Source organism: Taudactylus pleione, unplaced genomic scaffold, assembly GCF_031769625.1.
Source record: "Taudactylus pleione unplaced genomic scaffold, aTauple2 ptg000790l, whole genome shotgun sequence".
NCBI classification, from domain to species: domain Eukaryota; kingdom Metazoa; phylum Chordata; class Amphibia; order Anura; family Myobatrachidae; genus Taudactylus; species Taudactylus pleione.
The window spans coordinates 384,011-528,189 of NW_028285192.1; positions in this window are offsets into that span (position 1 = coordinate 384,011).

Consider the following 144,179-nt stretch of genomic DNA (forward strand, 5'->3'; position numbering starts at 1 on the left):
TTTTTCCATATAAATACCAGGGTTGCTTAGCTGCTCTTTTGCACTGTTCTAGGCACAACAATCTGACATTGCAACTTATGCATTGTGGTTGGCCATTGTTTTAAAATAATTAATGTCACTGTAAAGGTGCATACACACACGATTTTTTGAACGATTATCGATAACTATATCGTTTATCGTTCAATCGTTGTAAAAATTGTTCACTTTCTGAGTTAAAACGATGAACGATTATCGTTCATGCGCGTTCACGTTTGTAGTTTGAATTCATTATATTTAGTAAATGAACGATTTTTGTTAAGTTTTCACTTGAAAAAATGAACGAAAACCGTTTACTAAAATCGTTCATTTACTAAATTGTTGTGTGTGTATGCAGATTTAGTATTTAATGCAATGTTTCTGTGTATGGTGATAACTGTTCTGTTGTGTGAAAACTTGCCCGTTACCAGGGCCGGATAATAGGCAGGCAACAATGGCGGTTGTCCCAGGGCCCCCACACATAGGGGTCCCCCACACACTGGACCTCATTCAGAGGCTGTCGAATGAAGCGATCGCTCTCTCTGAATGCTTAACAACCGACCAGGTCAATGGTCGCGATGGTGATCACAGCTTAACAACCGACCAGGTCGATAGTCGCGATGGTGATCACCATCGCAACCATCGGGGCTTATGACCAGACCCTAAGGTTGGGTCTGGGCACTCGTAAGCCCCAGGGAGCTTTCTGCTCTGATGGAGCAGGAAGCTCCCCACTGACATCACTGATGATGTCAGTGCGGCCACCCACAAAACGGTAGGCGTTCGTTAAGGAACGCCTCCATTTTGGAAACCACCCCCCCAGGAACGCCTACCAAACGGGGCAAGCTGTCGATCAACATCGACAGCCGCCCCTTTCGTAACGAGCTCCAGAACGACAGAGTTCCTCTGTAGCTCCGGGGCTTGCGCATGTGCAGTGCAGCCACTGCGTGTGCGCAGGACTAACCATCGAGTCGGTTACGAGCGCATCGGCGCTTGCGACTGACTCTGAATGAGGTCCACTGTCCCCGACCCCTGGCCACATTCCCCAGATGAAACTTTTTTTTCTCTTTTAACGGAGCCGCCTGCCGCGGCCCGCGGTTAAGCTCCGCCCCTCCTGCCATTTGGCTCTGCCCTCTCTTCAAAGACTTGCGAATCGCGCTAGGCCAACATTTGCTGCTGCCTCTGACACCAGGAGGGGTAAGCAGTAATGTATATGTGAGTGTGTGTATGTGTATATATATACTGTATGTGTAGAGAAGTTATATCTGATTTGACTTTGTAATACCCAGTTTAGATCTGTACACTGATGCCTGCAAAATTAGAAATAGGTAGAGAAGTTAAATTTGGCTTAGCCTTGTGAAATCTAATAGTGATACATGTACTCAGGTTTTAAAACTGGGAATGTTAATACTATAATGTCTCACATCAACTGTTTATACACCCATTTTCTTTTTCTGTTATAAGTTACCCCTGATGCAGTCCTTATAAGGGCGAAACGTTTTGGGTTAAATTACCACTTAGATCTGTTCGTTTGGTTTAGTTCCATTGGTGTGAGCTCAAACCATAGGGTGCGACAGTGTTTTTTTTTATTGTTTGCCTACCAGCGGTGTAAAATTCAACTCATTGTTATAAATCACTTGTGATGTAAATTTTAAAATATGAATGTATTTTATGGTATGATTTTTTTTATGTTTAATAAAAACATTCTTACTAACAGTGGCCTTTTGGCCTGTTATGTCTGGGTGTCTCTTGGTGCGAGGGTTTTATTGCAGTTAAGACCAAGGAGGGAACTAAAGGTGCCTACACACATGGCGATATTTTACCCGATCTGGCCGATTCCGACGCATCTACAAGGCATGGACCCAGAAGGTCATCTCAAGGTCAAACACAAAGGGAAAAATTGTTTTGATGTAATCCATCCTTGTCACTGAACTGGATTATTGGAGTGTTTCAACCTTCCCCAAAAAACTGATTTTTATAACATATAATAAATACACTTGTATATGAATGATTTATTTTTAAGCTATCGTCAGCGCCCTCCCTTTCTTGTTGTTTTAAAAAAATCTCAGGAACCCTTCTAACAAAGACGTGCAGCCTACATATAATTGTAGCAGTTTGGTTCATTAAATAGAATCTATATAATCCAAGCTCAAGTTAAAGGCATTTGTTTGTGATATATATACAGCATATATATATATATATATATATAGAGAGAGAGAGAGAGAGATATATATATATAACCTACTGTTCGTTTGGGGTCACTTACAAAAGCACTGTTTTTTCCAATGAAAATAATATTAAATTAATCAAAAATAGACTCAATATATTGTTAATGTGGTAAATGATTATACTACAGTAGCTGCAAATGTCTGGTTTTTAAAGGATTATCTACATAGGTGTATAGAGGCCCATTTCCAGCAACCATCACTCCAGTGTTCTAATGGTACACTGTGTTTGCTAAGCGCATTAGAAGACTAATGGATGATTAGAAAACCCTTGAAAACCCTTGTGCAATTATGTTAGCACAGCTGAAAATGGGTTTGCTCTTTAGAGAAGCTATAAAACTGGCCATCCTTTGAGTTAGTTGAGTATCAGGAGCATCACATTTGTGTGTTCGATTATACTCTCCAAATGGCCAGAAAAAGAGAACTTTCATGTGAAACTCGGCAGTCTTTTCTTGTTCTTAGAAAAGAAGGCTATTCCATGTGAGTAATTGCCAAGAAACTGATCATTTCCTACAACGGTGTGTACTATTCCCTTCAGAGAACAGCACAAACAGACTCTAACCAGAGTATAAAGGGAAGTGGGAGGCTCTGGTGCACAACGGTGCAAGAAGACAAGTACATTAGAGTCTCTAGTTTGAGAAATAAATGCCTCACAAGTCCTCAACTGGCAGCTTCATTAAATGGTACCCGCAAAACGCCAGTGTCAACGTCTACAGTGAAGAGGCGACTCCGGGATGCTGGCCTTCTAAGCAGATTGAAAAATAAAAAGCCATATCTGAGACTGGCCAATAAAAGGAAAAGATTAATATGGGCAAAGGAACACGGACATTGGACAGAGGAAGATTGGAAAAAAGTATTATGGACAGGCGAATCGAAGAATTGAGGTGTTTGGATCACACAGAAAAACATTTGTGAGACACAGAACAAGTGAAAAGATGCTGGAAGAGTGCCTGACGCCATCTGTAGGAATCGGTATCAGCGCTGGAGAAGACACCTGATGGTAAGTGACATCTCCTATTAGTAATACCTGGGACACTTAGCGCTGCCATAGGTGTCTGTGGCAACCCTAAGTGCCCCAGGTGCAGTGCGATGTTGTAGCCTACACTTAGCACTGGCAGGCTGCAGGCAGAGAAAATCCCTTTAGTACATACTGGGAAGCGGTTTGCACAGGGATTTTCTCTTCCTTTAGCATTTGTAACCCCTTATCTCCCCTTAGTAAATAGAGCCCTAAGAGCCTGATTCAGCATTGCACTCAAGTACGAATGAGAGCTGCATCCACTGGTGTCACAAGGGGGGTGCGGACCGCACCAGGTGACACCATCCAAGGGGGTGACACCAAAATAGCAGAGATGTTCTGCTATTTTAGTGTCACCCCCTTGGATGGTGTCACCGAGCAGCCGCACTGCAGAGAGAGGCAGGGTAGAACCTGGGGGCTGCCAGCAGCTGCTGCTATGCTGAGCAAACCTGGCTTACTCAGTGGAGCAGCAGCTGCTGGGCAGCCCGGTCCCCAGCCTCTTCCCTGCCTCTAAGCCCATTGAGTCAATGCTGAGAAAGGGGGGTCGTGACATGCGATCATGCCACCAAGTGTGGCACACATAAGTGGGCGTGGCTTCACATCATGAGGCCACACCCCCTTGCACACGCAAAGGCTGAATGGGCATTACTGAGGAGCAACAGAGCATTCACATGTACGAGAAGAGTCCTGTGGGTGTGGTGTGGGAGTGTAGCGAGAGTTGTGTCCTATTGTGAGCTGTGCATTTGTCTGTCGCATCTTCTGCACCATGCATGGGGTAGGTTTCTACTGCAGTACTACCCCCTGTGGCCGGAGGACTGGGACAGGGGTGGACTGGGATGGAAAACCAGCCCGGGAAATTTTTGGAAGCAGCCCTGATGGGGGCGGGCTCTGTTGAGAGGGCGGGGTCTGAGGGAATGGGATTCTCCCTCTTTATAGGCCCTGATTCTAAATTGAACACAGTTGCGGCTACTACTAACCCCTTGAATGGTGCACAGCCGTGCATCTGCATCTGCAAGGACTGAGACACCTACTCTTATGGCCGGTAAACACTAAATGATATATTGTCCTATCCGGACGGATTGAACGACATATTGGGAACATTGTCTAGTGTGTATCCTCAATTTAACTAACGATGCAGCATGGCACCCGCTATGGCGATGTTGCTCCCAACACCACCGCTGGTCCCATCACTGAGACTGTGCTCGTTAAATGTGTACCCAGCATTAACGCTACAAATGCTGCAATACTGCTTGGTGTACCTTTAGACGCCACCATCGCTTACGCCATCAAAAGTTGCTCCAACCATATGCAGGTTGCATTTCATCACAGTATGGCCTCCAACATGATCGATTCAGCATCACTATATATATATTTATATATATATATATATATATTCATACGTACACAGTATATATATATATATATATATATATAAATATATATATATATATTGGAGACAGTATATATATATATTGTATACAGTATAAATATATATATATATATATATATATATATTGTATACAGTATATATCCACACACAAAATATATATGTGTGTATATATATATATATATATATTGTGACACAGTTAGGTTAGGGGGTCCCTCTCCTGGGTAGAGGACTCCTTCCTTACACACACACACAGCAGCAGGGAAGCAGCACACCAGTCTGGATGCAAGTACAAGCTGGTCGGCGCCAGTCTTTATTGTACAATGACAGAAATAATAAGAAAACATAAATATAAATCCTAGCCACATCGGGGCACTAACTTCACAGGTAGTTCCCTCTCTACCAGAACCTGGCAGGGCCTAATGCCCTCACCAGCAACAAAGCACAGCACAGTACTCACAAATAGGTTTTTCAAGTGTCTCTGAGCAAACTCCCTGCCTGCTCTCCCAGGAGAGACCATCAGCCCTCAACACACTAGGCTTATATTGGCCACTCTCAGGTGGAAAACTAACAAGCCTGTTACCAGGCTGCGAGAACCAAAACCTGGAGTGGCCATGGGTGGAGCCCTCCCTCTCCTCTCACCCACAACCCCCAGGTCCCAAACCGGCTTTTCAAAAAGCCGAAACTCAAGCCTGCTACACTGCAGACTTTCACCTGGGGGTTTAAAACACAAAAGACAGGAATCTGGGACAAATGTACCTGCCACATACCACTTTACCAGTGATCCTATCACATATCCCCCCCCTTTGTTTTGACCTGTGGGGCGGAACAACTGAAGCCCCCAAACAATGAACGCGTGACAACGCATCAGCATTGGCCAGCTGGCTTCCTGGCCTGTGTTCCACTGAAAATGTAAAAGTTTGTATCGCCAAGAACCATCTTGTAATTCTCACATTACTGTCCTTATTTTCAGACATCCACTTCAGAGGGGCATGGTCAGTGATCAATTTGAACTTTCTTCCGACCAAGTAGTACCTGAGAGCCTCTAACGCCCACTTTATGGCCAACGCCTCCTTCTCCACTGTGGCATAGTTTCTCTCATGTACATTCAACTTTCTGCTAAGATAGAAAATAGGGTGTTCCTCACCCTCCTTGTTCTGGGACAGGACCGCTCCTATACCTACTTCTGATGCATCGGTTTGTACTATGAATTCCCTTTCAAAATTAGGAGTCATCAGGACTGGTTGGGAACACAACGCTACTTTCAACTCCTGAAAAACTTTCTCTGCCTCAGGACTCCATTCTACCATGACTTTTTGTTTGCCTTTGGTCAGGTCAGTCAGTGGGACTGCCATGGTGGCAAAGTTGGGTATAAACCTCCTGTAGTACCCCGTAATTCCCAAGAAGGCTCTCACCTGCTTCTTATTCAGAGGCCGTGGCCAGTTTTGTATGGCATCAACTTTATTGAGCTGAGGCTTTATCAGGCCTCTGCCAATGGTGTATCCCAGATATTTTACTTCCTCCATGCCTAGACAACACTTTTTTGGGTTGGCTGTCAAACCTGCCTTATAGATGGAGTCCAACACTGCTTGTACCCTGGGTAAGTGAGACTGCCAATCAGGACTATGAATGACCACATCATCCAGATAAGCAGCCGCATACCGTCTATGGGGCCTTAGAATCCTGTCCATCATTCTTTGGAAGGTAGCAGGTGCCCCATGTAGCCCGAAGGGCAACATCTTGTACTGAAACAAGCCCTCTGGCGCTGAAAAAGCTGTCTTTCTACTTCAGGGTCCATAGGGGGTCCACAGGGTTGACCTTGGGGTTATAGCTGGAACAGGATCCATGGGCACCACACAGTTAAGCTTTTAGCTCCCAGGATGCACTTAGGTCCTCCTCTATACCCCGCCCCCGAGCCACAGGCACCTCTGTGTAAGCTGGTGCCCGGCCGGAGTCGGTCACCGCGCAGGGGGGCTGCAGGAGCAGCCCCCAGAAGCTTTTTATTTTAAGTTAGATTTTATTTATTTTAATCTTTTTACTACAGATGGCAGTGAAGGGCTGTCTGTACAGACGCCCACGCTGCCGCTCTGATCCCCGACTGGAGCCGCGATGCCAGTACTGATCTGGGGATCGCGGCGGGAGGGCAGAGTCCGTACTAGCCGGACTCTGTCTACCTCCCAGGACTGCTGCCGGAGTCGCCGGGGATTCAGGTAAGCCGCGCGTCGCTGGCTAGCGGCGGCGCGCGGAATGCCTTAAATGCAGTCCTTTAGCCTCCGGTCCTGGGGACAGACCGGAGGCTGCTGGCAGTGGCGGCGGGCCCCCCCCCATAACCCGTGGGACCACTAGACCACCAGGGATAAAGGGGCAAGCGGGAAGCCAGCATCCCTGGGGTTATGGCCAGCCAGGGGAGGAAGCCTTCCCTGTCAGCGGCTCCTCCCCTCAGCTCAGCGCGCCTTTCAGCATGCAGTCTGGCGTCGCTGAGCTGCAGTTACACGGCCACTCCTCCTCTGAGGTCCCCAGCGGCCATTTTCCCAGTGGCAGCGCAGATCTCAGGGAGCACGCGGACCGGTCCCCCTGTGTACCTCTCCCCTGATTAAGGACAGCGTACACAGCACTATAGCCCTCCCAGACACTGAATCTGGGCAGGTTGATTGTAGTGTAAAGGTGCAGTGAGTATATCTTCCTGCATGGTATGTGACTGTTGCTAGTGCTGCCGTCTGTGCTTATTTTCTACTTACTGTCAGCTTATACCTATCCCTTTACTTCTCCTACAAGCCCTACAGGTGTGTGGGGGAGGGGCATTTCTACTGACCTCACTTATATAGATCACGTATTTGTGAGGTCCGTCACATACAGTTGTGTGCTACTCAGTGCCATATTATGGGCTGTTGTTCTGCACCCCGGTGAGTGCGTTTTACTTCTACCCTGGTGCCAGATATATAATATATTCTGTCATGTCAGACGAGGAGGTTGAGCGCTCAGTGGCTCCGGTGTTGGCCTCCTGCGGACGCTGTTCTGCAGAAGTAGATAGGGAGGATTTGTCACAGGATGGCCTGTGTAGTCGATGCCAGGTGGCTCCTGGCCCATCCAGACCTTCTCTGGTGCAGGAACCACCGTGGGCGATGTTTTCTCAAGTGCTGGTGTCTATTGCGGACCGTCTGTCGGTCCCGACTGCTCTCCCTACTAGGGCGGTGCCCCAGCCGACCATCCCCCATTCCCCGGGTGTCCCGCAGTTATTGCGGAGTCCTCCTGGGTCTCAATCAGTAGGTCCCTATGCGGGGTTGCCTATGTATATACAGGCTTCCCCTGTGCCGCAGCAGCCTGTGGTACCTTTTCAGGCCCCTATGGCGACTCCTCCACCATGGGTGGATGTGCTCTCCAACTCCGTGCAAAATTTGGCGGCCGCTTCCTCGGCTTTTCAGTCAATGTTGCAGACTGACATGCCTTCTAGGATTTCAAAACGCCCACTCATGACACGGGCTGCTCAGGTATCGGACTCAGAGGGTTCCTCAGATGATGGGGAGGTCCCTGATGACACTGACTTGGACGCCTCGGTCCAGGAAATGGATACCAAGTCGTCCATTAATGTGCGAGCACTAGTTAGGGCGGTGCGAGCTATTCTTCTTATAGAGGATGAGGCACCGGTTCCTAAGTCGAAGTTTCCTAGTTTCAAAAAAACTAAGGTGGCTTCTGCGGTGTTCCCCCTGTCGGATCAGTTGACGGATCATATGGCGGTAGCTTGGCAGGCGCCCAGTAAGAGATTCCTTCCTCAGAAGCGGTTGGCTTCTAATTACCCCTTCCCTGAGGCACATTGTAAAAAATGGGAAACTCCACCGGCGGTGGATTCCCATGTCACCCGTTTAACTCGGGGCGCCACCTTACCATTACCGTCGATATCCTCGCTGAAGGATCCCACGGACAGGAAAGTTGAGACTTGCTTAAAGTCTATTTACTCCCTCTCCGGGGCGGTGGCCTGACCGTCCATGGCCATCTCCTGGGTGGCCAAGGCCATTGAGGGGTGGGCCAATGCATTGGAAGATACCTTCCCAGACGACGCTCCGGATGTCCAGCGGGCGTTGTTGGGACTAATGAGGGACGCTGCTTCTTACATTGGTGAAGCTTCTTTAGATGCTAGTCTGCTGACCTCGCGGGTATCGGCTGCAGCGGTGTCTGGCCGCCGATCCTTGTGGTTGCGGTCCTGGAGAGCGGACTCTGATTCAAAGAAGGGTCTGGAGGCCTTACCTTTCAATGGGGAATTACTATTTGGTCCGGACTTGGACAAAATAGTGGACACCCTGGCTAAATCCAAGTCGGCCTTCCTCCCTTCGGCGGCACTGCCTGCTAAGGTTCGGAGTTCGGCTTTTCGTTCCTTTCGGGTTCAGGGTAAGGCGAAAGGTCAGTCCTTCCCGAGACAGTCTGCGAGTAAGACTGCCTCTAAACCCAAGAAGCAAGCCTGGAGTGCTCGGCGCCCTTCTTCCAAGCAGGAAGATAAACCTGCGGCCTGATGGGACGGGCCTCCCTCTGGGGGACCTCAGAGTGGGAGACCGACTTCTTCTATTTGCCCAGTGCTGGCACAATACCACCACGGATGCCTGGGTTCGAGAAGTGGTCTCCCAGGGGTACGCCCTGTCTTTTCGGCACAGACCACCCCACCAGTTTTTCTGCACAAGTCCTTCTCAGGACAAGACCAAGGCGTTACAGGTTCAGGAGGCTATAGAGTCCTTGCTGAAAGCAGGGGTCATTGTTCCCGTTCCTCTATCACAGCGAGGGACGGGGTATTATTCGTCTCTGTTTCTGGTGCAGAAACCCAATGGTTCTCATCGCCCTATCCTCAACTTGAAGTCTCTGAACAAATTCCTCAGAGTTCCCAAGTTCAGGATGGAAACGTTACATTCCATCATTCTGGCGATGGAACCGGGGGATTACATGGTGTCCCTGGACATCCAGGACGCCTACCTCCATGTTCCGATAGCATTTTCACACCAGCGGTATCTGAGGTTCGCTATCCTTCAACACCACTATCAGTTCCGGGCGCTACCCTTTGGTCTCTCCACGGCACCAAGGGTGTTCACGAAGATTATGGCGGTCATGGCCGCACATCTTCGGAACCAGAATGTACGGCTGCTGCCGTATCTGGACCTCTCCACGATCGCTTGCCTGCAAGCACACGGGTGGTTGATAAATTGGAAAAAGTCCTCCCTGATTCCATCACAGCGGATGGTTCATTTGGGAGCCCTGCTGGATTCGCGTCAGCAAAGGATCTTCCTGACTCCGGAGAAGGTCGCCTCCCTACAGCTGCGGATACACAGTTGCCTGAGCCGTTGCCGTCTGTCGGTCCATTCGGCTATGAGAGTTCTGGGGTCCATGGTGTCGACATTCGACATGGTGGAATTTGCCCAGTTCCATTCCCGGCCCCTGCAGGGGCTGATTCTATCAGAATGGAACGGGTTACCTCACCGGATCCGCTCTCAGGTGCTGGTGTTGTCTCCGGACGTTCGGCAATCTTTGGCTTGGTGGCTTCAGACAGCTCATCTGGTCGAGGGGCGCCCATTTTGGATCCCGGACTGGGTCCTGCTCACGACGTATGCCAGTCTCCGGGGTTGGGGGGCAGTGACCGGCTCTTTGTCGCTTCAGGGTCGTTGGTCAGCGGAAGAAGCACTTCTCCCCATCAACATCCTGGAACTGCGGGCAGTATACAGGGCCCTGCAGTCGTCCGGCCCCGCTCTTCACGGAAGGGCGGTACAGGTGCAGTCCGACAACGCCACCACGGTGGCGTATATCAACCACCAAGGCGGAACTTGCAGTCAGGCAGCGATGTCGGAGGTGTCTCGTATCCTGACTTGGGCGGAGGGTCACATTCCGGCGATCTCGGCGGTCTTCATCCCCGGAGTCCTCAATTGGGAGGCGGACTTCCTCAGCCATCACGACGTGCATCCCGGGGAATGGTCGCTTCACCTAGAGGTGTTTCAGCTACTCGTGGACAGGTGGGGACTGCCGGAGCTGGACTTGATGGCCTCCCGTCACAGTCACAAGTTGCCCGTTTACGGGTCAAGGACAAGAGACGCAGGCGCAAGTCTGGTGGACGCGCTGTCGGTGAAATGGACGTTTCACCTGGCGTATCTGTTTCCTCCGTTATCCCTGCTTCCTCGGGTTCTGCGGAAATTCAAGCAGGACGGCGGCATGCTCGTGCTGGTAGCTCCGGCGTGGCCCAGACGTCCTTGGTACTCCGATCTCAGGAGCCTCTCCATCGACGCTCCGTACCTTCTTCCTCAGCATCGGGACCTGTTGTCTCAGGGGCCCTGCCTTTACCCGGATCTGGGTCGGCTGTCTTTGACGGCGTGGCTCTTGAGACAGCCGTCTTGAGGTCTCGGGGCTTCTCCAGTTCGGTTATTGGTACCATGCTCAGGGCACGCAAGCCTGCTTCAGCACGGATTTATCACAGAGTGTGGCACACTTACTTTCAGTGGTGTGAGTCCAGACATTATGATCCTCAGGTGTTCAGAGTTTCCAGGATCTTGGAATTTCTTCAGTCAGGATTGGATCTCGGCTTACGCCTTGCATCTCTGAAGGTTCATGTGTCCGCCTTGTCCGTGTGGTTTCAACGGCGGATTGCAATACTACCAGACGTTCACACCTTTTTCCAGGGTGTTCTCAGGATCCAGCCTCCCTTTGTGCCTCCTGTGGCTCCTTGGGACTTGGCGGTGGTGCTACGGGTCCTGCAGGGTCCTCCGTTTGAGCCTCTTGAGGCGGTGGAGCTCAAGTGGCTGACATTTAAGATGGTTTTTCTCCTGGCAATTGCTTCGGCCAGGAGGGTGTCTGAATTGGGGGCGCTTTCCTGTCGCCCTCCTTTCCTGATTTTTCACCAGGACAGAGCGGTGCTCCGCACTCGTCCTGAGTTTTTGCCCAAAGTGGTCTCGAAGTTCCACATTAATCAGGAACTTGTTGTGCCAGCTTTTCAGTCCCCTGATCTTTCAGCTGGTGAGACTTCCTTAGATGTGGTCCGGGCGCTTAGAATTTATGTAGACCGGACGGCTTCGGTTAGGAAGTCTGATTCCTTGTTTATCCTCTTTGGTTTTCACAAGAGGGGTTGGCCTGCCAACAAACAAATGTTAGCCCGTTGGCTTCGTTCTGTTATTTGTGAGGCTTATGCACAAGAGGGTTTACCTGTGCCAGCCTCTGTTAAGGCTCATTCCACTCGTTCTGTGGGTCCCTCTTGGGCTGCTAGAAGTGGCGCTTCTGCTGTTCAGCTGTGTAAGGTGGCCACTTGGTCTTCTATTCAAACGTTTTTGAGGTTCTATGCGTTTGACACCTTCGCCTCTCAGGATGCTTCCTTTGGGCGCCGGGTGCTCCTTTCAGCACAGGAGCGTCCCCGCCCTTAGTTGAACTGCTTTGGGACATCCCCAAGGTCAACCCTGTGGACCCCCTATGGACCCTGAAGTAGAAAACAGGAGATATGGTAAGAACTTACCTTTGTTATCTCTGTTTCTACGAAGTCCATAGGGTCCACAGGGCGCCTGCCCTGACGCACCTGGCTTCAAATGGGCTGTGTGGCTGGTCACCGGTTTTCCATCTCCTATTGCTGTGAGTATGGTTTCTTGTGTGTTCCAGTCTTCCTTCTCTCTGTTCCATATTCTCCTCCGGCCTAGGCTGCTTACCAACTGAGGTGCCTGTGGCTCGGGGGCGGGGTATAGAGGAGGACCCAAGTGCATCCTGGGAGCTAAAAGCTTAACTGTGTGGTGCCCATGGATCCTGTTCCAGCTATAACCCCAAGGTCAACCCTGTGGACCCTATGGACTTCGTAGAAACAGAGATAACAAAGGTAAGTTCTTACCATATCTCCTGTTTTTGTTTGGCGCTCTCGGTTAACGGTACTTGCCAATACCCTTTGGTTAGGTCAAGAGTGGTTAAATACCTTGCCGTCCCTAGTCTCTCAATCAGTTCATCCACTCTTGGCATCGGGTAGGCATCGAATTTTGAAACACTGTTCAACTTTCGGAAGTCATTGCAGAAACGCACACTCCCGTCGGGCTTTGGAATCAACACAATGGGACTTGACCATTCACTATGTGATTCTTCAATAACCCCTAACTCTAGCATATTTTTAATTTCTTTCGACACAGATTCTCTTTGTGCTTCTGGTAACCTATAGGGCTTTAGATTAACTTTAACCAGTGGGTCAGTGATGATGTCATGTTTAATGACCGAGGTTTTCCCAGGTACGTCAGAGAACAGCACCCTATTTCTAATCAGAAACTCCTTGACCTCTCGTTGTTGAATTGCCGACAGGGTTTTTGCCACTGTCACTTCGGGAACTAAGGGCCCTGGACTTACTGGAGGGTCTCGGACGGCCGACAGTACCGTTCTATCTTTCCAGGGCTTTAACAGATTTATATGGTATATCTGTTCCGGCTTTCTTTTCCCCGGCTGGTAAACTTTGTAATTGACCTGCCCCACTCTTTCTAAGATTTCAAAGGGCCCTTGCCATTTAGCTAAAAGTTTATTTTCCACAGTGGGAACCAATACTAACACTCTGTCCCCAGGAGCAAAGCTGCGTAACCGAGCATTGCGGTTGTATACCCTCTGCTGTGCCTGTTGAGCCTGTTCCAGGTGCTCTCTCACTATTGGCACTACCGCAGCAATTCTCTCCTGCATTTGAGAAACATACTCAATCACCGTTTTGTAAGGACTAGACTGCCCCTCCCATGTCTCTTTGGCAATGTCTAGTAACCCTCTTGGGTGTCTCCCATACAACAAGTCGAAGGGTGAAAACCCGGTGGAGGACTGGGGAACTTCTCTTAAGGCCAACAATAAATACGGCAATAAGTAGTCCCAATCCCTACCATCCTTGTCGACCACTTTCCTAAGCATGTGTTTTAACGTCTTGTTAAACCTCTCGACCAGCCCATCGGTTTGGGGGTGATAAACCGAAGTTCTTAACTGTTTGATTTTGAACAGGCGGCATAACTCTTTCATGACTTTGGACATAAACGGTGTACCCTGGTCAGTTAGTATCTCCTTAGGTATACCCAGCCTGCTAAAGGCATGAACTAGCTCTCTGGCAATGGTCTTGGTTGACGTATTGCGCAATGGGATCGCTTCCGGGTACCTGGTAGCGTAATCCATTATGACCAGAATATACTGGTGTCCCCTGGCAGACTTCATTAAGGGTCCAACCAAATCCATCGCTATTCTTTCAAACGGCACCTCTATGATAGGCAATGGAACTAGTGGACCCTTAAAATGTGGCCTGGGAGCATGATACTGACACTCAGGGCAGGATGCACAAAAGTCAGATACCTCTTTATGAAGCCCGGGCCAGAAAAACCTCTGCATTATTCGCTCAGTGGTTTTCTCTACCCCTAGATGGCCTGCCGTTATATGACCATGGGCCAGATCCAACACTGTTCTTCTGTAGGCTTTGGGAACTATTAGGTGTTCCACAACATCTTCCCCCTTCTTAGTCACCTGATATAACAAATCCTGACACATTGCCATGTGGGGATAGGACAAAGGACTATCAGGGTCTACGGGTTTACCATCAACTACTTTTACATTCTCCCTGGCTTTTACCAAAGTAGGGTCATTCAACTGCTCCACGGCAAAGACCTCTCTTCTGACCTCTAAATCAGGCAGACGATCACCTGGCCCAACAACACTTCCCACCTCAATGGGAGGCACATCAGTTGGCGGGCCACCGTCACGTTCCGCATTCTCTAGTTCGCCAACCATAGTAGAAAAAGGGAATAACTCTGACTCAGAAGAAACTCCCTCCTCCACTACATCGACAGCCTTCTCAAATGGATCGGGGTTGTTCACCTCTGGAACAAAACGGCTTTCCCACAACTTCCAGAAGTGAGCAAAGTCTCTCCCCAATATTGCATCGTACACCAGACCATGCACCAAACCCACAGAAACTATAGCAGAGCCACATGGTGTCTCGATGTTCACCTCGGCCGTAACATAATATTGAGTATCCCCATGTATGCAGGTCACACCAACAGTTTTCCCTGTATGCCTCAAGGGGTTCTCCAGCTCAGCTTTTATAAGTGTCACCAAGCTTCCAGAGTCTAACAGTGCCTCTACTCGGTTGCCATCTACAGTGAGTACAGACATGTGCTTATCAGTCTCAGCCTGCCGGTCAGCCGTACAGGCTATCTGTGCAAAGAAAGACCCCCTGCGGTAGACATGAGCAGTATCACATTGCATAGGTTCAGTTGTAAGTGTACAATTAGCGGCAATATGGCCGAAGCCACCACATCGGAAACACTGAGTCATAATAATGTCTAGTCGTTTACGGGGCAAGAACCTTCCCGGCCTGGCAGGCCTGTCTCCAGGTTCTACACCCTCAGTCTTAGGTACATTCCACCGCCCAGCACCCTTCTCCCCTGGAACAGTCTTACCAGTGTCTCTGGGAGTTCGCCGATGCGCCATCGGGGCTCGGTGGGGCATACTCATCAGCTCCTCAGCCGCCACGTACCTCTCCACCAGCTCGACCAACTGGTCCGCGGACTTAGGGTCTGCATGGCTCACCCACTTGCGCAGAGTCGCGGGTAACGATCGCAGGTACCGGTCCATCATGACCCTTTCCACGATCTGTGGCCCCGTCAGCGTCTCGGGCTGTAGCCATTTTGAGGACAGATGGACGAGGTCATGCATCTGTGAACGTGGAGGCTTGTCCATATGGAACTCCCAGCGGTGGACCCGTTGGGCACGAACAAAGGTGGTGACTCCCAAGCGAGTTAGGATCTCCTGTTTTAGTTTTTTATAGTCCTTGGCATCAGCCAGGCATAAGTCGAAATATGCCTTTTGTGGCTCCCCAGACAAAAAAGGTGCCACCAGACTTGCCCACTGCTCCTTGGGCCAACTCTCCCTTTCGGCCGTTCTTTCAAATGCGGTGAGATAGGCCTCCACATCATCGCCCGAAGTCATCTGTTGGAGGAAGTGACTGGCTCGTACGGAGTGAGTGGTGGTGGGAGGACCAGTAGTAACATCTCTGGGCCAGGTGACCAGGTGCTGTACCACCTCTTATGGCCTGGCTGTTTCTGCTAAGGCCTGGCGGGTTTCCTCGATGGCAACCTGTTGTTGCCTCTGGGCTGTCTCCAAGGCCAACAGTTGCGCCCTGGTGGATTCCTGCAGAGCCCTGGTAGATTCCTGCTGAGCTGCTGTAGCTTGGAGCAAGGGTTTAATAATGTCCTCCATTTTGTCCTGGGGTGTAGGTTGGAAGCTGAACCTTGCCTCTCTGAGCATTGGCTGACGCCTCCTCTATGGGACTCCAAGGACACAGTGTTATTTCCACACTCACAAATTGGGTGTCTGTCCCTTTAATTTTTAAACGGAAAGTTTTCCTCTCGCTGCAACTTCAGTGTGTGTGGTTGCCCGCATTCTCCACCATATTGTGACACAGTTAGGTTAGGGGGTCCCTCTCCTGGGTAGAGGACTCCTTCCTTACACACACACACAGCAGCAGGGAAGCAGCACACCAGTGTGGATGCAAGTACAAGCTGGTCATGGCCAGTCTTTATTGTACAATGACAGAAATAATAAGAAATAAATATAAATCCTAGCCCTGTCGGGGCACTAACTTCACAGGTAGTTCCCTCACTACCAGAACCTGGCAGGGCCTAATGCCCTCGCCAGCAACAAAGCACAGCACAGTACTCACAAATAGGTTTTTCAAGTGTCTCTGAGCAAACTCCCTGCCTGCTCTCCCAGGTGAGACCATTAGCCCTCAACACACTAGGCTTATATTGGCCACTCTCAGGTGGAAAACTAACAAACCTGTTACCAGGCTGCGAGAACCAAAACCTGGAGTGGCCGTGGGTGGAGCCCTCCCTCTCCTCTCACCCACAACCCGCACGTCCCAAACCGGCTTTTCAAAAAGCCGAAACTCAAGCCTGCTACACTGCAGACTTTCTCCTGGGGGTTTAAAACACAAAAGACAGGAATCTGGGACAAATGTACCTGCCACAGACCACTTTACCAGTGATCCTATCACAATATATATACTGTGTGTGTATATATATCTATTGTATACAGTATATATATATATATATTATATATATACATACACACAGTATATATATATATATAAATATATATATATATATATATTGTATACAGTGTGTATATATATATATATATATACACAGTATATATATTGTATACAGTATATATATATATATATATACATGCAAAGAATCAGCGGCACTCCTGGACTGGTATCATAAGCAAAAGAAGGTTTAATACATGCCAAACTGCCGACGTTACAGAGCCAGACACGGCCCTTTTCTCAAGGCTGGCATAACAATATTAAATATATAGACAGCAGACCTGCTGGCTATTTAATATTGTTATGCCAGCCTTGAGAAAAGGGCCGTGTCTGGCTCTGTAACGTCGGCAGTTTGGCATGTATTAAACCTTCTTTTGCTTATGATACCAGTCCAGGAGTGCCGCTGATTCTTTGCATGAATATTGGACACTTACAGAAGGCACCCTGGCACATATCTCCATTATTTTTTGAGTGCCGGTTCACCCTTGGAATATATATATATATATATATATATATATATACATACACACAGTATATTAACGATACTGCCTTAAAACCTCTATACACTCCTTCCTATACCTTCTAATATCTTGCCTATACATTCTAAGGATGACGCTAATTTGCGTACGCAGTCATACAGCAAATAAAGACTTAAGACCTGGAATCTGTGGTTCCAAAGCACAAAGTATTATTCAAGTAAAAAGTACAGTCAGTTACACTCTATTAATCCAGACACAATTTGGCGCAAAGGATTTATACAGACCCAAGTACAGTATACATACGCAGTGCTTCCGGACCAGTTGTTAGGCATCAGCAAGAAACCCCTTCGTCAATCAGCATTCAGCAAGAAGACTAAGACCCAGTGTTGGAGCACACATATTTATACCTCCCCGGAATAGACAAAACAATAGACAAGTTTATTGCTGACGCCATTGGTTCCCAAGGGGGATACATCTGTTACAGAGTGTTTAACAGGCTAATTCAAATAGACCCAACCCAGTCTCTATCAACTGGGGGTCTCTGGGTTCCCGCCTCATGCAACATCCTAACAGTTGTTCATATTATATTCATTTTGTTGCTTGAAGTCTCTGCGGTCCATAAGTTGAGAATGCATGATGCGATCTCCCCACCGATGATACCGGAATACTTTGGAAAGAGTACGCATCAGTACAAAACCAAACACGGCTTACTTATCATGTATAAAACCTTAGTTACCAAATGATCTTTATTTTACAGCATTTATACTAAATGAACAAACTTAAATCTTATACCTTAAAGCTTATGGAACCTTGTATGTAGATATGTAATGTGTGAGTATGCGGGGTTTGATATAAGGACGCTAGTTAACTTGGGACAGATGCGTGCGCATTTAGCTAATAAACAGTGTTTTCATATAGGATCTTATGCATTCGCTAATATGCGACTAGTTAACAGCGCAATTGTGTGTATTATGAGAAATGGTGAAAGATGCAATCGCATGGTGCTATTAGTAATATCGCCATATGTACTTAATTGTGAGTTTATCTAAAATGGCACAGTATATATATATATATAGTATACAGTATATAATATATATATATAATATATATATATATACATACATACACACACAGTGTATGTATACAGTAAATATATATATACACACACAGTATATATATGTATATATATACATCACAGTATATATATATATATATATATAGTATACAGTATATATATAGTATACAGTATATAATATATATATATAAATATTATATATATATATTTATATATATATATATATATATATATTGTGATAGGATCACTGGTAAAGTGGTCTGTGGCAGGTACATTTGTCCCAGATTCCTGTCTTTTGTGTTTTAAACCCCCAGGAGAAAGTCTGCAGTGTAGCAGGCTTGAGTTTCGGCTTTTTGAAAAGCCGGTTTGGGACCTGGGGGTTGTGGGTGAGAGGAGAGGGAGGGCTCCACCCACGGCCACTCCAGGTTTTGGTTCTCGCAGCCTGGTAACAGGATTGTTAGTTTTCCACCTGAGAGTGGCCAATATAAGCCTAGTTTGTTTAGGGCTGATTGTCTCACCTGGGAGAGCAGACAGGGAGTTTGCTCAGAGACACTTGGATACCTAACTGTGAGTGTTGTGCTGTGCTTTTGTTGCTGGCGAGGGCATTAGGCCCTGCCAGGTTCTGGTAGTGAGGGAACTGTGAAGTTAGTGCCTCGACAGGGCTAGGATTTATATTTATGTTTTCTTTATGTTTCTGACATTGTACAATAAAGACTGGCGCCGACCAGCTTGTACTTGCATCCAGATTGGTGTGCTGCTTCCCTGCTGCTGTGTGTGTGTGTAAGGAAGGAGACCTCTACCCAGGAGAGGGACCCCCTAACCTAACTGTGTCACAATTGTGGAGAATGCGGGCAACCACACACACTGAAGTTGCAGCAAGAGGAAAACTTTCCATTCAAAAATTAAAGGGACAGACACCCAATTTGTGAGTGTGGAAATAACACTGTGTCCTTGGAGTCCCATAGAGGAGGTGTCAGCCAATGCTCAGAGAGGCAAGGTTCAGCTTCCAACCTACACCCCGGGACAAAATGGAGGACATTATTAAAGCCTTGCTCCAAGCTACAGCAGCTCAGCAGGAGACAAACAAACTTCAGCAGGAATCTACCAGGGCTCAGCAAGAAGCTAGAGCAGTCCAGCAGGAATCTACCAGGGCTCAGCAGGAATCCACCAGGGTGCAACTGTTGGCCTTGGAGACAGCCCAGAGGCAACAACAGGTCGCCATTGAGGAAACCTGCCAGGCCTTAGTGGAAAACAGCCAGGCCATAAGAGAGGTGGTACAGCACCTGGTCGCCCGGCCCAGAGATGTTACTACTGGTCCTCCCACCACCACTCACTCCGTACGAGCCAGTCACTTCCTCCAAAAGATGACTTCGGGCGATGATGTGGAGGCCTATCTCGCCGCATTTGAAAGAACAGCCGAAAGGGAGAGTTGGCCCAAGGAGCAGTGGGCAAGTCTGGTGGCACCTTTTTTGTCTGGGGAGCCACAAAAAGCATATTTCGACATATGCCTGGCTGATGCCAAGGACTATAAAAAACTAAAACAGGAGATCCTAACTCGCTTGGGAGTCACCACCTTTGTTCCTGCCCAACGGGTCCACCGCTGGGAGTTCCATAAGGACAAGCCTCCACGTTCACAGATGCATGACCTCGTCCATCTGTCCTCAAAATGGCTACAGCCCGAGACGCTGACGGGACCACAGATCGTGGAAAGGGTCGTGATGGACCGGTACCTGCGATCATTACCTGTGACTCTGCGCAAGTGGGTGAGCCATGCAGACCCTAAGTCCGTGGACCAGTTGGTCGAGCTGGTGGAGAGGTACATGGCGGCTGAGGAGCTGATGAGTATGCCCCACCGAGCCCCGATGGCGCACCGGCGAACTCCCAGAGACACTGGTAAGACTGTTCCAGGGGAGAAGGGTGCTGGGCGGTGGAATGTACCTAAGACTGAGGGTGTAGAACCTGGAGACAGGCCTGCCAGGCCGGGAAGGTTCTTGCCCTGTAAACGACTAGACATTAATATGACTCAGTGTTTCCGATGTGGTGGCTTCGGCCATATTGCCGCTAATTGTGCACTTACAACTGAACCTATGCAATGTGATACTGCTCATGTCTACCGCAGGGGGTCTTTCTTTGCACAGATAGCCTGTACGGCTGACCGGCAAGCTGAGACTGATAAGCACATGTCTGTACTCACTGTAGATGGCAACCGAGTAGAGGCACTATTAGACTCTGGTAGCTTGGTGACACTTATAAAAGCTGGGCTGGTGAACCCCTTGAGGCATACATGGAAAACTGTTGGTGTGACCTGCATACATGGGGATACTCGATATTATGTTACGGCCAAGGTGAACATCGAGACACCATGTGGCTCTGCTATAGTTTCTGTGGGTTTGGTGCATGGTCTGGTGTACGATGCAATATTGGGGAGAGACTTTGCTCACTTCTGGAAGTTGTGGGAAAGCCGTTTTGTTCCAGAGGTGAACAACCCCGATCCATTTGAGAAGGTTGTCGATGTAGTGGAGGAGGGAGTTTCTTCTGAGTCAGAGTTATTCCCTTTTTCTACTATGGTTGGCGAACTAGAGAATGCGGAACGTGACGGTGGCCCGCCAACTGATGTGCCTCCCATTGAGGTGGGAAGTGTTGTTGGGCCAGGTGATCGTCTGCCTGATTTAGAGGTCAGAAGAGAGGTCTTTGCCGTGGAGCAGTTGAATGACCCTACTTTGGTAAAAGCCAGGGAGAATGTAAAAGTAGTTGATGGTAAACCCGTAGACCCTGATAGTCCTTTGTCCTATCCCCACATGGCAATGCGTCAGGATTTGTTATATCAGGTGACTAAGAAGGGGGAAGATGTTGTGGAACAACTAATAGTTCCCAAAGCCTACAAAAGAACAGTGTTGGATCTGGCCCATGGTCATATAACGGCAGGCCATCTAGGGGTAGAGAAAATCACTGAGCGAATAATGCAGAGGTTTTTCTGACCCGGGCTTCATAAAGAGGTATCTGACTTTTGCGCATCCTGCCCTGAGTGTCAGTATCATGCTCCCAGGCCACATTTTAAGGGTCCACTAGTTCCATTGCCTATCATAGAGGTGCCGTTTGAAAGAATAGCGATGGATTTGATTGGACCCTTAATGAAGTCTGCCAGGGGACACCAGTATATTCTGGTCATAATGGATTACGCTACCAGGTACCCGGAAGCGATCCCATTGCGCAATACGTCAACCAAGACCATTGCCAGAGAGCTAGTTCATGTCTTTAGCAGGCTGGGTATACCTAAGGAGATACTAACTGACCAGGTACACCGTTTATGTCCAAAGTCATGAAAGACTTATGCCGCCTGTTCAAAATCAAACAGTTAAGAACTTCGGTTTATCACCCCCAAACCGATGGGCTGGTCGAGAGGTTTAACAAGACGTTAAAACACATGCTTAGGAAAGTGGTCGACAAGGATGGTAGGGATTGGGACTACTTATTGCCGTATTTATTGTTGGCCATAAGAGAAGTTCCCCAGTCCTCCACCGGGTTTTCACCCTTCGACTTGTTGTATGGGAGACACCCAAGGGGGTTACTAGACATTGCCAAAGAGACATGGGAGGGGCAGTCTAGTCCTTACAAAACGGTGATTGAGTATGTTTCTCAAATGCAGGAGAGAATTGCTGCGGTAGTGCCGATAGTGAGAGAGCACCTGGAACAGGCTCAACAGGCACAGCAGAGGGTATACAACCGCAATGCTCGGTTACGCAGCTTTGCTCCTGGGGACAGAGTGTTAGTATTGGTTCCCACTGTGGAAAATAAACTTTTGGCTAAATGGCAAGGGCCCTTTGAAATCTTAGAAAGAGTGGGGCAGGTCAATTACAAAGTTTACCAGCCGGGGAAAAGAAAGCCGGAACAGATATACCATATAAATCTGTTAAAGCCCTGGAAAGATAGAACGGTACTGTCGGCCGTCCGAGACCCTCCAGTAAGTCCAGGGCCCTTAGTTCCCGAAGTGACAGTGGCAAAAACCCTGTCGGCAATTCAACAACAAGAGGTCAAGGAGTTTCTGATTAGAAATAGGGTGCTGTTCTCTGACGTACCTGGGAAAACCTCGGTCATTAAACATGACATCATCACTGACCCAGGGGTTAAAGTTAATCTAAAGCCCTATAGGTTACCAGAGGCACAAAGAGAATCGGTGTCGAAAGAAATTCAAAATATGCTAGAGTTAGGGGTTATTGAAGAATCACATAGTGAATGGTCAAGTCCCATTGTGTTGATTCCAAAGCCCGACGGGAGTGTGCGTTTCTGCAATGACTTCCAAAAGTTGAACTGTGTTCCAAAATTCGATGCCTACCCGATGCCAAGAGTGGATGAACTGATTGAGAGACTAGGGACGGCAAGGTATTTAACCACTCTTGACCTAACCAAAGGGTATTGGCAAGTACCGTTAACCGAGAGCACCAAACAAAAGACAGCTTTTTCAGCGCCAGAGGGCTTGTTTCAGTACAAGATGTTGCCCTTCGGGCTACATGGGGCACCTGCTACCTTCCAAAGAATGATGGACAGGATTCTAAGGCCCCATAGACGGTATGCCGCTGCTTATCTGGATGACGTGGTCATTCATAGTCCTGATTGGCAGTCTCACTTACCCAGGGTGCAAGCAGTGTTGGACTCCATCTATAAGGCAGGTTTGACAGCCAACCCAAAAAAGTGTTGTCTAGGCATGGAGGAAGTAAAATATCTGGGATACACCATTGGCAGAGGCCTGATAAAGCCTCAGCTCAATAAAGTTGATGCCATACAAAACTGGCCACGGCCTCTGAATAAGAAGCAGGTGAGAGCCTTCTTGGGAATTACGGGGTACTACAGGAGGTTTATACCCAACTTTGCCACCATGGCAGTCCCACTGACTGACCTGACCAAAGGCAAACAAAAAGTCATGGTAGAATGGAGTCCTGAGGCAGAGAAAGCTTTTCAGGAGTTGAAAGTAGCGTTGTGTTCCCAACCAGTCCTGATGACTCCTAATTTTGAAAGGGAATTCATAGTACAAACCGATGCATCAGAAGTAGGTATAGGAGCGGTCCTGTCCCAGAACAAGGAGGGTGAGGAACACCCTATTTTCTATCTTAGCAGAAAGTTGAATGTACATGAGAGAAACTATGCCACAGTGGAGAAGGAGGCGTTGGCCATAAAGTGGGCGTTAGAGGCTCTCAGGTACTACTTGGTCGGAAGAAAGTTCAAATTGATCACTGACCATGCCCCTCTGAAGTGGATGTCTGAAAATAAGGACAGTAATGCGAGAATTACAAGATGGTTCTTGGCGTTACAAACTTTTACATTTTCAGTGGAACACAGGCCAGGAAGCCAGCTGGCCAATGCTGACGCGTTGTCACGCGTTCATTGTTTGGGGGCTTCAGTTGTTCCGCCCTACAGGTCGAAACAAAGGGGGGGGATATGTGATAGGATCACTGGTAAAGTGGTCTGTGGCAGGTATACTTGTCCCAGATTCCTGTCTTTTGTGTTTTAAACCCCCAGGAGAAAGTCTGCAGTATAGCAGGCTTGAGTTTCGGCTTTTTGAAAAGCCGGTTTGGGACCTGGGGGTTGTGGGTGAGAGGAGAGGGAGGGCTCCACCCATGGCCACTCCAGGTTTTGGTTCTCGCAGCCTGGTAACAGGATTGTTAGTTTTCCACCTGAGAGTGGCCAATATAAGCCTAGTTTGTTTAGGGCTGATTGTCTCACCTGGGAGAGCAGACAGGGAGTTTGCTCAGAGACACTTGGATACCTAACTGTGAGTGTTGTGCTGTGCTTTTGTTGCTGGCGAGGGCATTAGGCCCTGCCAGGTTCTGGTAGTGAGGGAACTACCTGTGAAGTTAGTGCCCAACAGGGCTAGGATTTATATTTATGTTTTCTTTATGTTTCTGACATTGTACAATAAAGACTGGCGCCGACCAGCTTGTACTTGCATCCAGACTGGTGTGCTGCTTCCCTGCTGCTGTGTGTGTGTGTAAGGAAGGAGTCCTCTACCCAGGAGAGGGACCCCCTAACCTAACTGTGTCACAATATGCACACACAGTGTATGTATACAGTGTATATATATATATATATATACACAAACACACAGTATATATATATTGTATACAGTACATATTATATATACATAATATATGTATATATATATATATATATATATATATATTTAGGTAGGCAGACATATATTAGATATAAATAATATAGTTTACTTACTGTAACAATTGGTCTGTAGGCTGTCCTGTCGGCACCTGTGTGCAGGATGCTGCTGTTCCATGCGTGCGTTTACATTGCCCTGCCGGCGTGTACATAACTCGTCCTGGAGGCGCCGAGGCGGGCCGCAGACAGCCTGGAGGCGGTGCCATCAGAAGTGACTGACAGGCATCCGCAAGGGCTTATTGGGGAGCTGCAGAGGTTGGGCATGCGCGGCAGCTCCCCGGCATCTGCCATATTTGTTTAAGTGCAGACATCTGTAACGCTGCCCGATCGGAGCTGTCTGTGCTCCGATCGTGGCAGCTGGGATGTCTAATCAGAAGGGTTGGTGAGGAATGGGGCTGTTGCTGGCATGTGCGGAAGCTGTAATGCTGCACGATCAAAGCTGAGCTCCGATCGCAGCAGCTTGCAGCTGGGCCGGCAGAGGGGCTGGTGAGGGAAGGGCCGCTTCCAGCCCCTAAAGATATAATAAGGGACCGACCCAGTGGGAAATGCCCCGGCTTCCCGGCGGCCCAATCCGCCCCTGGACTGGGAGCATTGTGATGGCATAGATGAATCCAGCTCAGAATACGCCCCAGATACTCACATTGGCGTCCGGAATTGCGACTCAAGATCACATAGATAAAAAACACAAACCCGTTCCTATAACACAAACCCGTTCCTATCTTGCTCTCTCTCTCTCTACCCTGTCCTGCCCCATAAGTACCCTAGGTATGATATTGGGTAGCAGATGAGGAATCTCTCATTTTAAACACATCACAGACAGTGTAATGGTTAGAATTTCTGCCTCACAGCACTGAGGTTGTGGGTTTGATTCCCACTACAGCCCTAACTGTGTGGAGTTTATATATTCTCCCCGTGCTTTCATTGGTTTCCCCCAGGTACTCCTGTTTCCTCCCACACTCCAAAAATATACTGGTGGGTTACTTGGCTCCAAACAAAATTGACCCTAGTGTGTATGTGTGTGTGCATGTGATAAGGAATATATAATGTAAGCTCCACTGGGGCAGGGACTGATGTGAATGGGCTATTTTACATACAACACACCACAAAAAACGTCCAAAGCCGGATGGTTTTTTGCCGGCAATCAGTGCCTTTCACATGCAATGGCTTTGAGCCGTTTTTAATATTGTGGTTTGTTTTTTAATGTAGTAGGCATGCACAGCAGCAGCCCTAAAAAAAGATAATACTAGTTTATTATACACAATAATTGAAAACCTGGTGTGTGTGAAAGCAAACATAGCAACATGTACTGTACTTCACTGACTTGCTTTGACGGCACGGACATGGCACGGCATCCGTCCTTGTCAGTGGATATTCCCGGCTGTGACACGGCGACCGTGCCATGTCTGTTCCATCAGAAGGACCCATCTTTTTACATAGTTCACCAGCAGCGGCTCCTGCCCCCTTACCTGAGGGGGGCTGCCGCTGCTGCTGGCTTGGGTCCCGGCACCTGCTCAATGACTCTGGTAGGTGTCAGGACCAGAGCATGAGCTGCGGTGGTGCTGTGCACGAGCGGCAGTGGCACAGCACATGGGCATGAGCGGTGGTGGCACAGCGCATGGGCATGAGCGGCAGTGGCGCCACGCATGCGCACACTTAATACCAGCTTCTCAGGGTTGCATTGGTTGCACCCTCTATTAGCCCTGTAGAAGAGAACTCAAATACAAAGGCGGGTGAGTTCTGTTTTGTTTGTATTTAAGTTTGCAATGTATAATGTCACTATTGTGTGTCCTGAGGAAGGGGACTGGACCCCGAAACGTCGATTAAAAGCACCTTATTTTTCACCATTTGAGAGCAGACTTGGAGTGCCACCTTTTTATCATTGATTATCACTATATGTACATATAATAATAGTGCATTTTCTGCATTGTTCTGACAGGATTATTCACTAGTATATGAATATTCATGAACCATTAGGTGACAGCTTCCTCCTCTAGAGGTGTTGTTCAATGATTAAAAAAATAAATAAATAACATGCCCATTCATGCTAAGTTTACTTATTGCTATGAAACAGCGTATTATACATTAGAGAGGTGGTCCGGACTTTATGGCAATAGGAATAAGGGGCAGTAAAATGCTAGGTACAAACCGTGGAATCCATACATTTATGAATGGATATAATATCTCCTGACATGGTTATGTTACAATAAGACCCAAATGGGATGCAGTTATTATTCCGATGGACGGGTTGCCGGAAGTCGAAATACAGATGCCGCAATCCCGCCGAGCGTGCATAATGCCGACGCAGATATCGAGATGGACATCAGACATCAGGATACCGGTGGTCGGGAATCCCAAACATCCAGATGGTGGGTAAGTATGAAGGTAAGCCAGGGATAGGGGGGTTAGGATTAGGCACCTCTGTGGGGATTTAGGGTTAGGCACCCCCCCGGGATAAAATCCAAGACTCTATGTTAGAGCACTCTTATAGCTAATAAGCAAAATTAAAATATAACTTTTAATGAATATTAAATTATAAACTTGGACTCACATGACAAACAAACACTGAACATTGTAAGAAAAGAAAATGTGAGGGAAAGAGAGAATAATTATCCCTATGAGAAAGGCGAAATATACATAAAACAATACAATATACATTCACAATAATGCACAATACTCAACAGTATTGATGCGACAAAGACAGTGTATAAAATACACCCAGGTCATAGAGATGTGTAAGGATTAATTTTCAATATCAATATAATAAAGGAGACACATTCCTGTTATAAGAACAAGCTTAACCTGTAATAACAGAGTCCTTAGGTTTTAATAATAGATGACAGAACCTGTAAATGGATAAATTGATATATAAATATACCGTATAGTACAGAAAGAAGAAAATTAGGGGGTATAAAGAACCTGATCTGTCACAAAGTTCTGCTTCTTGCCATTATGCTTCATAGCAGAGAATGGGAAGTGAGAGACCCCGTGTGTCACAGTAACTCCACGAAATTAAAGTAAAGTCACAACCCTGTAGCAGGCATTCACTTCAAACTCCTATCTGTCATGCTAAATTAGCATTGGACAGAATAGGGGAAGAGGCTACTGGGCTGCAGGCGGGAGGTGAGAGAAATATAAAGTATAAAGTATACCAATAGTTGAAATCAATCATAACGGCCACAGAAAGAGATTATGTTACAGTGGCCTTTATACCATATAGTACAGAAGGAAAAAAGTATGGGGTTGAAAGAGCCCATGTCGTTAATGAGTTCTGCTGCTTCCCATCTTGCAATTGGCAGAGGCTGGGGAGTGAGAGACTCGTACTACACAGTAGCCCCAATAGAAATGTAGTCAATATCAAACCCCTTTAGCAAACATTCGTTTCTACCCCTTTAATGTCTTGCTGGTATGCCTAGGACAAAAAGAAGGGGGAAATTACTCGGCTGCAAATGGGGAGAGATAGGAATGTACAGCAAAGTATACCCTTTATCGATACAGGTATATAATCATACAAAATAGTAGAAAACTTCTTTGTGTATATATTGGATTACAATGTTTTAGAGGTATATAAAATGGCAATTCAACAATAATTTCAATCATGCAATTTTCTTTAACCAGATAAAAATATTGAATAGTCAGCCTCTTTGTTTAGGTTCAATACTTTATCTGCTCTTACCTAACAAAGTAGCAGTTTGCCAATAAATCCAACAGAAAAGATAATGATAATTCAATTATCCTAGAAAGTATATTTTCAGTTGTTATAGTGTAACAATATTAAATCCCAGAGACTGTATCTGGAATATAAGGACCATGGATACTCTAACTGAGTAGCTTGTCAACATATTATATCATGCAGCGTTTGTTAATGAAGTGTTCATTGGTCGGTAAGTAAACCCTGAGAGTATATATAAACAACACAATGAATTACAAGCTAAGTTAGCATAATATAGCAGTATTAAATCAAAGGGAGTGCATCCGAAACCTAGGAACTATATACGCTGCATATAGGAATGGTCTAATTAAAGAAAATAATGAAATCCAAAATGACCTGAGTGTAGGGGTGTCCTACATCGTGCACATGCAGGACATCCTGGAAACCGACGCGCATTTCGCCTGCGTGGCTTGTTCACGGAAGAATCAGCTACAGATGGATTGGAAACCACTGCTCATTATTTAGGGTAAGTAAACCAATCGGAAGCTGTAAAAGAAGACTGGCATTCATATCAGCCAGTCGCCAGAGGGCTTGGTTGCAAGCAAGACAGCCCAATCAGATAGCAGAGGCGGGATAAGAACGGAGGCTCGTACAGCTGCATCAACAGCTTGTAATGAGCGGCTAGTCCTTCACTCAGGAAAGGAATGAGAGTGACATCATCCTCTAGCCAGCTACATAGTATGATCAACGGAGTATATATACTCGTATAAATACTGTGTAATCGGAAGAAAAGATAGAGGGAAGCAGGAAAGAAAGGAGGAATAAGCACATTGCATAGTAATAAATTGAAGTTCAGAGTAACTGTCTGTAATGTCAGATATCTGATACGAGGACAGAGACAGTGAAGCTTCTCATTTAACCATTAGTCTCCCACTATCCTACAACTTTAAAATAATTAAAAAGTAGATAAACTTAAACTATGAATAACCATCTTACAGCAACCAAAATCATCACATTGATGTAGCGCATCGCATCACATTTAAGGATACAGTCTAAGTCCATATGACATGTCGAAGGTTGATCTCATCAATCAAAAGATATCAATTAAACCAATAATATTAGTACATTGATCTTATGAATTAATAGAACTAGATACCCAAGTGAGTGTGCGTTTAAGTGATACACTTAAACAAAACCAAAGGTTACATTTAACCTTAAAAGAATAACAATAAATTATAGAAAAGACAAGAAGGAAGAGAATAGTGAATCAATGTTAAAAAGATTTTAAGGCATAGTCTATACTTTGAATAAATCAAGTTAATAATAAATAATGATGTGCAAAAAAGGAAATATTGATTTTATTTAAGTTCTGTGTAAGAGCACAAAGCTACAGACAAGATACAGAATAATGTATATGTAGAATGAAAGAAAAAAGCATACAAACATATATGCATCAGAACGTGTATTACACATGCATGAGCACATATATACATGTACACCCATACAGGTATACCAAAAATTAAGATAATTGTTAATTGATTGAGAAATAGCTTAGAATATAAGAAATATACAAAGTGGAAATAAGAAACAATGATAAAAAGAGAAAGATAGTGTCTAAAAATAAGATGTAAGGTGAATAAATAGATACATGTTTCTCAGTGGATCATGACTAATATAGATTAATGTGTTGCCTGAATAAAAATAAAAATAATATATTCCAAAATAAAAATAAATATAAATATAAATTAAAAATAAATAGAAATAAAAATAAAAATGAAAGTAAAAATATAAAAATCCCTTAATGAAAATCAACTGAATCTTAAATTTACTTGGGAAATGAGTAACAACACAATCACCTTCCTAGATCTGAAAATTGACAAAAACATAATTGGCGAGATAACCACTGATCTTTACAGGAAGAAAACAGCTACCAACAGTATTCTACATCGGACGAGCTGCCATTTTCCACCCACAATATCTAATCTTCTGAAAGGGGAGTTTTTGCGGCTTAGACGCAATTGTTCGGATGACTCCGCTTTCCGCAAACAAAGTAAAGAAATGACCATGAGTCACCGTATGATCAAAAAAGCAAGATATTATGCCAACCAGACCAACCGAGACAATCTTATTTTTCCTTCTCGAAAATTCTCTAAGGAAACTGGGGATATCAGATTCATAGGGGACTACTGTAAAGAATGGCGTGAAATTAAAAAGATCATACAAAAACATTGGTCTATTCTCCTTTCTGATTCAGATTTAGAGAAACATCTGGGAGCATCTGTTTCCGTGAGCTGGAGATGAGCTAGGAATCTTAGAGACCACTTGGTCCATAGCCATTTTGAGAATATCAAGAAAAAGAGTCCTAAACTCACAGGAACGTATCCTTGTGGAGAGTGTAAGGCCTGTACTCACATTGTAAAAACTAATAAGGTTAAAGACAAATATGGCAACATCTTTCAGATAAAAAAATTAATGAATTGTAAAGCCATATGAGTCATTTACTGTTTGTTTTGTGATTGTGGCCTTAAGTATGTGGGTATGACCACTACAAGTTTAAAGGTACGCATTCTGGAACATATAGGTAATATCAGGAATGCTAAAACAGACTTAATCAAAATGCAGAGGATTTCATCAGTGGCCCGACATTTCCATCTCAAACATAATGGAAAACCCAGAAGCTTAAAAGTCTTTGGCCTTGATAGAATCCATATGGGAATTCGAGGGGGAGATCTAACCAACACCCTTTTGAAGAAAGAAACTGAATGGATCTTTAAATTGGGGACCATGGTTCCACATGGACTCAATGAATACAACAGCTATAGTCCATTCTTGACCCATTAGTTTCAATATATTAGTCTCTAGTTGGTGATTCTCTTATACTATTAGAGAATTTTCACCGACAATTGTATCGCTGTCTTTATTAATTTTTCGTTATATCAGTTTATCTCACTCTAATTACTCTTTTATTTTTCTCTCTCTATTTACTTTTAGTTTTATTTTTACTTTCATTTTTATTTTTATATTTATTTTTATTTATATTTATTTTTTATTTATATTTATTTTTATTTTGGAATATATTATTTTTATTTTTATTCAGGCAACACATTAATCTATATTAGTCATGATCCACTGAGAAACATGTATCTATTTATTCACCTTACATCTTATTTTTAGACACTATCTTTCTCTTTTTATCATTGTTTCTTATTTCCACTTTGTATATTACTTATATTCTAGGCTATTTCTCACTCAATTAACAATTAGCTTCATTTTTGGCATACCTGTATGGGTGTACATGTATATATGTGCTCATGCATGTGTAATACACGTTCTGATGCATATATGTTTGTATGCTTTTTTCTTTCATTCTACATATACATTATTCTGTGTCTTGTCTGTAGCTTTGTGCTCTTACACAGAACTTAAATAAAATCAATATTTCCTTTTTTGCACATCATTATTTATTATTAACTTGATTTATTCAAAGTATAGACTATGCCTTAAAATCTTTTTCACATTGATTCACTATTCTCTTCCTTCTTGTCTTTTCTATAATTTATTGTTATTCTTTTAAGGTTAAATGTAACCTTTGGTTTTGTTTAAGTGTATCACTTAAACGCACACTCACTTGGGTATCTAGTTCTATTAATTCATAAGATCAATGTACTAATATTATTGGTTTAATTGATATCTTTTGATTGATGAGATCAACCTTCGACATGTCATATGGACTTAGACTGTATCCTTAAATGTGATGCGATGCGCTACATCAATGTGATGAGTTTATCTACTTTTTAATTATTTTAAAGTTGTAGGATAGTGGGAGACTAATGGTTAAATGAAAAGCTTCACTGTCTCTGCCCTCGTATCAGATATCTGACATTACAGACAGTTACTCTGAACTTCAATTTATTACTATGCAATGTGCTTATTCCTCCTTTCTTCCCGCTTCCCTTATCTATCTTTTCTTCCGATTACACAGTATTTATACGTGTAGATATACTCCGTTGATCATACTATGTAGCTGGCTAGAGGATGATGTCACTCTCATTCCTTTCCTGAGTGAAGGACTAGCCGCTCATTACAAGCTGTTGATGCAGCTGTACGAGCCTCCGTTCTTATCCCGCCTCTGCTATCTGATTGGGCTGTCTTGCTTGCAACCAAGCCCTCTGGCGACTGGCTGATATGAATGCCAGTCTTCTTTTATAGCTTCTGATTGGTTTACTTACCCTATATAATGAGCAGTGGTTTCCCATCCATCTGTAGCTGATTCTTCTGTGAACAAGCCACGCAGGCGAAATGCACATCGGTTTCCAGGATGTCCTGCATGTGCACGATGTAGGACACCCCTACACTCAGGTCGTTTTGGATTTCATTATTTTCTTTAATTAAACCATTCCTATATGCAGCGTATATAGTTCCTAGGTTTTGGATGCACTCCTTTTGATTTAATACTGCTATATTATGCTAACTTAGCTTGTAATTCAATGTGTTGTTTATATATACACTCAGGGTTTACTTACCGACCAATGAACACTTTATTAACAAACACTGCATGATATAATATGTTGACAAGCTACTCAGTTAGAGTATCCATGGTCCTTATATTCCAGATACAGTCCCTGGGATTTAATATTGTTACACTATAACAACTGAAAATATACTTTCTAGGATAATTGAATTATCATTATCTTTTCTGTTGGATTTATTGGCAAGCTGCTACAATGTTAGGTAAGAACAGATAAAGTATTGAACCTAAACAAAGAGGCTGACTATTCAATATTTTTATCTGATTAAAGAAAATTGCATGATTGAAATTATTGTTGAATTGCCATTTTATATACCTCTAAAACATTGTAATCCAATATATACACAAAGAGGTTTTCTACTATTTTGTATGATTATATACCTGTATCAATAAAGGGTATACTTTGCTGTACATTCCTATCTCTCCCCACTTGCAGCCGAGTAATTTCCCCCTTCTTTTTGTCCTAGGCATACCAGCAAGACATTAAAGGGGTAGAAATGAATGTTTGCTAAAGGGGTTTGATATTGACTACATTTCTATTGGGGCTACTGTGTAGTACGAGTCTCTCACTCCCCAGCCTCTGCCAATTGCGAGATGGGAAGCAGCAGAACTCATTACCGACACGGGCTCTTTCAACCCCATACTTTTTTCCTTCTGTACTATATGGTATAAGGGCTACTGTAACATAATCTCTTTCTGTGGCCGTTTTTATTGATTTCAACTATTGGTATACTTTATATTTCTCTCACCTCCCGCCTGCAGCCCAGCAGCCTCTTCCCCTATTCTGTCCAATGCTAATTTAGCATGACAGATAGGAGTTTGAAGTGAATGCCTGCTACAGGGTTGTGACTTTACTTTAATTTCGTGGAGTTACTGTGACACACGGGGTCTCTCACTTCCCATTCTCTGCTATGAAGCATAATGGCAAGAAGCAGAACTTTGTGACAGATAAGGTTCTTTATACCCCCTAATTTTCTTCTTTCTGTACTATACGGTATATTTATATATCAATTTATCCATTTACAGGTTCTGTCATCTATTATTAAAACCTAAGGACTCTGTTATTACAGGTTAAGCTTGTTCTTATAACAGGAATGTGTCTCCTTTATTATATTGATATTGAATATTAATCCTTACACATCTCTATGACCTGGGTGTATTTTATACACTGTCTTTGTCGCATCAATACTGTTGAGTATTGTGCATTATTGTGAATGTGTATTGTATTGTTTTATGTATATTTCACCTTTCTCATAGGGATAATTATTCTCTCTTTCCCTCACATTTTCTTTTCTTACAATGTTCAGTGTTTGTTTGTCATGTGAGTCCAAGTTTATAATTTAATATTCATTAAAAGTTATATTTTAATTTTGCTTATTAGCTATAAGAGTGCTCTAACATAGAGTCTTGGATTTGGTCTTTGGACCTTCTCCCCCTGTTTTGTATTCTGTATCCCCTTACTCTTAGTAGCACCACTACAACTCCTATATATTTACAAACGTGTTGATGGGAACACTGTGGAGATAGCTTCTTCTTTCTCTTAAGCTTTGAGTGATTAATACTAATAATATCTTTGAATTCAAACCTGATATTATGGTGATACTATTACCTGTGCAGTGAGTCCCTTCCCTTTTCCCCTTTCTGTTACTTTATCACACCCCCCCGGGATTGTTAGCGTGTGGGGAGAGGGGGTTAGGGTTAGGCACCCCTGGGGGGATTTAGGGTTAGGCACCCCCCTGGGATTGTTAGCATGAGGGGAGAGGGGGTTAGGGTTAGGCACCCCTGGGGGGAGGTTAGTGTTAGGCACCCCCCTGGGGGACATAGGATTAGGGGGTGGGGGGCAAGGGATGGTTAGATTACTTACCTAGTGGAGTTGGGATCTCCTGCTATTGGGCTTCTGGAGGTGGCATTTGAACAAGCGGCTAAAAAGCCATCCGGGTTTCAAAACCATTCCGACCCAAACTCAGTTGGATGCTTTAGGCTGTATTGAATCACCTGAACGTCATGTCAAATCCAATGACAATGCTTTCTGTTATTTATCCTGTATTACTTACCCATTCCTACTGTTAAAGAATAAATAGCTGCAGGATCTCTGAGCATGAAATAGATTGATGCCTGTCAGTGTGGTAGTGTCCAAAGCCTTCAGTATTCGGCCTTAGGCAACCATGTATATTCACTAAATAAATAATTAGTTACATACTGTACTATTTCATCCACCATCCCCCAGATCTGGTAGTGATGACCCCACTGCTGCCCCTCTTACACTTTGCAGTACGGTAACCACAAGCAGCCTCATAGTTTGGCTTGTAAAAAGTAACCAAACATGTATTTAAAAGATACATTGTAAGAAAGAGTTGTTCTATCACCGAGAAGGGTGTTATATTAGGTTATAAGCACAAGTGGTAAATATAACCTTAGAGTCTCTATTTGCTATGTAGATGCAGGCTATGGGATGGAGAGTGCTGGGCCAGTCTAACAAGTATATCTTGCATGAGGCTTCTCTGAGCATGCCCAGACAAGTGGCAGTACAGATATTCGCCTATGCAAATTTGCATGATTCTGGCACTTGGGTGCGCTTGTAGAGATGGGACTGGGAAGGAGGGGGCAGTACAATGTTTGTGTAAGACCCGGATACAGATGCATATATGCCTAATTTGCTGGGCAGCATTACGAGGTAGAAAGGATGGGGGGCAGAGGAGTGCGGACATAACCCCTAGATGAAGAGTGCAAAGAGCACAGCCTGTAATTACCAAACTTCCATCCTCATCCTCCCCCTGTTTGTTGAGACAGGCTCTGTCTGTCCGTGTGCTGTGAACTCTCTGTTGGCTGGTGTCAATGTGGAGTGGCTGTGTGCTGTGAACCCTTTGCTGGTCGAGGTAGAGGGGCCGCGTGCCGTGAACTTTCTGCCGGCTAAGATGAGGAAACCGCGTGCTGTGAACTCTTTGCCAGCCATGGTCGAAGTGGAGGAGCCGTGTGCTCTGAACTCTTTGCCAGCCAGGTTTGAGGTGGAGGGGCCATTTGATGTGAACTCTTTGCCAGCTGGGGTCGAGGTGGAGGTGCCGTGTGCTGTGTACTCTCTACTGGCCGGGGTCGAGGTAAGGAAGCTGTGTGTTGTGAATGCTCTTCCAGCCGGGGTCGAGGTGGAGGGGTTGTGTGCTGTGTACTCTCTACTGGCTGGGGTCGAGGTAAGGAAGCCGTGTGTTGTGAACTCTCTTCCAGCTGGGGTCGAGGTGGAGGGGTCGTGTGCTGTGTACTCTCTACTGGCTGGGGTCGAGCTAAGGAAGCCGTGTGTTGTGAACTCTCTTCCAGCCGGAGTCAAGGTGGAGGGGCCATGTGCTGTGAACTCTTTGCCCGCCGGGGTCGAAGTGAAGAAGCCATAGTGTTGTGAACTGTCTGCCAGCCCGGGTCGAGGTGGAGGGGCAAAGTGCTGTGAACTCTCTTCCGGTTGGGGTCGAGGTGGAGCGGGTGGCTGGGATCCTCTTTCTGGTGGAGGTTGTATCTATACAGTACTCTGCATGTCCATTTTTGATGGGCGCTTCGCCTTTTTAATGGGTGAAGCACCCATCAAAAAGACCCTGACTAGAACACTGGCCTGAGAAAGTAATATTATTTCTAGGTGAGTAAGGGCAGGTTCACATTTCAGATGTTGGTGATGACGATGATGGTCAGTTGCAAATGCATGGCTCATACTGATAGGAACTTTCTTCCTTGCTCATGCTGCATATATTAAGGTTTTGTCTGCAAGTTTTAGCAAAACTAAATTTTCATGCATGAGACAGAGAGATGTTTCTGCTGTGTCAGAGATTTTTTATTTTTACATTTTAATCATCCCTAATAGTGAGTGCATATTTTGCGACCAAAACAAGTGATTAAAACATGAGCGTAAGTGTATGTGACCTATGCCTGGCATCAATCCGGAGTGTACTGTATGCTGTTCTGCATATAGCTTGTGATAGCTGCAGCTCACCTATGCACGATGTATGCAGGACATTCCCTGTTTTATCCATAAGATGCAGAAGAGTCCAGTGTTGTAATTAGTATTATATAGTATACAGCAGGGCCGGATTAAGGTCTGTGGGGTCCCCTGGGCAACAAACTTGTGGGGGCCCCTATATACCACCGTCCCCTGTAGTAATGCCCCTTATGCACATGCAGTGCCCCCAGTAGTGGTCCCCCTATGCAGTGCCCCCAGTAGTGCCCCTTATATAGTGCCCCCAGACCCAGTAGTGGTCCCCCCTATGCAGTGCCCCTTATATAATGCCCCAGTAGTGGTTCCCCTATACAGTGCCCCCATTAGTGCACCTTATATAGTGCCACCAGACCCAGTAGTGTCCCCCCCTATGCAGTGCCCCTTATATAATGCCCCAGTAGTGGTCCCCCTATACAGTGCCCCCAGTAGTGCCCCCAGACCCAATAGTGGTCCCCCCTATGCAGTGCCCCTTATATAACTCCCCAGTAGTGGTCCCCCTATACAGTGCCCTCAGTAGTGCCCCTTATATAATGCCCCCAGTCCCAGTAGTGCTCCGCCCATGCAGTGCCCCTTATATAGTGCCCCAGTAGTCCCCCCTTATGCATTGCCCTCAGAAGTAGTCCCCCCCTATACACTGCACCCAGTAGTAGCCCACCCCTATTCAGTGACGCCAGAAGTTTTCCTATGCATTGCCCCCATGAAGCGGCCCCCCCTATGCAGTGCCCCTTACACACGCAAAAAAAAAAAACACAACTTACCTGAATCCCCACTCCTGACGCGACCGCCGCTGTCCGCTCCGGCTCCTCTTCTCCTGCAGTATGGGAGAGACATCAGCGTCATGACGTCACTCCCATCATCACCTGGGGGGGATCCGGAAGACGGAGATCATAAGTGAGCTCCAGCCGGCTCCCTCCATTGAAGCAGCCAATGAGAGTCTGTGTGACTCTTATCGGCTGCTGTAACATACACACAGCTGCCGCCAGCAGCTGTATGTTTGTCACTGTGTAGTGTGGCCGCGCTCACTGCGCGGTCTACACTACATTAGCAGTGGGGACACTAGCGGCGGGTGAAGCCACCGGCTGCACCGCTGCTAGTGGGGGCCCCTCTGTCTGTGGGGCCCCAGGGATGACCGCCCCTGTCACCCCCCCCTTAATCCGGTCCTGGTATACAGTACAATACCATCAGACAAATAGTATAAACCTTATCATGACAAGTGTAAATATAGTACTGTACACCTCAATCACAAAGCACACTGCAAATCACAACAGTGACAGGTCCAGGTTTATCTGGTGGCAGAACAATTCTGCATGTATACATCACATTAATGATCAGCCTCCTGCCCCTTTAGATCCACTCAGTTCATCAACGTGAGCTTTGCCATTTTAGAATCTTTTAAAACTTGAGCTATTAAAGAAAGGGAGAGAACTTCAGGACTTTCTATATTACATGTGCAACTTTCAGGTGCAAGATGTCGGATAGTACAAGACATGGCTTCTGCCAACTTAAGGGTTGATTCAATAGTGCATTATGCCCAGGATGTACAGTGTCAATAGAGTGGAAATGGCAACAATGGCACATCATATGTCCCACCCAAAATTGAAGACTTTTATTTGCAGCACCCTTGGGCTGCATAACGCCTCCCTCTCACACGCGCTTTTGTAAGTGCAGCTTACAAAATCATAACTAGGGCCCTGAACACCCTGTATCCGCCCCCATTGGTCTTGATGTCATGACGTTGCACTTAGGGGGGCACCCAGGACTGCAGTACTGCACAGAGAATCTTGAAGAATATGTAGTTATTGTAGGGTGCCTGCCTATAACATCAAAAGGACGCTAAAGCCGGCACTGTCGCAGTGATACTGGCTGCCATTCCAGGTACCCTGCTAGCCAGTAGCAAGGGCCGTTGGGTGGTGACGGGGCTGCCTACAGAACCCTGCACTCTGTGCTTTGACACCGGTCACACACCCCTAGTTACAGCTCTGGCGGCATATGCTCAACTTACTCGTGGGCAATGTCACCATTGCCCGCTGTTGAATTGACGACATACATTCAGCGTACAATGTAAGCGTTATTACCTTCATGCAAAGCAAGAAATGTGTATAAAATTTACAGTCTCTAGTCCCTTATCTCCTTTCCATAAACCTTTCGATACAAAATTGTGTTCCTCCAAAAAGGCCACCACCTTGCCGGCCAAAACAAAGCATTTGGCAAATTGTCATGTACTATACTGTACATACATAACCTCACTTGTAGGTCATGTGGGCAGGTTAAGTGTATCCACAGTCTATGAAGTAGCTGGAACACCAGTTCTAAATAGGCATGTCAGATTATACCAGGAATGATGGTAGAAGAACTTTACATTTAGCTGGGTACAATTGAGCGCCATCAGAATAATATACAGTATTACACACATATACAGTGGGCTGCAGAAAAAATAAGATTTACTATAAAAGGAATCAGCAACGCTGCACTGGATATATCACAGCTGTGAGCAAGTTAAGATGTTTAACCCTTCTGGAGTCACACTGTCATGTCATTATTACCATGAGCTTTACAGTCTCACAGTAAAGCAGTTAATGGTTGACAATGAGCTAAACCACAAGGATATAACCCAATATTTCTGCATTAACGGGAAGCAGATTTGGTGATATTTGGAACAAAGTGAACTAGAATATATTGCACCAGCTGTAGTCACAGATAATTGGTCTGCCAGAAGACCAGAGACATTGTGATCTTGACTCATTTATTTGATTCAAGAATTAAGCAAGCGACTTGTAAGCAGTAATAATATGTAGAGTCAGAATTAGTGAATGTTTTTACTCTTCTTGACCTCAGACAGAGCTACAACCTATGTTTGAAACATTTATGGGTCTATGTATGCATGGACCCACCTGTTTTTGTTTTGGTCTTGGCAAAACCACCCTCAAGTGTTTTGGTCCAATTTCGGTTTTGGATTCTTAAAATAGCTAAAATCATGTCATTTGGACCTGTTTACATGCAAGCCAAAAGCAGAGACTCGCTTTTTGAAAGCGAGTTACAGCAGACCCGAGCCGGGACTTGGTTTTGCTTGGAACCCCAAAAGTGATCCGAGCCGGGACTCCATTCATCTCAGAAACCCCAAAGTTCGAGTGTATAATTTTTCAGGGAAACCTCTCATCTCTACTATGTATGTTTAACGTGACCAATGAAAAACAATTACAGCCTTCAAATAAACACGCCCCCTGTATGCAAGATCCAAAGTCCCTGACGAAGCACAATGTGATTGGTTATGTAAAATGCATCGGACACACCCCCTAACACTCCCACTGCAAACCAGGAAGTGTGTGGAGTGTGTAAACCTTCAGCGGCCCTGACAGCGTGGACCCCGGGAAGTGAATTACCACCGAAAGGAACTCATCAGCAGTGTGCACTGGGGACACAGCTCTCTCTACCAGTGGCTGCAGAACAACCGCCCGGCTTACCGATAAGACCATACAATCCCCTCTACACACTGGACGGTATACACATCGGTCAATTAAACAAATAAGATCCAAGGTAGGAGACACATTTTGCAAACCACAAGTGGACACAAATTGACTGTTCAATACATAGGCTGCACACAGGGGCATTACAAGAGAGAAGGGGACCCATGTGCAGTCTCCATCCGGGGGTCCCTCCTCTCTCTCCAGCGGCCGGCAGTGCATGCTAGATGCGTTCGCTCGCACCTAGTGTATGCAAATTCAGCTAAGTGACAGCACGGCAGGCGATTGCACCGCAAGGCATAAGCATGCACACTTTGTTTTGGCGTGCGATCACTTTGTGTATGTAGACGCCCATCAGCCTGTCTTAAGACGCCCACTTGAGGCTGCTGCCTGCTGATTCCAATGTGCGGCTTTGGGATTCCCCCATGCAGCTACCTGGGGCCCCCCTCCTTGACAGCCTCTGCTCGGTACCCTCAAGTCTGGTGCCCAGGGCACATGCCCCCCTAGCTCCCCCCCCTTGTTGTGGCCCCATATTTAGATTAAATTACACAATAATGATAGGGACACATTATGCTATAGTATGTGTCACATACATCTAATACTGTACTCATATCCTGTTTATTTTCAGCTCCACCTAGAAGACAACCTCCTGAAAGGCAGCCATTACACCCTGATGATGAAAGGACAGGCATTATACTATAAAGTCATTTATTATAGAGATTGTCTACAAAACAACATTAGAGAGTATCAATGTCACCCGCGCACACAGGGGGGGTTTCTGAGTACCTAGCTGCGCAGCTGAACTTTTTTTTTTTTTTAAAGAGAAGCTCAGGCAACTGTGCCTGCTGTCATACTGTGCTGGCTGTAGGGCGAGCTGCAGTGGCAGTGCACAGTCCCTCCTAGGCAGTTCACATGGCAGCACCAGCATTGTGAGAGGCTGAGAGGGAGCTGCTGCCGGGTGACATAGATCTGATGGTACTGCCGGCAGTCTCTCCTGGACTCGAGCTGCACTGCAGGTCTGTGTATAACATGTGGGGTGTAATGATGCCAGAGCTGTATTTATTTGTGTTTTTAAGGGAGAGGTGTGTGTCAGTGTAGTCTTTGTCAGTGTGTGTGTCTGTGTCAGTGTGTGAGTGTGTCAGTGTGTGTGTCTGTAGTATGTGTCAGTGTGTGTGTATGTCTGTAGTCTGTGTCAGTGTGTGAGTGTGTCTGTGTCAGTGTGTCTATAGTCTGTCAGTGTGTGTGTGTCTGTAGTCTGTGTCAGTGTGTGTGTCTGTAGTCTGTGTGTGTGTGTGTCTGCAGTCTTTTAGATTTTTTTTTGTCATTGATTGTGTAACCTAGTATTTGGAAACCCCTTTGCAAATCCTGCGTTTGCCACTGAACGTTATTCCATTATCAAATATTTGCATGTTGTTTTTGGTTTCAAGGCTCATCACGTCTAGGCAGACAGCAGCCCCCTAAATCCACCTCCATCTAGAATGCCGGAAAGTGAGGGTGAGGGTGACACACTGATTACAGCCAAGTTGGATCCATCTCCTGTAGAGGTTTCCGGTAAGGGATAATTATCCTGTAACGTGGAAACAAAAAAGTCATATTGTAAAAAAAACTTTTACTTAATCTTTCTCCACTTTATCTCTCTATTCAGTATTTGAGATATATATATCCCTTTAATTTTCAAAACACATATTGTGATGTTATACAGGCATTGGGGTTGAAATATTAAGCAGTGGAAAGCATGGATAAATGGACCAGTGGAGAAGTTGCCCATAGCAACCAATCAGCTTGGATGAAGCATTTATCTAGAAAATTCTATTAAATGATAATCAGAAGCTTATTGGTTGCTATGGGCAACTTCTACACTGGGCCACTTCTCCAATCACTTCACGGCTTAATACATCAACCCCTTTGTTATTAAACATACAGTTACAGGCTGATTGTTTGGTATTTCATCTCTACAAGGTTTGATACATCTCCACCTAATTGTGACAATGCAAAGTGGTAATTACTACATGCACAGTAATGATGCTGGTCTCTACTATAAGGACTGCTATATCAAACATTTTTCCCCATCTGCATTACTGCACAGAAGTATATGGGGGTTCCGGACTATAGACAGACAGTAATTAGTTAGACAATGTCTAGATAGACACCAGATGTTAGACAGTTAATAGTTAGACAAGGATAAAAGTTCGACACAGACAAAAGTCAGACACACTAAAGTTAGACATGTAAAAAGTTTGACAAGTACAAAAGATCGACAGGGTCAAAAGTTCGACATGAAAAGATCGACACAAAAATGGTCGACACATTTATTATTTTTTATTTTTTTAAGGATTAGGGTTAGGTTTAGTGTTAGGGTTAGGCACTTACTGGAGGGTTAGGGTTAGGCGCTTACCCCCACGGTTAGGGTTAGGCACTTACCCAGATGGTTAGGGTAAGGCACCAGGAGGGAGGGTTAGGGTTAGGGTGAAGTTTAGGGCCAATAAAAAAATTGTTGACCATATTTGTGTCGACCATTTTCATGTCAAACTTTTGACCCTGTCTACCTTTTGTACCTGTCGAACTTTTTACATGTCTAACTTTAGTGTGTTTGACTATTGTGTGTGTCTAACTTTTTTCCCTAGGCTAACTATTGACTGTCTAACATCTGGTGTCTATCTAGACATTGTCTAACTAATTACTGTCAATCTCTTATACCACACCCGTATATGGTCGCCCGCCTTTGTTTGTTATAAAAAAAAACCATCAACACACACTAATAACTTTCTTCTATTGACAGACTCTGAACTATCGCTCTTTGGTGACAGCAGCTGACATGAGCCAAACGCACCTGGTGATGATGAACAACTGGTGAATCTAGAATGACTTCCAATTAGAACCCGTGGTGGCCACAACAGCAGAAGTGGGGAGGTGAGCAGCAGATGTTATTACTGTATTTGTTGTTAATCAGCAAGTGTTATTACTGTATTGTTAATCAGCAGGTGTTATTACTGTATTTGTTGTTAATCAGCAGGTGTTATTGCTATATTGTTGTTAATCAGCAAGTGTTATTACTGTATTGTTGTTAATCAGCAGGTTTTATTACTGTATTGTTGTTAATCAGCAGGTGTTATTACTGTATTGTTGTTAATCAGCAGGTGTTATTACTGTATTGTTGTTAATCAGCAAGTGTTATTACTGTATTGTTGTTAATCAGCAGGTTTTATTACTGTATTGTTGTTAATCAGCAGGTGTTATTACTGTATTGTTGTTAATCAGCAGGTTTTATTACTGCATTGTTGTTAATCAGCAGGTGTTATTACTGTATTGTTGCTAATGAGCAGGTGTTATTACTGTATTGTTGTTAATCAGCAGGTGTTATTACTGTATTGTTGTTAATCAGCAGGTGTTATTGCTGTGATGTTGGTACTTAGCAGGTGTTATTACTGTATTGTTGTTAATCAGCAGGTGTTATTGCTGTGATGTTGGTACTTAGCAGGTGTTATTGCTGTGATGTTGGTACTTAGCAGGTGTTATTGCTGTGATGTTGGTACTTAGCAGGTGTTATTGCTGTGATGTTGGTACTTAGCAGGTGTTATTGCTGTGATGTTGGTACTTAGCAGGTGTTATTGCTGTGATGTTGGTACTTAGCAGGTGTTATTGCTGTGATGTTGGTACTTAGCAGGTGTTATTGCTGTGATGTTGGTACTTAGCAGGTGTTATTGCTGTGATGTTGGTACTTAGCAGGTGTTATTGCTGTGATGTTGGTACTTAGCAGGTGTTATTGCTGTGATGTTGGTACTTAGCAGGTGTTAGTGCTGTGATGTTGGTACTTAGCAGGTGTTAGTGCTGTGATGTTGGTACTTAGCAGGTGTTAGTGCTGTGATGTTGGTACTTAGCAGGTGTTAGTGCTGTGATGTTGGTACTTAGCAGGTGTTAGTGCTGTGATGTTGGTACTTAGCAGGTGTTAGTGCTGTGATGTTGGTACTTAGCAGGTGTTATTGCTGTGATGTTGGTACTTAGCAGGTGTTATTGCTGTGATGTTGGTACTTAGCAGGTGTTATTGCTGTGATGTTGGTACTTAGCAGGTGTTATTGCTGTGATGTTGGTACTTAGCAGGTGTTATTGCTGTGATGTTGGTACTTAGCAGGTGTTATTGCTGTGATGTTGGTACTTAGCAGGTGTTATTGCTGTGATGTTGGTACTTAGCAGGTGTTATTGCTGTGATGTTGGTACTTAGCAGGTGTTATTGCTGTGATGTTGGTACTTAGCAGGTGTTATTGCTGTGATGTTGGTACTTAGCAGGTGTTATTGCTGTGATGTTGGTACTTAGCAGGTGTTATTGCTGTGATGTTGGTACTTAGCAGGTGTTATTGCTGTGATGTTGGTACTTAGCAGGTGTTATTGCTGTGATGTTGGTACTTACCAGGTGTTATTGCTGTGATGTTGGTACTTAGCAGGTGTTATTGCTGTGATGTTGGTATTTAGCAGATTACAATTGCTGTGATGGACTGAGGTAAGAAGTTATGCAGATGACTGGTTGTCCATGGTTTTCCACCGGTGACTTTCAAAGGAAAAGCCACGGAACCGGTGCTGCTCCTCTTCAGATATCACTGGCTTCTCTGATGTCTGCTGTGGTATTAAGTCATCCAGTGTATGATCTTTAAGCATAGTAACTGGGGTCTATGAAGAGGAAACAAATTAGATTTGTCATGTAAACACAAAATAAATGCACAGTAATTGGGCTCTATGTCACTATGTCATAATGAAGAATAATTAGGTAATGTGCAAACTCTGCTTACTATACTATATTATACTATACCTGTATGTTGCATGATTATATAAGCAATCAATATATTAATATATTAGATACAACTATAAACTGCACATTAGGTGGCAGATATATGTATAGCAGTAACTAGATGCCTCACTGACTTTGGATTGCTGTATAATTACATTGTAGAGTGGTTTTAGCCTGGGCATAACTACCATAGGTGCAAGGGGTACAGCTGCTATGGGGCCCAGAGCTGTGGGGGGCCCATCTTCCTTGTCAAAGTTACATGTGTTATATACATTTTTCACCATTAGGTGGTACATAGAGGCCCTTACATACTTTTGCTATGGGACCTTCAAATTCCTAGTTACGCCCCTGCACTTATACAATATCAATGCATGTCAAAGGAAGAATATTGCTGTAAATTGGTTTAAAAAAAGTAACATATACAGCTAATAATAGACATATAGTGTTCATGTTTTTGCATATGAATTACTAGCAAAGAGAGGTTTTAGGTCCTCTTAGAATAACTGAAAGGAGATCTAAGATTCTAGCATAGTATACAAAGGTCAGTACACTGACAACCTGCCATAGCCCTGTAATGCCTCAGGTTCACCAGCAGGGGCAAAGTTGAAGAGAGAATTCCCAATTGTTAAGCTGCATAAACACACAACGATTTTGTTACCCACAATTTTATGAACGATTATCTGTCAGATTTTTTAAAGTGTAATGAACGATTTTTTTGAACTACAAACGATTTTTGCATATTCCCTTATGAAAATTGTTCAGTAGGTCAGTCTGACTGAACTACAAACTACAAATGTGAATGCACATGAATGATAATCGTTCATCGTTTTAACTCAGAAAGTGAACAATTTTTACAACGATTGAACGAAAGAAGATATCCTTAACGATAATCACTCAAAAAATCGCTGTGTGTATGCACCTATAATCTGACCGAAAATCGTTCATAAAATTGTTCATAAAATCGTTGGTAACAATATCGTTGTGTGTGTATGCAGCTTTAGAGATTAATGGAATTTCAAAAACATTTCACAAAATATTCTCCTCATTCTGCAGTTGACCACAAAATTTTCACTGCAGTAATTTATCCGTAGTGTAAGTGTCCCTAGTTCTACCCAACCACACCGCACAGCTATTATGAATTGACTGTCATCAGCCCAGACTTTTTACTATTGAATGCTACAAATAGTAGATACTCTGTAACAATGTTTCTCTCTGTTTTAATGCATTAAGGAGCTCATTCAGAGCCGCTCACTAGATGCGATCGCTCGCATCCAGCGTATGCAAATTTGTCAAAGTGACGGCATGGGAAGTGCTCGCTCGCAAAAGCATACGCACACCCACTTTGACTGTGCAAGCGATTGCTCTGTGTATGCAGACACCCATTAGTGTATGTAGGACCGCCCACTAGCGCACACGTCATCTCCGGGAAGTGTATTAAAACATTGGTACATCGTGGACCATAGGTAGTGAACGCAGCGCTTGTGGTTTCATTACCCTGCCAAAAGCACTGCGAGGACTTCAGTGTAAAAAACAGGCATGTGATGAGTACTATGACGCTGTCTGTTAATTATGCACGCCTTAAAAGCAGCATTGAAACACTCAGACACGCCTGCGTTCACACCTCCACTCCCCCATTATTAGTGTCCAGCCCCTGTTACCACCCACAAACGGCCTCTCCTGTTACTCATTTCACTGGGCTGTCTTTGCTGGGCGAGAGAGCAGGCTGCGATCGCACAGAGTAGTTCGCGCACGCGCAGAATGACGCGTGCACAAACCATCGGGCCGCTTGCGAGCGGCTCTGAATGAGCTACTAAGTTCCACATGAATATGCCTGTGCTATATATCTTATTATAAGTTTATTAACTGCCACACAATAAATTGTATTTTAATTTAATTATATTCAGACCTTTCTGAGTGATATAACTATAGGACGTCCAAGCTCCTTTTCTCTTTTTTATGTTGTACCGATATATATATATATATAGAGAGAGAGAGGGTCCACATCTCTCTTAAAGTGACAGCGACTGTGAAGTCCCTTATAATATTCTTTTAGTGAATCTGTTATACTAAGCATCAGGTATTGTGTACTCTGGGCCTGATTCACTACAGATCGCTATTGCGATCGCAGCTGCGATTATGCATGCAGACCCGCTGTGAAAATATGTGAATGAATGCTATCACAATGCTGTCACACAGCCGGCATAGAGATGCCCACTGCCGCCCACTACCGTTACCTCACATCATTGATACCTCGCAGTCCTGCGTATACTTCGGGAACATTGAGTAACATCGGTCCCTCACTCAGAATTACAACAGGTCTGACCTTACTCAGAAATTGCTAACCTCGTCACACGCAGTATGTACACAAGCTGCATATGCCAATGTAGTGGCTAATTTATGCATGCCCATGCAACGGCAATCAAATGGAAAACATGCCTACGTTTCCCCAACCACTCCCCCGTCACCACCCCCAAACGCTGACTACCTGTCAATCACTCTGCAATGGCTTACCATGCTCTGCGTGATCGCAGTGTATTGCAATGTAGCCATCGCGCACAGCAATGCATATGCCGTACACAACAATCACCCGACTGTGTACGCTGTTGCAATTGAGATTCATAATGAATCAGGTCCTCTCTACACATTTTTAGTATCTACAAGATAATAGGACTTTGTACATTCCTATACTGTTCATATACTTACGGGCTGCATTTTGAATGGGGGAGATGTCCTGCCAGCCTCTAGATCTTCCCAGTTAATGGGACAGAAAAAATGATGACCTCTGATGTTATGGTATAGGTGGTGCCTCCTATCTGGGCATTTGCATAAGAACTATAAAATAAACAGGAAAGTATAGAGTGTTAATGGCAGATAAGCACTAGCTGACCAATGTCATACCTTTTCCTTATGGTACTTTATTCTCAGGATGACATGTATAAAATATTGATATATTACAACTACATTTGCTGGTGACTTATACAAGGTAACTGCTATTCTTTTAGTAATATAAATATTTGTGATGTTACTTATCTGTCTGGGAATCGGTATGTAATGCCGGCAGCTGTTTAGTCGCCGGATCAAATACTGACAGCGGCAGCCCGACCGGTCAGACTCCTGACAGGAGCAGGTAAGTCCTCTAACCCTGCCCTCAGCCCCCCTAACCCTAACCCTGCCTTAGGGGTGCCTAACCCTATCCTCTCCCCCTAGTGCCTAACCCTAACCTCCCTCTGTTAGTGCCTAAACCTAACCCCCCATCCCCATACCCTAAACCTAACCCACCCACGGTGGTACCTAACCCTATGCCCCCTTAGGGGTGCCTAATCCTAACCCCCCTTTTCCCTACCGTAACCCTCCCAGGAGGGTGCCTAACTCTAGTCAATGCGGGGGTCTCTAAAGTGAACCCTCACCCCCACAGCTAGACGCTAAGGCACATAGCTTACCTGCATCCGGTGAGTTGGGTATCGGGATTTAGTAGTGGGGCTAATGATTGGCGTTGGGATATCGATGCCTATTTTTAGTCCCATGTCGGGAAGTAGCTGTCGGGATATCCTGACTACATCCCATCTGTCTCTATTGTTCCATAACATATGACCTGCTCATTTACTTATTATTTACTTTCATTATGTAATATGGAAGAACAATGCTGACCCTTACAGGGGGTTACCCAGGTTTGGGCAGCTATTTGGTTTGGCTCTGTCCTCCACCCCATTTGCTAAGTGCTTCCCTTTTCCTGCCACTGATAATATGACTGCCTATGTAGCCCAGCTCCCTGCAGGCCTTACTTTCTCCCCAGTTAATTAACCATTAGGAAAATAATCAATATAATAATACTCAAAGCCTAAACCAATTACAGCTTCATGATAGCTCCCTTTAAACTGGGGCAATCTTCTCAGGGCACACTAGTCACCCTTGCCACCTTGTTACTGTAGTTACAAATGAGAGTTGTAGCTATAACTATGTGGTGGCATGCTGACTGCCTATGCTAGTATTAATGTATGTTCTCAGACCTGTGCATTTCCCCTGTAACTGTATAATCTCCTGACCCTGTGATAAGCCTGTATACTGCATACTCACTCGCTTCATGATGTTGATAATGCCTGGACTTAGTTCCTCTGGGTAGACTGGGTCATCATTGAGGACAGATCGTGCAACCTTAATGTTCTCTTCACCACAATAAAAGGGTTGGTATCCTGTGGCCATCTCATACATTGTGACACCCAACGAGAAAATGTCTACCATGGCATCATATGGATCCCGACTAAGCATCTGTGAAAACATGATGGAGAAATGGATGGTTAGTGCATTGTCCAACCGGGCAGGAGGCACCGGGTTATGCTGACAGCTCTGCTGTATGTACACATTGAGAGATCTGATGGAAGGAAGAATGTCAAAGAACATATACTGGTAATTACACAGACAGCATTCAGCTGAGGGTTTATGTGATAGAAATAAATTACTAAATTAAAATAACTGTAATGGTAATGACAGTGTAAGAGAATATTATATAGAAAGCCGAAACAAGCAGAGGCAAATGAGTAGAGGAAGGACAGCTTGGCATCTTTTCTGAAGCTATTCACATATGAAAATGGGATCAAGAGGGGTGAGAGCTCCCAGACTGTATATACGACAGGGTCATAAGACTCATTTGGGGAATGAATACCCTGTGGAAGCCATTCATACACTGTACTGACTACTATATATTGTTACTGAATCATTCCTGGTATAGGCTTTTACTCTTTAGTAAAATATGTTTATTAATGTAAAATCACTCATCTACTAAGCTCTCACTCACACCTCTCCTCCCTACATCTCCAGCCTCATCTCCTCACATGCTTCCTCCCACCCTCATCTCTCTGCTAATCTCCCTGATCACCACTTCCCACTCTCACAGTCAGGACTTCTCCTGAGCCTCTCCTAACCTCTGGAACTCCCTCCCTCACTTCATTAGTCTTTAACCTGCTTCCCAGCCTTTACATGTATTGTTTTCATTCTACCCTACTACCCTCCCTACTACCTCTACAGTCTCTGCCCATCTCTACTTTACCCTCTGCCCCCTATTGTGTCCACCCATATCCCCTATAGATTGTAAGATCGTGAGAGCAGGGCCCTCTCTCCTTTTTTTATCTCTACATAATTATGCTATTTGAACATTGTAATGATTGGGTCTATTCATAAATAGCAATGTTCCCATGCACATTAGCATTCCATGTCGCCGCATATTACAGTGGTATCCTCTTTCTCTGGCCAAAAACTCCACTTCACTGCCTAATAATTAGACCCCTATGTGACTATGGGCCTAATACAGAGGTGAATGCAGTGTTGATGTCAGACACAGTGGACTGATTTTTGCCACTGCCCATGTGTCACTGCCGCACTGCACACACGCGGTGATTGATTTGAGACAACCGACTCAGTGAGGATTTATTCACAAAGTAACAGATAGCAACTATTTAGGGGAAGTAACAAGGGGTGGCTACAAAAGACAGGCATGTCCCCACCATATTCTGGGCACCTCCTAGTCAGCCACTGTGCATTTGTTTACAGTTGGACTGGCCCCGGCCTCTTAGTTGAGACGGACATTATGAAACACCATAGGGTCGCTCAGTAGTTCAATTCTGGGACCGATGTAGCATCTTTTGTATGTAAGCGGTGGATCTAAGACATTGGCTGGTGGGCATCTCTGTACACACATGTGTATGCAACGGCTGTATGAAAATCTGCAAATGTCACAGCCATCTAGATTTGTATTGAGAGGATCTGTACTGCACATGCACCAATCTCCTACTGCAAGATCTCTTACAGATCTCCATATCCGCAGCCTGATTCACAGGCTGCGGCCATTTTGGCGGTGGGGGGTGGGTGGGTGGGTCCAGCCTCTGTTCCAGAGAATGGGCCAGGGTCTTCATCTTCCAATGCTGATTTCCTGGCCTTGGCTACAGAGCTGCGAGGGACAATGAGAGTAACCTCAAGGTTACTCAGCTGGATAGTGGTCTCGTACAACATCTGATGCATCTTAGGATGCAGCACTTGGATCTGCAATGCTGACAGGAAGTGTCTATGTACACCAGATGCCTCCTGCTGCATTAGCTTATCAGTTGTAAGGTATTACACAGCTGCTTCTCTGTGGCTATGCAATGCCATATAACTCTGACTCTGCATCCATCCCTGAATCAGACCCTGCAATCATCCCTGAATCAGACCCTGCATCCATCCCTGACTCAGTCCCTCCACCCATCTCTGAATCAGCCCCTGCATCCATCCTTGAATCAGACCCTGCATGCATCCCTGAATCAGACCCTGCATCCATCCCTGACTCAGGCCCTGCATCCATCTCTGAATCAAGCCCTGCACCCATCTTTGAATCAGGCCCTGTATCCATCCCAGAATCCGGCCCTGCGTCCATCTCTGAATCAAACCCTGCATCCATCCCTGAATCAGGCGCTGCATCCATCTCTGAATCAAGCCCTGCGTCCATCCCTGAATCAGGCCCTGCATCCATCTCTGAATCAGGCCCTGCACCCATCCCTGACTCAGGCCCTGCATCCATCTCTGAATCAGGCCCTGCATCCATCTCTGACTCAGGCCCTGCATCCATCCCTGACTCAGGCCCTGCATCCATCTCTGAATCAGGCCCTGCATCCATCTCTGAATCTGACTCTGCATCCTCCCTGACTCAGGCCCTGCATCCATCCCTGACTCAGGCCCTGCATCCATCTCTGAATCAGACCCTGCATCCATCTCTGAATAAGGCCCTGCACCCATCTCTGAATCAGTCCCTGCATCCATCCCTGAGTCAGGCCCTGCATCCATCCCTGAATCATGCCCTGCATCCATCTCTGACTCAGGCCCTGTATCCATCCCTGAATCAGGCCCTGCATCCATCTCTGAATCAGACCCTGCATCCATCCCTGAATCAGTCCCTGCATCCATTTCTGAATCAGGCCCTGCATCCGTCCCTGAATCAGACCCTGCATCCATCCCTGAATCAGGCCCTGCATCCATCTCTGAATCAGAACCTGCATCCATCCCTGAATCAGACCCTGCAACCATCCCTGAATCAGCCCCTGCGTCCATCCATGAATCAGACCCTGCGTCCATCCCTGAATCAGACCCTGCGTCCATCTCTGAATCAGTCCCTGCGTCCATCTCTGAATCAGACCCTGCGTCCATCCCTGAATCAGACCCTGCGTCCATCCCTGAATCAGACCCTGCGTCCATCCCTGAATCAGACCCTGCGTCCATCCCTGAATCAGACCCTGCGTCCATCCCTGAATCAGACCCTGCATCCATCCCTGAATCAGGCTTTGCACACATCTCTGAATCAGTCCCTGCGTCCATCCCTGAATCAGACCCTGCATCCATCTATGAATCTGACCCTGTATTTAGATATCATTAAGAACCAAGATATTGTAGACAATGAATCTGTTACTCACCTCTGGGGCCATGTAACCCATCGTCCCGGCAACTCCTAACATCTCCTGGCCACTGGTGTTCTTCACTGCAAGGCCAAAATCGCAGATTTTGGCATTGCCAACTGCATCCAGAAGCACGTTCTCCGGTTTGATGTCCCTGTGAGGAGAATGAGTGTAAGTTCTGCCTGTCAGATAACTACCAGCTGTATAACTTTGTTTGTTGCAGAGGAAGATTCCCAGAGACATAATAAGAACCATGTCAGCGTCACAGTGTGCAATGGGTGCAGCCACTATGGGGCCCTGAGCTTAGGGGGGCCCATCTCCCTTCTCAAAGTTACATGAGTTATATACATTTTTCACAATTGGGTGGTACATAGGGATCCTTACAAACTTTTGCTATGAGGCCTTCAAATATCTAGTTATGTCCCTGGTGTTAGTTTATGGGGCCAAGCTCCATAATATTTCCCATTCCAGAGCTTGGTAAATTCAGCATGTATACAGCACCCATAGAAACATATAGAAACCTATGGGGGCTGCTTTTGTGATCGAAAATGGGGGATTGCAGCAGATATCCCCAATATGTGCTGAGGTCCCCCATACATACATTTATGGAATCCTTAATATTTACAGGTGCCAGACAAAAATTGGTATTTTCAGGGGAAATCTATGATAAATAGGCTCCTATGTATGTGGTGGGATAAAGAGGGAGATAAGAGGGTGTGTGAAGCAGTCACAAGAACCTCGCCCTACATAACATGTAACTCAAGAATGAATGATCCCCCATTTGCAGAAAAGGCAGAGACACTTCTCTATAGCCTGACCCCCAGCATCATTATAGCTATACTGTAACTACATATAGGGGGTTACTGTATGTGATCATTAGAAATAACGAGTTACCTATGGATAATGTCCCTTGAGTGCAGGAATTGGAGCCCACAAAGAATTTCTGCTGTTAAAAATCTGATGAGGAAGAAAATAAATGTTAATAGCAAATATTTAAAAAGTAAAATGACCAATAATGAGATAGTACATTCCCCCTGATATAGTATCAGAGTATAAGAGTGACACGTGACATATTATTATCACACACGCTCTCTGTATGGCTGAGTAACACAATGGAGCCCCTGTGTCCAGGAGACTCTGTATTATACACAGACCTGTCACCATGGACACCTATAAAGGCCCAGCCTGGATTTGTTAGGCCGCATAGGCCGGACCCTACTGCAGCCCAGGTGCAGGGATGTCATATCAATAGTAATAATAATATACCCATGTTCTCTCTTACCTGGTAGTGGCTTCACCTAATGGGGCACGCCTCTCTATTAGTTGGAATAGGTCTCCCCCACTCAGGTACTCCATGATAAAGATGACGTGTTCCTGTGTAAGAGGCAGAGAGCATGATATAAGTTACATTATGGACATTACTCTGACACACAGCAGATGATAATCAGTAATACTCAGTCACCACTAGTGATGTGAATGAGGCCCAATGTATACGCTGTATCCAGCTCTTCTTGTGTCTGAGATGGGCCTCTACATATATAATGTACACAGGACACGGGGTAAGTGATTGAGTCAGTGCTGGACAGTGAGGAGCACGGGATGAAGGATCCCATATACTATACAAAGGTACAGAATTAGGATAATAAACATCTGTGTCAGAATAATGCTTCATACAAAATGTGTCATTGGAATTATGCCGGGGTCCTATATCGGTACAGTATATATATATATATCAGTGGTGTATACTTAATAATATATTACATTTATTAGAAAGTTCAATAGGAGGGGGTGCTACCACAGACAGTATACAGACATATATCACATAACGGGGAATGGAAAAGAGGGAAAAGAAGTCTCTGTCTGGTGCACACAGGTAACAAGATAAGTATTATGTTAAAACTTAACTTTTATTATATTATTGAATAAAATGAATGTTGTCATCTCTAACATGAGAAATAAGTGAAATAAAAACAAGATAGAGCGTGTAAAGAAAATAAAGATGTGTAAATAGATTGCTTTGCTGGTGCGTCTTATTTGTGGTATTGTTTTTTTTTCAAACTGTTATATGCCACACATATTATACAGACCCTGGTTCAAGGACTATTTACCCTATGATTGGGGTTCTGATTGGCTGTTACACCGATCCTGGTATTGGTTCCTTAAGTTATAACCCCAAAAAATGTGTTGTTAACCCAGATTTATTTGATATCTTTATTTACTGTGAAAATCCTGATACTATAATATTCCGGTATTTATTGCCGGCTGTATATCCCTATTAGGACAGTCTGCTCTTATAATAATTTTACAGGTGTTCTTAAGGTGCGTACACACGGTACAATAAAAATGAACGATAATGATTTCGATATCGTTATCGTTCATATCGGGCATTTTTTGCCTAACCAATGAACTGCGATGCGCGGGCACATATGGTCGATATCGATCATCGCCCGTGCATGCAGGCCTACCTGGTCGATATCGACCAGGTTATAGTCGTTGGAGGGTACATGGTGTGCTGGATGATTAATATCGATCGTCCAGCACACCTGGTAGATCAAACAACAATATCGTTGTCGATCGTCCGTCTGTACAATAGTCTTTGCACAATGATATCTCCGCGTTCCTTCATATATTATATCAGCAGATCAGAAAAATATGTCTAGAATATAGCGCTGTTCATTTGCCACTATACATTATACATGATAATAATTGTGGGTGTAGGGCTAGTTAGTATTATATAAATTACATTCAGTGCTTCACAGAAGTCCCCGGACAGACTGATTATTGGTTTTAAATCTCCACCTATACTTGTATTACTATGCAGGGTATTGATACATAGCACAAATGAAACGCACCAGCAAACCAATCTTTTTAAACACATCTTTATTTTCTTTACACACTCTATCTTGTTTTTATTTCACTTATTTCTCATGTTGGAGATGACATAATTACAATTTAATCAATAATATAATAAAAGTTGTTTTAACATAATACTTACCTTGTTGCCTGTGTGCACCAGACAGAGACTTCTTTTCCCTCTTTTCCATTCCCCGTTATGTGATATTTGTCTTATATTACACAAGCTGCTAATCAGAGGTTAGTTACAATTATGACAGAGACTCTTACCGGGGTCTGGGATGTGGCATAGCCATGGGTAAAGAAAGAGCTGTTGCCGGTGACTTGAAGGATGTCCCGCTCTATAAAAATAGGGTTCTTACTCCTGAGCAGACTCCTCTTCTTCACCAGTTTGACTGCCAGTCGCTCTCTGCTGTTGGGGTGCGATGCCAGCAGTACCTGGATGAGACAGAGAGTAAGGAATAGGGCACAGGAAGTGACATAGAAAGTAATACAGAGCAGGTGATGCCGTTTCATTGGTTCTAAGAGTCAAAATTGACTGAGGTGCTAATTAAGTCACATATGCTCAAGCATGGATATCCTTAAAGCTGGACTGTAATGGGGGAATTAGGGAAACTCTATATTATAGGTAAATGTACTAGGGACCAGCATCTTCCATGAGCCCAGCATTGTAGGAGATCTCTTGTGTCCAATATTTATTACAGATGACCCAATCTCCACATCTAGTAGATCCTTTTGGGTGTGTACACTCATCACCAGCTTCTCAGCCCCTATAGTCTCTGAATAGCCTGTACACAAGGAGGACATTGACGTGAGCTTATTTGATGACTGTTCTGTAAACACCTAAGATGAGTCTTAATGCAAACTGCTCCAGCCTTTTACACCAGGCTGCATAACTAATATCATTGCCATGCATGTGTGCCCTAGCTCCGCCCTGACTCCTACACTGGCCACGCCCCTGTCAGATGCGCTAAGCAACAGTCCAAAACCATATATGGAGGTAAGTGTGGGAATGTGCCACTGTATAATTTGCCTTGTTACATAGGCCCCATTGTATTTTTAATGGAGAGCTCCCAATGTAAGCATCCATGTGCATGTAATGATAGATAATTATATGATATAGTTATTAAAGTAAATTTCTTAAGTCATCAGAAGTTCTCTTATATTTGCTGCAGTGTTTACAGGTAAGTCACCAAATCTGTACTGGGCTATTGTGTCTATTATACAAGCTCCGTGAAAGGGCATAAGCCAACTGAGTGTACGGTATTATACAAGCTCCGAGACAGGGCATAAGCCCACTGAGTATTATACAAGCTCCGTGACAGGGCATAAGCCCACTGAGTGTATTATACAAGCTCCGTGACAGGGCATAAGCCCACTGTGTCTATTATACAAGCTCCGTGAAAGGGCATAAGCCCAGTGAGTGCATACAAGCTCCGTGAAAGGGCATAGCCCACTGTGTCTATTATACAAGCTCCGTGACAGGGCATAAGACCACTGAGTGCATACAAGCTCCATGAAAGGGCATAAGCCCACTCAGTGTACTATACAAGCTCCGTGACAGGGCATAAGCCCACTGAGTGTATTATACAGGCTCCATGACAGGGCATAAGCCCAGTGAGTGCATACAAGCTCCGTGACAGGGCATAAGCCAACTGTGTCTACTCTACTCGCTCCGTGACAGGGCATAAGCCCAGTGAGTGTATTTTACAGGCTCCATGACAGGGCATAAGCCCAGTGAGTGCCTACATGCTCCGTGACAGGGTATAAGACAACTGTGTCTATTATACACGCTCCGTGACAGGGCATAAGCCCACTGTGTATATTATACAAGCTCCGGGACAGGGCATAAGCCAACTGTGTCTATTATACACGCTCCGGGACAGGGCATAAGCCGAGTGAGTATTATACATGCTCCGTGACAGGGCATAAGCCCACTGTGACTATTATACACGCTCCGTGACAGGGCATAAGCCCAGTGAGTGCATACAAGCTCCGTGAAAGGGCATAGCCCACTGTGTCTATTATACACGCTCCATGACAGGGCATAAGCCCTGTGAGTGCATACAAGCTCCGTGAAAAGGCATAGCCCACTGTGTCTATTATACAAGCTCCGTGAAAGGGCATAAGCCCACTGAGTGTACGGTATTATACAAGCTCCTTGACAGGGCATAAGCCCACTGAGTATTATACAAGCTCCGTGACAGGGCATAAGGCCACTGAGTGTATTATACAATCTCCGTGACAGGGCATAAGCCCACTGTGTCTATTATACAAGCTCCGTGAAAGGGCATAAGCCCAGTGAGTGCATACAAGCTTCGTGAAAGGGCATAGCCCACTGTGTCTATTATACAAGCTCCGTGAAAGGGCATAAGCCCACTGAGTGTACGGTATTATACAAACTCCGGGACAGAGCATAAGCCCACTGAGTATTATACAAGCTCCGTGACAGGGCATAAGGCCACTGAGTGTATTATACAAGCTCCGTGACAGGGCTTAAGCCCACTGTGTCTATTATTCAAGCTTCGTGAAAGGGCATAAGCCTAGTGAGTGCATACAAGCTTCGTGAAAGGGCATAGCCCACTGTGTCTATTATACAAGCTCCGTGAAAGGGCATAAGCCCACTGAGTGTATTATACAAGCTCCGTGACAGGGCATAAGACCACTGAATGTATTATACAAGCTCCGTGACAGGGCATAAGCCCACTGAGTGTATTATACAAGCTCCGTGACAGGGCATAAGCCCACTGAGTGTATTATACAAACTCCATGACATGGCATAAGCCCACTGAGTGCATACAAGCTCCGTGAAAGGGCATAAGCCCACGGAGTGTATTATACAAGCTCTGTGACAGGGCATAAGCCCACTGAGTTTATTATACAAGCTCCGTGACAGGGCATAAGCCCACTGAGTGTATTATACAAGCTCCGTGAAAGGGCATAAGCCCACTGAGTGTATTATACAAGCTCCGTGACAGGGCATAAGCCCACTGTGTCTATTATACACGCTCCATGACAGGGCATAAGCCCAGTGAGTACATACAAGCTCCGTGAAAAGGCAAAAGCCCACTGATTGTATTACACAAGCTACGTGACAGGGAATAAGCCCACTGAGTGTATTATACAAGCTCCATGACAGGGCATAAGCCCACTGAGTGCATACATGCTCCGTGAAAGGGCATAGCCCACTGTGTCTACTATACAAGCTCCGTGACAGGGCATAAGCCCACTGAGTGCATACAAGCTCCGTGAAAGGGCATAAGCCCACTGAGTGTATTATACAAGCTCCGTGACAGGGCATAAGCCCACTGAGTGCATACAAGCTCTGTGACAGGGCATAAGCCCACTGAGTGTATTATACAAGCTCCGTGACAGGGCATAAGCCCACTGAGTGTGTTATACAAGCTCCTTGACAGGGCATAAGCCCACTGAGTGTATTATACAAGCTCCGTGAAATGGCATAGCCCACTGTGTCTATTATACAAGCTCCGTGAAAGGGCATAAGCCCACTGAGTGTATTATACAATCTCCTTCACATGGCATAAGCCCACTGAGTGCATACAAGCTCCGTGAAAGGGCATAGCCCACTGTGTCTACTATACAAGCTCTGTGACAGAGTATAAGCCCACTGAGTGCATACAAGCTCCATGAAAGGGCATAAGCCCACTGAGTGTATTATACAAGCTCCGTGACAGGGCATAACCCACTGAGTGTATTATACAGGCTCCATGACAGGGCATAAGCCCAGTGAGTGCATACAAGCTCCGTGACAGGGCATAAGCCAACTGTGTCTACTATACTCGCTCCGTGACAGGGAATAAGCCCAGTGAGTGTATTTTACAGGCTCCATGACAGGGCATAAGCCCAGTGAGTGCCTACATGCTCCGTGACAGGGCATAAGACAACTGTGTCTATTATACACGCTCCATGACAGGGCATAAGCCCAGTGACTGTATTATACACGCTGCGTGACAGGGCATAAGCCCACTGTGTATATTATACAAGCTCCGGGACAGGGCATAAGCCAACTGTGTCTATTATACACGCTCCGTGACAGGGCATAAGCCGAGTGAGTGTATTATACATGCTCCGTGACAGGGCATAAGCCCACTGTGTCTATTATACACGCTCCGTGACAGGGCATAAGCCCAGTGAGTGCATACAAGCTCCGTGAAAGGGCATAGCCCACTGTGTCTATTATACACGCTCCATGACAGGGCATAAGCCCAGTGAGTGTTTTATACAAGCTCCGTGACAGTGCATAAGCCCACTGTGTCTATTATACACGCTCCATGACAGGGCATAAGCCCTGTGAGTGCATACAAGCTCCGTGAAAAGGCATAGCCCACTGTGTCTATTATACAAGCTCCGTGAAAGGACATAAGCCCACTGAGTGTACGGTATTATACAAGCTCCGTGACAGAGCATAAGCCCACTGAGTATTATACAAGCTCCGTGACAGGGCATAAGGCCACTGATTGTATTACACAAGCTACGTGACAGGGCATAAGCCCACTGAGTGTATTATACAAGCTCCATGACAGGGCATAAGCCCACTGAGTGCATACATGCTCCGTGAAAGGGCATAGCCCACTGTGTCTACTATACAAGCTCCGTGACAGGGCATAAGCCCACTAAGTGCATACAAGCTCCGTGAAAGGGCATAAGCCCACTGAGTGTATTATACAAGCTCCGTGACAGGGCATAAGCCCACTGAGTGCATACAAGCTCTGTGACAGGGAATAAGCCCACTGAGTGTTTTATACAAGCTCCGTGACAGGGCATAAACCCACTGAGTGTGTTATACAAGCTCCTTGACAGGGCATAAGCCCACTGAGTGTATTATACAAGCTACGTGAAATGGCATAGCCCACTGTGTCTATTATACAAGCTCCGTGAAAGGGCATAAGCCCACTGAGTGTGTTATACAATCTCCTTCACAGGGCATAAGCCCACTGAGTGCATACAAGCTCCGTGAAAGGGCATAGCCCACTGTGTCTACTATACAAGCTCTGTGACAGAGTATAAGCCCACTGAGTGCATACAAGCTCCGTGAAAGGGCATAAGCCCACTGAGTGTATTATCCAAGCTCCGTGACAGGGCATAAGCCCACTGAGTGTATTATACAGGCTCCATGACAGGGCATAAGCCCAGTGAGTGCATACAAGCTCCGTGACAGGGCATAAGCCAACTGTGTCTACTATACTCACTCCGTGACAGGGCATAAGCCCAGTGAGTGTATTTTACAGGCTCCATGACAGGGCATAAGCCCAGTGAGTGCCTACATGCTCCGTGACAGGGCATAAGACAACTGTGTCTATTATACACCCTCCGTGACAGTGCATGAGCCCAGTGAGTGTATTATACACGCTCCGTGACAGGGCATAAGCCCACTGTGTATATTATACAAGCTCCGGGACAGGGCATAAGCCAACTGTGTATATTATACACGCTCCGTGACAGGGCATAAGCAGAGTGAGTGTATTATACATGCTCCGTGACAGGGCATAAGCCCACTGTGTCTATTATACACGCTCCGTGACTGGGCATAAGCCCAGTGAGTGTATCCAAGCTCCGTGAACGGGCATAGCCCACTGTGTCTATTATACACACTCCATGACAGGGCATAAGCCCAGTGAGTGTTTTATACAAGCTCCGTGACAGTGCATAAGCCCACTGTGTCTATTATACACGCTCCATGACAGGGCATAAGCCCTGTGAGTGCATACAAGCTCCGTGAAAAGGCATAGCCCACTGTGTCTATTATACAAGCTCCGTGAAAGGGCATAAGCCCACTGAGTGTACGGTATTATACAAGCTCCGTGACAGAGCATAAGCCCACTGAGTATTATACAAGCTCTGTGACAGGGCATAAGGCCACTGAGTGTATTATACAAGCTCCGTGACAGGGCATAAGCCCACTGTGTCTATTATACAAGCTCCGTGAAAGGGCATAAGCCCAGTGAGTGCATACAAGCTTCGTGAAAGGGCATAGCCCACTATGTCTATTATACAAGCTCTGTGACAGGGCATAAGCCCACTGAGTGTATTATACAGGCTCCATGACAGGGCATAAGCCCAGTGAGTGCACACAAGCTCCGTGACAGGGCATAAGCCAACTGTTTCTATTATACACGCTCCGTGACAGGGCATAAGCCCAGTGAGTGTATTATACACGCTCCGTGACAGGGCATAAGCCCACTGTGTCTATTATACACACTCCGTGACGGCATAAGCCCAGTGAGTGCATACAAGCTCCGTGAATGGGCATAGCCCACTGTGTCTGTTATACAAGCTCCGTGAAAGGGCATAAGCCCACTGAGTGTATTATACAAGCTCCGTGACCGGGCATAAGACCACTGAATGTATTATACAAGCTCCGTGACAGGGCATAAGCCCACGGAGTGTATTATACAAGCTCTGTGACAGGGCATAAGCCCACTGAGTTTATTATACAAGCTCCGTGACAGGGCATAAGCCCACTGAGTGTATTACACAAGCTCCGTGAAAGGGCATAAGCCCACTGAGTGTATTATACAAGCTCCGTGACAGGGCATAAGCCCACTGAGTGCATACAAGCTCCATGAAAGGGCATAAGCCCACTCAGTGTACTATACAAGCTCCGTGACAGGGCATAAGCCCACTGAGTGTATTATACAGGCTCCATGACAGGACATAAGCCCAGTGAGTGCACACAAGCTCCGTGACAGGGCATAAGCCAACTGTATCAATTATACACGCTCCGTGACAGGGCATAAGCCCAGTGAGTGTATTATACACGCTCCGTGACAGGGCATAAGCCCACTGTGTCTATTATACACACTCCGTGACAGGGCATAAGCCCAGTGAGTGCATACAAGCTCCGTGAATGGGCATAGCCCACTGTGTCTATTATACAAGCTCCGTGAAAGGGCATAAGCCCACTGAGTGTATTATATAAGCTCCGTGACAGGGCATAAGCCCTCTGAGTGCATACAAGCTCCATGACAGGGCATAAGCCCAGTGAGTGCATACAAGCTCCGTGACAGGGCATAAGCCAACTGTGTCTACTCTACTCGCTCCGTGACAGGGCATAAGCCCAGTGAGTGTATTTTACAGGCTCCATGACAGGGCATAAGCCCAGTGAGTGCCTACATGCTCCGTGACAGGGTATAAGACAACTGTGTCTATTATACACGTTCCGTGACAGGGCATAAGCCCAGTGAGTGTATTATACACGCTCCGTGACAGGGCATAAGCCCACTGTGTATATTATACAAGCTCCGGGACAGGGCATAAGCCAACTGTGTCTATTATACACGCTCCGTGACAGGGCATAAGCCGAGTGAGTATTATACATGCTCCGTGACAGGGCATAAGCCCACTGTGTCTATTATACACGCTCCGTGACAGGGCATAAGCCCAGTGAAAGGGCATAGCCCACTGTGTCTATTATACACGCTCCATGACAGGGCATAAGCCCTGTGAGTGCATACAAGCTCCGTGAAAAGGCATAGCCCACTGTGTCTATTATACAAGCTCCGTGAAAGGGCATAAGCCCACTGAGTGTACGGTATTATACAAGCTCCTTGACAGGGCATAAGCCCACTGAGTATTATACAAGCTCCGTGACAGGGCATAAGGCCACTGAGTGTATTATACAATCTCCGTGACAGGGCATAAGCCCACTGTGTCTATTATACAAGCTCCGTGAAAGGGCATAAGCCCAGTGAGTGCATACAAGCTTCGTGAAAGGGCATAGCCCACTGTGTCTATTATACAAGCTCCGTGAAAGGGCATAAGCCCACTGAGTGTACGGTATTATCCAAACTCTGTGACAGAGCATAAGCCCACTGAGTATTATACAAGCTCCGTAACAGGGCATAAGGCCACTGAGTGTATTATACAAGCTATGTGACTGGGCATAAGCCCACTGAGTGTATTATACAAACTCCATGACATGGCATAAGCCCACTGAGTGCATACAACCTGCGTGAAAGGGCATAAGCCCACGGAGTGTATTATACATGCTCCGTGAAAGGGCATAAGCCCACTGAGTTTATTATATAAGCTCCGTGACAGGGCATAAGCCCTCTGAGTGCATACAAGCTCCGTGAAAGTGCAAAGCCCACTGTGTCTATTATACAAGCTCTGTGACAGGACATAAGCCCACTGAGTGCATACAAGCTCCGTGAAAGGGCATAAGCCCACTTAGTGTATTATACAAGCTCCATGACAGGGCATAAGCCCACTGAGTGCATACAAGCTCCGTGACAGGGCATAAGCTCATTGAGTGTATTATACAAGCTCCGTGACTTGGCATAAGCCCAGTGAGTGCATACAAGCTCCGTGACAGGGCGTAAGCCAACTGTGTCTATTATACACGCTCCGTGACAGGGCATAAGCCCAGTGAGTGTATTATACACGCTCTGTGAAAGGGCATAAGCCCACTGTGCCTATTATACACGCTCTATGGCAGTGCATAAGCCCAGAGAGTGCATACAAGCTCCGTGACAGGGCATAAGCCCACTGAGTGCATACAAGCTCTGTTCCAGGGCATAAGCCCACTGAGTGTATTATACAAGCTCCGTGACAGGGCATAAGCCCACTGAGTGTGTTAAACAAGCTCCGTGACAGGGCATAAGCCCACTGAGTGTATTATACAAGCTCCGTGACAGGGCATAAACCCACTGAATGTATTATACAAGATCCGTGACAGGACATAAGCCCACTTAGTGTACTATACAAGCTCCGTGACAGGGCGTTAGCCCACTGAGTGTATTATACAAACTCCATGACAGGGCATGAGCCCACTGAGTGCATACAAGCTCCGTGACGGGGCATAAGCCCACTGAGTGTACTATACAAGCTCCGTGACAGGGCATAAGCCCACTGAGTGCATACAAGCTCCGTGAAAGGGCATAAGCCCACTGAGTGCATACAAGCTCCGTGAAAGGGCATAAGCCCACTGAGTGTATTATATAAGCTCCGTGACAGGGCATAAGCCCACTGAGTGTATTGTACAGGCTCCATGACAGGGCATAAGCCCAGTGAGTGCATACAAGCTCCGTGACAGGGCATAAGCCAACTGTGTCTACTATACTCGCTCCGTGACAGGGCATAAGCCCAGTGAGTGTATTTTACAGGCTCCATTACAGGGCATAAGCCCAGTGAGTGCCTATATGCTCCGTGACAGGGCATAAGACAACTGTGTCTATTATACACGCTCCGTGACAGTGCATAAGCCCAGTGAGTGTATTATACACGCTCCGTGACAGGGCATAAGCCCACTGTCTATATTATACAAGCTCCGGGACAGGGCATAAGCCAACTGTGTCTATTATACACGCTCCGTGACAGGGCATAAGCCGAGTGAGTGTATTATACATGCTCCGTGACAGGGCATAAGCCCACTGTGTCTATTATACACGCTCCGTGACAGGGCATAAGCCCAGTGAGTGCATACAAGCTCCGTGAACGGGCATAGCCCACTGTGTCTATTATACACGCTCCATGACAGGGCATAAGCCCAGTGAGTGTTTTATACAAGCTCCGTGACAGTGCATAAGCCCACTGTGTCTATTATACACGCTCCATGACAGGGCATAAGCCCTGTGAGTGCATACAAGCTCCGTGAAAAGGCATAGCCCACTGTGTCTATTATACAAGCTCCGTGAAAGGGCATAAGCCCACTGAGTGTACGGTATTATGCAAGCTCCGTGACAGAGCATAAGCCCACTGAGTATTATACAAGCTCCGTGACAGGGCATAAGGCCACTGAGTGTATTATACAAGCTCCGTGACAGGGCATAAGCCCACTGTGTCTATTATACAAGCTCCGTGAAAGGGCATAAGCCCAGTGAGTGCATACAAGCTTCGTGAAAGGGCATAGCCCACTATGTCTATTATACAAGCTCCGTGAAAGGGCATAAGCCCACTGAGTGTATTATACAAACTCCGTGACAGGGCATAAGACCACTGAATGTATTATACAAGCTCCGTGACAGGGCATAAGCCCACTGAGTGTATTATACAAGCTCCGTGACAGGGCATAAGCCCACTGAGTGTATTATACAAACTCCATGACAGGGCATAAGCCCACTGAGTGCATACAAGCTCCGTGAAAGGGTATAAGCCCACGGAGTGTATTATACAAGCTCTGTGACAGGGCATAAGCCCACTGAGTGTATTATACAGGCTCCATGACAGGGCATAAGCCCAGTGAGTGCACACAAGCTCCGTGACAGGGCATAAGCCAACTGTTTCTATTATACACGCTCCGTGACAGGGCATAAGCCCAGTGAGTGTATTATACACGCTCCGTGACAGGGCATAAGCCCACTGTGTCTATTATACACACTCCGTGACAGGGCATAAGCCCAGTGAGTGCATACAAGCTCCGTGAATGGGCATAGCCCACTGTGTCTATTATACAAGTTCTGTGAAAGGGCATAAGCCCACTGAGTGTATTATACAAGCTCCAAGACAGGGCATAAGCCCACTGAGTGTTATACAAGCTCCATGACAGGGCATAAGCCCAGTGAGTGCATACAAGCTCCGTGACAGGGCATAAGCCAACTGTGTCTACTCTACTCGCTCCGTGACAGGGCATAAGCCCAGTGAGTGTATTTTACAGGCTCCTTGACAGGGCATAAGCCCAGTGAGTGCCTACCTGCTCCGTGACAGGGTATAAGACAACTGTGTCTATTATACACGTTCCGTGACAGGGCATAAGCCCAGTGAGTGTATTATACACGCTCCGTGACAGGGCATAAGCCCACTGTGTATATTATACAAGCTCCGGGACAGGGCATAAGCCAACTGTGTCTATTATACACGCTCCGTGACAGGGCATAAGCCGAGTGAGTATTATACATGCTCCGTGACAGGGCATAAGCCCACTGTGTCTATTATACAAGCTCCATGACAGGGCATAAGCCCTGTGAGTGCATACAAGCTCCGTGAAAAGGCATAGCCCACTGTGTCTATTATACACGCTCCATGACAGGGCATAAGCCCTGTGAGTGCATACAAGCTCCGTGAAAAGGCATAGCCCACTGTGTCTATTATACAAGCTCCGTGAAAGGGCATAAGCCCACTGAGTGTACGGTATTATACAAGCTCCTTGACAGGGCATAAGCCCACTGAGTATTATACAAGCTCCGTGACAGGGCATAAGGCCACTGAGTGTATTATACAATCTCCGTGACAGGGCATAAGCCCACTGTGTCTTTTATACAAGCTCCGTGAAAGGGCATAAGCCCAGTGAGTGCATACAAGCTTCGTGAAAGGGCATAGCCCACTGTGTCTATTATACAAGCTCCGTGAAAGGGCATAAGCCCACTGAGTGTACGGTATTATACAAACTCTGTGACAGAGCATAAGCCCACTGAGTATTATACAAGCTCCGTGACAGGGCATAAGGCCACTGAGTGTATTATACAAGCTCCGTGACAGGGCATAAGCACACTGTGTCTATTATACAAGCTCCGTGAAAGGGCATAAGCCCAGTTAGTGCATTCAAGCTTCGTGAAAGGGCATAGCCCACTGTGTCTATTATACAAGCTCCGTGAAAGGGCATAAGCCCACTGAGTGTATTATACACGCTCCGTGACAGGGCATAAGCCCACTGTATCTAATATACACGCTCCGTGACGGTTCATAAGCCCACTGAGTGTATTATACAAGCTCCGTGAAAGGGCATAAGCCCACTGAGTGCATACAAGCTCCGTGAAAGGGCATAAGCCCACTGAGTGTATTATACAAGCTCCGTGAAAGGGCATAAGCCCACTGAGTGCATACAAGCTCCGTGAAAGGGCATAAGCCCACTGTGTCTATTATACAAGCTCTGTGACAGAGCATAAGCCCACTGAGTGCATGCAAGCTCCGTGAAAGGGCATAAGCCCACTGAGTGTATTATACAAGCTCCGTGACAGGGCATAAGCCCACTGAGTGCATACAAGCTCCTTGAAAGGGCATAAGCCCACTGAGTGCATACAATCTCCGTGAAAGAGCATAAGCCCACTGAGTGTATTATACAAGCTCCGTGACAGGGCATAAGCCAACTGTGTCTATTATACACGCTCCGTGACAGGGCATAAGCCCAGTGAGTGTATTATACACGCTCCGTGACAGGGCATAAGCCCACTGTGTCTATTATACACGCTCCATGACAGGGCATAAGCCCACTGAGTGCATACAAGCTCCGTGAAAAGGCATAAGCCCACTGATTGTATTACACAAGCTCCGTGACAGGGCATAAGCCCACTGAGTGTATTATACAAGCTCCGTGACAGGGCATAAGCCCACTGAGTGCAAACATGCTCCGTGAAAGGGCATAGCCCACTGTGTCTATTATACAAGCTCCGTGACAGGGCATAAGCCCACTGAGTGCATACAAGCTCCGTGAAAGGGCATAAACCCAGTGATTGTATTATACAAGCTCCGTGACAGGTCATAAGCCCACTGAGTGTGTTATACAAGCTCCGTGACAGGGCATAAGCCCATTGAGTGTACGGTATTATACAAGCTCCGTGACTGGGCATAAACCCACTGAGTGTATTATACAAGCTCCGTGACAGGGCATAAGCCCACTGATTGTATTATACAAGCTCCGTGAAAGGGCATAAGCCCACTTTGTCTATTATACAAGCTCCGTGAAGGGGCATTGCCCACTGTGTCTATTATACAAGCTCCGTGAAAGGGCATAAGCCCACTGAGTGTATTATACAATCTCCGTGACAGGGCATAAGCCCACTGAGTGTATTATACAAGCTCCGTGACAGGGCATAAGCCCACTGTGTCTATTATACAAGCTCCGTGAAAGGGCATAAGCCCAGTGAGTGCATACAAGCTCCGTGAAAGGGCATAGCCCACTTTGTCTATTATACAAGCTCTGTGAAAGGGCATAAGCCCACTGAGTGTATTATACAAGTTCCGTGACAGGGCATAAGCCCACTGAATGTATTATTCAAGCTCCGTGACAGGGCATAAGCCCACTGAGTGTATTATACAAGCTCTGTGACAGGTCATAAGCCCACTGAGTGTATTATTCAAGCTCCGTGACAGCGCATAAGCCCACTGAGTGCATACAAGCTCCGTGAAAGGGCATAAGCCCACTGAGTGTATTATACAATCTCTGTGACAGGGCATAAGCCCACTGAGTGTATTATACAAGCTCCGTGACAGGGAATAAGCCCACTGAGTGCATACAAGCTCCGTGATGGGGCATATGCCCACAGAGTGCATACAAGCTCCTTGACAGGGCATAAGCCAACTGTGTCTATTATACACGCTCCGTGACAGGGCATAAGCCCAGTGAGTGTATTATACACGCTCCGTGACAAGGCATAAGCCCACTGTGTCTATTATACACGCTCCGTGACAGGGCATAAGCCCAGCGAGTGCATACAAGCTCTGTTAAAGGGCTTAGCCCACTGTGTCTATTATACAAGCTCCGTGAAAGGGCATAAGCCCACTGAGTGTATTATACAAGCTCCGTGAAAGGGTATAAGCCCACTGAGTGCATACAAGCTCCGTGAAAGGGCATAAGCCCACTGTGTCTATTATACAAGCTCTGTGACAGGGCATAAGCCCACTGAGTGCATGCAAGCTCCGTGAAAGGACATAAGCCCACTGAGTGTATTATACAAGCTCCGTGACAGGGCATAAGCCCACTGAGTGCATACAAGCTCCGTGAAAGGGCATATGTCCACTGAGTGCATACAAGCTCCGTGAAAGAGCATAAGCCCACTGAGTGTATTATGCAGGCTCCATGACAGGGCATAAGCCCAGTGAGTGCATACAAGCTCCGTGAAAGTGCATAAGCCCACTGAGTGTATTACACAAGCTCCGTGACAGGGCATAAGCCCACTGAGTGTATTGTACAAGCCCCATGACAGGGCATAAGCCCACTGAGTGCATACATGCTCCGTGACAGAGCATAAGCCCACTGTGTCTATTATACAAGCTCCGTGACAGGGCATAAGCCCACTGAGTGCATACAAGCTCCGTGAAAGGGCATAAGCCCATTGATTATATTATACAAGCTCCGTGACAGGGCATAAGCCCACTGAGTGTGTTATACAAGCTCCGTGACAGGGCATAAGCCCACTGAGTGTATTATACAAGCTCTATGAAAGGGCATAAACCCACTGAATGTATTATACAAGCTCCGTGACAGGGCATAAGCCCACTGAGTGTATTATACAAGCTCCGTGACAGGGCATAAGCCCACTGAGTGTATTATACAAACTCCACTGAGTGTATTATACAAACTCCATGACAGGGCATGAGCGCACTGAGTGCATACAAGCTCCTTGAAAGGGCATAAGCCCACTGAGTGTATTATACAAGCTTCGTGACAGGGCATAAGCCCACTGAGTGCATACAAGCTCTGTGACAGGGCATAAGCCCACTGAGTGTATTATAGAAGCTCCGTGACAGGGCATAAGCTCACTTAGGGTGTTATACAAGCTCCTTGACAGGGCATAAGCCCAGTGAGTGTATACACGCACCGTGACAGGGCATAAGCTAACTGTGTCTATTATACACGCTCCGTGACTGGGCATAAGCCCAGTGAGTGTATTATACATGCTCCTTGACAGGGCATAAGCCCACTGTGTCTATTATACACGCTCCGTGACAGGGCATAAGCCCACTGAGTGCATACAAGCTCCGTGAAAGGGCATAGCCCACTGTGTCTATTATACATGCTCCATGACAGGGCATAAGCCCAGTGAGTGTTTTATACAAGCTCCGTGACAGTGCATAAGCCCACTGTGTCTATTATACACGCTCCATGACTGGGCTTAAGCCCTGTGAGTGCATACAAGCTCCGAGAAAAGGCATAGCCCACTGTGTCTATTATACAAGCTCCGTGAAAGGGCATAAGCCCACTGAGTGTACGGTATTATACAAGCTCCGTGACTGGCCATTAGCCCTCTGAGTATTATACAAGCTCCGTGACAGGGCATAAGCCCACTGAGTGTATTATACAAGCTCCGTGACATGGCATAAGCCCACTGTGTCTATTATACAAGCTCATTGAAAGGGAATAAGCCCAGTGAGTGCATACAAGCTCCGTGAAAGGGCATTGCCCACTGAGTCTATTATTCAAGCTCCGTGAAAGGGCATAAGCCCACTGAGTGTATTATACAATCTCCGTGACAGGGCATAAGCCCACTGAGTGTATTATACAAGCTCCGTGACAGGGCATAAGCCCACTGTGTCTATTATACAAGCTCCGTGAAAGGGCATAAGCCCAGTGAGTGCATACAAGCTCCGTGAAAGGGCATAGCCCACTTTGTCTAGTATACAAGCTCCGTCAAAGGGCATAAGCCCACTAAGTGTATTATACAAGCTCCGTGACAGGGCATAAGACCACTGAATGTATTATACAACCTCCGTGACAGGGCATAAGCCCACTGAGTGTATTATACAAGCTCCGTGACAGGGCATAAGCCCACTGTGTCTATTATACAAGCTCCGTGAAAGGGCATAATCCCACTGAGTGCATACAAGCTCCGTGAAAGGGCATAAACCCACTGAATGTATTATACAAGCTCCGTGACAGGTCATAAGCCCACTGAGTGTATTTTACAAGCTCCGTGACAGGGCATAAGCCCACTGACTGCATACAAGCTCCGTGAAAGGGCATAAGCCCACTGAGTGTATTATACAAGCTCTGTGACAGGACATAAGCCCACTGAGTGTATTATACAAGCTCCGTGACAGGGAATAAGCCCACTGAGTGCATACAAGCTCCGTGACAGGGCATATGCCCACCGAGTGCATACAAGCTCCGTGACAGGGCATAAGCCAACTTTGTCTATTATACACGCTCCGTGACAGGGCATAAGCCCAGTGAGTGTATTATATACGCTCCGTGACGGCATAAGCCCACTGTGTCTATTATACACGCTCCGTGACAGGGCATAAGCCCAGCGAGTGCATACAAGCTCTGTGAAAGGGCATACCACACTGTGTCTATTATACAAGCTCCTTGAAAGGGCATAGCCCACTGCGTCTATTATACAATCTCCGTGAAAGGGCATAAGCCCACTGAGTGCATACAAGCTCCGTGAAAGGGCATAAGCCCACTGAGTGGATTATGCTGGCTCCATGACAGGGCATAAGCCCAGTGAGTGCATACAAGCTCCGTGACGGCATAAGCCAACTGTGTCTATTATACAAGCTCCGTGAAAGGGCATAAACCCACTGTGTGATTATACAAGCTCCGTGAAAGGGCATAAGCCCACTGAGTGTATTATACAAACTCCGTGACAGGGCATAAGACCACTGAATGTATTATACAAGCTCCGTGACAGGGCATAAGCCCACTGAGTGTATTATACAAGCTCCGTGAAAGGGCATAAACCCACTGTGTGTATTATACAAGCTCCGTGAAAGGGCATAAGCCCACTGAGTGTATTATACAAACTCCGTGACAGGGCATAAGACCACTGAGTGTATTATACAAACTCCGTGACAGGGCATAAGACCACTGAATGTATTATACAAGCTCCGTGACAGGGCATAAGCCCACTGAGTGTATTATACAAGCTCCGTGACAGGGCATAAGCCCACTGAGTGTATTATACAAACTCCATGACAGGGCATAAGCCCACTGAGTGCATACAAGCTCCGTGAAAGGGTATAAGCCCACGGAGTGTATTATACAAGCTCTGTGACAGGGCATAAGCCCACTGAGTGTATTATACAGGCTCCATGACAGGGCATAAGCCCAGTGAGTGCACACAAGCTCCGTGACAGGGCATAAGCCAACTGTTTCTATTATACACGCTCCGTGACAGGGCATAAGCCCAGTGAGTGTATTATACACGCTCCGTGACAGGGCATAAGCCCACTGTGTCTATTATACACACTCCGTGACAGGGCATAAGCCCAGTGAGTGCATACAAGCTCCGTGAATGGGCATAGCCCACTGTGTCTATTATACAAGTTCTGTGAAAGGGCATAAGCCCACTGAGTGTATTATACAAGCTCCAAGACAGGGCATAAGCCCACTGAGTGTTATACAAGCTCCGTGACAGGGCATAAGCCCACTGAGTGTATTATACAAGCTCCGTGACATGGCATAAGCCCACTGTGTCTATTATACAAGCTCATTGAAAGGGAATAAGCCCAGTGAGTGCATACAAGCTCCGTGAAAGGGCATTGCCCACTGTGTCTATTATTCAAGCTCCGTGAAAGGGCATAAGCCCACTGAGTGTATTATACAATCTCCGTGACAGGGCATAAGCCCACTGAGTGTATTATACAAGCTCCGTGACAGGGCATAAGCCCACTGTGTCTATTATACAAGCTCCGTGAAAGGGCATAAGCCCAGTGAGTGCATACAAGCTCCGTGAAAGGGCATAGCCCACTTTGTCTAGTATACAAGCTCCGTCAAAGGGCATAAGCCCACTGAGTGTATTATACAAGCTCCGTGACAGGGCATAAGACCACTGAATGTATTATACAACCTCCGTGACAGGGCATAAGCCCACTGAGTGTATTATACAAGCTCCGTGACAGGGCATAAGCCCACTGTGTCTATTATACAAGCTCCGTGAAAGGGCATAATCCCACTGAGTGCATACAAGCTCCGTGAAAGGGCATAAACCCACTGAATGTATTATACAAGCTCCGTGACAGGTCATAAGCCCACTGAGTGTATTTTACAAGCTCCGTGACAGGGCATAAGCCCACTGACTGCATACAAGCTCCGTGAAAGGGCATAAGCCCACTGAGTGTATTATACAAGCTCTGTGACAGGACATAAGCCCACTGAGTGTATTATACAAGCTCCGTGACAGGGAATAAGCCCACTGAGTGCATACAAGCTCCGTGACAGGGCATATGCCCACCGAGTGCATACAAGCTCCGTGACAGGGCATAAGCCAACTTTGTCTATTATACACGCTCCGTGACAGGGCATAAGCCCAGTGAGTGTATTATATACGCTCCGTGACGGCATAAGCCCACTGTGTCTATTATACACGCTCCGTGACAGGGCATAAGCCCAGCGAGTGCATACAAGCTCTGTGAAAGGGCATACCACACTGTGTCTATTATACAAGCTCCTTGAAAGGGCATAGCCCACTGCGTCTATTATACAATCTCCGTGAAAGGGCATAAGCCCACTGAGTGCATACAAGCTCCGTGAAAGGGCATAAGCCCACTGAGTGGATTATGCTGGCTCCATGACAGGGCATAAGCCCAGTGAGTGCATACAAGCTCCGTGACGGCATAAGCCAACTGTGTCTATTATACAAGCTCCGTGAAAGGGCATAAACCCACTGTGTGTATTATACAAGCTCCGTGAAAGGGCATAAGCCCACTGAGTGTATTATACAAACTCCGTGACAGGGCATAAGACCACTGAATGTATTATACAAGCTCCGTGACAGGGCATAAGCCCACTGAGTGTATTATACAAGCTCCGTGAAAGGGCATAAACCCACTGTGTGTATTATACAAGCTCCGTGAAAGGGCATAAGCCCACTGAGTGTATTATACAAACTCCGTGACAGGGCATAAGACCACTGAATGTATTATACAAACTCCGTGACAGGGCATAAGCCCACTGAGTGTATTATACAAGCTCCGTGACAGGGCATAAGCCCACTGAGTGTATTATACAAACTCCATGACAGGGCATAAGCCCACTGAGTGCATACAAGCTCCGTGAAAGGGTATAAGCCCACGGAGTGTATTATACAAGCTCTGTGACAGGGCATAAGCCCACTGAGTGTATTATACAGGCTCCATGACAGGGCATAAGCCCAGTGAGTGCACACAAGCTCCGTGACAGGGCATAAGCCAACTGTTTCTATTATACACGCTCCGTGACAGGGCATAAGCCCAGTGAGTGTATTATACACGCTCCGTGACAGGGCATAAGCCCACTGTGTCTATTATACACACTCCGTGACAGGGCATAAGCCCAGTGAGTGCATACAAGCTCCGTGAATGGGCATAGCCCACTGTGTCTATTATACAAGTTCTGTGAAAGGGCATAAGCCCACTGAGTGTATTATACAAGCTCCAAGACAGGGCATAAGCCCACTGAGTGTTATACAAGCTCCATGACAGGGCATAAGCCCAGTGAGTGCATACAAGCTCCGTGACAGGGCATAAGCACCTGTGTCTACTCTACTCGCTCCGTGACAGGGCATAAGCCCAGTGAGTGTATTTTACAGGCTCCATGACAGGGCATAAGCCCAGTGAGTGCCTACATGCTCCGTGATAGGGTATAAGACAACTGTGTCTATTATACACGTTCCGTGACAGGGCATAAGCCCAGTGAGTGTATTATACACGCTCCGTGACAGGGCATAAGCCCACTGTGTATATTATACAAGCTCCGGGACAGGGCATAAGCCAACTGTGTCTATTATACACGCTCCGTGACAGGGCATAAGCCGAGTGAGTATTATACATGCTCCGTGACAGGGCATAAGCCCACTGTGTCTATTATACACGCTCCGTGACAGGGCATAAGCCCAGTGAGTGCATACAAGCTCCGTGAAAGGGCATAGCCCACTGTGTCTATTATACACGCTCCATGACAGGGCATAAGCCCTGTGAGTGCATACAAGCTCCGTGAAAAGGCATAGCCCACTGTGTCTATTATACAAGCTCCGTGAAAGGGCATAAGCCCACTGAGTGTACGGTATTATACAAGCTCCTTGACAGGGCATAAGCCCACTGAGTATTATACAAGCTCCGTGACAGGGCATAAGGCCACTGAGTGTATTATACAATTTCCGTGACAGGGCATAAGCCCACTGTGTCTTTTATACAAGCTCCGTGAAAGGGCATAAGCCCAGTGAGTGCATACAAGCTTCGTGAAAGGGCATAGCCCACTGTGTCTATTATACAAGCTCCTTGAAAGGGCATAAGCCCACTGAGTGTACGGTATTATACAAACTCCGTGACAGAGCATAAGCCCACTGAGTATTATACAAGCTCCGTGACAGGGCATAAGGCCACTGAGTGTATTATACAAGCTCCGTGACAGGGCATAAGCACACTGTGTCTATTATACAAGCTCCGTGAAAGGGCATAAGCCCAGTGAGTGCATTCAAGCTTCGTGAAAGGGCATAGCCCACTGTGTCTATTATACAAGCTCCGTGAAAGGGCATAAGCCCACTGAGTGTATTATACACGCTCCGTGACAGGGCATAAGCCCACTGTATCTAATATACACGCTCCGTGACGGTTCATAAGCCCACTGAGTGTATTATACAAGCTCCGTGAAAGGGCATAAGCCCACTGAGTGCATACAAGCTCCGTGAAAGGGCATAAGCCCACTGAGTGTATTATACAAGCTCCGTGAAAGGGCATAAGCCCACTGAGTGCATACAAGCTCCGTGAAAGGGCATAAGCCCACTGTGTCTATTATACAAGCTCTGTGACAGAGCATAAGCCCACTGAGTGCATGCAAGCTCCGTGAAAGGGCATAAGCCCACTGAGTGTATTATACAAGCTCCGTGACAGGGCATAAGCCCACTGAGTGCATACAAGCTCCTTGAAAGGGCATAAGCCCACTGAGTGCATACAAGCTCCGTGAAAGAGCATAAGCCCACTGAGTGTATTATACAAGCTCCGTGACAGGGCATAAGCCAACTGTGTCTATTATACACGCTCCGTGACAGGGCATAAGCCCAGTGAGTGTATTATACACGCTCCGTGACAGGGCATAAGCCCACTGTGTCTATTATACACGCTCCATGACAGGGCATAAGCCCACTGAGTGCATACAAGCTCCGTGAAAAGGCATAAGCCCACTGATTGTATTACACAAGCTCCGTGACAGGGCATAAACCCACTGAGTGTATTATACAAGCTCCGTGACAGGGCATAAGCCCACTGAGTGCAAACATGCTCCGTGAAAGGGCATAGCCCACTGTGTCTATTATACAAGCTCCGTGACAGGGCATAAGCCCACTGAGTGCATACAAGCTCCGTGAAAGGGCATAAACCCATTGATTGTATTATACAAGCTCCGTGACAGGTCATAAGCCCACTGAGTGTGTTATACAAGCTCCGTGACAGGGCATAAGCCCATTGAGTGTACGGTATTATACAAGCTCCGTGACTGGGCATAAACCCACTGAGTGTATTATACAAGCTCCGTGACAGGGCATAAGCCCACTGATTGTATTATACAAGCTCCGTGAAAGGGCATAAGCCCACTTTGTCTATTATACAAGCTCCGTGAAGGGGCATTGCCCACTGTGTCTATTATACAAGCTCCGTGAAAGGGCATAAGCCCACTGAGTGTATTATACAATCTCCGTGACAGGGCATAAGCCCACTGAGTGTATTATACAAGCTCCGTGACAGGGCATAAGCCCACTGTGTCTATTATACAAGCTCCGTGAAAGGGCATAAGCCCAGTGAGTGCATACAAGCTCCGTGAAAGGGCATAGCCCACTTTGTCTATTATACAAGCTCTGTGAAAGGGCATAAGCCCACTGAGTGTATTATACAAGTTCCGTGACAGGGCATAAGCCCACTGAATGTATTATTCAAGCTCCGTGACAGGGCATAAGCCCACTGAGTGTATTATACAAGCTCTGTGACAGGTCATAAGCCCACTGAGTGTATTATTCAAGCTCCGTGACAGGGCATAAGCCCACTGAGTGCATACAAGCTCCGTGAAAGGGCATAAGCCCACTGAGTGTATTATACAATCTCTGTGACAGGGCATAAGCCCACTGAGTGTATTATACAAGCTCCGTGACAGGGAATAAGCCCACTGAGTGCATACAAGCTCCGTGATGGGGCATATGCCCACAGAGTGCATACAAGCTCCGTGACAGGGCATAAGCCAACTGTGTCTATTATACACGCTCCGTGACAGGGCATAAGCCCAGTGAGTGTATTATACACGCTCCGTGACAAGGCATAAGCCCACTGTGTCTATTATACACGCTCCGTGACAGGGCATAAGCCCAGCGAGTGCATACAAGCTCTGTTAAAGGGCTTAGCCCACTGTGTCTATTATACAAGCTCCGTGAAAGGGCATAAGCCCACTGAGTGTATTATACAAGCTCCGTGAAAGGGTATAAGCCCACTGAGTGCATACAAGCTCCGTGAAAGGGCATAAGCCCACTGTGTCTATTATACAAGCTCTGTGACAGGGCATAAGCCCAATGAGTGCATGCAAGCTCCGTGAAAGGACATAAGCCCACTGAGTGTATTATACAAGCTCCGTGACAGGGCATAAGCCCACTGAGTGCATACAAGCTCCGTGAAAGGGCATATGCCCACTGAGTGCATACAAGCTCCGTGAAAGAGCATAAGCCCACTGAGTGTATTATGCAGGCTCCATGACAGGGCATAAGCCCAGTGAGTGCATACAAGCTCCTTGAAAGTGCATAAGCCCACTGAGTGTATTACACAAGCTCCGTGACAGGGCATAAGCCCACTGAGTGTATTGTACAAGCCCCATGACAGGGCATAAGCCCACTGAGTGCATACATGCTCCGTGACAGAGCATAAGCCCACTGTGTCTATTATACAAGCTCCGTGACAGGGCATAAGCCCACTGAGTGCATACAAGCTCCGTGAAAGGGCATAAGCCCATTGATTATATTATACAAGCTCCGTGACAGGGCATAAGCCCACTGAGTGTGTTATACAAGCTCCGTGACAGGGCATAAGCCCACTGAGTGTATTAAAAACTCTATGAAAGGGCATAAACCCACTGAATGTATTATACAAGCTCCGTGACAGGGCATAAGCCCACTGAGTGTATTATACAAGCTCCGTGACAGGGCATAAGCCCACTGAGTGTATTATACAAACTCCACTGAGTGTATTATACAAACTCCATGACAGGGCATGAGCGCACTGAGTGCATACAAGCTCCTTGAAAGGGCATAAGCCCACTGAGTGTATTATACAAGCTTCGTGACAGGGCATAAGCCCACTGAGTGCATACAAGCTCTGTGACAGGGCATAAGCCCACTGAGTGTATTATAGAAGCTCCGTGACAGGGCATAAGCTCACTTAGGGTGTTATACAAGCTCCTTGACAGGGCATAAGCCCAGTGAGTGTATACACGCACCGTGACAGGGCATAAGCTAACTGTGTCTATTATACACGCTCCGTGACTGGGCATAAGCCCAGTGAGTGTATTATACATGCTCCTTGACAGGGCATAAGCCCACTGTGTCTATTATACACGCTCCGTGACAGGGCATAAGCCCACTGAGTGCATACAAGCTCCGTGAAAGGGCATAGCCCACTGTGTCTATTATACATGCTCCATGACAGGGCATAAGCCCAGTGAGTGTTTTATACAAGCTCCGTGACAGTGCATAAGCCCACTGTGTCTATTATACACGCTCCATGACTGGGCTTAAGCCCTGTGAGTGCATACAAGCTCCTTGAAACGGCATAAGCCCACTGAGTGTATTAAACAAGCTTCGTGACAGGGCATAAGCCCACTGAGTGCATACAAGCTCTGTGACAGGGCATAAGCCCACTGAGTGTATTATAGAAGCTCCGTGACAGGGCATAAGCTCACTTAGGGTGTTATACAAGCTCCTTGACAGGGCATAAGCCCAGTGAGTGTATACACGCACCGTGACAGGGCATAAGCTAACTGTGTCTATTATACACGCTCCGTGACTGGGCATAAGCCCAGTGAGTGTATTATACATGCTCCTTGACAGGGCATAAGCCCACTGTGTCTATTATACACGCTCCGTGACAGGGCATAAGCCCACTGAGTGCATACAAGCTCCGTGAAAGGGCATAGCCCACTGTGTCTATTATACATGCTCCATGACAGGGCATAAGCCCAGTGAGTGTTTTATACAAGCTCCGTGACAGTGCATAAGCCCACTGTGTCTATTATACACGCTCCATGACTGGGCTTAAGCCCTGTGAGTGCATACAAGCTCCGAGAAAAGGCATAGCCCACTGTGTCTATTATACAAGCTCCGTGAAAGGGCATAAGCCCACTGAGTGTACGGTATTATACAAGCTCCGTGACTGGCCATTAGCCCTCTGAGTATTATACAAGCTCCGTGACAGGGCATAAGCCCACTGAGTGTATTATACAAGCTCCGTGACATGGCATAAGCCCACTGTGTCTATTATACAAGCTCATTGAAAGGGAATAAGCCCAGTGAGTGCATACAAGCTCCGTGAAAGGGCATTGCCCACTGTGTCTATTATTCAAGCTCCGTGAAAGGGCATAAGCCCACTGAGTGTATTATACAATCTCCGTGACAGGGCATAAGCCCACTGAGTGTATTATACAAGCTCCGTGACAGGGCATAAGCCCACTGTGTCTATTATACAAGCTCCGTGAAAGGGCATAAGCCCAGTGAGTGCATACAAGCTCCGTGAAAGGGCATAGCCCACTTTGTCTAGTATACAAGCTCCGTCAAAGGGCATAAGCCCACTGAGTGTATTATACAAGATCCGTGACAGGGCATAAGACCACTGAATGTATTATACAACCTCCGTGACAGGGCATAAGCCCACTGAGTGTATTATACAAGCTCCGTGACAGGGCATAAGCCCACTGTGTCTATTATACAAGCTCCGTGAAAGGGCATAATCCCACTGAGTGCATACAAGCTCCGTGAAAGGGCATAAACCCACTGAATGTATTATACAAGCTCCGTGACAGGTCATAAGCCCACTGAGTGTATTTTACAAGCTCCGTGACAGGGCATAAGCCCACTGACTGCATACAAGCTCCGTGAAAGGGCATAAGCCCACTGAGTGTATTATACAAGCTCTGTGACAGGACATAAGCCCACTGAGTGTATTATACAAGCTCCGTGACAGGGAATAAGCCCACTGAGTGCATACAAGCTCCGTGACAGGGCATATGCCCACCGATTGCATACAAGCTCCGTGACAGGGCATAAGCCAACTTTGTCTATTATACACGCTCCGTGACAGGGCATAAGCCCAGTGAGTGTATTATATACGCTCCGTGACGGCATAAGCCCACTGTGTCTATTATACACGCTCCGTGACAGGGCATAAGCCCAGCGAGTGCATACAAGCTCTGTGAAAGGGCATACCACACTGTGTCTATTATACAAGCTCCTTGAAAGGGCATAGCCCACTGCGTCTATTATACAATCTCCGTGAAAGGGCATAAGCCCACTGAGTGCATACAAACTCCGTGAAAGGGCATAAGCCCACTGAGTGGATTATGCTGGCTCCATGACAGGGCATAAGCCCAGTGAGTGCATACAAGCTCCGTGACGGCATAAGCCAACTGTGTCTATTATACACGCTCCGTGACAGGGCATAAGCCCAGTGAGTGTATTATACACACTCCGTGATGGGGCATAAGCCCACTGTGTCTATTATACACGCTCCATGACAGGGCATAAGCCCAGTGAGTGTACTATACAAGCTCCGTGACAGTGCATAAGCCCACTGTGTCTATTATACACGCTCCATGACAGGGAATAAGCCCTGTGAGTGCATACAAGCTCCGTGAAAAGGCATAGCCCACTGTATCTATTATACAAGCTCCATGAAAGGGCATAAGCCCACTGAGTGTACGGTATTATACAACCTCCGTGACAGGGCATAAGCCCACTGAGTATTATACAAGCTCCGTGACAGGGCATAAGCCCACTGAGTTTATTATACAAGCTCCGTGACAGGGCATAAGCCAACTGTGTCTACTATACTCGCTCCGTGACAGGGCATAAGCCCAGTGAGTGTATTTTACAGGCTCCATTACAGGGCATAAGCCCAGTGAGTGCCTATATGCTCCGTGACAGGGCATAAGACAACTGTGTCTATTATACACGCTCCGTGACAGTGCATAAGCCCAGTGAGTGTATTATACACGCTCCGTGACAGGGCATAAGCCCACTGTCTATATTATACAAGCTCCGGGACAGGGCATAAGTCAACTGTGTCTATTATACACGCTCCGTGACAGGGCATAAGCCGAGTGAGTGTATTATACATGCTCCGTGACAGGGCATAAGCCCACTGTGTCTATTATACACGCTCCGTGACAGGGCATAAGCCCAGTGAGTGCATACAAGCTCCGTGAACGGGCATAGCCCACTGTGTCTATTATACACGCTCCATGACAGGGCATAAGCCCAGTGAGTGTTTTATACAAGCTCCGTGACAGTGCATAAGCCCACTGTGTCTATTATACACGCTCCATGACAGGGCATAAGCCCTGTGAGTGCATACAAGCTCCGTGAAAAGGCATAGCCCACTGTGTCTATTATACAAGCTCCGTGAAAGGGCATAAGCCCACTGAGTGTACGGTATTATGCAAGCTCCGTGACAGAGCATAAGCCCACTGAGTATTATACAAGCTCCGTGACAGGGCATAAGGCCACTGAGTGTATTATACAAGCTCCGTGACAGGGCATAAGCCCACTGTGTCTATTATACAAGCTCCGTGAAAGGGCATAAGCCCAGTGAGTGCATACAAGCTTCGTGAAAGGGCATAGCCCACTATGTCTATTATACAAGCTCCGTGAAAGGGCATAAGCCCACTGAGTGTATTATACAAACTCCGTGACAAGGCATAAGACCACTGAATGTATTAGACAAGCTCCGTGACAGGGCATAAGCCCACTGAGTGTATTATACAAGCTCCGTGACAGGGCATAAGCCCACTGAGTGTATTATACAAACTCCATGACAGGGCATAAGCCCACTGAGTGCATACAAGCTCCGTGAAAGGGTATAAGCCCACGGAGTGTATTATACAAGCTCTGTGACAGGGCATAAGCCCACTGAGTGTATTATACAGGCTCCATGACAGGGCATAAGCCCAGTGAGTGCACACAAGCTCCGTGACAGGGCATAAGCCAACTGTTTCTATTATACACGCTCCGTGACAGGGCATAAGCCCAGTGAGTGTATTATACACGCTCCGTGACAGGGCATAAGCCCACTGTGTCTATTATACACACTCCGTGACAGGGCATAAGCCCAGTGAGTGCATACAAGCTCCGTGAATGGGCATAGCCCACTGTGTCTATTATACAAGTTCTGTGAAAGGGCATAAGCCCACTGAGTGTATTATACAAGCTCCAAGACAGGGCATAAGCCCACTGAGTGTTATACAAGCTCCATGACAGGGCATAAGCCCAGTGAGTGCATACAAGCTCCGTGACAGGGCATAAGCCAACTGTGTCTACTCTACTCGCTCCGTGACAGGGCATAAGCCCAGTGAGTGTATTTTACAGGCTCCTTGACAGGGCATAAGCCCAGTGAGTGCCTACATGCTCCGTGACAGGGTATAAGACAACTGTGTCTATTATACACGTTCCGTGACAGGGCATAAGCCCAGTGAGTGTATTATACACGCTCCGTGACAGGGCATAAGCCCACTGTGTATATTATACAAGCTCCGGGACAGGGCATAAGCCAACTGTGTCTATTATACACGCTCCGTGACAGGGCATAAGCCGAGTGAGTATTATACATGCTCCGTGACAGGGCATAAGCCCACTGTGTCTATTATACACGCTCCGTGACAGGGCATAAGCCCAGTGAGTGCATACAAGCTCCGTGAAAGGGCATAGCCCACTGTGTCTATTATACACGCTCCATGACAGGGCATAAGCCCTGTGAGTGCATACAAGCTCCGTGAAAAGGCATAGCCCACTGTGTCTATTATACAAGCTCCGTGAAAGGGCATAAGCCCACTGAGTGTACGGTATTATACAAGCTCCTTGACAGGGCATAAGCCCACTGAGTATTATACAAGCTCCGTGACAGGGCATAAGGCCACTGAGTGTATTATACAATCTCCGTGACAGGGCATAAGCCCACTGTGTCTTTTATACAAGCTCCGTGAAAGGGCATAAGCCCAGTGAGTGCATACAAGCTTCGTGAAAGGGCATAGCCCACTGTGTCTATTATACAAGCTCCGTGAAAGGGCATAAGCCCACTGAGTGTACGGTATTATACAAACTCTGTGACAGAGCATAAGCCCACTGAGTATTATACAAGCTCCGTGACAGGGCATAAGGCCACTGAGTGTATTATACAAGCTCCGTGACAGGGCATAAGCACACTGTGTCTATTATACAAGCTCCGTGAAAGGGCATAAGCCCAGTGAGTGCATTCAAGCTTCGTGAAAGGGCATAGCCCACTGTGTCTATTATACAAGCTCCGTGAAAGGGCATAAGCCCACTGAGTGTATTATACACGCTCCGTGACAGGGCATAAGCCCACTGTATCTAATATACACGCTCCGTGACGGTTCATAAGCCCACTGAGTGTATTATACAAGCTCCGTGAAAGGGCATAAGCCCACTGAGTGCATACAAGCTCCGTGAAAGGGCATAAGCCCACTGAGTGTATTATACAAGCTCCGTGAAAGGGCATAAGCCCACTGAGTGCATACAAGCTCCGTGAAAGGGCATAAGCCCACTGTGTCTATTATACAAGCTCTGTGACAGAGCATAAGCCCACTGAGTGCATGCAAGCTCCGTGAAAGGGCATAAGCCCACTGAGTGTATTATACAAGCTCCGTGACAGGGCATAAGCCCACTGAGTGCATACAAGCTCCTTGAAAGGGCATAAGCCCACTGAGTGCATACAATCTCCGTGAAAGAGCATAAGCCCACTGAGTGTATTATACAAGCTCCGTGACAGGGCATAAGCCAACTGTGTCTATTATACACGCTCCGTGACAGGGCATAAGCCCAGTGAGTGTATTATACACGCTCCGTGACAGGGCATAAGCCCACTGTGTCTATTATACACGCTCCATGACAGGGCATAAGCCCACTGAGTGCATACAAGCTCCGTGAAAAGGCATAAGCCCACTGATTGTATTACACAAGCTCCGTGACAGGGCATAAGCCCACTGAGTGTATTATACAAGCTCCGTGACAGGGCATAAGCCCACTGAGTGCAAACATGCTCCGTGAAAGGGCATAGCCCACTGTGTCTATTATACAAGCTCCGTGACAGGGCATAAGCCCACTGAGTGCATACAAGCTCCGTGAAAGGGCATAAACCCAGTGATTGTATTATACAAGCTCCGTGACAGGTCATAAGCCCACTGAGTGTGTTATACAAGCTCCGTGACAGGGCATAAGCCCATTGAGTGTACGGTATTATACAAGCTCCGTGACTGGGCATAAACCCACTGAGTGTATTATACAAGCTCCGTGACAGGGCATAAGCCCACTGATTGTATTATACAAGCTCCGTGAAAGGGCATAAGCCCACTTTGTCTATTATACAAGCTCCGTGAAGGGGCATTGCCCACTGTGTCTATTATACAAGCTCCGTGAAAGGGCATAAGCCCACTGAGTGTATTATACAATCTCCGTGACAGGGCATAAGCCCACTGAGTGTATTATACAAGCTCCGTGACAGGGCATAAGCCCACTGTGTCTATTATACAAGCTCCGTGAAAGGGCATAAGCCCAGTGAGTGCATACAAGCTCCGTGAAAGGGCATAGCCCACTTTGTCTATTATACAAGCTCTGTGAAAGGGCATAAGCCCACTGAGTGTATTATACAAGTTCCGTGACAGGGCATAAGCCCACTGAATGTATTATTCAAGCTCCGTGACAGGGCATAAGCCCACTGAGTGTATTATACAAGCTCTGTGACAGGTCATAAGCCCACTGAGTGTATTATTCAAGCTCCGTGACAGCGCATAAGCCCACTGAGTGCATACAAGCTCCGTGAAAGGGCATAAGCCCACTGAGTGTATTATACAATCTCTGTGACAGGGCATAAGCCCACTGAGTGTATTATACAAGCTCCGTGACAGGGAATAAGCCCACTGAGTGCATACAAGCTCCGTGATGGGGCATATGCCCACAGAGTGCATACAAGCTCCGTGACAGGGCATAAGCCAACTGTGTCTATTATACACGCTCCGTGACAGGGCATAAGCCCAGTGAGTGTATTATACACGCTCCGTGACAAGGCATAAGCCCACTGTGTCTATTATACACGCTCCGTGACAGGGCATAAGCCCAGCGAGTGCATACAAGCTCTGTTAAAGGGCTTAGCCCACTGTGTCTATTATACAAGCTCCGGGAAAGGGCATAAGCCCACTGAGTGTATTATACAAGCTCCGTGAAAGGGTATAAGCCCACTGAGTGCATACAAGCTCCGTGAAAGGGCATAAGCCCACTGTGTCTATTATACAAGCTCTGTGACAGGGCATAAGCCCACTGAGTGCATGCAAGCTCCGTGAAAGGACATAAGCCCACTGAGTGTATTATACAAGCTCCGTGACAGGGCATAAGCCCACTGAGTGCATACAAGCTCCGTGAAAGGGCATATGCCCACTGAGTGCATACAAGCTCCGTGAAAGAGCATAAGCCCACTGAGTGTATTATGCAGGCTCCATGACAGGGCATAAGCCCAGTGAGTGCATACAAGCTCCGTGAAAGTGCATAAGCCCACTGAGTGTATTACACAAGCTCCGTGACAGGGCATAAGCCCACTGAGTGTATTGTACAAGCCCCATGACAGGGCATAAGCCCACTGAGTGCATACATGCTCCGTGACAGAGCATAAGCCCACTGTGTCTATTATACAAGCTCCGTGACAGGGCATAAGCCCACTGAGTGCATACAAGCTCCGTGAAAGGGCATAAGCCCATTGATTATATTATACAAGCTCCGTGACAGGGCATAAGCCCACTGAGTGTGTTATACAAGCTCCGTGACAGGGCATAAGCCCACTGAGTGTATTATACAAGCTCTATGAAAGGGCATAAACCCACTGAATGTATTATACAAGCTCCGTGACAGTGCATAAGCCCACTGAGTGTATTATACAAGCTCCGTGACAGGGTATAAGCCCACTGAGTGTATTATACAAACTCCACTGAGTGTATTATACAAACTCCATGACAGGGCATGAGCGCACTGACTGCATACAAGCTCCTTGAAAGGGCATAAGCCCACTGAGTGTATTATACAAGCTTCGTGACAGGGCATAAGCCCACTGAGTGCATACAAGCTCTGTGACAGGGCATAAGCCCACTGAGTGTATTATAGAAGCTCCGTGACAGGGCATAAGCTCACTTAGGGTGTTATACAAGCTCCTTGACAGGGCATAAGCCCAGTGAGTGTATACACGCACCGTGACAGGGCATAAGCTAACTGTGTCTATTATACACGCTCCGTGACTGGGCATAAGCCCAGTGAGTGTATTATACATGCTCCTTGACAGGGCATAAGCCCACTGTGTCTATTATACACGCTCCGTGACAGGGCATAAGCCCACTGAGTGCATACAAGCTCCGTGAAAGGGCATAGCCCACTGTGTCTATTATACATGCTCCATGACAGGGCATAAGCCCAGTGAGTGTTTTATACAAGCTCCGTGACAGTGCATAAGCCCACTGTGTCTATTATACACGCTCCATGACTGGGCTTAAGCCCTGTGAGTGCATACAAGCTCCGAGAAAAGGCATAGCCCACTGTGTCTATTATACAAGCTCCGTGAAAGGGCATAAGCCCACTGAGTGTACGGTATTATACAAGCTCCGTGACTGGCCATTAGCCCTCTGAGTATTATACAAGCTCCGTGACAGGGCATAAGCCCACTGAGTGTATTATACAAGCTCCGTGACATGGCATAAGCCCACTGTGTCTATTATACAAGCTCATTGAAAGGGAATAAGCCCAGTGAGTGCATACAAGCTCCGTGAAAGGGCATTGCCCACTGTGTCTATTATTCAAGCTCCGTGAAAGGGCATAAGCCCACTGAGTGTATTATACAATCTCCGTGACAGGGCATAAGCCCACTGAGTGTATTATACAAGCTCCGTGACAGGGCATAAGCCCACTGTGTCTATTATACAAGCTCCGTGAAAGGGCATAAGCCCAGTGAGTGCATACAAGCTCCGTGAAAGGGCATAGCCCACTTTGTCTAGTATACAAGCTCCGTCAAAGGGCATAAGCCCACTGAGTGTATTATACAAGCTCCGTGACAGGGCATAAGACCACTGAATGTATTATACAACCTCCGTGACAGGGCATAAGCCCACTGAGTGTATTATACAAGCTCCGTGACAGGGCATAAGCCCACTGTGTCTATTATACAAGCTCCGTGAAAGGGCATAATCCCACTGAGTGCATACAAGCTCCGTGAAAGGGCATAAACCCACTGAATGTATTATACAAGCTCCGTGACAGGTCATAAGCCCACTGAGTGTATTTTACAAGCTCCGTGACAGGGCATAAGCCCACTGACTGCATACAAGCTCCGTGAAAGGGCATAAGCCCACTGAGTGTATTATACAAGCTCTGTGACAGGACATAAGCCCACTGAGTGTATTATACAAGCTCCGTGACAGGGAATAAGCCCACTGAGTGCATACAAGCTCCGTGACAGGGCATATGCCCACCGAGTGCATACAAGCTCCGTGACAGGGCATAAGCCAACTTTGTCTATTATACACGCTCCGTGACAGGGCATAAGCCCAGTGAGTGTATTATATACGCTCCGTGACGGCATAAGCCCACTGTGTCTATTATACACGCTCCGTGACAGGGCATAAGCCCAGCGAGTGCATACAAGCTCTGTGAAAGGGCATACCACACTGTGTCTATTATACAAGCTCCTTGAAAGGGCATAGCCCACTGCGTCTATTATACAATCTCCGTGAAAGGGCATAAGCCCACTGAGTGCATACAAGCTCCGTGAAAGGGCATAAGCCCACTGAGTGGATTATGCTGGCTCCATGACAGGGCATAAGCCCAGTGAGTGCATACAAGCTCCGTGACGGCATAAGCCAACTGTGTCTATTATACAAGCTCCGTGAAAGGGCATAAACCCACTGTGTGTATTATACAAGCTCCGTGAAAGGGCATAAGCCCACTGAGTGTATTATACAAACTCCGTGACAGGGCATAAGACCACTGAATGTATTATACAAGCTCCGTGACAGGGCATAAGCCCACTGAGTGTATTATACAAGCTCCGTGAAAGGGCATAAACCCACTGTGTGTATTATACAAGCTCCGTGAAAGGGCATAAGCCCACTGAGTGTATTATACAAACTCCGTGACAGGGCATAAGACCACTGAATGTATTATACAAGCTCCGTGACAGGGCATAAGCCCACTGAGTGTATTATACAAGCTCCGTGACAGGGCATAAGCCCACTGTGTCTATTATACAAGCTCCGTGAAAGGGCATAATCCCACTGAGTGCATACAAGCTCCGTGAAAGGGCATAAACCCACTGAATGTATTATACAAGCTCCGTGACAGGTCATAAGCCCACTGAGTGTATTTTACAAGCTCCGTGACAGGGCATAAGCCCACTGACTGCATACAAGCTCCGTGAAAGGGCATAAGCCCACTGAGTGTATTATACAAGCTCTGTGACAGGACATAAGCCCACTGAGTGTATTATACAAGCTCCGTGACAGGGAATAAGCCCACTGAGTGCATACAAGCTCCGTGACAGGGCATATGCCCACCGAGTGCATACAAGCTCCGTGACAGGGCATAAGCCAACTTTGTCTATTATACACGCTCCGTGACAGGGCATAAGCCCAGTGAGTGTATTATATACGCTCCGTGACGGCATAAGCCCACTGTGTCTATTATACACGCTCCGTGACAGGGCATAAGCCCAGCGAGTGCATACAAGCTCTGTGAAAGGGCATACCACACTGTGTCTATTATACAAGCTCCTTGAAAGGGCATAGCCCACTGCGTCTATTATACAATCTCCGTGAAAGGGCATAAGCCCACTGAGTGCATACAAGCTCCGTGAAAGGGCATAAGCCCACTGAGTGGATTATGCTGGCTCCATGACAGGGCATAAGCCCAGTGAGTGCATACAAGCTCCGTGACGGCATAAGCCAACTGTGTCTATTATACAAGCTCCGTGAAAGGGCATAAACCCACTGTGTGTATTATACAAGCTCCGTGAAAGGGCATAAGCCCACTGAGTGTATTATACAAACTCCGTGACAGGGCATAAGACCACTGAATGTATTATACAAGCTCCGTGACAGGGCATAAGCCCACTGAGTGTATTATACAAGCTCCGTGAAAGGGCATAAACCCACTGTGTGTATTATACAAGCTCCGTGAAAGGGCATAAGCCCACTGAGTGTATTATACAAACTCCGTGACAGGGCATAAGACCACTGAATGTATTATACAAGCTCCGTGACAGGGCATAAGCCCACTGAGTGTATTATACAAGCTCCGTGACAGGGCATAAGCCCACTGAGTGTATTATACAAACTCCATGACAGGGCATAAGCCCACTGAGTGCATACAAGCTCCGTGAAAGGGTATAAGCCCACGGAGTGTATTATACAAGCTCTGTGACAGGGCATAAGCCCACTGAGTGTATTATACAGGCTCCATGACAGGGCATAAGCCCAGTGAGTGCACACAAGCTCCGTGACAGGGCATAAGCCAACTGTTTCTATTATACACGCTCCGTGACAGGGCATAAGCCCAGTGAGTGTATTATACACGCTCCGTGACAGGGCATAAGCCCACTGTGTCTATTATACACACTCCGTGACAGGGCATAAGCCCAGTGAGTGCATACAAGCTCCGTGAATGGGCATAGCCCACTGTGTCTATTATACAAGTTCTGTGAAAGGGCATAAGCCCACTGAGTGTATTATACAAGCTCCAAGACAGGGCATAAGCCCACTGAGTGTTATACAAGCTCCATGACAGGGCATAAGCCCAGTGAGTGCATACAAGCTCCGTGACAGGGCATAAGCACCTGTGTCTACTCTACTCGCTCCGTGACAGGGCATAAGCCCAGTGAGTGTATTTTACAGGCTCCATGACAGGGCATAAGCCCAGTGAGTGCCTACATGCTCCGTGATAGGGTATAAGACAACTGTGTCTATTATACACGTTCCGTGACAGGGCATAAGCCCAGTGAGTGTATTATACACGCTCCGTGACAGGGCATAAGCCCACTGTGTATATTATACAAGCTCCGGGACAGGGCATAAGCCAACTGTGTCTATTATACACGCTCCGTGACAGGGCATAAGCCGAGTGAGTATTATACATGCTCCGTGACAGGGCATAAGCCCACTGTGTCTATTATACACGCTCCGTGACAGGGCATAAGCCCAGTGAGTGCATACAAGCTCCGTGAAAGGGCATAGCCCACTGTGTCTATTATACACGCTCCATGACAGGGCATAAGCCCTGTGAGTGCATACAAGCTCCGTGAAAAGGCATAGCCCACTGTGTCTATTATACAAGCTCCGTGAAAGGGCATAAGCCCACTGAGTGTACGGTATTATACAAGCTCCTTGACAGGGCATAAGCCCACTGAGTATTATACAAGCTCCGTGACAGGGCATAAGGCCACTGAGTGTATTATACAATTTCCGTGACAGGGCATAAGCCCACTGTGTCTTTTATACAAGCTCCGTGAAAGGGCATAAGCCCAGTGAGTGCATACAAGCTTCGTGAAAGGGCATAGCCCACTGTGTCTATTATACAAGCTCCTTGAAAGGGCATAAGCCCACTGAGTGTACGGTATTATACAAACTCCGTGACAGAGCATAAGCCCACTGAGTATTATACAAGCTCCGTGACAGGGCATAAGGCCACTGAGTGTATTATACAAGCTCCGTGACAGGGCATAAGCACACTGTGTCTATTATACAAGCTCCGTGAAAGGGCATAAGCCCAGTGAGTGCATTCAAGCTTCGTGAAAGGGCATAGCCCACTGTGTCTATTATACAAGCTCCGTGAAAGGGCATAAGCCCACTGAGTGTATTATACACGCTCCGTGACAGGGCATAAGCCCACTGTATCTAATATACACGCTCCGTGACGGTTCATAAGCCCACTGAGTGTATTATACAAGCTCCGTGAAAGGGCATAAGCCCACTGAGTGCATACAAGCTCCGTGAAAGGGCATAAGCCCACTGAGTGTATTATACAAGCTCCGTGAAAGGGCATAAGCCCACTGAGTGCATACAAGCTCCGTGAAAGGGCATAAGCCCACTGTGTCTATTATACAAGCTCTGTGACAGAGCATAAGCCCACTGAGTGCATGCAAGCTCCGTGAAAGGGCATAAGCCCACTGAGTGTATTATACAAGCTCCGTGACAGGGCATAAGCCCACTGAGTGCATACAAGCTCCTTGAAAGGGCATAAGCCCACTGAGTGCATACAAGCTCCGTGAAAGAGCATAAGCCCACTGAGTGTATTATACAAGCTCCGTGACAGGGCATAAGCCAACTGTGTCTATTATACACGCTCCGTGACAGGGCATAAGCCCAGTGAGTGTATTATACACGCTCCGTGACAGGGCATAAGCCCACTGTGTCTATTATACACGCTCCATGACAGGGCATAAGCCCACTGAGTGCATACAAGCTCCGTGAAAAGGCATAAGCCCACTGATTGTATTACACAAGCTCCGTGACAGGGCATAAACCCACTGAGTGTATTATACAAGCTCCGTGACAGGGCATAAGCCCACTGAGTGCAAACATGCTCCGTGAAAGGGCATAGCCCACTGTGTCTATTATACAAGCTCCGTGACAGGGCATAAGCCCACTGAGTGCATACAAGCTCCGTGAAAGGGCATAAACCCATTGATTGTATTATACAAGCTCCGTGACAGGTCATAAGCCCACTGAGTGTGTTATACAAGCTCCGTGACAGGGCATAAGCCCATTGAGTGTACGGTATTATACAAGCTCCGTGACTGGGCATAAACCCACTGAGTGTATTATACAAGCTCCGTGACAGGGCATAAGCCCACTGATTGTATTATACAAGCTCCGTGAAAGGGCATAAGCCCACTTTGTCTATTATACAAGCTCCGTGAAGGGGCATTGCCCACTGTGTCTATTATACAAGCTCCGTGAAAGGGCATAAGCCCACTGAGTGTATTATACAATCTCCGTGACAGGGCATAAGCCCACTGAGTGTATTATACAAGCTCCGTGACAGGGCATAAGCCCACTGTGTCTATTATACAAGCTCCGTGAAAGGGCATAAGCCCAGTGAGTGCATACAAGCTCCGTGAAAGGGCATAGCCCACTTTGTCTATTATACAAGCTCTGTGAAAGGGCATAAGCCCACTGAGTGTATTATACAAGTTCCGTGACAGGGCATAAGCCCACTGAATGTATTATTCAAGCTCCGTGACAGGGCATAAGCCCACTGAGTGTATTATACATGCTCTGTGACAGGTCATAAGCCCACTGAGTGTATTATTCAAGCTCCGTGACAGGGCATAAGCCCACTGAGTGCATACAAGCTCCGTGAAAGGGCATAAGCCCACTGAGTGTATTATACAATCTCTGTGACAGGGCATAAGCCCACTGAGTGTATTATACAAGCTCCGTGACAGGGAATAAGCCCACTGAGTGCATACAAGCTCCGTGATGGGGCATATGCCCACAGAGTGCATACAAGCTCCGTGACAGGGCATAAGCCAACTGTGTCTATTATACACGCTCCGTGACAGGGCATAAGCCCAGTGAGTGTATTATACACGCTCCGTGACAAGGCATAAGCCCACTGTGTCTATTATACACGCTCCGTGACAGGGCATAAGCCCAGCGAGTGCATACAAGCTCTGTTAAAGGGCTTAGCCCACTGTGTCTATTATACAAGCTCCGTGAAAGGGCATAAGCCCACTGAGTGTATTATACAAGCTCCGTGAAAGGGTATAAGCCCACTGAGTGCATACAAGCTCCGTGAAAGGGCATAAGCCCACTGTGTCTATTATACAAGCTCTGTGACAGGGCATAAGCCCACTGAGTGCATGCAAGCTCCGTGAAAGGACATAAGCCCACTGAGTGTATTATACAAGCTCCGTGACAGGGCATAAGCCCACTGAGTGCATACAAGCTCCGTGAAAGGGCATATGCCCACTGAGTGCATACAAGCTCCGTGAAAGAGCATAAGCCCACTGAGTGTATTATGCAGGCTCCATGACAGGGCATAAGCCCAGTGAGTGCATACAAGCTCCTTGAAAGTGCATAAGCCCACTGAGTGTATTACACAAGCTCCGTGACAGGGCATAAGCCCACTGAGTGTATTGTACAAGCCCCATGACAGGGCATAAGCCCACTGAGTGCATACATGCTCCGTGACAGAGCATAAGCCCACTGTGTCTATTATACAAGCTCCGTGACAGGGCATAAGCCCACTGAGTGCATACAAGCTCCGTGAAAGGGCATAAGCCCATTGATTATATTATACAAGCTCCGTGACAGGGCATAAGCCCACTGAGTGTGTTATACAAGCTCCGTGACAGGGCATAAGCCCACTGAGTGTATTAAAAACTCTATGAAAGGGCATAAACCCACTGAATGTATTATACAAGCTCCGTGACAGGGCATAAGCCCACTGAGTGTATTATACAAGCTCCGTGACAGGGCATAAGCCCACTGAGTGTATTATACAAACTCCACTGAGTGTATTATACAAACTCCATGACAGGGCATGAGCGCACTGAGTGCATACAAGCTCCTTGAAAGGGCATAAGCCCACTGAGTGTATTATACAAGCTTCGTGACAGGGCATAAGCCCACTGAGTGCATACAAGCTCTGTGACAGGGCATAAGCCCACTGAGTGTATTATAGAAGCTCCGTGACAGGGCATAAGCTCACTTAGGGTGTTATACAAGCTCCTTGACAGGGCATAAGCCCAGTGAGTGTATACACGCACCGTGACAGGGCATAAGCTAACTGTGTCTATTATACACGCTCCGTGACTGGGCATAAGCCCAGTGAGTGTATTATACATGCTCCTTGACAGGGCATAAGCCCACTGTGTCTATTATACACGCTCCGTGACAGGGCATAAGCCCACTGAGTGCATACAAGCTCCGTGAAAGGGCATAGCCCACTGTGTCTATTATACATGCTCCATGACAGGGCATAAGCCCAGTGAGTGTTTTATACAAGCTCCGTGACAGTGCATAAGCCCACTGTGTCTATTATACACGCTCCATGACTGGGCTTAAGCCCTGTGAGTGCATACAAGCTCCTTGAAACGGCATAAGCCCACTGAGTGTATTATACAAGCTTCGTGACAGGGCATAAGCCCACTGAGTGCATACAAGCTCTGTGACAGGGCATAAGCCCACTGAGTGTATTATAGAAGCTCCGTGACAGGGCATAAGCTCACTTAGGGTGTTATACAAGCTCCTTGACAGGGCATAAGCCCAGTGAGTGTATACACGCACCGTGACAGGGCATAAGCTAACTGTGTCTATTATACACGCTCCGTGACTGGGCATAAGCCCAGTGAGTGTATTATACATGCTCCTTGACAGGGCATAAGCCCACTGTGTCTATTATACACGCTCCGTGACAGGGCATAAGCCCACTGAGTGCATACAAGCTCCGTGAAAGGGCATAGCCCACTGTGTCTATTATACATGCTCCATGACAGGGCATAAGCCCAGTGAGTGTTTTATACAAGCTCCGTGACAGTGCATAAGCCCACTGTGTCTATTATACACGCTCCATGACTGGGCTTAAGCCCTGTGAGTGCATACAAGCTCCGAGAAAAGGCATAGCCCACTGTGTCTATTATACAAGCTCCGTGAAAGGGCATAAGCCCACTGAGTGTACGGTATTATACAAGCTCCGTGACTGGCCATTAGCCCTCTGAGTATTATACAAGCTCCGTGACAGGGCATAAGCCCACTGAGTGTATTATACAAGCTCCGTGACATGGCATAAGCCCACTGTGTCTATTATACAAGCTCATTGAAATGGAATAAGCCCAGTGAGTGCATACAAGCTCCGTGAAAGGGCATTGCCCACTGTGTCTATTATTCAAGCTCCGTGAAAGGGCATAAGCCCACTGAGTGTATTATACAATCTCCGTGACAGGGCATAAGCCCACTGAGTGTATTATACAATCTCCGTGACAGGGCATAAGCCCACTGTGTCTATTATACAAGCTCCGTGAAAGGGCATAAGCCCAGTGAGTGCATACAAGCTCCGTGAAAGGGCATAGCCCACTTTGTCTAGTATACAAGCTCCGTCAAAGGGCATAAGCCCACTGAGTGTATTATACAAGCTCCGTGACAGGGCATAAGACCACTGAATGTATTATACAACCTCCGTGACAGGGCATAAGCCCACTGAGTGTATTATACAAGCTCCGTGACAGGGCATAAGCCCACTGTGTCTATTATACAAGCTCCGTGAAAGGGCATAATCCCACTGAGTGCATACAAGCTCCGTGAAAGGGCATAAACCCACTGAATGTATTATACAAGCTCCGTGACAGGTCATAAGCCCACTGAGTGTATTTTACAAGCTCCGTGACAGGGCATAAGCCCACTGACTGCATACAAGCTCCGTGAAAGGGCATAAGCCCACTGAGTGTATTATACAAGCTCTGTGACAGGACATAAGCCCACTGAGTGTATTATACAAGCTCCGTGACAGGGAATAAGCCCACTGAGTGCATACAAGCTCCGTGACAGGGCATATGCCCACCGATTGCATACAAGCTCCGTGACAGGGCATAAGCCAACTTTGTCTATTATACACGCTCCGTGACAGGGCATAAGCCCAGTGAGTGTATTATATACGCTCCGTGACGGCATAAGCCCACTGTGTCTATTATACACGCTCCGTGACAGGGCATAAGCCCAGCGAGTGCATACAAGCTCTGTGAAAGGGCATACCACACTGTGTCTATTATACAAGCTCCTTGAAAGGGCATAGCCCACTGCGTCTATTATACAATCTCCGTGAAAGGGCATAAGCCCACTGAGTGCATACAAACTCCGTGAAAGGGCATAAGCCCACTGAGTGGATTATGCTGGCTCCATGACAGGGCATAAGCCCAGTGAGTGCATACAAGCTCCGTGACGGCATAAGCCAACTGTGTCTATTATACACGCTCCGTGACAGGGCATAAGCCCAGTGAGTGTATTATACACACTCCGTGATGGGGCATAAGCCCACTGTGTCTATTATACACGCTCCATGACAGGGCATAAGCCCAGTGAGTGTACTATACAAGCTCCGTGACAGTGCATAAGCCCACTGTGTCTATTATACACGCTCCATGACAGGGAATAAGCCCTGTGAGTGCATACAAGCTCCGTGAAAAGGCATAGCCCACTGTATCTATTATACAAGCTCCATGAAAGGGCATAAGCCCACTGAGTGTACGGTATTATACAACCTCCGTGACAGGGCATAAGCCCACTGAGTATTATACAAGCTCCGTGACAGGGCATAAGCCCACTGAGTTTATTATACAAGCTCCGTGACAGGGCATAAGCCCACTGTGTCTATTATACAAGCTCCGTGAAAGGGCATAAGCACAGTGAGTGCATACAAGCTCCCTGAAAGGGCATAGCCCACTGTGTCTATTATACAAGCTCCGTGAAAGGGCATAAGCCCACTGAGTGTATTATACAAGCTCCGTGACAGGGCATAAGCCCACTGAATGTATTATACAAGCTCCGTGACAGGGCATAAGCCCACTGAGTGTATTATACAAGCTACGTGACTGGGCATAAGCCCACTGAGTGTATTATACAAACTAAATGACAGGGCATGAGCCCACTGAGTGCATACAAGCTCCGTGAAAGGGCATACGCCCACTGAGTGTATTATACAAGCTCTGTGACAGGGCATAAGCCCACTGAGTGTATTATACAAGCTCTGTGACAGGGCATAAGCCCACTGAGTGCATACAAGCTCCGTGAAAGGGAATAAGCCCACTGAGTGTATTATACTAGCTCCGTGACAGGGCTTAAGCCCAGTGAGTGCATACAAGCTCCGTGAAAGGGCATAGCCCACTGTGTCTATTATACAAGCTCCGTGAAAGGGCATAAGCCCAATGAGTGTATTATACAATCTCCGTGACAGGGCATAAGCCCACTGAGTGCATACAAGCTCCGTGAAAGGGCATAGCCCACTGTGTCTACTATACAAGCTCTGTGACAGGGCATAATCCCACTGAGTGCATACAAGCTCCATGAAAGGGCATAAGCCCACTGAGTGTATTATACAAGCTCCGTGACAGGGTATAAGCCCACTAAGTGTATTATACAGGCTCCATGACAGGGCATAAGCCCAGTGAGTGCATACAAGCTCCGTGACAGGGCATAAGCCAACTGTGTCTATTATACATGCTCCGTGACAGGGCATAAGCCCAGTGAGTGTATTATACAGGCTCCATGACAGGGCATAACCCAGTGAGTGCATACAAGCTCCGTGAGAGGGCATAAGCCAACTGTGTCTATTATACACGCTCCGTGACAGGGCATAAGCCCAGTGAGTGTATTATACACGCTCTGTGACAGGGCATAAGCCCACTGTCTCTATTATACACGCTCCGTGACAGGGCATAAGCCCAGTGAGTGCATACAAGCTCCTTGAAAGGGCATAGCCCACTGTGTCTATTATACAAGCTCCGTGACAGGGCATAAACCCACTGAGTGTACGGTATTATACAAGCTCCCTGACTGGGCATAAGCCCACTGAGTATTATACAAGCTCAGTGACAGGGCATAAGCCCACTGTGTCTATTATACAAGCTCCTTGAAAGTGCTTAAGCCCAGTGAGTGTACTATACAAGCTCCGTGACAGTGCATAAGCCCACTGTGTCTATTATACACGCTCCATGACAGGGAATAAGCCCTGTGAGTGCATACAAGCTCCGTGAAAAGGCATAGCCCACTGTGTCTATTATACAAGCTCCGTGACAGGGCATAAGCCCACTGAGTATTATACAAGCTCCGTGACAGGGCATAAGCCCACTGAGTTTATTATACAAGCTCCGTGACAGGGCATAAGCCCACTGTGTCTATTATACAAGCTCCGTGAAAGGGCATAAGCACAGTGAGTGCATACAAGCTCCGTGAAAGGGCATAGCCCACTGAGTGTATTATACAAGCTCCGTGACAGGGCATAAGACCACTGAATGTATTATACAAGCTCCGTGACAGGACATAAGCCCACTGAGTGTATTATACAAGCTACGTGACAGGACATAAGCCCACTGAGTGTATTATACAAACTAAATGACAGGGCATGAGCCCACTGAGTGCATACAAGCTCCGTGAAAGGGCATATGCCCACTGAGTGTATTATACAAGCTCTGTGACAGGGCATAAGCCCACTGAGTGGATTATACAAGCTCCGTGACATGGCATAAGCCCACTGTGTCTATTATACAAGCTCATTGAAAGGGAATAAGCCCAGTGAGTGCATACAAGCTCCGTGAAAGGGCATTGCCCACTGTGTCTATTATTCAAGCTCCGTGAAAGGGCATAAGCCCACTGAGTGTATTATACAATCTCCGTGACAGGGCATAAGCCCACTGAGTGTATTATACAAGCTCCGTGACAGGGCATAAGCCCACTGTGTCTATTATACAAGCTCCGTGAAAGGGCATAAGCCCAGTGAGAGCATACAAGCTCCGTGAAAGGGCATAGCCCACTTTGTCTAGTATACAAGCTCCGTGAAAGGGCATAATCCCACTGTGTCTATTATACAAGCTCCGTGAAAGGGCATAATCCCACTGAGTGCATACAAGCTCCGTGAAAGGGCATAAGCCCACTGAATGTATTATACAAGCTCCGTGACAGGTCATAAGCCCACTGAGTGTATTTTACAAGCTCCGTGACAGGGCATAAGCCCACTGACTACATACAAGCTCCGTGAAAGGGCATAAGCTCACTGAGTGTATTATACAAGCTCTGTGACAGGACATAAGCCCACTGAGTGTATTATACAAGCTCCGTGACAGGGCATAAGCCCACTGAGTGCATACAAGCTCCGTGACAGGGCATATGCCCACTGAGTGCATACAAGCTCCTTGACAGGGCATAAGCCAACTGTGTCTATTATACACGCTCCGTGACAGAGCATAAACCCAGTGAGTGTATTATACACGCTCCGTGACGGCATAAGCCCACTGTGTCTATTATACACGCTCCATGACAGGGCATAAACCCACTGAGTGTATTATACAAGCTCCGTGACAGGGCATAAGCCCACTGAGTGCATACAAGCTCCGTGACAGGGCATAAGCCCAGCGAGTGCATACAAGCTCTGTGAAAGGGCATACCACATTGTGTCTATTATACAAGCTCCTTGAAAGGGCATAGCCCACTGTGTCTATTATACACGCTCCATGACAGGGCATAAGCCCACTGAGTGTATTATACAATCTCCGTGACAGGGCATAAGCCCACTGAGTGTATTATACAAGCTCCGTGACAGGGCATAAGCCCACTGTGTCTATTATACAAGCTCCGTGAAAGGGCATAAGCCCAGTGAGTGCATACAAGCTCCGTGAAAGGGCATAGCCCACTTTGTCTAGTATACAAGCTCCGTGAAAGGGCATAATCCCACTGTGTCTATTATACAAGCTCCGTGAAAGGACATAATCCCACTGATTGCATACAAGCTCCGTGAAAGGGCATAAGCCCACTGAATGTATTATACAAGCTCCGTGACAGGTCATAAGCCCACTGAGTGTATTTTACAAGCTCCGTGACAGGGCATAAGCCCACTGACTGCATACAAGCTCCGTGAAAGGGCATAAGCCCAGTGAGTGTATTATACATGCTCCTTGACAGGGCATAAGCCCACTGTGTCTATTATACACGCTCCGTGACAGGGCATAAGCCCACTGAGTGCATACAAGCTCCGTGAAAGGGCATAGCCCACTGTGTCTATTATACATGCTCCATGACAGGGCATAAGCCCAGTGAGTGTTTTATACAAGCTCCGTGACAGTGCATAAGCCCACTGTGTCTATTATACACGCTCCATGACTGGGCTTAAGCCCTGTGAGTGCATACAAGCTCCTTGAAACGGCATAAGCCCACTGAGTGTATTATACAAGCTTCGTGACAGGGCATAAGCCCACTGAGTGCATACAAGCTCTGTGACAGGGCATAAGCCCACTGAGTGTATTATAGAAGCTCCGTGACAGGGCATAAGCTCACTTAGGGTGTTATACAAGCTCCTTGACAGGGCATAAGCCCAGTGAGTGTATACACGCACCGTGACAGGGCATAAGCTAACTGTGTCTATTATACACGCTCCGTGACTGGGCATAAGCCCAGTGAGTGTATTATACATGCTCCTTGACAGGGCATAAGCCCACTGTGTCTATTATACACGCTCCGTGACAGTGCATAAGCCCACTGAGTGCATACAAGCTCCGTGAAAGGGCATAGCCCACTGTGTCTATTATACATGCTCCATGACAGGGCATAAGCCCAGTGAGTGTTTTATACAAGCTCCGTGACAGTGCATAAGCCCACTGTGTCTATTATACACGCTCCATGACTGGGCTTAAGCCCTGTGAGTGCATACAAGCTCCGAGAAAAGGCATAGCCCACTGTGTCTATTATACAAGCTCCGTGAAAGGGCATAAGCCCACTGAGTGTACGGTATTATACAAGCTCCGTGACTGGCCATTAGCCCTCTGAGTATTATACAAGCTCCGTGACAGGGCATAAGCCCACTGAGTGTATTATACAAGCTCCGTGACATGGCATAAGCCCACTGTGTCTATTATACAAGCTCATTGAAAGGGAATAAGCCCAGTGAGTTCATACAAGCTCCGTGAAAGGGCATTGCCCACTGTGTCTATTATTCAAGCTCCGTGAAAGGGCATAAGCCCACTGAGTGTATTATACAATCTCCGTGACAGGGCATAAGCCCACTGAGTGTATTATACAAGCTCCGTGACAGGGCATAAGCCCACTGTGTCTATTATACAAGCTCCGTGAAAGGGCATAAGCCCAGTGAGTGCATACAAGCTCCGTGAAAGGGCATAGCCCACTTTGTCTAGTATACAAGCTCCGTTAAAGGGCATAAGCCCACTGAGTGTATTATACAAGCTCCGTGACAGGGCATAAGACCACTGAATGTATTATACAACCTCCGTGACAGGGCATAAGCCCACTGAGTGTATGATACAAGCTCCGTGACAGGGCATAAGCCCACTGTGTCTATTATACAAGCTCCGTGAAAGGGCATAATCCCACTGAGTGCATACAAGCTCTGTGAAAGGGCATAAACCCACTGAATGTATTATACAAGCTCCGTGACAGGTCATAAGCCCACTGAGTGTATTTTACAAGCTCCGTGACAGGGCATAAGCCCACTGACTGCATACAAGCTCCGTGAAAGGGCATAAGCCCACTGAGTGTATTATACAAGCTCTGTGACAGGACATAAGCCCACTGAGTGTATTATACAAGCTCCGTGACAGGGAATAAGCCCACTGAGTGCATACAAGCTCCGTGACAGGGCATATGCCCACCGATTGCATACAAGCTCCGTGACAGGGCATAAGCCAACTTTGTCTATTATACACGCTCCGTGACAGGGCATAAGCCCAGTGAGTGTATTATATACGCTCCGTGACGGCATAAGCCCACTGTGTCTATTATACACGCTCCGTGACAGGGCATAAGCCCAGCGAGTGCATACAAGCTCTGTGAAAGGGCATACCACACTGTGTCTATTATACAAGCTCCTTGAAAGGGCATAGCCCACTGCGTCTATTATACAATCTCCGTGAAAGGGCATAAGCCCACTGAGTGCATACAAACTCCGTGAAAGGGCATAAGCCCACTGAGTGGATTATGCTGGCTCCATGACAGGGCATAAGCCCAGTGAGTGCATACAAGCTCCGTGACGGCATAAGCCTACAAAGTCTATTATACACGCTCCGTGACAGGGCATAAGCCCAGTGAGTGTATTATACACACTCCGTGATGGGGCATAAGCCCACTGTGTCTATTATACACGCTCCATGACAGGGCATAAGCCCAGTGAGTGTACTATACAAGCTCCGTGACAGTGCATAAGCCCACTGTGTCTATTATACACGCTCCATGACAGGGAATAAGCCCTGTGAGTGCATACAAGCTCTGTGAAAAGGCATAGCCCACTGTATCTATTATACAAGCTCCATGAAAGGGCATAAGCCCACTGAGTGTACGGTATTATACAACCTCCGTGACAGGGCATAAGCCCACTGAGTATTATACAAGCTCCGTGACAGGGCATAAGCCCACTGAGTTTATTATACAAGCTCCGTGACAGGGCATAAGCCCACTGTGTCTATTATACAAGCTCCGTGAAAGGGCATAAGCACAGTGAGTGCATACAAGCTCCCTGAAAGGGCATAGCCCACTGTGTCTATTATACAAGCTCCGTGAAAGGGCATAAGCCCACTGAGTGTATTATACAAGCTCCGTGACAGGGCATAAGCCCACTGAATGTATTATACAAGCTCCGTGACAGGGCATAAGCCCACTGAGTGTATTATACAAGCTACGTGACTGGGCATAAGCCCACTGAGTGTATTATACAAACTAAATGACAGGGCATGAGCCCACTGAGTGCATACAAGCTCCGTGAAAGGGCATACGCCCACTGAGTGTATTATACAAGCTCTGTGACAGGGCATAAGCCCACTGAGTGTATTATACAAGCTCTGTGACAGGGCATAAGCCCACTGAGTGCATACAAGCTGCGTGAAAGGGAATAAGCCCACTGAGTGTATTATACTAGCTCCGTGACAGGGCTTAAGCCCAGTGAGTGCATACAAGCTCCGTGAAAGGGCATAGCCCACTGTGTCTATTATACAAGCTCCGTGAAAGGGCATAAGCCCAATGAGTGTATTATACAATCTCCGTGACAGGGCATAAGCCCACTGAGTGCATACAAGCTCCGTGAAAGGGCATAGCCCACTGTGTCTACTATACAAGCTCTGTGACAGGGCATAATCCCACTGAGAGCATACAAGCTCCATGAAAGGGCATAAGCCCACTGAGTGTATTATACAAGCTCCGTGACAGGGTATAAGACCACTAAGTGTATTATACAGGCTCCATGACAGGGCATAAGCCCAGTGAGTGTATTATACACGCTCTGTGACAGGGCATAAGCCCACTGTCTCTATTATACACGCTCCGTGACAGGGCATAAGCCCAGTGAGTGCATACAAGCTCCTTGAAAGGGCATAGCCCACTGTGTCTATTATACAAGCTCCGTGACAGGGCATAAACCCACTGAGTGTACGGTATTATACAAGCTCCCTGACTGGGCATAAGCCCACTGAGTATTATACAAGCTCCGTGACAGGGCATAAGCCCACTGTGTCTATTATACAAGCTCCTTGAAAGGGCTTAAGCCCAGTGAGTGTACTATACAAGCTCCGTGACAGTGCATAAGCCCACTGTGTCTATTATACACGCTCCATGACAGGGAATAAGCCCTGTGAGTGCATACAAGCTCCGTGAAAAGGCATAGCCCACTGTGTCTATTATACAAGCTCCGTGACAGGGCATAAGCCCACTGAGTATTATACAAGCTCCGTGACAGGGCATAAGCCCACTGAGTTTATTATACAAGCTCCGTGACAGGGCATAAGCCCACTGTGTCTATTATACAAGCTCCGTGAAAGGGCATAAGCACAGTGAGTGCATACAAGCTCCGTGAAAGGGCATAGCCCACTGAGTGTATTATACAAGCTCCGTGACAGGGCATAAGACCACTGAATGTATTATACAAGCTCCGTGACAGGACATAAGCCCACTGAGTGTATTATACAAGCTACGTGACAGGACATAAGCCCACTGAGTGTATTATACAAACTAAATGACAGGGCATGAGCCCACTGAGTGCATACAAGCTCCGTGAAAGGGCATATGCCCACTGAGTGTATTATACAAGCTCTGTGACAGGGCATAAACCCACTGAGTGGATTATACAACCTCCGTGACATGGCATAAGCCCACTGTGTCTATTATACAAGCTCATTGAAAGGGAATAAGCCCAGTGAGTGCATACAAGCTCCGTGAAAGGGCATTGCCCACTGTGTCTATTATTCAAGCTCCGTGAAAGGGCATAAGCCCACTGAGTGTATTATACAATCTCCGTGACAGGGCATAAGCCCACTGAGTGTATTATACAAGCTCCGTGACAGGGCATAAGCCCACTGTGTCTATTATACAAGCTCCGTGAAAGGGCATAAGCCCAGTGAGAGCATACAAGCTCCGTGAAAGGGCATAGCCCACTTTGTCTAGTATACAAGCTCCGTGAAAGGGCATAATCCCACTGTGTCTATTATACAAGCTCCGTGAAAGGGCATAATCCCACTGAGTGCATACAAGCTCCGTGAAAGGGCATAAGCCCACTGAATGTATTATACAAGCTCCGTGACAGGTCATAAGCCCACTGAGTGTATTTTACAAGCTCCGTGACAGGGCATAAGCCCACTGACTGCATACAAGCTCCGTGAAAGGGCATAAGCTCACTGAGTGTATTATACAAGCTCTGTGACAGGACATAAGCCCACTGAGTGTATTATACAAGCTCCGTGACAGGGCATAAGCCCACTGAGTGCATACAAGCTCCGTGACAGGGCATATGCCCACTGAGTGCATACAAGCTCCTTGACAGGGCATAAGCCAACTGTGTCTATTATACACGCTCCGTGACAGAGCATAAACCCAGTGAGTGTATTATACATGCTCCGTGACGGCATAAGCCCACTGTGTCTATTATACACGCTCCATGACAGGGCATAAACCCACTGAGTGTATTATACAAGCTCCGTGACAGGGCATAAGCCCACTGAGTGCATACAAGCTCCGTGACAGGGCATAAGCCCAGCGAGTGCATACAAGCTCTGTGAAAGGGCATACCACATTGTGTCTATTATACAAGCTCCTTGAAAGGGCATAGCCCACTGTGTCTATTATACACGCTCCATGACAGGGCATAAGCCCACTGAGTGTATTATACAATCTCCGTGACAGGGCATAAGCCCACTGAGTGTATTATACAAGCTCCGTGACAGGGCATAAGCCCACTGTGTCTATTATACAAGCTCCGTGAAAGGGCATAAGCCCAGTGAGTGCATACAAGCTCCGTGAAAGGGCATAGCCCACTTTGTCTAGTATACAAGCTCCGTGAAAGGGCATAATCCCACTGTGTCTATTATACAAGCTCCGTGAAAGGGCATAATCCCACTGAGTGCATACAAGCTCCGTGAAAGGGCATAAGCCCACTGAATGTATTATACAAGCTCCGTGACAGGTCATAAGCCCACTGAGTGTATTTTACAAGCTCCGTGACAGGGCATAAGCCCACTGACTGCATACAAGCTCCGTGAAAGGGCATAAGCCCACTGAGTGTATTATACAAGCTCTGTGACAGGACATAAGCCCACTGAGTGTATTATACAAGCTCCGTGACAGGGCATAAGCCCACTGAGTGCATACAAGCTCCGTGACAGGGCATATGCCCACTGAGTGCATACAAGCTCCTTGACAGGGCATAAGCCAACTGTGTCTATTATACACGCTCCGTGACAGGGCATAAGCCCAGCGAGTGCATACAAACTCTGTGAAAGGGCATACCACACTGTGTATATTATACAAGCTCCTTGAAAGGGCATAGCCCTCTGCTACTATTATACAATCTCCGTGAAAGGGCATAAGCCCACTGAGTGCATACAAGCTCCGTGAAAGGGCATAAGCCCACTGAGTGGATTATGCAGGCTCCATGACAGGGCATAAACCCAGTGAGTGCATACAAGCTCCGTGACGGCATAAGCCAACTGTGTCTATTATACACGCTCCGTGACAGGGCATAAGCCCAGTGAGTGTATTATACACACTCCGTGATGGGGCATAAGCCCACTGTGTCTATTATACACGCTCCATGACAGGGCATAAGCCCAGTGAGTGTACTATACAAGCTCCGTGACAGTGCATAAGCCCACTGTGTCTATTATACACGCTCCAAGACAGGGAATAAGCCCTGTGAGTGCATACAAGCTCCGTGAAAAGGCATAGCCCACTGTGTCTATTATACAAGCTCCGTGAAAGGGCATAATCCCACTGAGTGTACGGTATTATACAACCTCCGTGACAGGGCATAAGCCCACTGAGTATTATACATGCTCCGTGACAGGGCATAAGCCCACTGAGTTTATTATACAAGCTCCGTGACAGGGCATAAGCCCACTGTGTCTATTATACAAGCTCCGTGAAAGGGCATAAGCACAGTGAGTGCATACAAGCTCCCTGAAAGGGCATAGCCCACTGTGTCTATTATGCAAGCTCCGTGAAAGGGCATAAGCCCACTGAGTGTATTATACAAGCTCCGTGACAGGGCATAAGCCCACTGAATGTATTATACAAGCTCCGTGACAGGGCATAAGCCCACTGAGTGTATTATACAAGCTACGTGACTGGGCATAAGCCCACTGAGTGTATTATACAAACTAAATGACAGGGCATGAGCCCACTGAGTGCATACAAGCTCCGTGAAAGGGAATACGCCCACTGAGTGTATTATACAAGCTCTGTGACAGGGCATAAGCCCACTGAGTGTATTATACAAGCTCCGTGACAGGGCATAAGCCCACTGAGTGCATACAAGCTCCGTGAAACGGAATAAGCCCACTGAGTGTATTATACTAGCTCCGTGACAGGGCTTAAGCCCAGTGAGTGCATACAAGCTCCGTGAAAGGGCATAGCCCACTGTGTCTATTATACAAGCTCCGTGAAAGGGCATAAGCCCAATGAGTGTATTATACAATCTCCGTGACAGGGCATAAGCCCACTGAGTGCATTCAAGCTCCGTGAAAGGGCATAGCCCACTGTGTCTACTATACAAGCTCTGTGACAGGGCATAATCCCACTGAGTGCATACATGCTCCGTGAAAGGGCATAAGCCCACTGAGTGTATTATACAAGCTCCGTGACAGGGTATAAGCCCACTAAGTGTATTATACAGGCTCCATGACAGGGCATAAGCCCAGTGAGTGCATACAAGCTCCGTGACAGGGCATAAGCCAACTGTGTCTATTATACATGCTCCGTGACAGGGCATAAGCCCAGTGAGTGTATTATACAGGCTCCATGACAGGGCATAACCCAGTGAGTGCATACAAGCTCCGTGAGAGGGCATAAGCCAACTGTGTCTATTATACACGCTCCGTGACAAGGCATAAGCCCAGTGAGTGTATTATACACGCTCTGTGACAGGGCATAAGCCCACTGTCTCTATTATACAAGCTCCGTGACAGGGCATAAGCCCAGTGAGTGCATACAAGCTCCGTGAAAGGGCATAGCCCACTGTGTCTATTATACACACTCCATGACAGGGCATAAGCCCACTGAGTGCATACAAGCTCCGTGAAAAGGCATAGCCCACTGTGTCTATTATACAAGCTCCGTGACAGGGCATAAGCCCACTGAGTGTACGGTATTATGCAAGCTCCCTGACTGGGCATAAGCCCACTGAGTATTATACAAGCTTCGTGACAGGGCATAAGCCCACTGTGTCTATTATACAAGCTCCTTGAAAGGGCTTAAGCCCAGTGAGTGTACTATACAAACTCCGTGACAGTGCATAAGTCCACTGTGTCTATTATACACGCTCCATGACAGGGAATAAGCCCTGTGTGTGCATACAAGCTCCGTGAAAAGGCATAGCCCACTGTGTCTATTATACAAGCTCCGTGACAGGGCATAAGCCCACTGAGTATTATACAAGCTCCGTGACAGGGCATAAGCCCACTGAGTTTATTATACAAGCTCCGTGACAGGGCATAAGCCCACTGTGTCTATTATACAAGCTCCGTGAAAGGGCATAAGCACAGTGAGTGCATACAAGCTCCGTGAAAGGGCATAGCCCACTGTGTCTATTATACAAGCTCCGTGAAAGGGCATAAGCCCACTGAGTGTATTATACAAGCTCCGTGACAGGGCATAAGCCCACTGAATGTATTATACAAGCTCCGTGACAGGACATAAGCCCACTGAGTGTATTATACAAGCTACGTGACAGGACATAAGCCCACTGAGTGTATTATACAAACTTAATGACAGGGCATGAGCCCACTGAGTGCATACAAGCTCCGTGAAAGGGCATACGCCCACTGAGTGTATTATACAAGCTCCGTGAAAGGGCATAAGCACAGTGAGTGCATACAAGCTCCGTGAAAGGGCATAGCCCACTGTGTCTATTATACAAGCTCCGTGAAAGGGCATAAACCCACTGAGTGTATTATACAAGCTCCGTGACAGGGCATAAGCCCACTGAATGTATTATACAAGCTCCGTGACATGACATAAGCCCCCTGAGTGTATTATACAAGCTACGTGACAGGGCATAAGCCCACTGAGTGTATTATACAAGCTCCGTGACAGGGCATAAGCCCAGTGAGTGCATACAAGCTCCGTGAAAGGGCATAAGCCCACTTTGTCTAGTATACAAGCTCAGAGAAAGGGCATAAGCCCACTGAGTGTATTATACAAGCTCCGTGACAGGGCATAAGACCACTAAATATATTATACAAGCTCCGTGACAGGGCATAAGCCCACTGAGTATATTATACAAGCTCCGTGACAGGGCATAAGCCCACTGTGTCTATTATACAAGCTCCGTGAAAGGGCATAAGCCCACTGAATGTATTATACAAGCTCCGTGACAGGTCATAAGCCCACTGAGTGTATTTTACAAGCTCCGTGACAGGGCTTAAGCCCACTGACTGCATACAAGCTCCGTGAAAGGGCATAAGCCCACTGAGTGTATTATACAAGCTCTTTGACAGGACATAAGCCCACTGAGTGTATTATACAAGCTCCGTGACAGGGCATAAGCCCACTGAGTGCATTCAAGCTCCGTGAAAGGGCATAAGCCCACTGAGTGTATTATACAAGCTCCGTGACAGGGTATAAGCCCACTAAGTGTATTATACAGGCTCCATGACAGGGCATAAGCCCAGTGAGTGCATACAAGCTCCGTGACAGGGCATAAGCCAACTGTGTCTATTATACATGCTCCGTGACAGGGCATAAGCCCAGTGAGTGTATTATACAGGCTCCATGACAGGGCATAACCCAGTGAGTGCATACAAGCTCCGTGAGAGGGCATAAGCCAACTGTGTCTATTATACACGCTCCGTGACAGGGCATAAGCCCAGTGAGTGTATTATACACGCTCTGTGACAGGGCATAAGCCCACTGTCTCTATTATACAAGCTCCGTGACAGGGCATAAGCCCAGTGAGTGCATACAAGCTCCGTGAAAGGGCATAGCCCACTGTGTCTATTATACACACTCCATGACAGGGCATAAGCCCACTGAGTGCATACAAGCTCCGTGAAAAGGCATAGCCCACTGTGTCTATTATACAAGCTCCGTGACAGGGCATAAGCCCACTGAGTGTACGGTATTATGCAAGCTCCCTGACTGGGCATAAGCCCACTGAGTATTATACAAGCTTCGTGACAGGGCATAAGCCCACTGTGTCTATTATACAAGCTCCTTGAAAGGGCTTAAGCCCAGTGAGTGTACTATACAAGCTCCGTGACAGTGCATAAGTCCACTGTGTCTATTATACACGCTCCATGACAGGGAATAAGCCCTGTGTGTGCATACAAGCTCCGTGAAAAGGCATAGCCCACTGTGTCTATTATACAAGCTCCGTGACAGGGCATAAGCCCACTGAGTATTATACAAGCTCCGTGACAGGGCATAAGCCCACTGAGTTTATTATACAAGCTCCGTGACAGGGCATAAGCCCACTGTGTCTATTATACAAGCTCCGTGAAAGGGCATAAGCACAGTGAGTGCATACAAGCTCCGTGAAAGGGCATAGCCCACTGTGTCTATTATACAAGCTCCGTGAAAGGGCATAAGCCCACTGAGTGTATTATACAAGCTCCGTGACAGGGCATAAGCCCACTGAATGTATTATACAAGCTCCGTGACAGGACATAAGCCCACTGAGTGTATTATACAAGCTACGTGACAGGACATAAGCCCACTGAGTGTATTATACAAACTTAATGACAGGGCATGAGCCCACTGAGTGCATACAAGCTCTGTGAAAGGGCATACGCCCACTGAGTGTATTATACAAGCTCCGTGAAAGGGCATAAGCACAGTGAGTGCATACAAGCTCCGTGAAAGGGCATAGCCCACTGTGTCTATTATACAAGCTCCGTGAAAGGGCATAAGCCCACTGAGTGTATTATACAAGCTCCGTGACAGGGCATAAGCCCACTGAATGTATTATACAAGCTCCGTGACATGACATAAGCCCTCTGAGTGTATTATACAAGCTACGTGACAGGGCATAAGCCCACTGAGTGTATTATACAAGCTCCGTGACAGGGCATAAGCCCAGTGAGTGCATACAAGCTCCGTGAAAGGGCATAGCCCACTTTGTCTAGTATACAAGCTCCGAGAAAGGGCATAAGCCCACTGAGTGTATTATACAAGCTCCGTGACAGGGCATAAGACCACTGAATATATTATACAAGCTCCGTGACAGGGCATAAGCCCACTGAGTGTATTATACAAGCTCCGTGACAGGGCATAAGCCCACTGTGTCTATTATACAAGCTCCGTGAAAGGGCATAAGCCCACTGAATGTATTATACAAGCTCCGTGACAGGTCATAAGCCCACTGAGTGTATTTTACAAGCTCCGTGACAGGGCTTAAGCCCACTGACTGCATACAAGCTCCGTGAAAGGGCATAAGCCCACTGAGTGTATTATACAAGCTCTGTGACAGGACATAAGCCCACTGAGTGTATTATACAAGCTCCGTGACAGGGAATTAGCCCACTGAGTGCATACAAGCTCCGTAACAGGGCATATGCCCACTGAGTGCATACAAGCTCCGTGACAGGGCATAAGCCAACTATGTCTATTATACACGCTCCGTAACAGGGCATAAGCCCAGTGAGTGTATTATTCACGCTCCGTGACGGCATAAGCCCACTGTGTCTATTATACACGCTCCGTGACAGGGCATAAGCCCAGCGAGTGCATACAAGCTCTGTGAAAGGGCATACCACACTGTGTCTATTATACAAGCTCCTTGAAAGGGCATAGCCCACTGTGTCTATTATACAATCTCCATGAAAGGGCATAAGCCCACTGAGTGCATACAAGCTCCGTGAAAGGGCATAAGCCCACTGTGTGGATTATGCAGGCTCCATGACAGGGCATAAGCCCAGTGAGTGCATACAAGCTCCGTGACGGCATAAGCCAACTGTGTCTATTATACACGCTCCGTGACAGGGCATAAGCCCAGTGAGTGTATTATACACACTCCGTGATGGGGCATAAGCCCACTGTGTCTATTATACACGCTCCATGACAGGGCATAAGCCCAGTGAGTGTACTATACAAGCTCCGTGACAGTGCATAAGCCCACTGTGTCTATTATACACGCTCCTTGACAGGGTATAAGCCCTGTGAGTGCATACAATCTCCGTGAAAAGGCATAGCCCACTGTGTCTATTATACAAGCTCCGTGAAAGGGCATAAGCCCACTGAGTGTACGGTATTATACAACGTCCGTGACAGGGCATAAGCCCACTGAGTATTATACAAGCTCCGTGACAGGGCATAAGCCCACTGAGTTTATTATACAAGCTCCGTGACAGGGCATAAGCCCACTGTGTCTATTATACAAGCTCCGTGAAAGGGCATAAGCACAGTGAGTGCATACAAGCTCCCTGAAAGGGCATAGCCCACTGTGTCTATTATACAAGCTCCGTGAAAGGGCATAAACCCACTGAGTGTATTATACAAGCTCCGTGACAGGGCATAAGCCCACTGAATGTATTATACAAGCTCCGTGACAGGGCATAAGCTCACTGAGTGTATTATACAAGCTATGTGACAGGACATAAGCCCACTGAGTGTATTATACAAACTAAATGACAGGGCATGAGCCCACTGAGTGCATACAAGCTCCGTGAAAGGGCATATGCCCACTGAGTGTATTATACAAGCTCTGTGACAGGGCATAAGCCCACTGAGTGGATTATACAAGCTCCGTGACATGGCATAAGCCCACTGTGTCTATTATACAAGCTCATTGAAAGGGAATAAGCCCAGTGACTGCATACAAGCTCCGTGAAAGGGCATTGCCCACTGTGTCTATTATTCAAGCTCCGTGAAAGGGCATAAGCCCACTGAGTGTATTATACAATCTCCGTGACAGGGCATAAGCCCACTGAGTGTATTATACAAGCTCCGTGACAGGGCATAAGCCCACTGTGTCTATTATACAAGCTCCGTGAAAGGGCATAAGCCCAGTGAGAGCATACAAGCTCCGTGAAAGGGCATAGCCCACTTTGTCTAGTATACAAGCTCCGTGAAAGGGCATAATCCCACTGTGTCTATTATACAAGCTCCGTGAAAGGGCATAATCCCACTGAGTGCATACAAGCTCCGTGAAAGGGCATAAGCCCACTGAATGTATTATACAAGCTCCGTGACAGGTCATAAGCCCACTGAGTGTATTTTACAAGCTCCGTGACAGGGCATAAGCCCACTGACTGCATACAAGCTCCGTGAAAGGGCATAAGCTCACTGAGTGTATTATACAAGCTCTGTGACAGGACATAAGCCCACTGAGTGTATTATACAAGCTCCGTGACAGGGCATAAGCCCACTGAGTGCATACAAGCTCCGTGACAGGGCATATGCCCACTGAGTGCATACAAGCTCCTTGACAGGGCATAAGCCAACTGTGTCTATTATACACGCTCCGTGACAGAGCATAAACCCAGTGAGTGTATTATACACGCTCCGTGACGGCATAAGCCCACTGTGTCTATTATACACGCTCCATGACAGGGCATAAACCCACTGAGTGTATTATACAAGCTCCGTGACAGGGCATAAGCCCACTGAGTGCATACAAGCTCCGTGACAGGGCATAAGCCCAGCGAGTGCATACAAGCTCTGTGAAAGGGCATACCACATTGTGTCTATTATACAAGCTCCTTGAAAGGGCATAGCCCACTGTGTCTATTATACACGCTCCATGACAGGGCATAAGCCCACTGAGTGTATTATACAATCTCCGTGACAGGGCATAAGCCCACTGAGTGTATTATACAAGCTCCGTGACAGGGCATAAGCCCACTGTGTCTATTATACAAGCTCCGTGAAAGGGCATAAGCCCAGTGAGTGCATACAAGCTCCGTGAAAGGGCATAGCCCACTTTGTCTAGTATACAAGCTCCGTGAAAGGGCATAATCCCACTGTGTCTATTATACAAGCTCCGTGAAAGGGCATAATCCCACTGAGTGCATACAAGCTCCGTGAAAGGGCATAAGCCCACTGAATGTATTATACAAGCTCCGTGACAGGTCATAAGCCCACTGAGTGTATTTTACAAGCTCCGTGACAGGGCATAAGCCCACTGACTGCATACAAGCTCCGTGAAAGGGCATAAGCCCACTGAGTGTATTATACAAGCTCTGTGACAGGACATAAGCCCACTGAGTGTATTATACAAGCTCCGTGACAGGGCATAAGCCCACTGAGTGCATACAAGCTCCGTGACAGGGCATATGCCCACTGAGTGCATACAAGCTCCTTGACAGGGCATAAGCCAACTGTGTCTATTATACACGCTCCGTGACAGGGCATAAGCCCAGCGAGTGCATACAAACTCTGTGAAAGGGCATACCACACTGTGTATATTATACAAGCTCCTTGAAAGGGCATAGCCCTCTGCTTCTATTATACAATCTCCGTGAAAGGGCATAAGCCCACTGAGTGCATACAAGCTCCGTGAAAGGGCATAAGCCCACTGAGTGGATTATGCAGGCTCCATGACAGGGCATAAGCCCAGTGAGTGCATACAAGCTCCGTGACGGCATAAGCCAACTGTGTCTATTATACACGCTCCGTGACAGGGCATAAGCCCAGTGAGTGTATTATACACACTCCGTGATGGGGCATAAGCCCACTGTGTCTATTATACACGCTCCATGACAGGGCATAAGCCCAGTGAGTGTACTATACAAGCTCCGTGACAGTGCATAAGCCCACTGTGTCTATTATACACGCTCCATGACAGGGAATAAGCCCTGTGAGTGCATACAAGCTCCGTGAAAAGGCATAGCCCACTGTGTCTATTATACAAGCTCCGTGAAAGGGCATAATCCCACTGAGTGTACGGTATTATACAACCTCCGTGACAGGGCATAAGCCCACTGAGTATTATACATGCTCCGTGACAGGGCATAAGCCCACTGAGTTTATTATACAAGCTCCGTGACAGGGCATAAGCCCACTGTGTCTATTATACAAGCTCCGTGAAAGGGCATAAGCACAGTGAGTGCATACAAGCTCCCTGAAAGGGCATAGCCCACTGTGTCTATTATGCAAGCTCCGTGAAAGGGCATAAGCCCACTGAGTGTATTATACAAGCTCCGTGACAGGGCATAAGCCCACTGAATGTATTATACAAGCTCCGTGACAGGGCATAAGCCCACTGAGTGTATTATACAAGCTACGTGACTGGGCATAAGCCCACTGAGTGTATTATACAAACTAAATGACAGGGCATGAGCCCACTGAGTGCATACAAGCTCCGTGAAAGGGAATACGCCCACTGAGTGTATTATACAAGCTCTGTGACAGGGCATAAGCCCACTGAGTGTATTATACAAGCTCCGTGACAGGGCATAAGCCCACTGAGTGCATACAAGCTCCGTGAAACGGAATAAGCCCACTGAGTGTATTATACTAGCTCCGTGACAGGGCTTAAGCCCAGTGAGTGCATACAAGCTCCGTGAAAGGGCATAGCCCACTGTGTCTATTATACAAGCTCCGTGAAAGGGCATAAGCCCAATGAGTGTATTATACAATCTCCGTGACAGGGCATAAGCCCACTGAGTGCATTCAAGCTCCGTGAAAGGGCATAGCCCACTGTGTCTACTATACAAGCTCTGTGACAGGGCATAATCCCACTGAGTGCATACAAGCTCCGTGAAAGGGCATAAGCCCACTGAGTGTATTATACAAGCTCCGTGACAGGGTATAAGCCCACTAAGTGTATTATACAGGCTCCATGACAGGGCATAAGCCCAGTGAGTGCATACAAGCTCCGTGACAGGGCATAAGCCAACTGTGTCTATTATACATGCTCCGTGACAGGGCATAAGCCCAGTGAGTGTATTATACAGGCTCCATGACAGGGCATAACCCAGTGAGTGCATACAAGCTCCGTGAGAGGGCATAAGCCAACTGTGTCTATTATACACGCTCCGTGACAGGGCATAAGCCCAGTGAGTGTATTATACACGCTCTGTGACAGGGCATAAGCCCACTGTCTCTATTATACAAGCTCCGTGACAGGGCATAAGCCCAGTGAGTGCATACAAGCTCCGTGAAAGGGCATAGCCCACTGTGTCTATTATACACACTCCATGACAGGGCATAAGCCCACTGAGTGCATACAAGCTCCGTGAAAAGGCATAGCCCACTGTGTCTATTATACAAGCTCCATGACAGGGCATAAGCCCACTGAGTGTACGGTATTATGCAAGCTCCCTGACTGGGCATAAGCCCACTGAGTATTATACAAGCTTCGTGACAGGGCATAAGCCCACTGTGTCTATTATACAAGCTCCTTGAAAGGGCTTAAGCCCAGTGAGTGTACTATACAAGCTCCGTGACAGTGCATAAGTCCACTGTGTCTATTATACACGCTCCATGACAGGGAATAAGCCCTGTGTGTGCATACAAGCTCCGTGAAAAGGCATAGCCCACTGTGTCTATTATACAAGCTCCGTGACAGGGCATAAGCCCACTGAGTATTATACAAGCTCCGTGACAGGGCATAAGCCCACTGAGTTTATTATACAAGCTCCGTGACAGGGCATAAGCCCACTGTGTCTATTATACAAGCTCCGTGAAAGGGCATAAGCACAGTGAGTGCATACAAGCTCCGTGAAAGGGCATAGCCCACTGTGTCTATTATACAAGCTCCGTGAAAGGGCATAAGCCCACTGAGTGTATTATACAAGCTCCGTGACAGGGCATAAGCCCACTGAATGTATTATACAAGCTCCGTGACAGGACATAAGCCCACTGAGTGTATTATACAAGCTACGTGACAGGACATAAGCCCACTGAGTGTATTATACAAACTTAATGACAGGGCATGAGCCCACTGAGTGCATACAAGCTCTGTGAAAGGGCATACGCCCACTGAGTGTATTATACAAGCTCCGTGAAAGGGCATAAGCACAGTGAGTGCATACAAGCTCCGTGAAAGGGCATAGCCCACTGTGTCTATTATACAAGCTCCGTGAAAGGGCATAAGCCCACTGAGTGTATTATACAAGCTCCGTGACAGGGCATAAGCCCACTGAATGTATTATACAAGCTCCGTGACATGACATAAGCCCTCTGAGTGTATTATACAAGCTACGTGACAGGGCATAAGCCCACTGAGTGTATTATACAAGCTCCGTGACAGGGCATAAGCCCAGTGAGTGCATACAAGCTCCATGAAAGGGCATAGCCCACTTTGTCTAGTATACAAGCTCCGAGAAAGGGCATAAGCCCACTGAGTGTATTATACAAGCTCCGTGACAGGGCATAAGACCACTGAATATATTATACAAGCTCCGTGACAGGGCATAAGCCCACTGAGTTTATTATACAAGCTCCGTGACAGGGCATAAGCCCACTGTGTCTATTATACAAGCTCCGTGAAAGGGCATAAGCACAGTGAGTGCATACAAGCTCCCTGAAAGGGCATAGCCCACTGTGTCTATTATGCAAGCTCCGTGAAAGGGCATAAGCCCACTGAGTGTATTATACAAGCTCCGTGACAGGGCATAAGCCCACTGAATGTATTATACAAGCTCCGTGACAGGGCATAAGCCCACTGAGTGTATTATACAAGCTACGTGACTGGGCATAAGCCCACTGAGTGTATTATACAAACTAAATGACAGGGCATGAGCCCACTGAGTGCATACAAGCTCCGTGAAAGGGAATACGCCCACTGAGTGTATTATACAAGCTCTGTGACAGGGCATAAGCCCACTGAGTGTATTATACAAGCTCCGTGACAGGGCATAAGCCCACTGAGTGCATACAAGCTCCGTGAAACGGAATAAGCCCACTGAGTGTATTATACTAGCTCCGTGACAGGGCTTAAGCCCAGTGAGTGCATACAAGCTCCGTGAAAGGGCATAGCCCACTGTGTCTATTATACAAGCTCCGTGAAAGGGCATAAGCCCAATGAGTGTATTATACAATCTCCGTGACAGGGCATAAGCCCACTGAGTGCATTCAAGCTCCGTGAAAGGGCATAGCCCACTGTGTCTACTATACAAGCTCTGTGACAGGGCATAATCCCACTGAGTGCATACAAGCTCCGTGAAAGGGCATAAGCCCACTGAGTGTATTATACAAGCTCCGTGACAGGGTATAAGCCCACTAAGTGTATTATACAGGCTCCATGACAGGGCATAAGCCCAGTGAGTGCATACAAGCTCCGTGACAGGGCATAAGCCAACTGTGTCTATTATACATGCTCCGTGACAGGGCATAAGCCCAGTGAGTGTATTATACAGGCTCCATGACAGGGCATAACCCAGTGAGTGCATACAAGCTCCGTGAGAGGGCATAAGCCAACTGTGTCTATTATACACGCTCCGTGACAGGGCATAAGCCCAGTGAGTGTATTATACACGCTCTGTGACAGGGCATAAGCCCACTGTCTCTATTATACAAGCTCCGTGACAGGGCATAAGCCCAGTGAGTGCATACAAGCTCCGTGAAAGGGCATAGCCCACTGTGTCTATTATACACACTCCATGACAGGGCATAAGCCCACTGAGTGCATACAAGCTCCGTGAAAAGGCATAGCCCACTGTGTCTATTATACAAGCTCCATGACAGGGCATAAGCCCACTGAGTGTACGGTATTATGCAAGCTCCCTGACTGGGCATAAGCCCACTGAGTATTATACAAGCTTCGTGACAGGGCATAAGCCCACTGTGTCTATTATACAAGCTCCTTGAAAGGGCTTAAGCCCAGTGAGTGTACTATACAAGCTCCGTGACAGTGCATAAGTCCACTGTGTCTATTATACACGCTCCATGACAGGGAATAAGCCCTGTGTGTGCATACAAGCTCCGTGAAAAGGCATAGCCCACTGTGTCTATTATACAAGCTCCGTGACAGGGCATAAGCCCACTGAGTATTATACAAGCTCCGTGACAGGGCATAAGCCCACTGAGTTTATTATACAAGCTCCGTGACAGGGCATAAGCCCACTGTGTCTATTATACAAGCTCCGTGAAAGGGCATAAGCACAGTGAGTGCATACAAGCTCCGTGAAAGGGCATAGCCCACTGTGTCTATTATACAAGCTCCGTGAAAGGGCATAAGCCCACTGAGTGTATTATACAAGCTCCGTGACAGGGCATAAGCCCACTGAATGTATTATACAAGCTCCGTGACAGGACATAAGCCCACTGAGTGTATTATACAAGCTACGTGACAGGACATAAGCCCACTGAGTGTATTATACAAACTTAATGACAGGGCATGAGCCCACTGAGTGCATACAAGCTCTGTGAAAGGGCATACGCCCACTGAGTGTATTATACAAGCTCCGTGAAAGGGCATAAGCACAGTGAGTGCATACAAGCTCCGTGAAAGGGCATAGCCCACTGTGTCTATTATACAAGCTCCGTGAAAGGGCATAAGCCCACTGAGTGTATTATACAAGCTCCGTGACAGGGCATAAGCCCACTGAATGTATTATACAAGCTCCGTGACATGACATAAGCCCTCTGAGTGTATTATACAAGCTACGTGACAGGGCATAAGCCCACTGAGTGTATTATACAAGCTCCGTGACAGGGCATAAGCCCAGTGAGTGCATACAAGCTCCGTGAAAGGGCATAGCCCACTTTGTCTAGTATACAAGCTCCGAGAAAGGGCATAAGCCCACTGAGTGTATTATACAAGCTCCGTGACAGGGCATAAGACCACTGAATATATTATACAAGCTCCGTGACAGGGCATAAGCCCACTGAGTGTATTATACAAGCTCCGTGACAGGGCATAAGCCCACTGTGTCTATTATACAAGCTCCGTGAAAGGGCATAAGCCCACTGAATGTATTATACAAGCTCCGTGACAGGTCATAAGCCCACTGAGTGTATTTTACAAGCTCCGTGACAGGGCTTAAGCCCACTGACTGCATACAAGCTCCGTGAAAGGGCATAAGCCCACTGAGTGTATTATACAAGCTCTGTGACAGGACATAAGCCCACTGAGTGTATTATACAAGCTCCGTGACAGGGAATTAGCCCACTGAGTGCATACAAGCTCCGTAACAGGGCATATGCCCACTGAGTGCATACAAGCTCCGTGACAGGGCATAAGCCAACTATGTCTATTATACACGCTCCGTGACAGGGCATAAGCCCAGTGAGTGTATTATTCACGCTCCGTGACGGCATAAGCCCACTGTGTCTATTATACACGCTCCGTGACAGGGCATAAGCCCAGCGAGTGCATACAAGCTCTGTGAAAGGGCATACCACACTGTGTCTATTATACAAGCTCCTTGAAAGGGCATAGCCCACGGTGTCTATTATACAATCTCCATGAAAGGGCATAAGCCCACTGAGTGCATACAAGCTCCGTGAAAGGGCATAAGCCCACTGTGTGGATTATGCAGGCTCCATGACAGGGCATAAGCCCAGTGAGTGCATACAAGCTCCGTGACGGCATAAGCCAACTGTGTCTACTATACACGCTCCGTGACAGGGCATAAGCCCAGTGAGTGTATTATACACACTCCGTGATGGGGCATAAGCCCACTGTGTCTATTATACACGCTCCATGACAGGGCATAAGCCCAGTGAGTGTACTATACAAGCTCCGTGACAGTGCATAAGCCCACTGTGTCTATTATACACGCTCCTTGACAGGGTATAAGCCCTGTGAGTGCATACAATCTCCGTGAAAAGGCATAGCCCACTGTGTCTATTATACAAGCTCCGTGAAAGGGCATAAGCCCACTGAGTGTACGGTATTATACAACCTCCGTGACAGGGCATAAGCCCACTGAGTATTATACAAGCTCCGTGACAGGGCATAAGCCCACTGAGTTTATTATACAAGCTCCGTGACAGGGCATAAGCCCACTGTGTCTATTATACAAGCTCCGTGAAAGGGCATAAGCACAGTGAGTGCATACAAGCTCCCTGAAAGGGCATAGCCCACTGTGTCTATTATACAAGCTCCGTGAAAGGGCATAAACCCACTGAGTGTATTATACAAGCTCCGTGACAGGGCATAAGCCCACTGAATGTATTATACAAGCTCCGTGACAGGGCATAAGCCCACTGAGTGTATTATACAAGCTACGTGACTGGGCATAAGCCCACTGAGTGTATTATACAAACTAAATGACAGGGCATGAGCCCACTGAGTGCATACTAGCTCCGTGAAAGGGCATACGCCCACTGAGTGTATTATACAAGCTCTGTGACAGGGCATAAGCCCACTGAGTGTATTATACAAGCTCCGTGACAGGGCATAAGCCCACTGAGTGCATACAAGCTCCGTGAAAGGGAATAAGCCCACTGAGTGTATTATACTAGCTCCGTGACAGGGCTTAAGCCCAGTGAGTGCATACAAGCTCCGTGAAAGGGCATAGCCCACTGTGTCTATTATACAAGCTCCGTGAAAGGGCATAAGCCCAATGAGTGTATTATGCAATCTCCGTGACAGGGCATAAGCCCACTGAGTGCATACAAGCTCCGTGAAAGGGCATAGCCCACTGTGTCTACTATACAAGCTCTGTGACAGGGCATAATCCCACTGAGTGCATACAAGCTCCGTGAAAGGGCATAAGCCCAGTGAGTGCATACAAGCTCCGTGACAGGGCATAAGCCAACTGTGTCTATTATACATACTCCGTGACAGGGCATAGGCCCAGTGAGTGTATTATACAGGCTCCTTGACAGGGCATAACCCAGTGAGTGCATACAAGCTCCGTGAGAGGGCATAAGCCAACTGTGTCTATTATACACGCTCCGTGACAGGGCATAAGCCCAGTGAGTGTATTATACACGCTCTGTGACAGGGCATAAGCCCACTGTCTCTATTATACACGCTCCGTGACAGGGCATAAGCCCACTGAGTGCATACAAGCTCCGTGAAAAGGCATAGCCCACTGTGTCTATTATACAAGCTCCGTGACAGGGCATAAGCCCACTGAGTGTACGGTATTATACAAGCTCCCTGACTGGGCATAAGCCCACTGAGTATTATACAAGCTCCGTGACAGGGCATAAGCCCACTGTGTCTATTATACAAGCTCCTTGAAAGGGCTTAAGCCCAGTGAGTGTACTATACAAGCTCCGTGACAGTGCATAAGCCCACTATGTCTATTATACACGCTCCATGACAGGGAATTAGCCCTGTGAGTGCATACAAGCTCCGTGAAAAGGCATAGCCCACTGTGTCTATTATACAAGCTCCGTGACAGGGCATAAGCCCACTGAGTATTATACAAGCTCCGTGACAGGGCATAAGCCCACTGAGTTTATTATACAAGCTCCGTGACAGGGCATAAGCCCACTGTGTCTATTATACAAGCTCCGTGAAAGGGCATAAGCACAGTGACTGCATACAAGCTCCGTGAAAGGGCATAGCCCACTGTGTCTATTATACAAGCTCCGTGAAAGGGCATAAGCCCACTGAGTGTATTATTCAAGCTCCGTGACAGGGCATAAGCCCACTGAATGTATTATACAAGCTCCGTGACAGGACATAAGCCCACTGAGTGTATTATACAAGCTACGTGACAGGACATAAGCCCACTGAGTGTATTATACAAACTAAATGACAGGGCATGAGCCCTCTGAGTGCATACAAGCTCCGTGAATGGGCATACGCCCACTGAGTGTATTATACAAGCTCTGTGACAGGGCATAAGCCCACTGAGTGTACTATACAAGCTCCGTGACAGGGCATAAGCCCACTGAGTGCATTCAAGCTCCGTGAAAGGGAATAAGCCCACTGAGTGTATTATACTAGCTCCGTGACAGGGCTTAAGCCCAGTGAGTGCATACAAGCTCCGTGAAAGGGCATAGCCCACTGTGTCTATTATACAAGCTCCGTGAAAGGGCATAAGCCCAATGAGTGTATTATACAATCTCCGTGACAGGGCATAAGCCCTCTGAGTGCATACAAGCTCCGTGAAAGGGCATAGCCCAATGTGTCTACTATACAAGCTCTGTGACAGGGCATAATCCCACTGAGTCTATTATACACGCTCCGTGACAGGGCATAAGCCCAGTGAGTGTATTATACAGGCTCCATGACAGGGCATAACCCAGTGAGTGCATACAAGCTCCGTGAGAGGGCATAAGCCAACTGTGTCTATTATACACGCTCCGTGACACGGCATAAGCCCAGTGAGTGTATTATACACGCTCTGTGACAGGGCATAAGCCCACTGTCTCTATTATACACGCTCCGTGACAGGGCATAAGCCCAGTGAGTGCATACAAGCTCCGTGAAAGGGCATAGCCCACTGTGTCTATTATACACGCTCCATGACAGGGCATAAGCCCACTGAGCGTATTTTACAAGCTCCGTGACAGGGCTTAAGCCCACTGACTGCATACAAGCTCCGTGAAAGGGCATAAGCCCACTGAGTGTATTATACAAGCTCTGTGACAGGACATAAGCCCACTGAGTGTATTATACAAGCTCCGTGACAGGGAATAAGCCCACTGAGTGCATACAAGCTCCGTGACAGGGCATATGCCCACTGAGTGCATACAAGCTCCGTGACAGGGCATAAGCCAACTGTGTCTATTATACACGCTCCGTGACAGGGCATAAGCCCAGTGAGTGTATTATTCACACTCCGTGACGGCATAAGCCCACTGTGTCTATTATACACGCTCCGTGACAGGGCATAAGCCCAGCGAGTGCATACAAGCTCTGTGAAAGGGCATACCACACTGTGTCTATTATACAAGCTCCTTGAAAGGGCATAGCCCACTGCGTCTATTATACTATCTCCATGAAAGGGCATAAGCCCACTGAGTGCATACAAGCTCCGTGAAAGGGCATAAGCCCACTGTGTGGATTATGCAGGCTCCATGACAGGGCATAAGCCCAGTGAGTGCATACAAGCTCCGTGACGGCATAAACCAACTGTGTCTATTATACACGCTCCGTGACAGGGCATAAGCCCAGTGAGTGTATTATACACACTCCGTGATGGGGCATAAGCCCACTGTGTCTATTATACACGCTCCATGACAGGGCATAAGCCCAGTGAGTGTACTATACAAGCTCCCTGACAGTGCATAAGCCCACTGTGTCTATTATACACGCTCCATGACAGGGAATAAGCCCTGTGAGTGCATACAAGCTCCGTGAAAAGGCATAGCCCACTGTGTCTATTATACAAGCTCCGTGAAAGGGCATAAGCCCACTGAGTGTACGGTATTATGCAACCTCCGTGACAGGGCATAAGCCCACTGAGTATTATACAAGCTCCGTGACAGGGCATAAGCCCACTGAGTTTATTATACAAGCTCCGTGACAGGGCATAAGCCCACTGTGTTTATTATACAAGCTCCATGAAAGGGCATAAGCACAGTGAGTGCATACAAGCTCCCTGAAAGGGCATAGCCCACTGTGTCTATTATACAAGCTCCGTGAAAGGGCATAAACCCACTGTGTGTATTATACAAGCTCCGTGACAGGGCATAAGCCCACTGAATGTATTATACAAGCTCCGTGACAGGGCATAAGCCCACTGAGTGTATTATACAAGCTACGTGACTGGGCATAAGCCCACTGAGTGTATTATACAAACTAAATGACAGGGCATGAGCCCACTGAGTGCATACAAGCTCCGTGAAAGGGCATACGCCCACTGAGTGTATTATACAAGCTCTGTGACAGGGCATAAGCCCACTGAGTGTATTATACAAGCTGCGTGACAGGGCATAAGCCCACTGAGTGCATACAAGCTCCGTGAAAGGGAATAAGCCCACTGAGTGTATTATACTAGCTCCGTGACAGGGCTTAAGCCCAGTGAGTGCATACAAGCTCCGTGAAAGGGCATAGCCCACTGTGTCTATTATACAAGCTCCGTGAAAGGGCATAAGCCAACTGTGTCTATTATACACGCTCCGTGACAGGGCATAAGCCCAGTGAGTGTATTATACACGCTCTGTGACAGGGCATAAGCCCACTGTCTCTATTATACAAGCTCCGTGACAGGGCATAAGCCCAGTGAGTGCATACAAGCTCCGTGAAAGGGCATAGCCCACTGTGTCTATTATACACACTCCATGACAGGGCATAAGCCCACTGAGTGCATACAAGCTCCGTGAAAAGGCATAGCCCACTGTGTCTATTATACAAGCTCCGTGACAGGGCATAAGCCCACTGAGTGTACGGTATTATGCAAGCTCCTGACTGGGCATAAGCCCACTGAGTATTATACAAGCTCCGTGACAGGGCATAAGCCCACTGTGTCTATTATACAAGCTCCTTGAAAGGGCTTAAGCCCAGTGAGTGTACTATACAAGCTCCGTGACAGTGCATAAGTCCACTGTGTCTATTATACACGCTCCATGACAGGGAATAAGCCCTGTGTGTGCATACAAGCTCAGTGAAAAGGCATAGCCCACTGTGTCTATTATACAAGCTCCGTGACAGGGCATAAGCCCACTGAGTATTATACAAGCTCCGTGACAGGGCATAAGCCCACTGAGTTTATTATACAAGCTCCGTGACAGGGCATAAGCCCACTGTGTCTATTATACAAGCTCCGTGAAAGGGCATAAGCACAGTGAGTGCATACAAGCTCCGTGAAAGGGCATAGCCCACTGTGTCTATTATACAAGCTCCGTGAAAGGGCATAAGCCCACTGAGTGTATTATACAAGCTCCGTGACAGGGCATAAGCCCACTGAATGTATTATACAAGCTCCGTGACAGGACATAAGCCCACTGAGTGTATTATACAAGCTACGTGACAGGACATAAGCCCACTGAGTGTATTATACAAACTTAATGACAGGGCATGAGCCCACTGAGTGCATACAAGCTCCGTGAAAGGGCATACGCCCACTGAGTGTATTATACAAGCTCCGTGAAAGGGCATAAGCACAGTGAGTGCATACAAGCTCCGTGAAAGGGCATAGCCCACTGTGTCTATTATACAAGCTCCGTGAAAGGGCATAAGCCCACTGAGTGTATTATACAAGCTCCGTGACAGGGCATAAGCCCACTGAATGTATTATACAAGCTCCGTGACATGACATAAGCCCCCTGAGTGTATTATACAAGCTACGTGACAGGGCATAAGCCCACTGAGTGTATTATACAAGCTCCGTGACAGGGCATAAGCCCAGTGAGTGCATACAAGCTCCGTGAAAGGGCATAGCCCACTTTGTCTAGTATACAAGCTCCGAGAAAGGGCATAAGCCCACTGAGTGTATTATACAAGCTCCGTGACAGGGCATAAGACCACTGAATATATTATACAAGCTCCGTGACAGGGCATAAGCCCACTGAGTGTATTATACAAGCTCCGTGACAGGGCATAAGCCCACTGTGTCTATTATACAAGCTCCGTGAAAGGGCATAATCCCACTGAGTGCATACAAGCTCCGTGAAAGGGCATAAGCCCACTGAATGTATTATACAAGCTCCGTGACAGGTCATAAACCCACTGAGTGTATTTTACAAGCTCCGTGACAGGGCTTAAGCCCACTGACTCTATACAAGTTCCGTGAAAGGGCATAAGCCCACTGAGTGTATTATACAAGCTCTGTGACAGGACATAAGCCCACTGAGTGTAATATACAAGCTCCGTGACAGGGAATTAGCCCACTGAGTGCATACAAGCTCCGTAACAGGGCATATGCCCACTGAGTGCATACAAGCTCCGTGACAGGGTATAAGCCAACTATGTCTATTATACACGCTCCGTGACAGGGCATAAGCCCAGTGAGTGTATTATTCACGCTCCGTGACGGCATAAGCCCACTGTGTCTATTATACACGCTCCGTGACAGGGCATAAGCCCAGCGAGTGCATACAAGCTCTGTGAAAGGGCATACCACACTGTGTCTATTATACAAGCTCCTTGAAAGGGCATAGCCCACTGCGTCTATTATACAATCTCCATGAAAGGGCATAAGCCCACTGAGTGCATACAAGCTCCGTGAAAGGGCATAAGCCCACTGTGTGGATTATGCAGGCTCCATGACAGGGCATAAGCCCAGTGAGTGCATACAAGCTCCGTGACGGCATAAGCCAACTGTGTCTATTATACACGCTCCGTGACAGGGCATAAGCCCAGTGAGTGTATTATACACACTCCGTGATGGGGCATAAGCCCACTGTGTCTATTATACACGCTCCATGACAGGGCATAAGCCCAGTGAGTGTACTATACAAGCTCCGTGACAGTGCATAAGCCCACTGTGTCTATTATACACGCTCCTTGACAGGGAATAAGCCCTGTGAGTGCATACAATCTCCGTGAACAGGCATAGCCCACTGTGTCTATTATACAAGCTCCGTGAAAGGGCATAAGCCCACTGAGTGTACGGTATTATACAACCTCCGTGACAGGGCATAAGCCCACTGAGTATTATACAAGCTCCGTGACAGGGCATAAGCCCACTGAGTTTATTATACAAGCTCCGTGACAGGGCATAAGCCCACTGTGTCTATTATACAAGCTCCGTGAAAGGGCATAAGCACAGTGAGTGCATACAAGCTCCCTGAAAGGGCATAGCCCACTGTGTCTATTATACAAGCTCCGTGAAAGGGCATAAACCCACTGAGTGTACTATACAAGCTCCGTGACAGGGCATAAGCCCACTGAATGTATTATACAAGCTCCGTGACAGGGCATAAGCCCACTGAGTGTATTATACAAGCTACGTGACTGGGCATAAGCCCACTGAGTGTATTATACAAACTAAATGACAGGGCATGAGCCCACTGAGTGCATACAAGCTCCGTGAAAGGGCATACGCCCACTGAGTGTATTATACAAGCTCTGTGACAGGGCATAAGCCCACTGAGTGTATTATACAAGCTCCGTGACAGGGCATAAGCCCACTGAGTGCATACAAGCTCCGTGAAAGGGAATAAGCCCACTGAGTGTATTATACTAGCTCCGTGACAGGGCTTAAGCCCAGTGAGTGCATACAAGCTCCGTGAAAGGGCATAGCCCACTGTGTCTATTATACAAGCTCCGTGAAAGGGCATAAGCCCAATGAGTGTATTATGCAATCTCCGTGACAGGGCATAAGCCCACTGAGTGCATACAAGCTCTGTGAAAGGGCATAGCCCACTGTGTCTACTATACAAGCTCTGTGACAGGGCATAATCCCACTGAGTGCATACAAGCTCCGTGAAAGGGCATAAGCCCACTGAGTGTATTATACAAGCTCAGTGACAGGGTATAAGCCCACTAAGTGTATTATACAGGCTCCATGACAGGGCATAAGCCCAGTGAGTGCATACAAGCTCCGTGACAGGGCATAAGCCAACTGTGTCTATTATACATACTCCGTGACAGGGCATAAGCCCAGTGAGTGTATTATACAGGCTCCATGACAGGGCATAACCCAGTGAGTGCATACAAGCTCCGTGAGAGGGCATAAGCCAACTGTGTCTATTATACACGCTCCGTGACAGGGCATAAGCCCAGTGAGTGTATTATACACGCTCTGTGACAGGGCATAAGCCCACTGTCTCTATTATACACGCTCCGTGACAGGGCATAAGCCCAGTGAGTGCATACAAGCTCCGTGAAAGGGCATAGCCCACTGTGTCTATTATACACACTCCATGACAGGGCATAAGCCCACTGAGTGCATACAAGCTCCGTGAAAAGGCATAGCCCACTGTGTCTATTATACAAGCTCCGTGACAGGGCATAAGCCCACTGAGTGTACGGTATTATACAAGCTCCCTGACTGGGCATAAGCCCACTGAGTATTATACAAGCTCCGTGACAGGGCATAAGCCCACTGTGTCTATTATACAAGCTCCTTGAAAGGGCTTAAGCCCAGTGAGTGTACTATACAAGCTCCGTGACAGTGCATAAGCCCACTGTGTCTATTATACACGCTCCATGACAGGGAATAAGCCCTGTGAGTGCATACAAGCTCCGTGAAAAGGCATAGCCCACTGTGTCTATTATACAAGCTCCGTGACAGGGCATAAGACCACTGAGTATTATACAAGCTCCGTGACAGGGCATAAGCCCACTGAGTTTATTATACAAGCTCCGTGACAGGGCATAAGCCCACTGTGTCTATTATACAAGCTCCGTGAAAGGGCATAAGCACAGTGAGTGCATACAAGCTCCGTGAAAGGGCATAGCCCACTGTATCTATTATACAAGCTCCGTGAAAGGGCATAAGCCCACTGAGTGTATTATACAAGCTCCGTGACAGGGCATAAGCCCACTGAATGTATTATACAAGCTCCGTGACAGGACATAAGCCCACTGAGTGTATTATACAAGCTACGTGACAGGACATAAGCCCACTGAGTGTATTATACAAACTAAATGACAGGGCATGAGCCCTCTGAGTGCATACAAGCTCCGTGAAAGGGCATACGCCCACTGAGTGTATTATACAAGCTCTGTGACAGGGCATAAGCCCACTGAGTGTATTATACAAGCTCCGTGACAGGGCATAAGCCCACTGAGTGCATTCAAGCTCCGTGAAAGGGAATAAGCCCACTGAGTGTATTATACTAGCTCCGTGACAGGGCTTAAGCCCAGTGAGTGCATACAAGCTCCGTGAAAGGGCATAGCCCACTGTGTCTATTATACAAGCTCCGTGAAAGGGCATAAGCCCAATGAGTGTATTATACAATCTCCGTGACAGGGCATAAGCCCACTGAGTGCATACAAGCTCCGTGAAAGGGCATAGCCCAATGTGTCTACTATACAAGCTCTGTGACAGGGCATAATCCCACTGAGTCTATTATACACGCTCCGTGACAGGGCATAAGCCCAGTGAGTGTATTATACAGGCTCCATGACAGGGCATAACCCAGTGAGTGCATACAAGCTCCGTGAGAGGGCATAAGCCAACTGTGTCTATTATACACGCTCCGTGACACGGCATAAGCCCAGTGAGTGTATTATACACGCTCTGTGACAGGGCATAAGCCCACTGTCTCTATTATACACGCTCCATGACAGGGCATAAGCCCAGTGAGTGCATACAAGCTCCGTGAAAGGGCATAGCCCACTGTGTCTATTATACACGCTCCATGACAGGGCATAAGCCCAGTGAGTGTTTTATACAAGCTCCGTGACAGTGCATAAACCCATTGTGTCTATTATACACGCTCCATGACAGGGCATAAGCCCACTGAGTGCATACAAGCTCCGTGAAAAGGCATAGCCCACTGTGTCTATTATACAAGCTCCGTGACAGGGCATAAGCCCACTGAGTGTACGGTATTATACAAGCTCCGTGACTGGGAATAAGCCTACTGAGTATTATACAAGCTCCGTGACAGGGCATAAGCCCACTGTGTCTATTATACAAGCTCCTTGAAAGTGATTAAGCCCAGTGAGTGCATACAAGCTCCGTGAAAGGGCAAAGCCCACTGTGTCTATTATATAAGCTCCGTGAAAGGGCATAAGCCCACTAAGTGTATTATACAAGCTCCGTGACAGGGAATAAGCCCACTGAGTGCATACAAGCTCCGTGACAGGGCATATGCCCACTGAGTGCATACAAGCTCCGTGACAGGGCATAAGCCAACTGTGTCTATTATGCACGTTCCGTGACAGGGCATAAGCCCAGTGAGTGTATTATATACGCTCCGTGACGGCATAAGCCCACTGTGTCTATTATACACGCTCCGTGACAGGGCATAAGCCCAGCGAGTGCATACAAGCTCTGTGAAAGGGCATACCACACTGTGTCTATTATACAAGCTCCTTGAAAGGGCATAGCCCACTGCGTCTATTATACAATCTCCGTGAAAGGGCATAAGCCCACTGAGTGCATACAAGCTCCGTGAAAGGGCATAAGCCCACTGAGTGGATTATGCAGGCTCCTTGACAGGGCATAAGCCCACTGAGTGCATACAAGCTCCGTGACAGCCCACTGTGTCTATTATACAAGCTCCGTGAAAGGGCATAAGCCCACTGAGTGTACGGTATTATACAACCTCCGTGACAGGGCATAAGCCCACTGAGTATTATACAAGCTCCGTGACAGGGCATAAGCCCACTGAGTGTATTATACAAGCTCCGTGACAGGGCATAAGCCCACTGAGTGCATACAAGCTCCGTGAAAGGGAATAAGCCCACTGAGTGTATTATACTAGCTCCGTGACAGGGCTTAAGCCCAGTGAGTGCATACAAGCTCCGTGAAAGGGCATAGCCCACTGTGTCTATTATACAAGCTCCGTGAAAGGGCATAAGCCCAATGAGTGTATTATACAATCTCCGTGACAGGGCATAAGCCCACTGAGTGCATACAAGCTCCGTGAAAGGGCATAGCCCACTGTGTCTACTATACAAGCTCTGTGACAGGGCATAATCCCACTGAGTGCATACAAGCTCCGTGAAAGGGCATAAGCCCACTGAGTGTATTATACAAGCTCCGTGACAGGGTATAAGCCCACTAAGTGTATTATACAGGCTCCATGACAGGGCATAAGCCCAGTGAGTGCATACAAGCTCCGTGACAGGGCATAAGCCAACTGTGTCTATTATACATGCTCCGTGACAGGGCATAAGCCCAGTGAGTGTATTATACAGGCTCCATGACAGGGCATAACCCAGTGAGTGCATACAAGCTCCGTGAGAGGGCATAAGCCAACTGTGTCTATTATACACGCTCCGTGACAGGGCATAAGCCCAGTGAGTGTATTACACACGCTCTGTGACAGGGCATAAGCCCACTGTCTCTATTATACACGCTCCGTGACAGGGCATAAGCCCAGTGAGTGCATACAAGCTCCGTGAAAGGGCATAGCCCACTGTGTCTATTATACACACTCCATGACAGGGCATAAGCCCACTGAGTGCATACAAGCTCCGTGAAAAGGCATAGCCCACTGTGTCTATTATACAAGCTCCGTGACAGGGCATAAGCCCACTGAGTGTACGGTATTATGCAAGCTCCCTGACTGGGCATAAGCCCACTGAGTATTATACAAGCTCCGTGACAGGGCATAAGCCCACTGTGTCTATTATACAAGCTCCTTGAAAGGGCTTAAGCCCAGTGAGTGTACTATACAAGCTCTGAGACAGTGCATAAGTCCACTGTGTCTATTATACACGCTCCATGACAGGGAATAAGCCCTGTGAGTGCATACAAGCTCCGTGAAAAGGCATAGCCCACTGTGTCTATTATACAAGCTCCGTGACAGGGCATAAGCCCACTGAGTATTATACAAGCTCCGTGACAGGGCATAAGCCCACTGAGTTTATTATACAAGCTCCGTGACAGGGCATAAGCCCACTGTGTCTATTATACAAGCTCCGTGAAAGGGCATAAGCACAGTGAGTGCATACAAGCTCCGTGAAAGGGCATAGCCCACTGTGTCTATTATACAAGCTCCGTGAAAGGGCATAAGCCCACTGAGTGTATTATACAAGCTCCGTGACAGGGCATTAGCCCACTGAATGCATTATACAAGCTCCGTGACAGGACATAAGCCCACTGAGTGTACTATACAAGCTACGTGACAGGACATAAGCCCACTGAGTGTATTATACAAACTAAATGACAGGGCATGAGCCCACTGAGTGCATACAAGCTCCGTGAAAGGGCATACGCCCACTGAGTGTATTATACAAGCTCCGTGAAAGGGCATAAGCACAGTGAGTGTATACAAGCTCCGTGAAAGGACATAGCCCACTGTGTCTATTATACAAGCTCCGTGAAAGGGCATAAGCCCACTGAGTGTATTATACAAGCTCTGTGACAGGGCATAAGCCCACTGAATGTATTATACAAGCTCCGTGACATGACATAAGCCCCCTGAGTGTATTATACAAGCTACGTGACAGGGCATAAGCCCACTGAGTGTATTATACAAGCTCCGTGACAGGGCATAAGCCCACTGTGTCTATTATACAAGCTCCGCGAAAGGGCATAAGCCCAGTGAGTGCATACAAGCTCCGTGAAAGGGCATAGCCCACTTTGTCTAGTATACAAGCTCCGAGAAAGGGCATAAGCCCACTGAGTGTATTATACAAGCTCCGTGACAGGGCATAAGACCACTGAATGTATTATACAAGCTCCGTGACAGGGCATAAGCCCACTGAGTGTATTATACAAGCTCCGTGACAGGGCATAAGCCCACTGTGTCTATTATACAAGCTCCGTGAAAGGGCATAATCCCACTGAGTGCATACAAGCTCCGTGAAAGGGCATAAGCCCACTGAATGTATTATACAAGCTCCGTGACAGGTCATAAGCCCACTGAGTGTATTTTACAAGCTCCGTGACAGGGCTTAAGCCCACTGACTGCATACAAGCTCCGTGAAAGGGCATAAGCCCACTGAGTGTATTATACAAGCTCTGTGACAGGACATAAGCCCACTGAGTGTATTATACAAGCTCCGTGACAGGGAATAAGCCCACTGAGTGCATACAAGCTCCGTGACAGGGCATATGCCCACTGAGTGCATACAAGCTCCGTGACAGGGCATAAGCCAACTGTGTCTATTATACACGCTCCGTGACAGGGCATAAGCCCAGTGAGTGTATTATTCACGCTCCGTGACGGCATAAGCCCACTGTGTCTATTATACACGCTCCGTGACAGGGCATAAGCCCAGCGAGTGCATACAAGCTCTGTGAAAGGGCATACCACACTGTGTCTATTATAGAAGCTCCTTGAAAGGGCATAGCCCACTGCGTCTATTATACAATCTCCATGAAAGGGCATAAGCCCACTGAGTGCATACAAGCTCCGTGAAATGGCATAAGCCCACTGTGTGGATTATGCAGGCTCCATGACAGGGCATAAGCCCAGTGAGTGCATACAAGCTCCGTGACGGCATAAGCCAACTGTGTCTATTATACACGCTCCGTGACAGGGCATAAGCCCAGTGAGTGTATTATACACACTCCGTGATGGGGCATAAGCCCACTGTGTCTATTATACACGCTCCATGACAGGGCATAAGCCCAGTGAGTGTACTATACAAGCTCTGTGACAGTGCATAAGCCCACTGAGTATTATACAAGCTCCGTGACAGGGCATAAGCCCACTGAGTTTATTATACAAGCTCCGTGACAGGGCATAAGCCCACTGTGTTTATTATACAAGCTCCATGAAAGGGCATAAGCACAGTGAGTGCATACAAGCTCCCTGAAAGGGCATAGCCCACTGTGTCTATTATACAAGCTCCGTGAAAGGGCATAAACCCACTGTGTGTATTATACAAGCTCCGTGACAGGGCATAAGCCCACTGAATGTATTATACAAGCTCCGTGACAGGGCATAAGCCCACTGAGTGTATTATACAAGGTACGTGACTGGGCATTAGCCCACTGAGTGTATTATACAAACTAAATGACAGGGCATGAGCCCACTGAGTGCATACAAGCTCCGTGAAAGGGCATACGCCCACTGAGTGTATCATACAAGCTCTGTGACAGGGCATAAGCCCACTGAGTGTATTATACAAGCTCCGTGACAGGGCATAAGCCCACTGAGTGCATACAAGCTCCGTGAAAGGGAATAAGCCCACTGAGTGTATTATACTAGCTCCGTGACAGGGCTTAAGCCCAGTGAGTGCATACAAGCTCCGTGAAAGGGCATAGCCCACTGTGTCTATTATACAAGCTCTGTGAAAGGGCATAAGCCCACTGAGTGCATACAAGCTCCGTGAAAGGGCATAAGCCCACTGAGTGTATTATACAAGCTCAGTGACAGGGTATAAGCCCACTAAGTGTATTATACAGGCTCCATGACAGGGCATAAGCCCAGTGAGTGCATACAAGCTCCGTGACAGGGCATAAGCCTACTGTGTCTATTATACATACTCCGTGACAGGGCATAAGCCCAGTGAGTGTATTATACAGGCTCCATGACAGGGCATAACTCAGTGAGTGCATACAAGCTCCGTGAGAGGGCATAAGCCAACTGTGTCTATTATACACGCTCCATGACAGGGCATAAGCCCAGTGGGTGTATTATACACGCTCTGTGACAGGGCATAAGCCCACTGTCTCTATTATACACGCTCCGTGACAGGGCATAAGCCCAGTGAGTGCATACAAGCTCCGTGAAAGGGCATAGCCCACTGTGTCTATTATACACACTCCATGACAGGGCATAAGCCCACTGAGTGCATACAAGCTCCGTGAAAAGGCATAGCCCACTGTGTCTATTATACAAGCTCCGTCACAGGGCATAAGCCCACTGAGTGTACGGTATTATACAAGCTCCCTGACTGGGCATAAGCCCACTGAGTATTATACAAGCTCCGTTACAGGGCATAAGCCCACTGTGTCTATTATACAAGCTCCTTGAAAGGGCTTAAGCCCAGTGAGTGTACTATACAAGCTCCGTGACAGTGCATAAGCCCACTGTGTCTATTATACACACTCCATGACAGGGAATAAGCCCTGTGAGTGCATACAAGCTCCGTGAAAAGGCATAGCCCACTGTGTCTATTATACAAGCTCCGTGACAGGGCATAAGCCCACTGAGTATTATACAAGCTCCGTGACAGGGCATAAGCCCACTGAGTTTATTATACAAGCTCCGTGACAGGGCATAAGCCCACTGTGTCTATTATACATGCTCCGTGAAAGGGCATAAGCACAGTGAGTGCATACAAGCTCCGTGAAAGGGCATAGCCCACTGTGTCTATTATACAAGCTCCGTGAAAGGGCATAAGCCCACTGAGTGTATTATACAAGCTCCGTGACAGGGCATAAGCCCACTGAATGTATTATACAAGCTCCGTGACAGGACATAAGCCCACTGAGTGTATTATACAAGCTACGTGACAGGACATAAGCCCACTGAGTGTATTATACAAACTAAATGACAGGGCATGAGCCCTCTGAGTGCATACAAGCTCCGTGAAAGGGCATACGCCCACTGAGTGTATTATACAAGCTCTGTGACAGGGCATAAGCCCACTGAGTGTATTATACAAGCTCCGTGACAGGGCATAAGCCCACTGAGTGCATTCAAGCTCCGTGAAAGGGAATAAGCCCACTGAGTGTATTATACTAGCTCCGTGACAGGGCTTAAGCCCAGTGAGTGCATACAAGCTCCGTGAAAGGGCATAGCCCACTGTGTCTATTATACAAGCTCCGTGAAAGGGCATAAGCCCAATGAGTGTATTATACAATCTCCGTGACAGGGCATAAGCCCTCTGAGTGCATACAAGCTCCGTGAAAGGGCATAGCCCAATGTGTCTACTATACAAGCTCTGTGACAGGGCATAATCCCACTGAGTCTATTATACACGCTCCGTGACAGGGCATAAGCCCAGTGAGTGTATTATACAGGCTCCATGACAGGGCATAACCCAGTGAGTGCATACAAGCTCCGTGAGAGGGCATAAGCCAACTGTGTCTATTATACACGCTCCGTGACACGGCATAAGCCCAGTGAGTGTATTATACACGCTCTGTGACAGGGCATAAGCCCACTGTCTCTATTATACACGCTCCATGACAGGGCATAAGCCCAGTGAGTGCATACAAGCTCCGTGAAAGGGCATAGCCCACTGTGTCTATTATACACGCTCCATGACAGGGCATAAGCCCAGTGAGTGTTTTATACAAGCTCCGTGACAGTGCATAAACCCATTTTGTCTATTATACACGCTCCATGACAGGGCATAAGCCCACTGAGTGCATACAAGCTTTGTGAAAAGGCATAGCCCACTGTGTCTATTATACAAGCTCCGTGACAGGGCATAAGCCCACTGAGTGTACGGTATTATACAAGCTCCGTGACTGGGAATAAGCCCACTGAGTATTATACAAGCTCCGTGACAGGGCATAAGCCCACTGTGTCTATTATACAAGCTCCTTGAAAGTGCTTAAGCCCAGTGAGTGCATACAAGCTCCGTGAAAGGGCATAGCCCACTGTGTCTATTATATAAGCTCCGTGAAAGGGCATAAGCCCACTAAGTGTATTATACAAGCTCCGTGACAGGGCATAAGCCCACTGTGTCTATTATACACGCTCCGTGACAGGGCATAAGCCCAGTGAGTGCATACAAGCTCCGTGAAAGGGCATATCCCACTGTGTCTATTATACACGCTCCATGACAGGGCATAAGCCCAGTGAGTGTTTTATACAAGCTCCGTGACAGTGCATAAGCCCACTGTGTCTATTATACACGCTCCATGATAGGGCATAAGCCCACTGAGTGCATACAAGCTCCGTGAAAAGGCATAGCCCACTGTGTCTATTATACAAGCTCCGTGACAGGGCATAAGCCCACTGAGTGTACGGTATTATACAAGCTCCGTGACTGGGCATAAGCCCACTGAGTATTATACAAGCTCCGTGACAGGGCATAAGCCCACTGAGTGTATTATACAAGCTCCGTGACAGGGCATAAGCCCACTGTGTCTATGATACAAGCTCCTTGAAAGGGCTTAAGCCCAGTGAGTGCATACAAGCTCCGTGAAAGGGCATAGCCCACTGTGTCCATTATATAAGCTCCGTGAAAGGGCATAAGCCCACTAAGTGTATTATACAAGCTCCGTGACAGGGCATAAGCCCACTGAATGTATTATACAAGCTCCGTAACAGGGCATAAGCCCACTGAGTGTATTATACAAGCTCTGTAACAGGGCATAAGCCCAGTGAGGGCATACAAGCTCCGTGAAAGGGCATTGCCCACTGTGTCTATTATTTAAGCTCCGTGAAAGGGCATAAGCCATCTGAGTGTATTATACAATCTCCGTGACAGGGCATAAGCCCACTGAGTGTATTATACAAGCTCCGTGACAGGGCATAAGCCCACTGTGTCTATTATACAAGCTCCGTGAAAGGGCATAAGCCCAGTGAGTGCATACAAGCTCCGTGAAAGGGCATTGCCCACTTTGTCTATTATACAAGCTCCGAGAAAGGGCATAAGCCCACTGAGTGTATTATACAAGCTCCATGACAGGGCATAAGCCCACTGAATGTATTATACAAGCTCAGTGACAGGGCATAAGCCTACTGAGTGTATTATACAAGCTCTGTGACAGGTCATAAGCCACTGAGTGTATTATACAAGCTCCGTGACAGGGCATAAGCCCACTGAGTGCATACAAGGTCCGTGAAAGGGCATAAGCCCACTGAGTGTATTATACAAGCTCTGTGACAGGGTATAAGCCCACTGAGTGTATTATACAAGCTCCGTGATAGGGCATAAGCCCACTGAGTGCATACAAGCTCCGTGACAGGGCATAAGCCCACTGAGTGCATACAAGCTCCGTGACAGGGCATAAGCCAACTGTGTCTATTATACACGCTCCGTGACAGGGCATAAGCCCAGTGAGTGTATTATACACGCTCCGTGACAGGGCATAAGCCCACTGAGTGTATTATACAAGCTCTGTGACAGGGCATAGCCCACTGTCTCTATTATACAAGCTCCGTGAAAGGGCATAAGCCCACTGAGTGTATTATACAATCTCCTTGAAAGGGCATAAGCCCACTGAGTGCATACAAGCTCCGTGAAAGGGCATAAGCCCACTGCGTCTATTATACAAGCTCTGTGACAGGGCATTAGCCCACTGAGTGCATACAAGCTCCGTGAAGGGGCATAAGCCCACTGAGTGTATTATACAAGCTCCGTGACAGGGCGTAAGCCCACTGAGTGCATACAAGCTCTGTGAAAGGGCATAAGCCCACTGAGTGCATTCAAGCTCCGTGACAGGGCAAAAGCCAACTGTGTCTATTATGCATGCTCCGTGACAGGGCATAAGCCAAGTGAGTGTTTTATACACGCTCCGTGACAGGGCATAAGCCCACTGTCTCTATTATACATGCTCCATGACAGGGCATAAGCCCAGTGAGTACATACAAGCTCCGTGAAAAGGCATAAGCCCACTGATTGTATTACACAAGCTACGTGACTGGGCATATGCCCACTGAGTGTATTATACAAGCTCCATGACAGGGCATAAGCCCACTGAGTGCATACATGCTCCGTGAAAGGGCATAGCCCACTGTGTCTATTATACAAGCTCCGTGACAGGGCATAAGCCCACTGAGTGCATACAAGCCCCGTGAAAGGGCATAAGCCCACTGAGTGTATTATACAAGCTCCGTGCCAGGGCATAAGCCCACTGAGTGCATACAAGCTCTGTGACAGGGCATAAGCCCACTGAGTGTATTATACAAGCTCCGTGACAGGGCATAAGCCCACTGAGTGTGTTATACAAGCTCCGTGACAGGGCATAAGCCCACTGAGTGTATTATATAAGCTGTGTGAAATGGCATAGCCCACTGTGTCTATTATACAAGCTCCATGAAAGGGCATAAGCCCACTGAGTGTATTATACAATCTCCTTCACAGGGCATAAGCCCACTGAGTGCATACAAGCTCCGTGAAAGGGCATAAGCCCACTGAGTGTATTATACAAGCTCCGTGACAGGGCATAAGCCCACTGAGTGTATTATACAGGCTCCATGACAGGGCATAAACCCAGTGAGTGCATACAAGCTCCGTGACAGGGCATAAGCCAACTGTGTCTACTATACTCGCTCCGTGACAGGGCATAAGCCCAGTGAGTGTATTATACAGGCTGCATGACAGGGCATAAGCCCAGTGAGTGCCTACATGCTCCGTGACAGGGCATGAGACAACTGTGTCTATTATACATGCTCCGTGACAGGGCATAAGCCCAGTGAGTGTATTATACATGCTCCGTGACAGGGAATAAGCCCACTGTGTCTATTATACAAGCTCCGGGACAGGCCATAAGCCAACTGTGTCTATTATACACGCTCCGTGACAGGGCATAAGCCGAGTGAGTATGTTATACATGCTCCGTGACAGGGCATAAGCCCACTGTGTCTATTATACACGCTCCGTGACAGGGCATAAGCCCAGTGAGTGCATACAAGCTCCGTGAAAGGGCATATCCCACTGTGTCTATTATACACGCTCCATGACAGGGCATAAGCCCAGTGAGTGTTTTATACAAGCTCCGTGACAGTGCATAAGCCCACTGTGTCTATTATACACGCTCCATGATAGGGCATAAGCCCACTGAGTGCATACAAGCTCCGTGAAAAGGCATAGCCCACTGTGTCTATTATACAAGCTCCGTGACAGGGCATAAGCCCACTGAGTGTACGGTATTATACAAGCTCCGTGACTGGGCATAAGCCCACTGAGTATTATACAAGCTCCGTGACAGGGCATAAGCCCACTGAGTGTATTATACAAGCTCCGTGACAGGGCATAAGCCCACTGTGTCTATTATACAAGCTCCTTGAAAGGGCTTAAGCCCAGTGAGTGCATACAAGCTCCGTGAAAGGGCATAGCCCACTGTGTCCATTATATAAGCTCCGTGAAAGGGCATAAGCCCACTGAGTGTATTATACAAGCTCCGTGACAGGGCATAAGCCCACTGAATGTATTATACAAGCTCCGTGACAGGGCATAAGCCCACTGAGTGAATTATACAAGCTCCGTGACAGTGCATAAGCCCACTGTGTCTATTATACACGCTCCATGATAGGGCATAAGCCCACTGAGTGCATACAAGCTCCGTGAAAAGGCATAGCCCACTGTGTCTATTATACAAGCTCCGTGACAGGGCATAAGCCCACTGAGTGTACGGTATTATACAAGCTCCGTGACTGGGCATAAGCCCACTGAGTATTATACAAGCTCCGTGACAGTGCATAAGCCCACTGAGTGTATTATACAAGCTCCGTGACAGGGCATAAGCCCACTGTGTCTATTATACAAGCTCCTTGAAAGGGCTTAAGCCCAGTGAGTGCATACAAGCTCCGTGAAAGGGCATAGCCCACTGTGTCCATTATATAAGCTCCGTGAAAGGGCATAAGCCCACTGAGTGTATTATACAAGCTCCGTGACAGGGCATAAGCCCACTGAATGTATTATACAAGCTCCGTGACAGGGCATAAGCCCACTGAGTGAATTATACAAGCTCTGTGACAGGGCATAAGCCCACTGAGTGTATTATACAAGCTCTGTAACAGGGCATAAGCCCAGTGAGTGCACACAAGCTCCGTGAAAGGGCATTGCCCACTGTGTCTATTATTTAAGCTCCGTGAAAGGGCATAAGCCCACTGAGTGTATTATACAATCTCCGTGACAGGGCATAAGCCCACTCAGTGTATTATACAAGCTCCGTGACAGGGCATAAGCCCACTGTGTCTATTATACAAGCTCCGTGAAAGGGCATAAGCCCAGTGAGTGCAAACAAGCTCCATGAAAGGGCATAGCCCACTTTGTCTATTATACAAGCTCCGTGAAAGGGCCTAAGCCCACTGAGTGTATAATACAAGCTCCATGACAGGGCATAAGCCCACTGAATGTATTATACAAGCTCCGTGACAGGGCATAAGCCCACTGAGTGTATTCTACATGCTCTGTGACAGGTCATAAGCCCACTGAGTGTATTATACAAGCTCCGTGACAGGGCATAAGCCCACTGAGTGCATACAAGCTCCGTGAATGGGCATAAGCCCACTGAGTGTATTATACAAGCTCTGTGACAGGGTATAAGCCCACTGGGTGTATTATACAAGCTCCGTGACAGGGCATTACCCAGTGAGTGCATACAAGCTCTGTGAGAGGGCATAAGCCAACTGTGTCTATTATATACGCTCCGTGACAGGGCATAAGCCCAGTGAGTGTATTATACACGCTCTGTGACAGGGCATAAGCCCACTGTCTCTATTATACACGCTCCGTGACAGGGCATAAGCCCAGTGAGTGCATACAAGCTCCGTGAAAAGGCATAGCCCACTGTGTCTATTATACACGCTCCATGACAGGGCATAAGCCCAGTGAGTGTTTTATACAAGCTCCGTGACAGTGCATAAGCCCACTGTGTCTATTATACATGCTCCATGACAGGGCATAAGCCCACTGAGTGCATACAAGGTTCGTGAAAAGGCATAGCCCACTGTGTCTATTATACAAGCTCTGTGACAGGGCATAAGCCCACTGAGTGTACGGTATTATACAAGCTCCGTGACTAGGCATAAGCCCACTGAGTATTATACAAGCTCCGTGACAGGGCATAAGCTCACTGAGTGTATTATCCAAGCTCCGTGACTGGGCATAAGCCCACTGTGTCTATTATACAAGCTCCTTGAAAGGGCTTAAGCCCAGTGAGTGCATACAAGCTCCGTGAAATGGCATAGCCCACTGTGTCTATTATATAAGCTCCGTGAAAGGGCATCAGCACACTGAGTGTATTATACAAGCTCCGTGACAGGGCATAAGCCCACTGAATGTATTATACAAGCTCCGTGACAGGGCATAAGCCCACTGAGTGAATTATACAAGCTCTGTGACAGGGCATAAGCCCACTGAGTGTATTATACAAGCTCTGTAACAGGGCATAAGCCCAGGGATTGCATACAAGCTCTGTGAAAGGGCATTGCCCACTGTGTCTATTATTTAAGCTCCGTGAAAGGCATAAGCCCTCTGAGTGTATTATACAATCTCCGTGACAGGGCATAAGCCCACTGAGTGTATTATACAAGCTCCGTGACAGGGCATAAGCACACTGTGTCTATTATACAAGCTCCGTGAAAGGGCATAACCCCAGTGAGTGCATACAAGCTCCGTGAAAGGGCATAGCCCACTTTGTCTATTATACAAGCTCCGTGAAAGGGCATAAGCCCACTGAGTGTATTATACAAGCTCCATGACAGGGCATAAGCCCACTGAATGTATTATACAAGCTCCGTGACCTGGCATGAGCCCACTGAGTGTATTATACAAGCTCTGTGACAGGTCATAAGCCCACTGAGTGTATTATACAAGCTCCGTGACAGGGCATAAGCCCACTGAGTGCATACAAGCTTCGTGAAAGGGCATAAGCCCACTGAGTGTATTATACAAGCTCTGTGACAGGGTATAAGCCCACTGAGTGTATTATACAAGCTCCGTGACAGGGCATAAGCCCACTGAGTGCATACAAGCTCCGTGACAGGGCATAAGCCCACTGAGTGCATACAAGCTCCGTTACAGGGCATAAGCCAACAGTGTCTATTATACACGCTCCGTGACAGGGCATAAGCCCAGTGAGTGTATTATACACGCTCCGTGACAGGGCATAAGCCCACTGTGACTATTATACACGCTCCGTGACAGGGCATAAGCCCAGCGAGTGCATACAAGCTCTGTGAAAGGGCATAGCCCACTGTTTCTATTATACAAGCTCCATGAAAGGGCATAAGCCCTCTGAGTGTATTATACAAGCTCCGTGAAAGGGCATAAGCCCACTGAGTGCATACAAGCTCCGTGAAAGGGCATAAGCCCACTGTGTCTGTTATACAAGCTCTGTGACAGGGCATTAGCCCACTGAGTGCATACAAGCTCCGTGAATTGGCATAAGCCCACTGAGTGTATTATACAAGCTCCGTGACAGGGCGTAAGCCCACTGAGTGCATACAAGCTCTGTGAAAGGGCATAAGCCCACTGAGTGCATACAAGCTCCGTGAAAGGGCATAAGCCCACTGAGTGTATTATGCATGCTCCTTGACAGGGAATAAGCCCAGTGAGTGCATTCAAGCTCCGTGACAGGGCAAAAGCCAACTGTGTCTATTATGCACGCTCCGTGACAGGGCATAAGCCAAGTGAGTGTTTTATACACGCTCCGTGACAGGGCATAAGCCCAGTGAGTACATACAAGCTCCGTGAAAAGGCATAAGCCCACTGATTGTATTACACAAGCTACGTGACTGGGCATATGCCCACTGAGTGTATTATACAAGCTCCATGACAGGGCATAAGCCCACTGAGTGCATACATGCTCCGTGAAAGGGCATAGCCCACTGTGTCTATTATACAAGCTCCGTGACAGGGCATAAGCCCACTGAGTGCATACAAGCTCTGTGACAGGGCATAAGCCCACTGAGTGCAAACAAGCCCCGTGAAAGGGCATAAGCCCACTGAGTGTATTATACAAGCTCCGTGACAGGGCATAAGCCCACTGAGTGCATACAAGCTCTGTGACAGGGCATAAGCCCACTGTGTCTATTATACAAGCTCCGTGAAAGGGCATAAGCCCACTGAGTGTATTATACAATCTCCTTCACAGGGCATAAGCCCACTGAGTGCATACAAGCTCCGTGAAAGGGCATAAGCCCACTGAGTGTATTATACAAGCTCCGTGACAGGGCATAAGCCCACTGAGTGTATTATACAGGCTCCATGACAGGGCATAAGCCCAGTGAGTGCATACAAGCTCCGTGACAGGGCATAAGCCAACTGTTTCTACTATACTCGCTACGTGACAGGGCATAAGCCCAGTGAGTGTATTATACAGGCTGCATGACAGGGCATAAGCCCAGTGAGTGCCTACATGCTCCGTGACAGGGCATAAGACAACTGTGTCTATTATACACGCTCCGTGACAGGGCATAAGCCCAGTGAGTGTATTATACATGCTCCGTGACAGGGAATAAGCCCACTGTGTCTATTATACAAGCTCCGGGACAGGCCATAAGCCAACTGTGTCTATTATACGCGCTCCGTGACAGGGCATAAGCCGAGTGAGTATGTTATACATGCTCCGTGACAGGGCATAAGCCCACTGTGTCTATTATACACGCTCCGTGACAGGGCATAAGCCCAGTGAGTGCATACAAGCTCCGTGAAAGGGCATATCCCACTGTGTCTATTATACACGCTCCATGACAGGGCATAAGCCCAGTGAGTGTTTTATACAAGCTCCGTGACAGTGCATAAGCCCACTGTGTCTATTATACACGCTCCATGTCAGGGCATAAGCCCACTGAGTGCATATAAGCTCCGTGAAAAGGCATAGCCCACTGTGTCTATTATACAAGCTCCGTGACAGGGCATAAGCCCACTGAGTGTACGGTATTATACAAGCTCCGTGACTGGGCATAAGCCCACTGAGTATTATACAAGCTCCGTGACAGGGCATAAGCCCTCTGAGTGTATTATACAAGCTCCGTGAAAGGGCATAAGCCCACTGTGTCTATTATACAAGCTCCTTGAAAGGGCTTAAGCCCAGTGAGTGCATTCAAGCTCCGTGAAAGGGCATAGCCCACTGTGTCCATTATATAAGCTCCGTGAAAGGGCATAACCCC